Source organism: Aethalodelphis obliquidens, unplaced genomic scaffold, assembly GCF_003676395.1.
Source record: "Aethalodelphis obliquidens isolate GAN/ISIS:26980383/991018 unplaced genomic scaffold, ASM367639v1 scaffold107, whole genome shotgun sequence".
NCBI lineage: Eukaryota > Metazoa > Chordata > Mammalia > Artiodactyla > Delphinidae > Aethalodelphis > Aethalodelphis obliquidens.
Window position 1 is genome coordinate 1949511 of NW_020838051.1, and position 144179 is coordinate 2093689.

The 144179-nt window shown below is 39.2% G+C and overlaps 1 protein-coding gene, 1 long non-coding RNA gene, 1 other non-coding gene and 2 pseudogenes across 7 annotated transcripts in view; 3 read left to right on the plus strand and 2 right to left on the minus strand.

Moving 5' to 3' along the window:
* Positions 1 to 5006: 5006 nt before the first annotated feature.
* Positions 5007 to 5618, plus strand: LOC113614881 (ferritin light chain pseudogene; annotated as a pseudogene).
* Positions 5619 to 36842: 31224 nt separating this feature from the next.
* Positions 36843 to 94354, minus strand: ZFX (zinc finger protein X-linked). Of its 5 annotated transcripts, none has more exons than XM_027096733.1 (8): positions 93965 to 94354; positions 66302 to 66390; positions 62990 to 63559; positions 44953 to 45102; positions 44589 to 44732; positions 43971 to 44123; positions 43291 to 43431; positions 36843 to 42445 (listed from the first exon to the last, which is right to left on the minus strand). In XM_027096733.1, exons 2-8 carry the CDS (start codon positions 66360 to 66362, stop codon positions 41262 to 41264), a joined length of 2403 nt encoding a protein of 800 aa, XP_026952534.1. In that variant the 5' UTR covers positions 66363 to 66390; positions 93965 to 94354; the 3' UTR covers positions 36843 to 41261. The 5 variants fall into 5 exon arrangements, with proteins under 5 accessions (XP_026952534.1, XP_026952538.1, XP_026952535.1 ...); XM_027096734.1 differs by lacking the exon at positions 93965 to 94354 and adding an exon at positions 93592 to 93907 and having other exon boundaries at positions 41036 to 42445; XM_027096735.1 differs by lacking the exon at positions 93965 to 94354 and adding an exon at positions 91849 to 92679 and having other exon boundaries at positions 41036 to 42445.
* Positions 83011 to 86078, plus strand: LOC113614887 (protein tyrosine phosphatase type IVA 1 pseudogene; annotated as a pseudogene).
* A 16384-nt stretch (positions 94355 to 110738) lies between the features above and the next one.
* Positions 110739 to 110844, plus strand: LOC113614893 (U6 spliceosomal RNA). The gene has a single exon (XR_003430753.1). It is a non-coding gene; the product is annotated as a U6 spliceosomal RNA (small nuclear RNA).
* Positions 110845 to 135584: 24740 nt separating this feature from the next.
* LOC113614855 (uncharacterized) overlaps positions 135585 to 144179 on the minus strand; it is a 15752-nt gene continuing 7157 nt past the window's right edge. Inside the window, exon 3 of the long non-coding RNA XR_003430746.1 lies at positions 135585 to 135599. This is a non-coding gene — a long non-coding RNA (uncharacterized LOC113614855). The remainder of the gene's footprint in view (positions 135600 to 144179) is intronic.

Here is a 144179-nt window from a genome sequence, read left to right on the forward strand (position 1 = left end):
AGAGGTACACCCGTAATGCCTTTATGAACTACCCTCAGAAGTTACATGTTACCATTTCCACCATAGTCACAGGATTCAAGAGGAGAGTACACGGACTCTGCCTCTGATGGGGAGAGGGTCACGGTGCCATTGTAAGATCACGTGGGATGGGAGTTGTGGAAACTTTGGAAAATCTTATCTGTCACAGTGCTCAACATCATTACTCACCAGAGAAATGCAAATTAGAAGCACAATGAGACACCACAGCATACCCACCAGGATGGCTAAAAAGAAAAAGATTCACAATGCCAGGTACTGGGAAGGTTGTGGGGGAACTAGAACTCTCATACGTTGCCGATGGGCATGTAAACTGGCACAACCAACTCTGAAAAAAACTGCTTGCATTGACTAAAGCTAAACGTATGCCCAGTCTATGACCCAACAATCTCTTTCCTGGGTTTGTAACCCAAAGGAAATAAATGCATATGTTCACCAAAGACACAAAGGAGAATGTTCATAGAAGCTTTATTCAGCAGAATTAGAAACGGGAGAAAAACCAAATGTCTAGCAATAGGAGGATGGATATATAAATTGTGATCTCTTCATTCAATAGAATGTTACAGTGCAATATAAAAGGACTAACAACTTTAAATACAACAATATATGAATTTGAATTTCATAGGCATTATGCTCAGCGAAGGAGGTCGGACATGTACACATAGTGTAATTCCATTTCTGTAATGTTCAAAAACAGGAAAAACTAATCAGTGGTAATGGAAACAGGAAATGGCTACCTCTGGTGGGAGGACGGTATGAATACTCACTGGGAAGAGACACAAAGAACTTATGGAAGGCTGGGGATAATCTATATTTTGGTCTGGGTGGTGGTTATACAAGTGTATACCTCTGTAAAAATTAATCAAGGTATAGAGTATATTAGCGCCCTTTAATAATTTATTTCAGTTCCCAACAAAAAGTAGAAATAAAAGCCCTTTTCTGTTTAAAGTAGCTCTTGGATTCTGTCAGTTACAACTAAGACCCTCCTCACCTAAGAAGGATGGTGGCCCTCAGCACTGGAAGGCCAGGGTCACACTACAGCCACCATATGCTCCTGTGTGGCCAGCGCCTCTGCCAATTAGGCCCACTGGAAAACCATCTCCACTCAGGATGCACCCAGGAGAATTTTCCTATAGGACAGAATTCCACAACCAAGCATGGTAACCCTAAAATATTAAAAGCTGACGCACCAAAAACTGTAGCTGTTGATTACACCAGTGGAGAGCTGCTTGCGCACAGCTGAAGGATAAATTAGGAAGCCGAAAGGTTACATTGAGAAATTTTCCCAGAACACAGCACAAAGAAATAAAGGGATGAAAAGAATGAAGAGGACTGTAAAGACAGATGGAAGAAACATTCAGTAGCTAAGAAGAGTTCTCTAAAAGTTATTTCCAAAAGGAGATAATCGAAGCAACATCCAAAAGATACAAGTCAAGAAATTCCCAGGATTGAACCCAAACACAAGTCAGATTGAGACAGACCTCTGAGTGCAATCAGTAATAATGATAAAAAGCACACCTAGGGCTTACCTGGTGGTGCAGTGGTTGGGAGTCCGCCTGCCGATGCAAGAGACACGGGTTCGTGCCCCGGTCCGGGAGGTTCCCACATGCCACGGAGCGGCTGGGCCAGTGAGTCGTGGCCGCTGGGCCTGCGCGTCCGGAGCCTGTGCTCCGCAATGGGAGAGGCCACAACAGTGAGAGGCCCTTGTACCGCAAAAAAAAACCACATCTAGACACTGTAGCAAATTTTCAGAACTAGAAGGATGAAGAGTTCCCTAAAAGCTACCAGAACAAAAAGATCTGAAAAAAATGAGAATGCGGTTGACGTGAGATTTCCTGTCAGCAAAACAGATGCAAAAATATTGTTAATCGCTGAAGTCAAGTGATAAATACATGGGAGTTCAGTACATTATTCCCTCTACTTTTCTGTAAAATTATTTTTTATGATAAAAATGTTTCTTCTCTGTTTTTCTTTTCTTTATGGATGCAAGAAGACAATAGAGTAATACCGGCAAAGTGCCGAGGGAAAATATCTTTGAACCTTGAATTCTATATCTATTCATTTTGTCGAAGAATGAAGGCAAAATAAAGACCATTTTCAGATTACAAGGACTCAAAAATGCCGTCATACCAGAAGCTCCAAGAGAACTTCACCAAGGAGAAAAATGAAACTAAAAGAAGTGATGGGGGAATTCCCTGGTGGTCCAGTGGTTAGGACTCTGTGCTTTCACTGCCGAGGGCCCGGGTTCAATCCCTGGTCAGGGAACTAAGATCCCGCAAGCTGCGTGGTGGCGCCAAAGAAAAAAAAAGTGATAGGATACAAGAAGCAATGGAGAGCAAAGAAATAAGGAAAATATGTGCTCAACTTAAGCTATTACTGCTTATAAAAATTATGTCCCTTAACAGCAAACTGTAACGAAAATTCAAGATATATCAACATGACATTGGTGGGACAGGAAGAAAGAGGTGAAATTTAGGGAAATAAAAGTTTCTAAAGGTCTCATTTTGTCCAGGTTGGTTATACAGAAACTAACTGACCCTTAGAGGAGCGCTCCTCGAACTTGAATGTGTATATGACTTATCCGGGCATTTTGTTAAAGAGCCATTTCTGATTCAGCAGGTCTCAGGTGAGCCTGAGATTCTGCACTTAAAATACACTCCACAGAAAAGAGAAGCCCCTACACTGTTGGTGGGAATGTAAGTTGGTACAGCCACTGTGGAAAACAGTGTGGAGTTTCCTCAGAAAACTAAAAATAGAGCTACAATATCATCCAGCAATCCCACTCCTGGGCATATATCCAGACAAAACTATAATTCAAAAAGATACATGCACCCCTATGTTCACAGCATCACTATTCGCAACAGCCAAGACATGGAAACAACCTAAATGTCCACTGACAGATGAATGGATAAAAAAGGTGTGGTACACATATACAATGGACTACTACTCAGCCATAAAAAAGAAAGAATGCCATTTGCAGCAACATGGATGGACCTAGAGATTATCATACTAAGTGAAGTCAGACAGAGAAAGACAAATACCATATGATATCACTTATATGTGGAATCTAAAATATGATACAAATGAACCTACCTATGAAACAGAATCACTGACATAGAGAATAGACTGATGGTGGCCAAGGGGGAGGTGGGTGGGAGAGGGATGGATTGGGGATTTGGGATTAGAAGATGCAAACTGGTATATATAGAATGGATAAACAACAAGGTCCTCCTGTATAGCACAGAGAACTATATTCAATATCCTGTGATAAACTATAATGGAAAAGAATAGGAAAAATAATGTATATATATGTATAACTGAATCACTTTGCTGTACAGCAGTAATTAACACAAAATTGTAATTGAACTACACTTCAATTTAAAAAAAAACAGAAAAATAAAATACACTCCACAGACTCTAAAAAATACAACAACCTAGTGACTATAACAAAAAAGAAGCAGACTCACAGATATAGAGAACAAATTAGTGGTTACCAGTGGGGCAGGGGGAGGGGCAATATGGGGTGGGGGAGTGAGAGGTACAAACTATTGGGTATAAAATAGGCTAAAGGATGTATTGTACAACACGGGGAATATAGCCAATATTCTGGAATAACTGTAAATGGAAAGTAATCTTTAAAATTTTATAAAAATAAAATAAAATAGTGAAATTAAATTAAATTAAAAACCACACTCCACAGAAGGCACTTTGAGCAGCAAGGCTTTAAACTACATTGTGGTTAAAAACTGTGTTGACTCAGGGTGAATGTATGCTAAACTTCCCTCACTCGGTTTCAAAAATGTAAAAACGATAGATACAGTGTTTAAAAAAATACTCAGGGACATGATTTTTAAAATCGTGGACCGGAAGGGAAGTGGAAACCCACAGCAGTAAGGACAAGTTTAACAATGTGGGCCCATAGAGTCCCGGAAGAACCCGACCCAGATAGTGAAGTCTGGAATTTCTTTTTTTGCTTTATTTTATTCTATTTTTTAATTTTCATTTTTCAGTTTTATTGAGATATAATTAACATACAGCACTGTATAAGTTTAAGGTATACAGCATAATGGCTTGACCTACATAATTGTGAAATGATTACAATAAGTTAACATCCATCAGCTCATATAGATACAAAAAGAGAAGAAAAATGTGCTTCTCCTTGTCATGAGAACTTTTAGGACCTACTCTCTTATCACCATTCAAATATACCACACAGCAGTATTAACTACGGTCATGATGGTGTACATTACCTCCCTGGTACTTATTTATCTTATAACTGTAAGTTGGTACCTTTTGACCACAAGTCTGGAATTTGAAATCCAACCAAGAAGTAAGGAACACCCACACACCCCCATTTCCAGTGGGGACACTGCTCATGGTCCCCCGGCTATATGTGAAGGTGAACAAGGCCCACCTATCCACTGGAAACAAACTGCCCCTGATAGAGCAAGAAAGCAGAGAGACTGCACAGTCAGCCACCAGGTATGCATTTTGTGTGAGCTCCTGCTTTGGAAGCGTGATGTGCCCACGGAGCAAAAGCCCTGAGCCACTGACTTTGGTCCTCAAGACGTTGGGCTGAAGCCCATCGTAAAACCACTTTCCAGGGACAGTGAATGGGAGAGAAAAAAAGCCTCCATGAAGATGAGCGTTCCAAAAAAACCTACAAAGGCCACAATGAAACCCAACACCCGCACAAGGAAGCCAACATCTAAGAGGAGTCATATAAAAGAAAGTCGAAATAATAGAACAATTTGGAAAGGATTTTAAAATAAGTGTATTTAAAATCAACAAACAAAAGCATGTGCTACGAATCAAGAACAGATGGAATTCTTGATAAAAAACAACACACAGGCAGTGCACTGGGCACTCCCGCGGCTCCGTCTCCTGCTACAACAGTGTTTGGACAGAACAGACCCAGGGGCGCCCCTCGCTCCCGCCTCTGACCACCTCCAACCTGTGTTCCACTCGCAACCTTCGGAACCAGCCGCTCAGCTGTCCTCAGCCACCGGGACCGCCAACACCATATTTTGAGCTTAACTCTGTATTACCGATCCACCACGAGCTCCCAGATTCGTCAGAATGATTCCGCCGAGGTGGAGGCCGCCGTCAACCGCCTGGTCAACAGGCATCTGCCGGCCTCCCGCACCTACCTCTCTCTGCGCTCCTATTTCCACCGCCACTAACGCGGCTCTGGAGGGCCTGGGCCACTTTTTCCGCGAAGTGCCCGAGGGGAAGCGTGAGGACGCCCAGCGCCTCTTGAAAATGCAAAAGCAGCGCGGCAGCCGCGCCCTCTTCCAGGACGTGCAGAAGCGTCTCAGGATGAGTGGGGTGAAACCCAGGACGCTGTGGAAGCCGTCGTGCTCGCGGAGGACCTGAACCAGGCCCTTGTAGACCTGCACGCCCCGGGCTCTGCCCGCGCAGACCCCCGCCTCTGTGACTTCCTGGAGAGCCGCCTCCTAGTTGAGCAGGTGAAACTCATCCAGAAGATGCACGCCCACCTGACCAACCTCCGCAGGCCGGCTGGTCCCCAGGTGGGGCTGGGCGAGGCCCTCGTCGAAAGGCTCGCCCTCCAGCACGAGTAGGAGCGTCCGGAGCCCAGCGGCCTTTGAGGAGCCCCTGTGGTGTCAGGGCTTTGGCCTGAAGTTGTACTAGGCAGTTTTTTTTTTAATAATATATTTATTTATTTTATTTTTTTTATTTTTGGCTGCATTGGGTCTTCGTTGCTGCGCGCGGTCTTTCTCTAGTTGCGGCGAGCGGGGGCGCTACTCTTCGTTGCGGTGGCTTCTCTTGTTGCGGAGCACGGGCTCTAGGCGTGCAGGCTTCAGTAGTTGTGGCATGTGGGCTCAGTAGTTGTGGCACGTGGGCTCTAGAGCTCAGGCTCAGTAGTGTGGCACGTGGGCTTCAGTAGTTGTGGCTTGCGGGCTCTAGAGCGCAGGCTCAGTAGTTGTGGCACACGGGCTTAGTTGCTCCGCCACCTGTGGGATCTATCCCAGACTAAGGCTCGAACCCGTGTCCCCTGCATTGGCAGGTGGATTCTTAACCACTGCGCCACCAGGGAAGTCCCACTAGGCAGCTTTTAACCACCCTGGAGCCCTCTCCCAAGCCTTGGACCAAATGGAAACAACAAAGCTTTTTGCAGCAAAAATAAATAAATAAATACATATTAAAAAATAAAAACAACACACAAATAATTTTTAGATGGCGTTATTAGTCAAGGTCCAGTCAGGAAAAGAAAAATCCCTCAACAGAGGGAACTTTATACAAGGAATTTATGACACAGAAGCCAAGGAGGGATGGTGAGGCATCCCAGAGATTAAAAACAGCAGGAAGGGGCTTCCCTGGTGGCGCAGTGGTTGAGAGTCCGCCTGCCGATGCAGGGGACACGGGTTCGTGCCCCGGTCCGGGAAGATCCCACATGCCGCGGAGCAGCTGGGCCCGTGAGCCATGGCCGCTGAGCCTGCGCGTCCGGAGCCTGTGCTCCGCAACGGAAGAGGCCACGACAGTAAGAGGCCCAAGTACCGCAAACAAACAAACAAACAAACAAAAAGCAGCAGGAAGCTGCTACCGCCCGTATGATTGAAGGGACAACAGAAGGAGGTTGTGTTGGCAGAACCCAGCATTTACAGCCCGCTGATGGAAACTAGAAGCACAGCAGGTGCTGCGGCCCTGAAAGGTGAAGCTCTCTGGCGGGAGATGGAGGCAAAGACGAGACACAGTCACTTCCAGAGACGTTACCCAAAGCCGAGACAGAGGGAGAGAAATATGCAAACTTACATAGAAGGGATCATGGGATATGAAGGTCCTTGCAATACGGAGGGAACAGAGCATCAGGGAACAGGATGGGGAATGAATCTGAGAACTAACTGACGAATGCCCAACATGCTGAGATAAACAAAATAATGGGTGGAAAAAGTGAATTTGTGACTTAGAGGACAGCTGAGGGAATCACTCATCAGAGGCTGCACAGTGATAAAAAGATTTAAAATATGAGGACATAATTAAGAACTAAGAGAGTAGGTTGAGAGGCACCAGGACTTATTTAATGAAAGTTCCAGAGAGTAAAACTAGAAAAAATCAGAAAGGGGCAATATTTAAGGAGATAATGTCTGAGAATTTTAGAGAACTGAAGAAAGACAGAGTCCCTAGATTGAAAAAGTGATTTCTAGGAAAGATGGGCTGTATTATTTGTACCAATCAACTAAAAATATGAATAACTAACAACTGAACACATGAATAGATTTTTAAAAATATGGATAACTAACAAACAACTAAACACATGAATAGATTTTTTTAAACCTTAAGAGCATTTAAAAGCTAATGAAAAAGCAGGGAAATACCAGGCCAAAAACCAAGAGAAAGCAGGAGTCTATAGAAAGAAACAAAGTTTCAAAGCCCAGGATCACTTTTACCCCCAAGAGATTTGCTAATAAGGAACACTTGTGCTGCAGTTTTAGCAGCTTAATCGGGAAATTTGGACGCAAAACAGCCCAAGGTAAAGAAAGTAATAGGAGGCCTTTCCTATGTTAAGCTGGGACCCCACTGGCTTGGTGATATTTAGAGCAGGAAAAAAATTCCTTTCCTGTGAAGTTGTGACCATGAACTTATAGCTTAGGTTCACAGTGCCTGAGTAGTTCTGGGAAATTAGAGCTGTGTACCTGATTTAAAGTGGTTCCAGATTGGGACTACCCCATGAAGAAAAGGCAAATGGAGAACTTCCTTTTGGAGAAAAGCAGCTTCATTCTAGCTTCAGTGAATCTTCAAAATAAAATTTCAAGTACAGTAATCAGTATAAAGTCAAACTAACCAAACATATAAGAGAACAAGTCACCATGAGTGGGAACCAGTTGAAACAACAGACTGCAGAATCAGACTTACCAAAACTTCAGAGATTAATTGAAAAAAAATGCTTATATTATTTAAAGAAATAAAATACATTATTGAAAATATCTGCAAAAAAACAAAAAACGGGCGCATGAAAAATACAAGATGAGCCTGGAGCATCTTGAAGTACCAGAAAGTAAGGAAGTGCTCAAAAAAAAAAAAAAAAAAGGGATGGGAGTATGTCAGTGGAATACAGGAGAACACCTGAATGAGCTACCAATTGTCAAAGCTGGAACAATTTGGGCAAGAGAAACAAGACAAATCATGTAATACTGAACTACAACCTAAAGTTATACTTATAAAAAATATCCATGAGTCCATACTGATATAAACAACTGAAAAAAAAGTTGATGGGGGAGAATAGACAAATCTCCTATACTGAAGAATTACAAATAATTTATGTAGATACTCCCCCTCAAGGAGGTGATGCTTAACTCCTCACCCCTTAAGTGTGGGCTGTGCTTAGTCTTGCTTCTAAAGAGTACTGTATCAAAAGGGGGGAAAGTAACTTTATAGTGGAGAAACCTAGCAAGCACTAGGTCAACCAGGTGATCAAGGTCAACATTGCCAGTGAAATTGCAGAAAGATACATTTCCTACAAAGGAGAAACAGACTGACAGTGGACTTTTCAACAAAAATAGCAGAGGCCTAAAGAAAATAGGAAGTTAATTTCTGTGAGCTGAAAGAGAATAACAGCCAACCTAACAAGCTATACTCAGTGAAAGTATCCTTCAAGAATAAATATGAAATGTATTTACAATAGCCAAGACATGGAAGCAGCCTAAATGTCCATCAACAGAGGAGTGGATAAAGAAGATGTGGTACATATACACAGTGGAATATTACCCAGCCATAAAAAAGAATGAAATAATGCCATTTGCAGCAACATGGATGGACCTAGAGATGATCATACTAAGACAAAGACAAATATCATGATATCACTTATATGTGGAGTCTAAAATATGATACAAATGAGCTTATTTACAAAACAGAAACAAACTCACAGACATAGAAAACAAATTTATAGTTACCAAAGGGGAAAGTGGGGGAGGGATAAATTAGGAGTTTGGGATTAGCAAATACAAACTACTTCGTATAAAATAGATAAACAATAAGGTCCTACTGTATAACACAGGGAACTATATTCAATATCTTACAATAAAATATAATGGAAAAGAATATGTATATGTATAACTGAATCACTTTGCTGTACACCAGAAACTAACACAACATTGTAAATATACTTCAATAAATAGATAAAAATAAATTAAATAAAAGAAGGCAAAAAAATATTGACTGTACAATACAATAATAATAATGTTTTGAAAGGCTAAGAGACACAACTACAATGGTATATAGGCCAGGAGGGGGTATAATGGGGCATTCTACGGTCCCTGCATGGTCCTGGGAGCAAGCAAAATTACCATTTAACATTAGACTTTTACTTATTAAAGATACATGTTTTACCTCTATTACAAGTACCACCCAGCAATTTTACTCCTGGATGTATACCCAAGAGAAATGTGTGAACATGTACACCAAAAACGAAGCACAAGAATCTTCATAGCGTTTTCTTATAATACCCTACATTAGAATATAATCTGCAAAAAAAACTGAATCACTATGCTGTACACTTGAAACTAACACCATATTGTAAATCAACTGTACTTCAATTTTAAAAAAAAGAAGCACTCGGATGGCCTTTAAATTGAAGTCCAAGTTCAATTTCTTAAATATCAGATCCATGGAACGGGAGAGAAGCTTGGATAACACTGGAGAATAGTGGTAGAAGATGTGCTTTTTCAAGTTGAAAATCTATTCTGACTTTTAGAATGCTAAAGTTAAACTTCTCCTCACTGGGATTTCAGTCCAATGACATCTAGAGAAACATGACTTTTTTGGTGTCTAATACAAGATCATGAAAGTATTTTTAAATGGTTCAAAAAGCTCATTTGTTATGAACTAACATTTTAGAAACAACTTTTCAGTGACCTATGTGACAATAAATCAGAAACATACTGATTAAGTTTACCCTGAACTAACAGGCAAAGAGATAGAAAAGACACAGTTTAGACATTTCCAAAGGCAATGCATTTGGCCCAGTTTTTGAGTCGCTAAACAAAACAAAGGACATTGATTCTTTTTTTTGTCTATGATGCTATCACAAGCTATGAAACTAACTCCAACATTGCTTTGTGTATTTTCTTCCTTTTTAAAAAAAAATTTATTTATTTATTATTTTTGGCTGCGTTGGGTCTTTGTTGCTGCGTGCGGGCTTTCTCTAGCTGCAGCGAGCGGGGGCTACTCTTCATTGCGGTTCATGGGCTTCTCATTGCGGTGGCCTCTCCTGTTGTGGAGCACGGGCTCTAGGCACGTGGGCTTCAGTAGTTGTGGCTTGTGGGCTCAGTAGTTGTGGCTCGTGGGCTCTAGAGCGCAGGCTCAGTAGTTGCGGTGCACGGGCTTCGTTGCTCCGTGGCATGTGGGATCTTCCTGGACCAGGGCTCGAATCTGTGTCCCCTGCATTGGCAGGCAGATTCTTAACCACTGTGCCACCAGGGAAGTCCTGCTTTGTGTATTTTCATTGCAATTTTTGTCTTTATACAAATTTTGTCTTTTTCGTAATATTAAGATTATTAATTATAGAAACAAAATAAAACTAATCAAGTAATTGTGCTATTACTAAATTTTAAATGTTTTAGTTAGGTGCAGTGTTTGGCAATGAAAGACAATTTGGGAGTTGGATATGATTATTAGAAATTTTTCCCAACTTTGCATTTTTTACAGCTTGGTATTTTTTCTATTTTACTTAAACTATAGATATATTTTCTCTTTTGGGGGGTATAAGCTTACTTTGTCTCTTCCTAGAAATATATGTATCTAGTAAGAGCAATAAAAAGAAATTAAAACATATGTATTTAAATGTATTATAAATAAAACACTTGTGACAAAAATCTATCCATTCATTAGCTAGGGATAGAAAATTGAAGCTACTGAAGTAAAATTAATGGGGGACGAAAAAGGGATCCTCACAGCGGCAATATTTGAGACACCTCCAGATGTTGATAGAGAAAGGGTATATAAATTGAAGTATATTCAGGCAACGGAGCAAAACAGAACCAGGGAGTTCCAGAGAGTCTCTGTAACTGGAGTAGGTTGACAACCTTTCCCAGCACAGTCACTGGAATGAATGAATTGATTTGCTTCACTCTGTTGAGGATTAAAGGATTAAAAGTTCCAGAAGACTGAGTCACCCTCACATACTTTGGGCAACATGCTGACACTTTGGCTCTATTGCAGAAATTAGAGGAAGAATCTGGCAGATGGAGCATTCAGGGGCCTCTGTAGCAGGAGTTCTGCCAGATCCTCGATTTATCATTCCACCAAGATTGTACACACCTAGGGAATTGCCCAGAAATAATCATGATTGCTGTTGGGAGGGTTGAATGAATGTTGGGTGGTACCCCCTCCTCATGAAACACCCCATCCCTTTGGTCACTAATTATTCACATAACCCATCTTCCCATATATACCCTTCCAAAAATTCTGTTGTTTAAAATAACGTGATTGTTTCCCCTTACAACATAAAATGAACTCACACTTCCCAAAGAGAAACCAAGGTCTCCTCAGTTTCTGCATCCAGCTGCAAGATAAAGATCTTTGGATCAGATCTGTTCCTCTTCTAATTCCAACACAATTCTGGAACCTATGGTCTAAATAGCACAAGTTTATCCATCTTCATTTATATTGAGAGAGAAGTCAGTCAAAGATTTGAGAAATTCTTTAAAATACATAAATACACATATTTGGCAAACTTGAGGATCAGCAATAGGCTTTGTTTTTGCCACTAGTTGTGAGGTATCGCTCCTCCATCACACAATCCTAACTGCTCTTGCCTTGCAGGTGTGAGGCGTCCCAAACTTGAATTCCTGAGCATCTTTGCCCTTGTCAGTTTTGCCTGTTTAGGCATCCGGTAGTCTTTAACTTTCACGGAGGGGAGCTTCCTGAGTTCCATTCATCCTCTGCCTTGCCCCCATAGTGTGGCAGCAAACTATTTTGCATTGATCAGAAGCAATTAATTAAGCCAACATCATAACCCCCTTGTGTTTGCATTCACACAGCAGTGCTGGGAAGAGACGAGCAGTTTTAGTACCAGATAACCCCCAGGGCTGTCTAGATTAACGTCCTAGCTGAAACCAGTGGCTCTATCTCACCCCAAAGGGGGAGGCTGCACATGATCTCAATTTCTCACAAGCTCTCCCAGTGCTATCAGCAGTGGGCAGCTGGTGTTCTCAGAACAGGAATGAAACTCCCCTGGGTCGTTGGCATCCAAGCTCAAATTCACACCCTTCCCCCAACCCCTGCTACACACACACACACACACACACACACACACACACAAACACACAACTGCTCTCATAGGAACCCTATAAAAATGGAGAAAACCTGCCAATAAGTATATGAAAAGATTTTCAACCTCATTAATAACTAGGGGAATGCGAACTAAAACAACGTGAAGTTGTTTTTCTCTCACCAGACTGGGAAATATGGCATTCTGGCAAGATTTAGAGCAAACAGGCACATTCATTACTCCAGGAAGTGTAAATTAACACAGCCATTTTGTTGGGCAATTTGGCAATGTCGCTAAGACTAAAGATGTGCATATTATATGACCCAGCTCTTCCCCTCATAGGTGTCTGGCCCAGAAAAACACACTCTGGCATAGACAGGTAGGAAATGTTCACTGCAGCATTGTGTATAACAGTGAAAATCTGGAAACAACTTAAGGTCATCAGTACGAGATAGATAAGTAAAATGTGGTGTTTTCCATTTCATAGCTAAGAATGAACTAGATCCACATATATCAACAGGGATTTCAAAACTGGTTGAGATGGCTGAGTGGAAAAAAAAAGCAAGGAGGAGTGAAAAAAGTGAATGATATTGCAAGAGAGTGTTATTTTTTGTAAAAGCAAGCACATGCATGTCTATACAATTTTTTTAAGTTCTAGAAAGATTTACTCCAAACTCACAATAAAGAGTGGAGAGGTAGGGAGGAGAGGGACCTAGATCAGATTACTGTCGAAGAGGAGTTTATCTGTAACATACTTATTTTCACCAGGAGAATGTGTTCGTGTTTTATTCTCACAACTGAAGATTAATGATAAAAACAACACATGTTACACTGGAAAGTATACTTACCTTAAAATGCTCACTCACCTGGTGTATGATAAAGACCTGTCTTTTGTGACATCCTCTTTGTAGGACTACAGACCGAGTGACCCCAGAAGTTCCAGAAGTACTCCTCTGGAGACGCAAGGTCTAACAGGCTAACCAGCCAGGCATAGGAGCGTGTCTTTATGAGACTTATTAAGCCAATTCTAACAAGAACTTTCTGAAGCTTTTGAAAATCCATCAAAATTACTGAGTCAGTATCGGCCCTTGAATTAGTTATCTACTGCTGCATAACAAATCATCCCCAAACTTAATGGTTCAAAACATTTGTTTTGCCACAGTTTCTGTGGGTCAGGAACCAGGGTCTCTCACAGTGTTGCAATCAAGATGGTGACTGGGGCTGCAGCCTCATCTGAAGGTTCCGTGGAGGAAGGATCTGCTTCTGAGCTCACTCACATGATTGTTGGCAGGATTGTGTTTCTCACAAGCTGTTGGACTAAGGGTCTCAGTTCCACTGAGGGCCTCAGTTTCTCACTGGTTGTTGGCCAGAGGCCGCCCTCGGTTCCTTGCCATGTGGACCTCTCCATAAGGTAGCTCACACGTGGCAGCTGTCTTCATCAGAATGACAAGCAAGAGGCACCAGAGAGAGACAGTTTGTGACCAAGACAGAGGTCACACTCTTTTGTAACTTAATTTGAGAAGGGCTTTCCCAACCCCTTTGTCATATTCTATTCATTAGAAGCAAGTGACTAGTGCAGCGCACACTCGAAGAGAGACAAGCATCATTAGGACTCAGTTCAGAAGCTGCTACACGGCCGCATGGGAACTCCGTGCTCTGTTTATGCTGTGTAAAAATGGGGCTGCTGGTGGGGAAGGAGGAAGTGCCCAGAAATGGAGGAAATATTAGTATCCCAAAGAGTCCTGAAAAAGAATTCCTGGTGGTGTTAGAGGGCATATTAGCAACTCCAGTACATGGCACACTTCCCTGTGAGCTGATACCCATTCCCCTGAGAACAGCACCTGACACAACCTGTCCTGAGAATAAAGAGATTTAAGTCAATTGAATATTGTTAATAGGGAATTATCACATATACAATATTGATTATTAATTTTCAACAAAAATAGTACAATTCGACAACTCTAAGTGATTTCTGTGATTTTCTTTTTAAAATTTTGTTGCAGATTTTGACACATATGGTGGCCAATTATATCATAACGACATGTAAAGTTTTTGCATGTAAGCCAGGATCTGAGTATTACTAAGAGAGCAGTCATTTTAAGCTAAGAGCACCTCAAGTGAGCATCACAACTGATAAATTCAACAACATGTGACCATTTGTACCTAACAAGATATTAGACTCCCAGAAAAATGGCCACGCCAATCATGATGCATCACTTGACTTTTCAACCTTTCTTCATGAAGATTAAAATCTCTGGTTGTTGTAAAAATTAAGGGTCATCTATCAGTGTTTTTCAGCCTATAGTATGTGAATTATTAGTGGATCAGATGGGACATTGCCATGGGGCTGAACAATCTTCTGGGTGGCTAATCTGAAAACTACATGTGCACATATGGAGTTTTTCTCCTCTCTCTGTCTCTCTCTCTCTCATCCTGTGTTCTCCAAGGGCTTGTGCTGAGCAGCGGACAGCAGCAACATGTAGTCTCTCCTTAAAACTGCCCCGGGAAGCCGGCAATCCCCAACAGAGAGAGACACAGCCAAACATCCCCTACTCCACTGAGGCCCTATAACACTCGAAACAAGCTCCATGATCACAGCCAGCATCACAGCCATACAAACAGGATCTCTCAGACGAAAACATGAGCACGCAAAAATCCCAGAACATCTGAGGAAAGTCATGGCCATAAAAAACAGGCACCAAGCTCAACCAACACAAGAAATACCAGAGTTGCCTCTGGTATTCATGGAGGAATAGTTGCGTGTGTGTGTATGTGTTTTTTCATTTCCATTCCACCTTGAGAAGCCTGAAATATCTCAAGGCTGAGGTAATAGGAGGAGGCTTTTTAAAAATGTAATTAAAGGACTTGCCTGGTGGCCCAGTGGTTAAGACTCTGCGCTTCCAATACAGGGGGCACGGTTCGATCCCTGGTCAGGGAACTAAGATCCCACATGCCGCATGGCACAGCAAAAAAAAAGTAATTAAAAGCTGAGAAGGAGCCATGAACTCTTTCAGCATAATTCGGTTCAAAACATACACCAACAGGAAGTTATCCTCCACAGAAGCATCTGATTGCTTTGGAACTATTTCTCCTACAGATCACAGCAGCACAATGAACTCTTCCGCTGTCCACTTCCACCCTCAGGACCTCAAGTTTTCTTTCCCGCCCCCATTCAAAAGAGGAACTGCGTGACAACCCATGACAGAGATACTAAAAAGATCAAGGAATATGGGGAAGGGGCGAAGATGTTGGAAATGGTTCAAGGAGGTTGCTCTCTACCGGCAGCAGGACACAGGTGCACGAGATGAGTTGAATGGATGAGGACAAGGAGCCAAGTTCTCCTTTACACTCCAGATGTCTTGGATTATGAAGTAAAGAACCAATTCCACGTGTTTGCTTGGCCGAGGGTGTGTGTATACTACATCTTTCACCTCTCCGATCACTTACAAAACTTCACTTTCTCCCAAGGAGAAGACAAAGAGAGGGAAGGGTTATGCATGAGGTAGTTATTGACCGTCCTGTCCCTTCCCCAGCATAGCAGGGGATACAGGGACTGAACTACATTTGGGGTGCTATCAGTCATCTTTGAGTTTTAAGGTGTGATATCCAGCTGGACTTCAGATTGAAACTTTTGTGTTAAACTTGAACAAGAGAATATTTTCACCATGAACATTAGACCATCAGATCAAGGATGGTAAAGAACAGAGTCACCCAGACCAAGGCCATGATAGACCTGACATTGACTCCAGATGGCCCAAAAGAGGGCCAGGGTGAGGTCTGAAGTCAGAGTGGCAAATCTGGGGGAGAATATGCTGTTAGAAGTGTATATACTGGAACGAAAACCCAAACATATGCAGCATTATGTAAGTCTACCAAATGGAGAAAGTCTGAAGTTGTAAATGACATGTCATTTAAAACATAACCTCCACAGATGTCCAGTTTCTTACAAAATGGAAGTTGTTCCTGGATGGGGGCAGGGGCCTTGTGACTGACACGTTTGCAGTGTATTCGCTCAGGGCCCTCCTAGGTTCCACCCACACCATCAGCCCCTGGGACTTAGCAGACTCTGAGGCTGGTCATGATGTAGGCTTTGACATCACTGATATGGATGGAGTACTTGCTACCAGAAACATCATCAGCTGGTGAGAAGTACCTCTTAAGGTACCAGATCAAAAGACTGATCTGTGACTAGAGATGCTGATGAAATGGAACACAGGCAGAGGCTGCAAGAACAGAGCATCAGTGAAATGACTCTCACGTTAGGGTTGTTCATGGACCCTAGGTCACCAAATCGTTTGTTTGTCTGCTTGTTTGTGTTTGAGAGCTGCGTCACAACCCTAGAGAGAGCAGCAGAATGGAAAACGGCCTCAATTCATAGGCCCAATCTATTAGCACACGTTAGTGAGAAGGGGGAAAGGCACTACTTACTTCTTCAGACTGGAACACCTCTTATAGCAGGCGTCTCCTGGCAGACAGCAAGGCTAGAAGGGCCAGAAGCACCAGGAGCAGAGGTTCTCAACCGTAGCAGCACGTGGAGTCACCTGGGAGCTTTGTAAAAATCCTGATGCCTTGGCCCCTCCCCCAGAGGTACACCGCTCAATTGGCCTGGCCTGAGTCCTGTGCAGGGGAACTCGTTAAACGATCCCAGGTGAGTCTAATATGCAACTAGGGTTGAGAACCTCTGACCCAAATTAAGGGCTTGTAATCCTAAATTATAGTCAAGATTTATTAAGCCATCTTAGATTTCATTAAACTTCAGAATTCTCATTGTTGGTGAAGCCAATCTGAGGAAGAGAAAAAGGTTACCGTCCATGTTCACCAAAAGCAAGATTTAACAATAAAGCTCAGGCTAAAGATTCTAGTGTAGATCTAGGGGAGAGAAGCGATTCAAAAATATGAAACTGTGGGAATTCCCTGGTGGTCCAGTGGTCAGGCCTCCGTGCTTTCACTGCCGAGGGCCTGGGTTCAATCCCTGGTCAGGGAACTAAGATCCCGCAAGACGCGTGGTGTGGCCAAAAAAAAAAAAAAGAAACTGATATATAAAATAGATCACTAATAAGGACCTACTGTATAGCACAGGGAACTCAATACTCTGTAATGGCCTATGTGGGAAAAGAATCTAAAAAAGAGTGTATATATGTATATGTGTAACTGATTCACTTTGCTGTGCGCCTAAAACTGACACAATATTGTAAATCAATTATACCCCAATAAAGATTAAAAGCAAAAGAAATTGTACCCAAGATAAGCAAAATCCCAGTGGTTTGGATAAAGCAGAGTCTGAAACACGAGTAGGGCTCCCTCCCTAGAGTTCAGTTGGGAGACTACACCCACTAATTTGCTTTAGGTTGAAAAGATGAGTCAGAAGAGGGATGGCAGTGAGTTTTGGACCATCCATACCGTGGCATTTTGGAAATGGAAACAAATGGAAATGAAGTTGAAAGTGCTACCTCTAAACATGGGGAGATTCTATCACTATATGGCTTGGGTTTGTTTCAAGTTGTTAAGGAGGATGGCCATCCAACAACAGCCTGCAAACGTGAACATCATCTACTTGGTGAGTGTCTCCTCCTTTTCACATTACACCGTGGAGTGTGCCATTCCCTGGCTCTAAGGTTTGTGAGAAGGAATCATGGTGTACTCAATCAGGCTCAGCCTGGCATGGTCTCCCGGAAGCCAAAAAACTAATTAAACTAACACCACCCAGAGAAGGACGGAGACTGAACTGGAAGAGAAGTAGTCTCTGGGTGCCACTATTAAATACCAGGATTCTCTTCACAGAGACTTTGAAATACTTCCTCGGGAAAACTGTCGCAGGAACAACAATTTTATTTTCTTCTTTTCTTTCTTTTTTTTGGCCGCATCGCACAGCTTGTGGGATCTTAGTTCCCCAATCAGGCATTGAACCCGTGCCCTCGGCAGTGAAAGCACAGAGTCCTAACCACTGGACCACCGGGGAATTCCCTTAGAGTATGAGTATGCACAATTTTACCTCACTATGTTAAGTTTCTAATGGAGAAAGATTCTTCTGCATGTTGCAGCTCTTGGGTTTTCATTTGTTGTGGAGAATCCACAGGTAATGCATAAGGAGATTTTTTTTTTTTAAGTAGAGAACATAGAGATTCCCAGTTGGAAGAAGAAGAGCAAGGAGGGGGGACAAAAAAGAAGTTGTATGGACTAGATATTGGAGGGGATTTGAGAAGGTTGGAAGGTGATGTTCAGAGCTCTCTTACCAGCAGTCTATAAAGTGTATTCGGGAAGCAGCAGTGGGGAAAAGGCATATTTAAGATGTTAGGTAAGGACTTCCCTGGTGGTGCAGTGGTTAAGAATCCGCCTGCCAATGCAGGGGACATGGGTTCAAGCACTGGTCCGGGATGATCTCACATGCTGTGGAGCAACTAAGTCCGTGTGCCATAACTACTGAGCCTGCACTCTAGAGGCCGCGAGCCACAACTACTGAGCCCACGTGCCACAACTACTGAAGCCTGTGCGCCCAGAGCCCAGGCTCCGCAAAAAGAGAAGCCACCGCAATGAGAAGCCCACGCACCGCGACGAAGAGTAGCCCCAGCTCGCTGCAACTACAGAAAGCACGCAAGCAGCAACGAAGACCCAACACAGCCAAAAACAAATTAAAAAATAATTTTTTTAAAAAAAAGATGTTAGGTAGGCATTAAAAATGCATTTCCTCTTTGGTTTTTCTCAAAAGACCAAGTAAAGCTGTAAATTACTCATCATGAATGTTGGCTGCTGACCTAGATTTCTTTGGATGGATGCCTTGCAATAAATGGATCACATAAGGCCCTGACTTAAAATTATTAACAGTAGATGCAGCATACACAAAATAACTTTAAATTAATGATTAATATCTGGAGAAAGATGAGAGGCTATCACATTCATAAAACAAGAACTGGCTGTTAAAAAACAAACCATTTAAAGACTGGAAAATACTCTCTAGCTGAAGAACAAGTTTTTCTGAGTGATTTTCTTAGAACACAGTGCAAATGGGGAACAAAAGAGATTAAAATGTTAAAGAAAAGTTAAAAGAACAAGGACAGATCCAGAAGTATCAGCTATGATTAAATAAAAGTTCCAGCACAGCTGAAGACAACAGAGGGGAAACTATAATAAAATAAGCGAGATGAAAATTCCCCAGAGGTGAAAAAAAGACACAGTTTTCATATTTAAAGAGCCAGTCAAATGCTAAGTACAGTAAATTTTTAAATATTTATCTGGACTTATTGCAGTGAAATCTCAGAACACCAAGAATAAAGAAAAAGATTCTTTAAATTCCCAAAGAGGAAAAATATATTGCCTTCAAAGCAACTAGAATAATATTATTCTCAGAATTCTCATCACTGCCTCTAAGTGCTATATGAAAGGAAATAATACAGCTTCAACTATCAAAATTGAGAACAGAATGAAGACATATTCAGACATGCAAGGACTCAAAGTTTACCTTCCCAAACCCTTTTCAGGAATTTAGAACATGTGACTGTGTAATTTTTAAGCCTAGAAAGAGAAAGACATAATATTAAAGAAAGAGTACATATAGCCAGGAAAACAGTAAGTAGAAATAATTCGAGGATAGCAGCTGTACAAACAGACGTGGAAAGAAACCAAGCCAGTTGAAACAGGGAAAGGAGGCTTCCAGAGAAAAACTTTTGGGAATAGAATCCAAACAACCTAATGCTGAATCAAAATAAAGAGCTCAAAAATGGCACTGCAATGATGAAACGACTGGTGATGAACATCATACGTATGTAAATTTGAACTAACACGAAACAAGTGGGAATTGTAATTATACAATACAATGCAAATTTCAAACACCTTGATGAAGTAAAGTAACCAACAAAAAAGTGATAGGTAGGTTTTCTATTTCTGGCAACAGTGGACTAACTTGTTGCATACCAACTCTCTAACCAAGTACAACCGGAAAAACTAGGTAAGATATTTTAAAAAATCTGTTTGAAGGTATCAGAGCGAATGCAATGAGGTCTTGAGAGCAAGATAAAAGATGAGAAACACACAAAGATGAGACCAGCATTCATTGCTGGCTGCTTTTCCCTTCAAGGCATTTACTGATTTTAAAAACAGCAGCTGAAAAGCTGAGAAGCTTAGCAGAAGCAATGACTCATGGTCTGAGGAGCTGAGCAGTGCTTCCAATAGTCCCAAAGGGTTGGGGGGAAATTAAGAGTTTAGGGTCCACCAAGGAACAGGGACCCTGATAAATACTCTGTGTTTTTAGCTGGAGTCTCTGAAGGGCCATATCTTAGGAATAAGGATGAATCAGAAATGAATAAACGCTCAAAAAGACTTACTCTCCGCTTCAAATCAGTTTAATCCCTGATTATATTAAGGAGAACTGCCTCTTTTTCAGCTGCCAGCCTAAAGCTAAAGTAAAACAATTCTATAAGAAAATAACACTTTACAGAGACTCAAATTATCTCTATAATTTTTCATATATATGTCAAACATTCCATCAAAAATTATTAGGAGGATTCTGGCCAAATGGAGTAAGAAGATTGAATTTACCCTCCCATCTGAAACAACCAAAAGATGAAAAAATATATGAAACACTGGGTTACAAGACACTGGACATTAGGCAACAAATGACAGTGATGGGGAGAGCTGGAAAACAAACAAGGTGAGCCCTAGGAGCACCCCACATTACTGTCTTTGGTGCCCACGTCATGGAGCAGGGAAGGGGAACTCAGAGATAGCCCAGTGACCTCCCCGAGTTGAAGAGACAGAGCTGAAAATCTGGGGAGATCAAAATGGCTAGAATCTTCAGGAATGAATTCCAGAGAGGAGAGAACTGCAAAAAGAGAGAGAACTCCAGCTCTCTGCACAGGGCCTCACTTGAGTATTCAGCAGAGTGCTAATCAGCACAGGCACGTCGGGAAACTGCCCAAGGCCAGGGAAAGAATCAAATGAAGAGATTAGAGGGAACAGTACTCAGAGTTAACACGGGGCCAAGAATACTGCCTGTTCCCACTAACCGGACTGGACAACCTCAGAATTCACAAGGAATTTGGCAACGTACTCTGAGGAATCTGAGGTCAGTTGAGGGGATAATTAACCCTAGACTAAACACTGTTCTGATCCTGTCTAACAAATCTTAAAAACAAGACCTGAAAGGATCAAATTGTTTCCAAGGAACCGTGTCACAGAATAAAGCTCAGCAAGGTAAAATGCACAATGCCTGGTGTCCAATTAAAAAAATTACTAGGCATGCAAAGAAGCAGGAAAATACAGCCCAAAAGGAGGGGGGGGGAAATCAATCAATGAAACCAACCCAAAATGACACAGGTGTTAGAATTCATAGACAAGAACACTAAAAAGGGTTATAACAGTATTTCATGCCCTCAGAAGTTAAGACGTGGAAGACTTGTTTTTTTAAAAAAAAGACTCAAATCGAGATTCAAGAGATAAAAATTACAATGTCTGAGATGAAATTACACTGGATAGGATTAGTAGCAGATCAGTAATAGCCAAAAATTTTCCAAATATAATTAAAACTATATACTCACAGATCCAAGAAGCTCAGTGAATCCCAAGCACAAGAAGCATGAAGAAAACTGTACCAAGGCACATCATAAATCATATTGCTCAAAATCAGTGATAAAGAGAAAATCTTAAAAGCAGCCAGACAATAGTAAAAAAACAAAAACATGTTTACATAACAGATGAACATCATATTTCTCTTTGGAACAATGCAAGCAGTGAAGAAACATCTTTAGAGTATTAAAAGAAAAAAAGTCAACCTAGAATTCTATACCAAGTGAAAACGTCTTTCAAAAATGAATGAAATGGAATATTACTCAGCCATAAAAAGGAACGAAATTGGGTCATTTGCAGAGACATGGATGGACCCAGAGTCTGTCATACAGAGTGAAGTCAGAAAGAGAAAAACAAATATCGTATATTAACGCATATATGTGGAATCTAGAAAAATGGCACAGATGAACCTATTTCCAGGGCAGGAATAGAGACGCAGACATAGAGAACGGACGTGTGGACACAGGGGCAGGGGTGGTGGGGCAGGAAGAGGAGGGTGGGATGAATTGGGAGATTAGGTTTGACATAAATACACTACCATGTGTAAAATAGATAGCTACGGGGAACCTGCTGTATAGCACAGGGAACTCAGCTCAGTGCTCTGTGATGACCTAGATGGGCAGGATAAGTGTGGGATGGGAGGGAGATCTACGAGGGAGGGGACATAATGTAACTTATAGCTGATTCACTTCATTGTAGAGCAGAAACTAATACAACATTGTAAAGAAATTATACTCCAATAAAACAATTTAAAAATAAAATATTTTTGTTTCAATGAAGGGAAATAAAGACTTCTTCAGACTTACAAAAGCTGAAAGAAGTCATCACACAATGCAGAAAGGATAGTCTTTTCAACAAATGGTATTGGGAAAACTGAATATCCACATGCAAAAGAATGAAATTGGACCTGTATCTTACACCATACACAAAAAGTAACTTGAAATGTATTAAAGATTTAAACGTAAGGCCTGAAACCATAAAACTCTGAGAAGAAAACATAGGGGAAAATCCGTTTCTCACTGGTCTTGGCAATGATTTTTTGGATACAACACCACAAGCACAGGCAGAAAGAACAAAAGTGAGACAAGTGAGACTACATCAAACTAAAAAGCTTCTGTACAGTAAAGAATACCATCAACAAAATGTTGCTACCTATGGAAGAGGAGAAAATATTTCCAAACCATATACCTGATAAGGGTTAATATCCAGTATATATAAGGAACCCATACAACTCAATAGCAAAATAACCAACAACCCAATTTAAAAATGGACAAAAATCTGAATAGACATTTTTCCAAAGAAGACATACAAATGAACAATGGGTTCATGAAAAGGTGCTCAACATCACAAATCATCGGGGAAATGCAAACCAAAACCACAGTGAAATATCACCCCACACGTTAGGATGGCTATCACCAAAAAGACAAAATATAACAAGTGTTGGCAAGGATGTAGAGAAAAGGGAACCTTTGTACATTCGTGGTGGGAATGTAAATTGGTGTAGCCATTATGGAAAACAGTATAGAGGTTTCTCAAAAAATTAAAGATAGAACTATCATACAACCCAGCAATCCCACTTCTGTGTATAGATCTAGAGGAAACAAAATAAGTATCTCGAAGAGATATCGGCATTCCCATGTTCATTGCAGCATTATTCACAATAGCCAAGATATGGAAACAATTTAAGTGTCCGTAACGGATGAATGGATAAAGAAAATGTGATATGTGTATATATAATGGAATATTATTCAGACTTTAAAAAGAAGGAAATCCTGCCATTTGCAACAACATGGATGAACCTGGAGGACATTATGCTAAGTGAAATAAGCCAGACACACAAAAATAAATACTGCATGATCTCACTTATACGTAGAATCTAAAAAAGTCAAACTCATGAAAGCAGAAAGTAGAATGGTGGTTACCAAGAGATAAGGGTAGGGGAAATAGAGAGATGTTAGTCAAAGCGTACAAAGTTTCAGTTATGCAGGATGAATAAGCTCTGGAGAGCTAATGTACAGCATGGTGACTAAAAATAGAGCTACCATATAGTCCAGCAATCCCACTCCTGGGCATATATCTGGAAAAGATGAAAACTATAATTCAAAAAGATACATGCAACCCTATGTTCATAGCAGCACTATTTACAATAGCCAGGATGTGGAAGTAACTTAAATGTCCATCAACAGTGGAATGGATAAAGAAGATGTGGTACATATATACAATGGAATATTACTCAGCCATAAAAAAGGAATGCCATTTGCAGCAACATGGATAAACCTAGAGATTATCATACTAAGTGAAGTAAGTCAGACAAAGACAAATATCATATATCACTTATATGTGGAATCTAAAATATGATACAAATGAACTTATTTACAAAACAGGAACAGGCTCACAGACATAGAAATCAAACTTACGGTTATCAAAGGGGAAAGGGGGAGAGGGAGTTTATAATAAGGAGTTTGGGATTAGCAGATACAAAATACTATATATAAAATAGCTAAACAACAAGGTCCTACTGTATAGCACATGGAACCATATTCAATATCTTGTAATAAACTATAATGGAAAAGAATCTGAAAAACAAGATATATATATATATATATATATATATATATATATGTATGTATGTATAACTGAATCACTTTACTGTACACCAGAAACTAACACAATATTGTAAATCAAGTATACTTCAATTTTTAAAAATTAGAAAAGAAGTTAAAAAAATTTTAATGCACAAAATGCATTAACAGACACACAAAGAGGATACATGGATGGTAAATGAGCATATTAAAAAATGGCCAAAGTTACTAGTCATTAGGGAAATACACATTAAAACCTCAATGACATAGCATTACACACCTAATAGAATGGCTAAAAAAATAAAAGTTACAATACCAAGTGCTGACAAGCATGCAGAACAACTGGAAGTCTCATACATTGATGGTAATACAAAATGGTACAGCTACTCCAGGAAATGTTTTGACAGTTTCTTATAAATAAACATACACTTACTTACCACATTACCCAGGAATCTCACTCCTAGGTAATTACCTTACATAAATGAAAACTTATGTTCACAAAAACATCAATGTCTACAGCAACTCAAATCATAATTGCAACCCAAATGGCCTTTAATGGGTGAATGAATAAACAATTGTGGTACAGCCTTACAATGGAATACTACTGAGCAATAAGAAGGAACAAACTATTACATGGATGAGTTCCAAAGGCACTACACTGAGTGAAAGAAGCCACTTTCAAAGGTTATATATTGCATGCTTCCATTTATATGAAATTCTGTAAAAGGGAAAACTATAGTGATAGAGAAGATTATTGGCTGCCAGGGATTAGGGGTGGGATGAGGGTAGGATTACAAAGGGGCAGGCTGAGAGAGATTTTTAGGATGATGGAATCTTTCTGCATCCAGTTTGTGGCAGGGGTTACACAAATATATACATTTGTTAAAGCTCATGGAACTGTACACCAAAACAAAAAAGAATCATTCTTATTATACGTTAATATCTAAAAAGCTCTTAGACTTTTACACCAAAAAGTCAATTGTACTGTGTTATTTTAAAATAAAGTAAAATAGGGGCTTCCCTGGTGGCGCAGTGGTTGAGAGTCCGCCTGCCGATGCAGGGGACACAGGTTCGTGCCCCGGTCCGGGAAGATCCCACATGCGGCGGAGCGGTTGGGCCCGTGAGCCATGGCCACTGAGCCTGCGCATCCAGAGACTGTGCTCCGCAACGGGAGAGGCTGTGATGGTGAGAGGCCCGTGTACTGCAAAAAAATAAATAAATAAAAATAAAATAAAAAATAAAATAAAGTAAAATTAAAAAAGAATTTAATGTCAATACATAACCACTAAAATGGCTACAATTTCTAAGAGAATGACCACAACAAGCATTGGTGAGGATGTGGACCAACCAGAACTCTCAACACGGCTAGTGGAATTGGAAAATGGTCCAACTACATTGGGAAAAAAGTTTGGCTGTGTCTAAAATGTTAAACATAGACCATACAAACCAATCACTCCATTTACCCAAAAGAAATGACAACATATGTCTGCACAAATACATAAATGTTCATGGCAGTTTTATTTGTAATAGCCTAAAACAATCCAAATGTCCACCAACAGGTGAGTGTATAAAAAGATAGTGGTATATCCATACAATGGAATAACACTCAGCAATTAAAAGGAATGAACTATTGGTATATGCTGCAATATGGATGAAACTCAAAACAATCATGCTGAGTGAAAGAAACATGACCAAAAAAAAAAAAAGAAAAGAAAAGAAAAAGAAAGACAGAAAAGAAATGAAAAAGAATAGTAGGGTTAAGAGCAGATTACATGCAGCCAATGATAGAATTACTGGTAGGTCCAAAGAAACTATCCAGAATGAAGTATGGAGAGACTTAAAGGATGGAAGATATATTTTAGAAAGAATGAGACACAGGGGATACAATATAGAGACCTAAAATATATCTCATTGGACTCCCAGAAAGAGAGGAGAGAGAGAATGGAGAAGAAGCAACATTTGAAGAGATCACAAAAGTCATTCATCTCTGGTTTCAAGAAGCCCAACAAATCCTAAGCAGTATAAATGAAAAGAAATTCACACCCAGACATATCGCAGCAGAATTACAGGGGTGGGGAAAGCACACAGAAGGGAAGAAAACTGATTACCTTCCAAGGAGCAATAGTTAGGTCAACAGCTGACTTCTCAATGGGAACAATGGAATCCAGAAAACAATATAATGAAAATAACTGCCAACCTAGTAGTCTATATCTAGGGTTTAAAACAGGCAGAGAATTAAAATATATGACAACAGTAGCATTTAAGTTGGGGAGACTAATCTATAGTCCTTACATTTTCTCAGAGAATATAAAAGTACCAATTAACATTTGACTTTGATAAGTTAAGAAACCACATCGTAATGTCCAGGGTAACCATTATTAAAACAGTAAAAGAAATTTCTTTTATTGGCAGACCAACAGAAGGGGAAAAGTGGAGTAGTAAAACACAACAAATCCAAATTAAAGCAATTAAATAGATGAAAGGTAAATATGCATCTAAATTTACTCAATAATCACTAAAAGTGGGAAAACCAGATCTTATGTGCCCAAGAATGTGATGCAATGTGAAGCACACAGCACCACCTATTAAGTATTCTTGCCAAAAAAATGAATATGAATCTAATCAAGGCTTCAGATCTAACTACCCATTTACAAGAAATAAGAGCAACAGAAGAACAAGTTAAATGACATCCAGAGGAAGCAACCAGCCAAATGTAGTCTGTGAGACATTCCATATAACAAACGACCTGATTTCTCTGAAAAATTAATTCCATAAAATCGGGTGGGTGAGTGGGTGAAGAACTTTTTTTTTTTTTTAATGGCTGTATACAACATTTGTTGTTTTTGCATTTGCTGCCAGGAATGCTTACCACAAGTTCAGGGTCAAGTTGTAGATAGTAATCTGTGACTCTCGAAGCATGAAGGTGTCCACTCTTCCTGAGTCCATACCTGGACTCAGTCTCCACTTGGCTTGCTTGGGTTGGTTTAAGCTGTAAGCTAATTCAAACCTTTCTACACAAGCTGTGTATACATTCCACACACAGATCATCTATGACCCTGGTGGTGAAATCTGACAAGAGCAACATAAAGTGGTTTATAGCACTTACTGATTTTAACTTGGCTAATGTCCCAAACTAGTTAGGAGATACGGCAGTACTCAGCAAACTTCTGTTATTTGAATAAGAGTCAATTAGGGAAATTTGGATATGGATTGGATAATATATGATAAGCAATTATTGTAAATGTTTCTACATCTGATGATGGTGTAGTAGTTATATTATTTTAATGCCATCTGTTTGAGAAGCATACTTGGGTATTTATCAGTGAAACTACATGATATCTAGGATTTGCTTTAAAACAATACAGCATAAAATGGGATGGGACGTATAGATGAAAGGAGACTGGCAAGATAGTGATAATTATTGAATCTGGATAATGCGTAAGTGGGGGGCTATTATCCTATTCTGACTGCTTTTGTTTACGCTTGAAATTTTTTATAATAAAAATGAAGAAAATATACAGCAGGTTAGACAAGTATCAAATATATATCACTGATTACATTAAAACAATTACAGTTAACAAGACTAAAATTGTATTGAATTTTTAAAAATTTGCTTATATACTGCTTACAAGAGATTAATTTTAAAACATGAGGACACCATAAGTTTATAAGTAAAAATATTTTTTAAAAAGGAAAATGTTAAGAATGATACATTTGTAAGCACATAATAAGCCCCCAAACTTTATAGTATATGGGCATTGCAAAGAACCAAGAAAGCCAAGACACACTTGAAGAAGAATAAAATGGGTAGACTTGCCCTAAGAAATATAAGAATTATTCTTAAACTATATAAGTCATGGGACTGGTATCCAGAATACATAAAGAACTCTTTCAACTCAATAACAAAAAGACAGATAACCCAATTTAAAATGGGTGAAGGATTTAATAGACATTTCTCCAAAGAAGATATACAAATGGAAAGCAAGCATATGAAAAAATGTTCAACATCCTTAGTCATTAGGGAAACGCAAATCAAAACCACAATGAGATAAAATTTCACATCCATTAGGATGACTATAATCAAAAAGACAGTCAATAACAAGTGTTGGCAAGAATATAGAGAAATTGGCACCCTCATATGCTACTGATGGGAATGTGAACTCCTGCAGCTGCTTTGGAAAATAGTCTGGCAGTTGCTCACCATGTTAAACATAGAATTATCATATGACCCAGCAATTCCACTCCTAAGTATATATACCCAGGAGAAATGAAAATACACATACATGCAAAAACTTGTACACAAATGCTTATAACAGCATTATTCATAATAGCCAAAATGTAGTAAGTCAGAAAGAGAAAGACAAATACCATATGATATCACTTATATGTGGAATCTAAACTATAACATAAATGAACAAAACAGACTCACAGACATAGAGAACAGACTTGTGGTTGCCAAGGGGGAGGGAGGGTGGAGGGGATGGATTGCAAGTTTGGGATTAACAGATGCAAACTTATATATAGAATGGATAAACAACAAGGTCCTACTGTATAGCACAGGGAACTATATTCAGTATCCTGTGATAAACTATAATGGAAAAGAATATGAAAAAGAATGTATATATATGCATAACTGAATCACTTTGCTGTACAGCAGAAATTAACACATTGTAAATCAACTATACTTCAATAAAATTAAAAAAATAATAGCCCCAAAGTGGAACAACTCAAATGTCCATTAACTGATTAATGGATAAACAGAATGTTGTATATCCATACAATGGAATATTATTCTGTCATAAAAAAAGAATGAATTACTGACACATGCCACAATACGGATGACCCTTGAAAACATTATGCTAAATGAAAGAAGCCAGCCAAAAAGAGCACATGTCATATGATTCCATTTATTTGAAATGACCAGAATAGCAAATCTACAGACACTGAAAATGGACCACTGGTTGCCAGAGGCTGGGAGGAGAGGGGGACCAGAGAATAACTGCTAGTGGGTACAAGACTCCTTTTGGGGTGATGAAATATTCTAAACTTAGATCATGGTGATGGTTGCACAACTCTTTGATTATACTAAAAGCATGGAATTGTATATTTTAAATGGCTGGATTTTATAGTACGTGAATTATATCTTAAGATGTTTTTTAAAACTATAGTAATTCAAACAGTGTGGTAGAGTTGCAGAAAATGACAAATGGAACAAAACAGAGAACCCAGAAGCAGACCCACATATGTAGGAATATTTTCCATATTACAGAGTTGGCTCTGAAAATCAGTGGAGACAGTATTGGTTTTCAATAAAGAGCTGAACTTGTATCAATTCGAAATTGAAAAAACTTAAATTGGATGCCTAACTCATACATATCCTAAAACTGATTCTGTGGATTAAAGACTTAGTTGTGATGAGTCAAACTTTAAAGCTTTTCAAAGTAACGTCAGAGAGTATCTTCATTACTGTAGGAAAGGGAAGGCTTTCCTAAGACACATGAAGCACTAAACAAAATGAAAATATTTCAGTTTTAGTTCTTTAAGATGAAGACCTATGTTCATTAAACAAAACAATAGAAAGAGTAAAATGGCAAGCCACAGAGCAAGAGAAGATATTTGCAGGGATTGCTAAATGACACATAGCTGACAAAGGACTAATATCAAGAATATATAAAGAATGTGTATGGATCAACAAGGAAAAGGCAAACAATCCAACAGAAAAATGGGCAAAAAAAAATCCATACCGGCTTTCACAGAAGAGGTAACATGAATGATCAATAAGCATGTGAAAAGATGCTCAACATTATTCATATTTAGGGATATGTTAAAGCCTCAATGTAATTTTTTTTACACACACAAAGTTGGCAAGACTTAAAAGTCTGAAAATATGCTTTGGTGAGAAAGTGTAGCAATGGGACTTCTCATACACATTGTCACCAAAACTTAATATTTTCTTATTTTACTGGTGAGAGTGTAAATGGGTTCATTTTGAAACAAAGCTTGGCACTGCATGTTAAATTTGAATAATGTGAGAAAAAATATTCAGAAATAATGGCAATGTCTGTGACAATAAATGCTCTCATTCTTGCTAGCTTAACAAGATTTATAACATACTGAGAAAGGATATGGGGAACTCTTATCCAGCACTATGTGCTAAGCATTTAATTAAGATCTTTTCACATGCTTCTTTATTTAAAGTTGAGGCAAAAGGTGTACCCAGACTGCTGGTATTTTATGGCAGGAAACTTCTGACTGAAGTTCCTCCTACTAGATAAAAATAACTCAGAAGCACTGTTAGTCCATGAGGACAAGCTACACATTTACAAACATTACCACTCTCTAGCTTCTTTCTTCAAGAGACATAGGTTTCAAACATTTAAAGTTTTCAGTACAATAATAATCACATGGTGGGATGTGGAATTAAAGAGATTCTTTCTTCTAGGCGCCATTTTATGACCATAAGACAAATCCAGAAGATCTTATAAGTGAAAGATACGAATACTCACAGAAGCAAAATGCCAGTCAGAGAAGTAATAATTATACACATAATATATGGAAATTTCCTTCAGCTAAAGAAAGACTTGACCCATCAGCAAGAAAAGGCTCAATAAATAACTTCCAGACATGATTAAAACACCACACACACACACACACACACACACACACACACACAACTATATATATATAGATATAGATATATATATTGTAATGACATTTCTGAATTCCACAGATTTTTAAAAAACCATATAAACTTTAGGAAACAAAGGAAGAGGCAACATACACAAAAGAGAACCAGTGAAACAACATCTACTAACTGTGAAAAGTTTATACCTCCCAACTAAGGGACTGTGACCAAAAGTTTATACCTCCCAACTAAGATAGCATTTGTCTTAGTTGGGAAGGAAAAAGTAGATATTTTGGGGTAGTCAAGGCCTCAGAAAGAATATAATACACCCACATACCAGACATGAGGGAACAAACATTTGGTATGTGTCAATCAAATGACAATTTATTCAGCACAGAGATGTCAAATGGGGAAAGATGAATAAGAAACAACAGTAGCAATGAATCCTGCAATGTACACTTACATATAAATAGATTATGATAGCGTGACTGAGGATTTGTAATATAAGCGATAAAAAAGGATTTTTGAAATAGGAAACACGTATCAGACAAAACAGAATTCAAGATCAAACGTTAAAGAGGACAAAAATTGATGCTCTGTACAGTCATGAAGAAATGTCATGTATCTATGTAACAAAAATCTACAGATGCCAAATACGTAATGCAAAACTTGAAATACAAGGAAACTGAATAAAACACCAATATGATGGGAGATTTTAATATTTTTTCAGAAATTTAAAAAGGATATAAATAAGCAGGTCACTGAAAGAAAAATCCAAAGAAGATATACTGATGGCCAAGAGGCACATGAAAAGCTGCTCAACATCACTAATTATTAGAGAAATGCAAATCAAAACTACAATGAGGTATCACCTCACACCAGTTAGAATGGGCATCATCAGAAAATCTACAAGCAACAAATGCTGGAGAGGGTGTGGAGAAAAGGGAACCCTCTCGGCACTGTTGGTGGGAATGTAGATTGATACAGCCACTATGGAGAACAGTATGTAGGTTCCTTAAAAAACTAAAAAGAGAATTACCACATGACCCAGCAATCCCACTACTGGGCATATACCCAGAGAAAACCATAACTCACAAAGACACATGCACCCCAATGTTCACTGCAGCACTATTTACAGTAGCCATGTCATGGAAGCAACCTAAATGCCCACTGACGGATGAATGGATAAAGAAGATGTGGCGCATATATACAATGGAATATTACTCAGCCATAAAAAGGAATGAAACTGGGTCGTTTGTAGAGACGTGGATAGACCTAGTGACTGTCATACAGAGTGAAGTCAGAAAGAGAAAAACAAATATCGTATATTAATGCATATACGTGGAATCTAGAAAAATGGTACAGTTGAACTGGTTTGCAAGGCAGCAACAGAGATACAGATGTAGAGAACAAATGCATGGACACCAAGGGGGGGAAGCAGCAGGGGTGGTGGTGGGATGAATTGGGAGATTGGGATTGACATGTATACACTAGTATGTATAAAATAGATAACTAATAAGAACCTGCTGTATAAAAAACAAATGAATAAAATAAAATTCAAAATAAATAATAAAAATCAGGTAGTCAAAAAGTAGCAAGAATATAGATTTGAAAATATAATCTATAAGCTCAATTTTATCTATAAATTTATATCAGTAATGGAAAAATATACATTATACTAATATGCCTGTATTCTATTCCCCCCCCCCAAAAATCTTATTATGCCTTGTCTAAAAAGAAAACTATAAAATTCCAAAAAATGTAGAGGATATACAGGCTATACTATGAACCCAAACCAATAAAACTAGAGATCAACACTAAAGAGATTAATAAAAAAACTTTTACTACTCGGAAGTTAAACACTATTGTAAAGAAGAAATAAAAAGTGATATGTAGAACTATCTAGAAAGCTATGAAAAAGAAAAATTCATATGTAATGGACATAGCTAAGATTGTACACCAGAGGAAATGCAGCTTTCAAGGAGTTCGTTTGAAAAGAAATGACAATAAATGAAGTATGAAACATAAGACATTTTAACTAGATAACAAAATAAACAAGAAAATAGGAAAAAATTAATAACAATGCAAGAGGAAATTGATTAAATACAAAACCAAAAAATATAAAGAATAAATAAAATTAAGAGCTGTTTCTTTGATATTATCTATGAAACAGCCAAACCTATGGAAGCCTGTTTAAAGAAAACTGAGAGAAAAAATATACAACATTCAGGATGAGAAAGGAGGTATCACCAGAAATGCAAGAGAATAAAATAATTATGAGAACATTTTGTGCATCTTTATGGCAATAAATAGAAAATCTAGAAAAGTGGTTCTCAACCTTGGCCACACATTGTCATCACTTGGGCAACTTGGAAAATTACTGATGCCTAAGTCCCTCCCAGAGATTCTAATTTAGTTGGTCTGGGGTGTGGCCTGGGCACTGGGTAGGTCAAAGGCTGCCTCACGTGATTCTGATGTTCGATCAAAATTGAAAACCACTGAATTCTTAGAGGGCTTGGACCATATGGTCCATGAACCAGCATCACCATCTCCAGGGAGCTTGCAAGAAATGCAGTATCTTGGACCCCACATCAAGCCCACGGAATCAGAATTAGCATTTTCACAACCTCCCCTAGGTGACGTGAATGCACATTAATGTTTGACTAGAAGAAATGGATGATTTCCAAGGGAAATATAGATACGAAAATTTATTTAAGAAGGAAAGCTGGTGGACCAATTAGTGTAGAAGAGGTCGTTAAAGTAAAAACTTACCATTTACAAAGAGGCATCAGACCCGAACGCTTTCACAACTGAGTTCTATCTAATCCTCAAAAGTCAGATAATGCCTCTGGTTTTTTTTTAATTCTTTTTTTTTTAATGCCCCTGGTTTTTAAACCATTCCAGATTATGGAAAAGTTTCCAAGTTTATCTTATGGACTTAGCTTTACATTGATAGTCAAACCTTGTACAAAACAAGAGAACACCAGAATTATGAACATAGATACAAAAATTCTAAATAAAATATTAGTCTATTTAAGCAACAATATATTTAAAGAACTGGGATTTCCCTGGTGGTCCAGTGGATAAGACTCCGTGCTCCCAGTGCAGGGGGCCCAGGTTCGATCTCTGGTCAGGGAACTAGATCCTACATGCCACAACCAAGACCTGGCACAGCCAAATAAATAAATTTATATATATATATATATATATATATATATATATATATATATATACACACATACATATATATATATTTAAAGAACAATAAAAATTACCTAAGTAGCATGATTTTATCCTGGAAATACAAATATGGTTTAACTTTAGAAAACCCATCCATGTAATTCAGTATACTTCATTACATCAACAAAATCAAGTAATTATATCAATAGGTCGCTAAAAGACATTTGATAACATTAATTAGTCATTCCTAATAAAATCTCTAAGTAAAATAATAGCGGAAGGAAACTAACCTTGGTAAACACTACTTTTCCAAAACCAACATTATACTAAGCGGTTAAGTGCTGAAATATTGCCATTAAAAGCAGGAGTTAAAACTAATACAATGTAATATGTCAATTATCTTAATTTAAAAATTTTAAAAAGGGAAAAAAAAGCAGGAGTAACAGAAATGCCTGCTATAATATATACTATTCAGCATTGTTTTAGAAGTTCTAGCTAACCTAAAATAGAAAATGGAAATAATTGACATCTTTTTGCAATATGACTGCACACACAGAAATTCAAAAGACTACTAAAGCGAATTAGAATTGGGAAGATTACGTGGTAAAGTAGCTGGGTCCATGAAAAGTATATAAAGATCAATAGATTTTTCTCTTCTCTAACAGTATCTAGGTTGACTATATTATGATGGGTACAATCTCTGGCCAAGTTTTTCACCTATTAAAGAGATAGAGCTTGGTCTACTTTCCCAAAGGGATGGATACGATATATTAAGTGACTTGCAAAGATGCATAATCTCATTTTTGTCAAAAAAATTTACATTCCTCCAAACGTCCTCTTGCTCTCTTTACGTATCTATCTTTGTACAGTTTTGTATGAGCATGAAGGGAAGGCATACAGTCTGTTAACTATGATTACCTCAAGGAAGTCAGCTTGAAGGAAGTGTAGGGATGAGATCATTAAGTTGTCTTTATACTTATTTTGTATTGTACAGCATGTTACAATAACGTATTTTACAACTGAAAAATCTAATAAAACTCAGTCAAGATATTTTTTAAAGGATAATAATGTTCTGGGTAATGGGATAAGAGGGGAAGGCATTTTACTTTCTTCTCTGTATCATCCTGAACTTTCCATATTCTCTCCAAAAAGAATGTGAATTAAAAAAAATTTTAAGTCAAACAACAGTTTCAGAAATACTTGATGTCTGAAAATTGCTGAACATAGAATAGAATCAATGCTGTGGTTACAAGACACATAGAAGATTTATGTGTATGGACTAAGATTGGGAGAGAACAGAGATGAACAAGCCCCTTAATAAAGCAAAGTGGCATCGCAGATCATCATTTTTCCAAATTTTGTTATGAAAATATGCAATAAAAATAACTTGCAAGATTTCCATCTTTGTATAGTTAAATAAATTTGCCCTTTAGAAGTTGCTTTTTCTGAAGAAAAACTGAAGCATACTACCCTGGGAGAAACAGGAACTACACCTTTGAAAGTCTGTCACAACCACCACCTCGAGAGGAGGAAAACAGACACGAATATGCAAGGCCAAAGGTAAAGACCTCTGCTAGTGGGCCAATGCCAGAGGGTAACCCAGAATTGGACTAACCCTTTTTTTTTTTTTTTTTTTTTTTTTAATGAGAACGGCATAAGGGACCTCTCCTCTGCCTCCCCCGGGAGGGCTGGGGAGGAGGCTGCAACCCTTCGATCCCGTTTGCTCCACTTCTCTGGTAGGAGACCAAGCAGTCTCTCTATAGCTCACAGAGGGTAAGGTGGGCCCCACACCTTTGTGACTGGCTGCATCAGTCAGGGCCTAGACTGGAAATCCATTTCCCTCCTAGGGAAATTCGGCCTCTGGGTCTCTCAATCCAGCTTTACTATATGAAGTCACACACCCAGTGGGTGGTTTCTTCTTATGTCTATTTTCAATGTGGTTAGAAACCAGAGAGGAGGACGGATGTGATTAGAACCTTCCAAACCCCATCAGATGGCTTTGGAATACCTCCCCTTATTTCAAAGTTCAGGCAAAAGGAAATGGGCTCTGCATTTAAAGCCAAACACAAGCATGAAGGAAAAGCAGAAATTGGCCTCTCTTGAAAAGTAAAATAATATAGGTCTAGTTAACTATTCCGTTTTCATCAATGTGTTTAGATATTTCTGTGGTAGTTCACATCACGAATGAATAAACGCCATCTAAAAGTCCTATGCAGGTTTTCTGTAGCCAACTATCCTAGTGGCTTTACAACACCAGCACGTCACTACAACGCCAAATCCCTTGTGTTCACCAATATCAGCAACACAAGTAACACAAGAGACCAAGAGAATAGGAAAAACCAAGTAAAGGAAAATAATTCTTGATTTTTTACTTTGACTTCAAACTTGGTTGACTAAGAATTTCCATCTCAGGGGCCATTAAAATGATTTTAAAGTCCGAGCAGGTGCAGATGCTATATCTACGTGCAACAGTGATACTTTCATTGGTGCTAGAACTGCTGAACTACTGAAGTGGTCACATCACTTCCAGCTTATACCGTGTTGGGGATTTATTAACTGTGTGATTTAAGCCTCATATCCATGTATGTGTGTGTGTGTGTATGCCTTGTCTATAGCCAACACTCCACTAGGGTAACTTAAAACAAAATAGGAATTTATTTACAATAGCAAAGATGTCAAAAATAACAGGAACAATATATAACAAATCCAAGAATTGTTTTATGAAAAAGGCAAACAATACATACACAAAAGATAAAACAAAATCCAAAAGGGCAAACTTAATTTTGACCTTATCTAAACAGCTGCAGAATGTGGCAAAATAGTTTTTCAGATATGAATTACTTAAGTAATGTTGGGCCAATTCAACACACACTTTTCAGTCCTTCTTTTTTACTTGGTGAATCTTCCTCCGAATTCTATTTACCTTTGGGGAATGTAACTTTGGGGAGGTCATACAAGATTTATGAAATACATACAGGCTATTTACATGTGTACTAAAAGATATATGTATTGGCTGACAGGCTCACATTTCAAAAGGACTAAAGTGATATGAAAGTGAAGGTATAAACTGAGTCCCATTTCACCATCACTGCTTCCTTCTGGGGTTTGGGTGCGTGTGTGTGTGTGTATGTGTGTCTTGTCTACTACACAAAATGAATGCACCAGTAATTTTTTAAGTTCCTCAAGTGCTCTAAAACAGCGCTTCCCAAACTTGAGCATGCATCAGAGTCACTTGGAGGAGGTGTAAAGACACAGATCACTGGGTCCCACACCCAGTTTCTGATTCAGTGAGTCTGAGGTGGGGCTGAGAATTTGCATCTTTAACAAAGTCCAGGTGATTATAATGCTGCCGCTGCTGCCAGGCTTTGAAAACCACTGCCCTGAACTATCGCCCTTTCAAGATTTCAACTGGTCAAGCTTTTCCTTCCATGAATCCTAGAATTTGTGAGAAATAAAGGAAATTGTTAATACTGAGATTCCCAGAGTACTGAGCAGTACACTATCTGACTGGTTGGCATCACAGACCAGCAAGATGTTATCTGTCAGGTGTTTTACTACAATTAAGTTTTTCAGCATGGTGTGGTTTTGCCTTCTTTATGGCTCTGGACAGTGACATTCACCATGTTTTCTTGATCGTTTACCTCAAATTTTGATTATTTAGTGTTTCAACTATTAGGGAAACACTTGTTCCAACAGTTAAATAACTGTAGGATCTCATCTTTAAAAATCAAAGATGACTCAAATCTATTTCCTTATTTTCTTCTGAGTCCTGATAACTTTTACCTAACTTCCAATTTTTATTATAACAATGATCATTCTCTAGTATGTTAGCGTCTACTAAAGCCCTCCAAACTGGGCACAAAGGGGTAACTCTAGGGCAGGGCTTCTGCTGTGGGGCTGGGCTGTGGACTGATGCTGAAATAAGTGCTCTCAAAAACCACTTTATGCATGGGAAAATTTATCTCAGGGGAATTAGAGATGCTAATAAAACAAATCCTTTATGAAGATAAAAGAAAAAATGAATTTCAAGGACATGCTCATCAAAGGACTCACCAATCACCTCTTAACTTCTCTGAAATGTTACTTGCAAATTCGCAGCACTGAAATATTATTAGTATTTAAATCCAAGTCACAAAATTCAAAGCGATCAAGCATTTCGCATTCCACTGCTGCATATAAGGAATTAAGAAATGGGGAAATGAAAATAATCCACTGCTTTTGATGTTTATTAGGTTTACAAAAACTGTACATATTTTTTTCTTAAGAAAAAGCATTAACTTAGTACTGGTATCAAATAGACTAAACATTAACAGGAAAATATTCTGATTTTTATTTTTGCACGTTATTCTCAAGTACACAATTACAATAATGTCACACATCCCTATATGATTTTCTTTTTATGTATTTTACCTTTTTTACAAAGTGTACAGAGGGAGGGACATACAATATTTAAGGATATTTCTACAGAACAATAACTTATATTATGTCCTTGTAAAAATCTGTACCTCTTTAAAACATTTAACTGAAACAACCATTTTTTTTTAGCTTTGCTAATCAAAATTGTTTTAAGAATTAAAACTAGGTTGTAACTAATGTCAGTTCATAACAATGACTACTGTTTTTTTTCTCTTTATACAGACAAATACACCTTACCATATTCACTTGACCAAACCCTTAAATACCTTTTAAAGGTTTCAATATTGTGCTTTAAAGAAAAGAACTGTGTATGATTCCAGACCATGTAAGAGAAATATAAAGTGTGTAAATTGTTGTGTTCTTTATCTTTCAGTTTATTTAAAAAAATATACATGACCAATTGATATTTTCTGTATTAATTTTTATGGATGTTTTAAAATCAATAAATTTCTAATTTCGTTTAATTGTTTTCTTTTACATTATTTCTGGGAAAAATAAAAATTAAGGGAGATTTTAAAGGTTCTCACAAAAAAACAGACAGAGCTTTCAATAGTACTGCAGGGCAATGAATCACACGATGGTTAAGTTACTCTAAAAAAAAAAAAAAGCACATTATGGGGGCCAAGAGGGCACAGGCATTCCCTATGCCTTGGCTTTGACTGGCATTCAGGATGGAGTTATACCAGCCTAAAGCACTTGATTCAGAACTGGACTAAATCAACCTAGCACTTCAGAGGCTTGCCACACACCAAATATTAGATTTCTCACCCTATAAATATAACTCTTGCATACAAATATCAACAGCAAAGAGAAAGATGAAAGCTAAAAACCTAATAGCACAAAGGGGATGGAACACCATGATGAACTGGCAAGGCAGCACAAGTGGGGAGAAAACTCCAAAATCTCCCATGATGTACCAGATACTCATGTGCCGATAGCCAATTTAAGGGATCCCAAAACCTGTTTTCAGTTCTCCAAGATTCATCTTAACATAACCAAATTCTAACTAACCAAGTTCACTTTATGAATTTATGACTCTGATTCAGAACTCTCTGTTAAAAAGTGTTAACTTTCAAAGAAAAACGAAACTGTGAAAGACTTGGTGACGTTCCAAATAAGGCCTCAGATTTTCCTCATGCACTTAAAACACACACCTTTATCTTCTAATCAAAGCCAGCTTGAGAGTTAAGGTTTTGAAAGGTTGCCAGCTGTAACGAAGAAGTAACAGAGCAGGCTGAACTTGCCCAGTGTAAGTCATAATTAGCACCCATTCTGTGGTACATGGAGCAACTACTTCCTTAGTCCCCTCACTTGGGGACACAGAATCCCTTCATGGGCTTCTCAGAGAGAACTGAGGAAGTTATGTCTGGATTCTCATTAGCTTTTCTGAAAAATATAAAGGCATGGAGCTGAAGTTATATGAAAACATTCTATCTAGAAACATCTTAACTTCTGTTTTTCAGTTACCAAAGATATTTAAAAGAAAATACCTTTACTCTTTAAAAATACTAGTGTCCTTATTTTCCTTCTAATTCTTCACCTGAGTAGTCTCTCCAAAGAGCATGATTTACCAAATGCTCTCTCATGCATCCCTGCATCTTTCACGTTATTGTAAATTTAATACTTTTCATTATAGATTTTCAACAACTACTACTTGGGGTTGTGTGTATAAATATGTAAAATAAGCAATACACACAGATACATGTTATATATATGTGCATATACATAAGTCAGGGTACATTTACATATATAAAGTTGCAAAAGATCCTACAAGCCACGAATTACCTCTAGGAGATTCCAAATGCAGTCCTCATTAAGTCTCATCTGTAGCACACAACCATTCCAACACAAAGCAGCAAAGACAAAATACAACAGGATCAAGCAAAATTTTTCAATAAAGTTTTCTAAAAGTTTGCTATGCTGACAAAAGATGTAAATACTCCAAAGAAAGCACCCCCAAAAGTATATTTTGTCTGAACAAAACGAAAGGTAAACACAAACCCAGCCACTGCTCTTTACTCAGCGATGCCAGGGACACAAAAGCTCAAATGGAAACTTTCATTGTCATGTGGTCTGAAAATATTAAAACAAGATGAGTAAATGACTCTCATGTTAGGATAATTAGACCTGACCATAAAATCTCCCATTTATATTAGTAGATGTCTCTGACGATTTTATTGTGAGAAATTTATGGGAAAAAAAAATAAGTCAACATGAGTACTTTCAGAGTTACCAATCTAAAATTACCTTAAGTTAAATGGTCTTAGAAGAGTACCATCAAGGTAAGCAAGGTAAATATTTAAATAAATATAAAACTTCTAAGATAGAAAAACTCAGTATAGAATCAGGGATTACTTTATTAAAAGCTTGCTGCTGCAACTTGCTTGTTGCTGCAACTTGCTTGTTGCTGCAACTTGCTTGCTGCTGCTTTTCCCCATTTATTAAACAAACTGAATAGAATTCAGAACACACTACTGAACAAATGGTAAAAAAAAAAAAAGTCAACTAGAAGCAATAATTCTATTTGTACACAGCATAAATCAATATACAGTATTGTATGTGAACGAGACTGTGGCTTTAAAATGAATTTTCTGCTTCAAGGCCAACATCTCTACAAAAGTCTGTAGAAGTATTGTTAGGGCAGGCCAACTTCTTTATGATGTCGCATTATGTGCTGGTTCTTTTCTGAAGGTCTTCGGAACCCTTTCTTGCAGTACTCACAACGGTGGGGATAGTCTTTCGTATGAATGGAGATAACGTGCCGTTTAAAGCCTGAGGCATCTGTAGTGCTATACTCACAGTACTCACACTGATATACTTTTCTACCACTGTGCGTCTTCATATGCTTTTTAAGCTCATTCTGTTGCCTAAATCCCTTTCTACATCTCTTACACCTAAACGGAAGATCTTTTGTGTGAACTGAGAGAATATGGCGACTTAGAACGAATGGATCTGCAATCTTGAAGTCACAATGTCTACACTGGTGCATTTTTTTACCCTTGTGGGCAGCCACATGTTTCTTCAGTTCTGAAGGCCTGTGAAAGCCTTTATCACACATATCACACTTATGGGGGTAGTCCTTTGTGTGAACTGAAATTATGTGTCGTTTCAAATCGCTTGAGTTCGAACTCTTGTGGTCGCAGTGCAAACACTGGTGTGTTTTGCTTTCTTGGTGGATAAGAGCATGTTGCTGCACCTCTTTGGTATCTGAGAAAGTCAGAAGACAAATGTCACACTTGAATGGCATCTCTTTACTATGCTTAGTTTTTACATGCGTTTTCAAGTTAGAAGAGTCTGCAGACCTATATTCGCAGTACTGGCATTGGTACGGCTTCTCCCCAGTATGGATTCGCATGTGCTTTTTGAGCTCTGATGGGTGACGAAAACCTTTACCGCACTCCACACATATATGAGGAAAGTTCTTGCTGTGGACCGCCAAAAGGTGGCGATTCAACAACCCTTGTTCAGCTGTCTCATATTCACAGAATTTACACTTGTGCATTTTGTTGGCTCCTTTTTCCTTATGCACCATTTTGTGAGTAAACAAAGCCCCAGCGTGAGAGAAATGCTTCCCACATTCGTCGCATTCGATGGCCTTCTCTGCCTTGCTGGTCAGCTTGTGGCTCTCCAGGTGGTTGTGTAAACTTATCTTCTTGTTGGTAGTGTAATCACAGTCAGTACAGCGGTACTTCTTCTTGGTAAGGTGTTCAGGATGGTTTTTCATGTGCCTTTTCAAAAAACCTCTCGACTTAAACTTTTTCCCACAAATCATGCAAGGATAGACAGTCAAGGGATGTCCATCAGGGCCAATAATTATTGCTAAGGAAGGAAAAGAAAGGAGCATGAGTGATCAAACCAAGTTCTGTTTTGGTTTCTTCAAGAATTTAAAGCATGTGTTCTGAACATTATTGGGCAAGTACTCCTATGTTAGGCTATTTGCTACTTAGCATCATTCCTTTTACAATTTTTCAACATAAGAGATACAGCAGCCTCATCAAAAAGAGAACCTGGTCTGGAAACTCCATTCAGTATGACTGTACCAACCTCACTCCCTCCAGTTTAAAAAAAAATAAATGAATATATATGTAACTTCTACCAACTAGTGACTGCAGCTGTATCAACTGAGAAATTGGTGGGAAATTATTGATAAAAACAAAGTTTCATAATCACAGTTTCTGCTTTGGTTATTCTAACAATATAACTTATGTCAATTTAAATATGTCTACAGAATTTTAATATGCAAATCAGCATACAAGAATAGACAAGAATATGTCACAAGAACTGAAGTACTTGCCTTGCTGCTCTGTAAAGTATTCCTGCTTTATGCTGACATAATCAGATTCTTTAAATATATTTGGTTTTTAAAAAAAGTTAACGCTTCCAACATCTTTGAGGGATTTCTTCTCATATTCACATAAAAATCACCCGAGTTTTGAATTTTTTCATCCATGTTTTACCCGCTCCCCCTTTTTTCTTTTTTTAATCCAAGGAAATCATTCATGAATATCACTGAATTCTTAAAATTATATTTTCAAATTCAATACACAAAAGCTCTATGTGGTCTAGCAGCTAAAATGTCATCACAACACCTTTGGGGATACACACTAGAGTTTCATCTGAGAGCTCGCAAAGCACGCTGCGCTGTGGAACTCATGTGCCCTCACCTGTTTGGTACTGCCTGGAATCAGGTCTTCTCCTTTTCTTTGGTTTTTGTTTAGCCAGTCTGCCAAGCCCAGCAGACTCATCTATGTGCAAGAGGGCACTTGCAGTGCCATTCCGGTTTTCAATTCCATCAGAATTATTACCTAACAATGCGCATTAAAAAACAAAATTATACAGTATTATAAATTATAAAGAATTAGGGACTCTTTATTAACTATAACAACGAAAGTTAGCCATGATACTCATGAATGACAGAAATTCCCCATTCTAGGTAATGGGTTTTATGACCACATTTATTATGGCAAGACCATAGGAAATGCCTAGCTTCCAAATCTAAAAAACACATGTCAGCATTTTGCCCCATGGCCATGGACTCCCTTGTTGTCTCCCAAAATTGTAAAGTCATGGGCCACATATAATCAAGATGAAAAGTTTCAGCTTGAAAGCCTGTGTACTTCTTGCAGTACTTCCTTCTACGTAATATACACATGAAGGAAATTCCTGTTAAAAATAAAGACAAAAAGTAGACTTTATAATCTTCCTCTACTCTTATGCAAATCAAATAACCCTTACAGGGTACTGGTATTTCAGATTTCTGAAACCTAAGACCACAGAAACCGTTTTCAATCATGAATTCATGTTCAAGAACCAATTCAATCCCAAGAGCTGCAACGCGACTTACCGTAAGCTGCTGCCCATGCTATTGGCATGAAAGTTTTGATTTCATTGTCATCGATTTGCTGTTCATGTGCAGCAGCGGCTGCCGCTGCGGCAGCAGCATCCTCCTCTCCTACAATCACTTCCATATAAACTTCGTCTGCAATTTCTGCAACATCTGAGTAGAAAATTATAGAAACTTGTGTGACCAGGTTTACAGAGATCACAGGAAAAGATATTTTCACTTGAATTCAGTTAATAGACAAGTAGAAAGAAGGTTCACATGTTATATACCTAGAACATAGCTTTCACGTAGTAAGCACTCAATAAATATTTACTGAATGAATCTTACATTTCTTGGCTTTTCCCATAATGTGCTTTTTTAATAATCTTATTTTCCATATTCTTTTCCATTATGGTTTATTATAGGATACTGAATATAGTTCCTTAATTTGTTTTTAAAGCAACATTCTAAGCACACATAATAAGTCATTGATGTTTCCCTTGAAATACAGCAGAATAATAATCTCTACAATAATCCTACTTGTTTCCTTCAGATACTGGCCATATTTTTTTAAAAAAGAAAAAAAAATAGAGCTACAGGAACATAAAATTCTCTCCCACAAAAAGGCCACCTACTTACTTAAATCTTCATCTTCTTGCTGAGAGTCGTTGACAGTCATATAAACCATCTTTTCCCTTGGCACACGAATACTGCTATTTTGATCAAGTAGTTCAACTCCATGATCATTCTCAGGCTCACTCTCCACAATGTCTACAGTGCCACCTATCAGACAAGATGAAGGCTCCAAGAATTTATGTGAAGACTTCATTTCCACCTGTTTCACTTACTACATTTTACATACTTTTCTACTGCTATATTGGAACCCTTGCTTAAAATGTTATCTTCAGAAAAGATTACAAATATTCTCAGTCTAAACCACCAAAAAATAATTAGGTTGAAGTGTTTGAATAGGAAGTATACTATGCTGAAGGTTTCCTCTTACCTAAGTCATCCTCTCCAGGGTCAGCTTTAAAAATGTACACCTTGATGACTTCAGGGCAAGTGCCATCCACTTTACAAGGATCGATTTCCGACTCTGCATCCATGGTCATCCCAGAGGAACCATCGTGTTCTATTTTGCCAGCATCATCCACTAAAAAGGCAGGAAATACATGACAAATAATAATAGCAGATATTTAAAAGTTACCATTTTCAAAAGCCCTTTTTACAAATATAATCTCTAACTTGATTCACATAAAATTGGATGATTTTACCTAAACAAGTACACACGCAGCACATGGTGAGAAATGTGGCTGACTGCTAAGCTAAAGCCAGGTCACAGAGGGCTTTGTACAACCAGGCAGAGGGGCTCATGCTTGACCCTGGTAGGCAGGAGGTTTTTCAGTCTGGTCAGGTGTCACAACCTCTCAGGGAACTTAAAAACACAGGCCCTCGCCAAGCAGTTCTACAGAATCAGAATTAGCAGGGGTGGGGCCTGATAGACAGATTTAAAGGAACCCTGCCCCAGGGATTCTGATCAGCAGTTTGAGAACTTCTGCTGTAGGTGGTGGGAGACTCTTAGGCAGAGCAGTGACAAGGTCAGATCACCATTTCTGCTACACCATGCTGGCCTTGAGAAAGGTGGATTCAAAGGGATCAAAACATAAAGCAGAGATATCAGTTTTGAGTCTACTGCAATAATGCAGGTAACAGGTGACAAGGCCTCAAAAATTAGGACAGAGGTAGTATGGATGGGGAAGAGGGCTACACTTGAGTCGTATCTTAGGACTGAAATCGCAGAACCTGGTGCCCAACTGAAAACTGAACATGACAAAAGGAGCCAAGGATAACCATGGGGTTTCTGATATGGGTGACTGAATGACTGGAGGAAGAAATGGAAGGAAATTAGAGAAAGTATCTCTCTTCTGCATGTTTAATTAATTAACTTAAGGTCCAAGGGTAACATCCCTAAAAGCTCTAAGAGCCAGTACCTGTCCCTATCCCTCTGTGATCACAGAACTTTTTGCTTGTTTCTCGCAGAGTATACGATTCACTGTGTTGTCACTAGGGGTGTGTTGCCTCCATCTTTCCCACTGATAGAGCAGAATCTGTATTTTAATTATTCAGTCTTTTAAGACAGAGTCTGGTGATAGCAGACACTCAGAATACTGATGAATCAATGATTCAAGGAATGACTGAGATGTGAAGTCAGCTGCTCGATACTCAAATCTGAAAGCTGAAGGCTGACCCACAGATTTGGGAGCCATCGGTTCCATGTTAACTAAGCCTTGGGATCACAATGAGGAACTGCAGTGTGAGGAAAGAGTGGGCTAAGGATATCCTAGGGAATGTCATGGTTTAAGGGAGGGACAAGAAGAAGAGTTCACAAAGGAACCTGAGAAGGGAAAGCTGGACAGGTTGGTGGAAGGTCATAAAGGAAGCTAGGGAGTTAGAAGTTCCAAGAATCCTAGTAAGGCCCATGGCAATAATGCAGCATGCACCCAAGTCAAAGGGGAATGTCTGCACTGACAACAGTAACCTGAAGTCACTGGTGTTCCTGCTGAAGAGCAGTGTAGTGAAGGCTATATAGGGTCAGATTAGAGGGGTTGAGGATTCAATGGAAGGTGTGAATTTCTTCAAAAAGTCCAATTTAAAAATGGAGAACAAAGGGTAGAAACTAGAATGCATTGCAGGATCAAGGACTTTTCTGTTTAATTGATTAAAAATACTCAAGCATGCTCAGTCTGTGAGAGAAAATACAATAAAAAGTGAGAGGCTGAAGCCAGAGAACCTGGTGAAATTTTGGGATCAAGATCTCAGAAGAACAGGGAGAAGACGAAACAAGGCATAAAGATGAAGGAATTTTCCTTAAATAGGAGGAGAAATACGCTATCCTTCTGAGACCTGAGAAGTTAAACATGGATGAGAATGAAGCTTATGTTGTGTTTAGAGAAGGGAAAGGAAGACTGTAATGCACAAAGTTGGAAGAATTCATGGCTGGTGGCTTCAACTGTGGATATGAAACAGGAGGTAAGGGCCTTGGTCACCAGTAAGAGAATGGCAGATGGGTTAAGAGCTTGAGAAGCTAGAGAAAATGAGCTGATCCAGGACAAGCTTACCGATATGAAGGTTCAAAGAGACCAGCTGGTTAAATTCTCTGTGGTTTTTAAGAACTAAGAGAGGTTCCCTGAACTGAATATAACTACCTAAATTCAAGTATCTTGACTATGCTTTATAAAAATGACTTGTACAGGGAAAGAATCGACATTATGTCCTTATTTCTGGCCTGATGTGTACTTACCCTTTTTCAAAGCTAAATATTTCTATGACATACCCAGCTGACAGGGCCACTGTTATTTTCTTAAAGGTGGCTTTGGAACTTCAAACTGAGATGCCATTAGAAGGCTGAAGATCTCACCAAACTAGCAGGAGAGTCCTGAATAAATCTGTACGTCTTCAGAGAACTCATCTCTGAATAGTTTGGTATTGTTGATGAAGCTTGGCCTCTTTTGGCAAGGTTTGTCAAAACTGATTCTAACATGTACTGGAAAATCAAATGTCCTTGTGTTTACAAAGAACAAAGTCAGGCTAGCTGTTTTTGCATATGTTGAGTTTGTTGGTACTCATAAGATAAAACCTCTGATGACCAAAATCCAATCATTGTGGAGCTTGCAAAATGTCACGCATTTACCTGTAACTTAGAGTAAGACATTTGTTTGCTTTCATACATGTGTGGGAAACACATCTGAAATATACAGACTTACCAAAGCCTAGCAAAGCTATTCTATTATTAGACAAAAGTAGAATTCACCTTCAGATTTTCACCTTGAGAATGTGTCCCACTAACTCAACCTATGAAATTATTCTGAATATGAAATATTACAGAAGTGATTTGTTTTTTTAAAAAAAAAACATTTTGGTGGTCCTGTTAAGTACTAAAAATTTCACTGTGATTTTAAAGTTACCATTAAAAATGAATTTCTAAAAACAGACAAAGAAGGCTTTGATAAAACTGAGTCATCATACTTATGATTTCTGCATAAGTGCCTTTTTCTAATGCTGTAATGAAGAACTAAAGCTTCAGAATAAGGCCTCTCCAAAATAGAAGAGCATAATTTCTGGAAATTAAGGCCACCTCTAATAATAACTACCATTTGCATAGCATTTTGCAATTTCCTTAGCATTTCTATGTACTTTTCAATTTCCTTAGCATTTCTATGTACTTTTCAATTTCCTTAGCATTTCTATGTACTTTTATTTCATTTGATTCTTACCTTTTCCAGATAAAGAAAGGAAAGCTCTGAGATGATACGTGATTTGCCCAGTCAGTAAATAAGTGAGGGGTGGGAGAGAGAGTGAAGAGGTACCTGTCTTTAGAACTCAGACCTCTATTTTCATCTTTTGATTTTTGAAGAAATATATGTTCACTGTATAAAATTTAGTATTAAAAAAAACACCAATAGTCTCACTAACCAGATATTGCATCATTAGGTAGTAAATTTTCTTCTCAGTTTTTTCTATTTAAAAAACGAAAATTGGCATCACAGTTTCCTCAAGCCTTATGTAATAATCATCTTTACATCTCATCTGGTATTTTAAACTTGAAAGCTGAAGAAAATTTGGTTTATCAACGATCTCATTAGCAATAGCAAAACTATAGCAAAATACAGGCGTACCATAATCTTAAGTTACATTTTCTCAGAACTTTGTAGAGATTGTTCCACTGTCTTCTAGCACTGAGTATTTCTGTGTGGATGTCCCTATAATACTTTATCCCCAAAGTTCACTAAACATCACTGTGATTATGACTTAGTGGTTTTATCATTCTGTTAACTTCTTGAAAGAAATATTCAATCTTTATTTCAGGAAAGTTCCTTGAAGAGTCCAATCTTTATTTCAGAAAAATTTCTTCCATTATAAATATTTTTCTAATTCATCAGTTATTCCCTTCTGGAATTTCACTTATGTGCATTTGTCTCCTTTATCTCTCTCCCATATCTATCCATCTTCTCCATAATCATTTATATCTTTTTTTAACCATTTCATTTTTGTGATTTTCTAAAGCCAGGTGTCCCTCTGCCCCCGGTTATATATACTGAGGCATATTTATGCTTATAGTTGTTTCTGTGGTAGCTTTTATCTTGATCATATTTTTACTTTTCAATTTATTTCTGAATTCTGTCAGTTTGTTTTCTGCCTCTATTGTCTTGTAATACATTTTTTGAACCTTTGTATCTCTTCTCTGAGTTTTTTTTTTTTTTTTTTTTTTTTTTGCGGTACACGGGCCTCTCACTGTTGTGGCCTCTCCCGTTGCGGAGCACGGGCTCCAGACGCGCAGGCTCAGTGGCCATGGCTCCCGGGCCCAGCCGCTCAGCGGCATGTGGGATCTTCCCGGACCAGGGCATGAACCCGCATTCCCTGCATCGGCAGGCAGACTCTCAACCACTGCGCCACCAAGGAAGCCCTCTTCTCTGAGTTTTAAGAGATCATGTTTGCAATTTCACTGAGCCTTCAGGTCAGTGCTAACCAAGAGAACTTTCTGCGATGATGGAAATGTTCCATATATCTGCACTAGCCACATGTGACTACTGAGCACTTGAAGTGTGGTTGGCGCAATTTAGAAACTATATATTTAATTCATCTTGCAATATATTGATATTAAATAAAATAATATTTCAGAGAGCTGAAGAACATGAATCTTCAAAGGGCTCACTATGCGTGATAACACAACACATGAAAAAAGACCCACAGGACTTCCCTGGTGGTCCAGTGAGTAAGACTCCGTGCTCCCAATGCAGGGGGCCTGGGTTTGATCCCTGGTCTGGGAACTAGATCCCACATGCCGCAACGAAGATCCCATGTGCTGCAACTAAGACCCGGCGCAGCCAAATAAATAAATATTTAAAAAAGAAAAGAAAAAAGACCCACACCTAACTAAACAAAACCCTATGATATTTCAGACCAACAGGGATAAAGAGATGATCTTTAAAACTTCCAGAAGAAAAAGAAACATCTACAAAGCAATGAGAATCAAAATGGCATCAGGCTTCTAAACCAATTGCTGGATGACAGTGAAACATGCCATCACAAATTCTCAGGGAAAATTCACTTCAACCTAGACTTCCGTACCTAACCAAGTTATCAATCAACTTAAAGGGTAGAAAAGAAAAAATACTTTTAGTATACAAATCTAGACTCCTTAGGAAGTTATTTCAATATGTGGCCCAGTAAAATAAGGGAGTAAATCAAGGAAGAACATGGCACAGGGATCCAGAAAACACTGGACTAGTCTCAGGAAATGATAAAAGGAAAATTTTAGAAAACTGTCTGCATTATAGTAAGCCTAAAACGCAACTAATCCAGAATGGATCAGAAAGACAGAAAGTTTCAAGAGGGGAGTCACTGGAAAAAGGAGAAGTCAAAGAAAAAAAACTGGACAGAAAAGTAAGTCAAACTTGATAGTGTATTTCTTAGAAGGCACAAACAATTAAGAAAGAAAACCCGTGCTATAAGGGCATAATCAGTCTCAATGACAAAGTCTAATTAAGCTTGAAGTCTTTATATGACCAGTACCCACAAGGAGGACATGGATCAGTCAGTAAATCCCAGCATTTCAGAACCGGAAGCTACCTGATAGATCTTGAAACAGATTATTTTCTTAATTTGAAAGAAAAATAAAGATGATTTTACTTCCTAAATAAGTTACTTCAAGGGACAGCCTGAATATACGTATCTTTTCTAAAGGTTTAACAAGAGTGCCAGGTTATAAATGTTAGGATTGATGTTTAGGTGGGAAACCAAGCCTTTTCATAAAACCGTACCTCAGTATTGCTGCTGAAGAGAGAATTTGGTTCTCTGAACCAAGAGCCTATTCTAACTTACTCTGATGAGTCCAACAGTCATCTTACTACCTAATCACTTCAATTTTTTTTTTAACCTCTAATCCAAAATCCAATCAAAAGAAAAACTATGGAATAAAAACTTGGTATTCGGGCTTCCCTGGTGGTGCAATGGTTGAGAGTCCACCTGCCAATGCAGGGCACACTGGTTCATGCCCCGGTCCGGGAAGATCCCACATGCCGCGGAGCGGCTGGGCCCGTGAGCCATGGCCGCTGAGGCTGTGCGTCCAGAGCCTGTGCTCCGCAACGGGAGAGGCCACACCAGTGAGAGGCCCATGTACCACAAAACAAACAAACAAACAAACAAACTTGGTATTCGACATCCTTAGGGTTCCGGTGTGGGCGGGTGGTATTGGAGAGTGAAGACACCATGGATGGGTAGTTCCTCCTAAAAGGATACCTAAGCTCACGATCATCTGTTATGTCCCAGACACTGTGGTGGGTAGTTTCGCTATATTTTATCATGAAATCAATGACAACAACCCCAGGACTTAAGTGTTTTATCTCCATTTTACAGATGTGAAACCGGAGCACCTAAAAGACTAACATGAAAGAAGCATTCTGCCAAGGCAGCAAGTGCTCTAGTAGATAAACACATTTAAAAGATCACTTTTAGGGCTTCCCTGGTGGCGCAGTGGTTGGGAGTCCGCCTGCCGATGCAGGGGACGCGGGCTCGTGCCCCGGTCCGGGAAGATCCCACGTGCTGCGCTCGGAGCGGCTGGGCCCGTGAGCCATGGCCACTGAGCCTGCGCGTCGGAGCCTGCGCGTCGGAGCCTGCGCGTCCGGAGCCTGTGCTCCGCAACGGATAAGGCCACATCAGTGGGAGGCCTGCGTACAGCAAAAAAGATCACTTTTAGACCTCCCACTCTTACCTTCCTCCTCAAGAACCCTCCTTCTGAGGTTAAAATTTCATCTTAATTTTATTATATAGCCTATAAAAGATTTGAAAGAATTGGTTATAATCTAATCTCCTTTAATTCTTGAAACTTTCCTAGAGGGGTTCAAAGGCTTAATGAAATTAGTCTTATTCTGTAGACAGGGATTAATGCAACAGAGACATTCAAGTGCCTAAGTTACAGTGATCTCCAGCGTGGTGTCAGAGATATCATTAATGAAAAATATTTGCCAAATTGCACTGAATTGGTCTAAGACCCCTAGTTAATTAAGAACTAGTTAAGCAAGAACTGACTTCTTAACCAATTCAGGGGGAAAAGGAATGACTATTACAATCCCACCCTCTGCCTGCCTTTACCCCAAAATCCCCTGATGGGACAACAGGAAGGTCTTGAATGAAGCCAGTCCAGAGTTAGTCTTGCTAGCCCAGTGGATGCCACCAACAGAGATACTCTGTGTGGATAACACCAATGGCCAGTAGTTACTGACAGGCATGCTTTGTGCTGGATGCCTGGTGCGCATGACCTCTAATTCTCACAACCACTCTGTAGGTCAGGTAGTATTACTGCCTTTGCACAAATAAGGAAACTAAGGCCAAAGTGAAGTCAGTAACTTGCTGAGAAGCAGGAATGGCATCCAAGTTGAAGGCTGGCTGACTCTAAGCTACAGGTGCTATTTCCATACACCATGTTGCTTCTCTAGGATCCCTATGAAAGGACAGCCATGTTCTCTCTCTCCCTCTTTCCTCTCTCCTCCTCTCTCTCCACTGACCAACTCCATTATCCCACCAAGTAATCAGAGATCTGTTCCAAGGGCAAAAGCTATCAGACAATTTTTATCTAGGCCTCAAGCAGATAAACAGTAAATATGAATCACAAGGCCAATGTGAAGCTCCAACTGCTTCTAAGACTTGCAAGATGTAGACTTTTTAACACAATCTTGTTGTGGGGAGAGGGAAGGACTACAACATCTTTACCTTATTTGAGCACTTTATTCTTAGTATAAATCTGACATCCTGATTGGACGTTAAGTTGAGAGCTTAATTCACTAATTTTAGTGTTGATTTCTAAATAAATTTCAGAATGCGTACAGTAAAGACAATAATTTTAGATGGATTAACACAAACCTTTTTGAATTTTACCAGAACAAGCTAGACATCTTCTCTAAAATAGTCTTAGTTCAATAAATAAGACTTCTCTCACATTTCAGAAATATTCCCATGTGGATATGTATTTTTTAAATTCTAAAATTTTATTGTGGTTTATCAAATGGTTTAAGGATGAAAACTGATAGAGTGCATATATTAAAAAAATGGTAAGACACATACACATGCAACAATCAGCCCACAGAACAAAGGAATAAACAAATATTTAACCATGTCTCCTATACTAATAGCCCCTAGAATCAATAAACAAGTCATTAGATTGTACTAATCCTCAGAGTTTATGCATTAAACATATAGAGATTTGGATTTATTTATCATTCATTCCCCGAACAACTTTTTATTGGATGTCTACACTATGACAAAAGTTGTGCTTAATTAGGAGCTAACATCAGATCAACTGGTCAAAACACCTGAACTAGAAGGCCAGGGCCACCACACACTGCATCCGCGGGGTGCTGCTGACACTGTAGCTGTACAGTAGACAGCGGCAGGCAGCAACCATGTATACAGACCCTCAGCTTGTCTAATGTGCTCTGCTTCTAGTGATGGTTTTACCATCTGCCCAGCTGCACAAGCCAGTAGCCTGAGAGGGAGCTTCAAACCCTCCCTCTTCCTCAACCCTAAATTTAATCCAAATCCTACTTTCTAAGTATGTCATGAAGCAGTTTCCGTCAAACTCTACTGATAGAACCTTATTTCAAACCATCATCATCTGTTCCTCAGCTGGACTACTACAACCTCCTCCCATAGCGTGCCTTTTTGGTTTCTGATTTTACTCTTACCTTGTCTGCTCTCGACAGCGCCGTTAAGGTTACTTTTCTGAACTGTAAATCTAATCATGTTACTATTAATCTGCTTACAACCCTCTAACAACTCCCCACATCAAAAAGGCAGAGCAGGCTTCTTAGTATATTCAAGAGCCTTTATGACTGTGCCTTTCCCTATTTTGCCACTCACTTCTCATCATTTTCTCCATTCACCTCATCAGAGACATTATTTGCACCCCAAAGAAGTAGTCTCTGAACACTCACAGATCTTTCCCAGCTCCCTCCAAATAAACATGCTCTCCTCTCTGCCATTCCTCCCTCCTCGGCTGCCCACTGAACATTTCATTCCCCCTTCAAATTAAGTTCACCCCACATTATTTTTTAAAGATGTGATAATGGTATTACTGTTTATTTTTTTTTAAATCGTTATCTTTCAGAACTATATACTGAAATACTTATGAATGAAATGACGTGCAGAATTTGCTTCAAAACAATGTAAGAGGGAAGGAAATGCACAGGAGTAGAGATGAAATAAATTCAGTTATGTCTTCAACCAAGCTTCCACAGAACTTTGGCTTGTAACACTTTCATAGCATTTAGCTCACCCAAGTGTACCCCAAATTTCCCAACATCTTTTCCCTTAGTGCTTCCAAAATGCTTTGTACATCCAGTTATATATGTTTTCACACTAAACTGTAATTATCTGCTTCTGTCTGTCTTCTCTCCAGGACTGTGAACTTTTAAAGTCAGAGACTTTCACTGTTTATCTCTAACGGCTAGCACAGTTCCTAGCTTATCGTGGCTTATCAATAAATGTTTGTGAATAAAGATAAAAGAAAAAGTAAACATGGGCAAGAGTATAAAAATAATAGTTTATACACAATTCCTTTTTCTCATGTAAACATAAATTTGAAAAAAATAACATTTCTGAGGTAGAAAAACACTGGAAAAGGGTTTGGAGGCTGCCTGAGTAGATTCTGCTATGATGGGTTAAATAAGAAAATGTTTACGCCCCCTCTAAATTATTTCCTAACGTCCTTGAAATTGGGTATGCAGTAATACTGCAAATTTTAGTAAATCACTGGAACTCTATTTGCCTCTTCTGTCCACCAATAAGCACTATTTATCCCAAACTCTACTGCTCTGTAGTATTAACTTTGTACACACACACACATGAAGAAGGGCAATATGAGAGTGGGGACTAGACATTTTGGAATAAAACACACTTGATTTCAAATGTTCACCCTAATGCTAGCTGGATGTGTAACTTTGGACAAGTTACTTAAATAGAGCCTCAGTTCCCCAATCTGTAAAACAGTGGTAACACCAACGTTATAAGGTTGCTATAATTAACAAATTATATAGTAAGTCCTGGCACAAAGATATTATTTATTGAAGGTTTACTATTACCTATTTTTATTGTTACCAACTTGTTACAAATCTCCAGCTAAATAATTCTTGGGATAAAAAAGCTTAAGTTTTAAAATTCTTTTAAAACTGTCCATATTGACTTGATAACAATCAAACCATAAACACAATCCCTAAACATTTTTCCCCAAAAAGAGAACTTTATTAAAAACAAACCTCACCAAACAAACTTAATTATATCTTCTGATGGAAATGCCCACTGACTCAAGGGCCATTAGAAGATGGGTCTGATGAGTCTGAGAGCATTTTGCACACATTAGTACCTGAACTCTTTCTTGAAATATTAATTCAAATGGACTTAAATTTTATATATATATATATATATATACACATATATATATACATATATATATATATACATATGCTACTACACCAAAATAGTTCAATAAGCATTAGTTAAGAACTAACCAATCTAATGATATATCAACATTCAGCTTTTATAAAAGCAGTTGCATACTGCAGAACATGGTGTTTTGAATACAATCTTATCTAAGTGAAAAGGTCTTTGACCTTAGAATATAAAAACAACTAAATGGAGAGAACACAGCTATGTTATTACCCCACACTCACTGTCATCAAAAAGTTTTATTAAAGTTATGGTCTGCACCAAGTAAAATTTCCAAGTTTACAATAAACATGTTAAAAATGTTGATAAACTTTCACTTAACCCATAATTTTTGCTATAATTTTTGTTAATGTTTGTCTTCTTTAAAACTGCTTAAAATAACTGAAAGCACATATTTTATTAAAATGTGTATTAGAAATGAAGCACCATAAAGGTTTACATTAGAGCAGAGACTCTCTGCCAAGTGATCGGGCTTTGGCAGGAGAAGCCCCATACTCCAGAGGCATATTAGTTGTTTTCTTTGGTGTTACTATCAACAGTAAGCACACATACCCAAGTATGCTGGTTTTCCCTAAGTACACACCATGTTGCCATAACTTGTTAATTTTGCTAAACCTTTAAAAACTCACTTATGGATTTTTGCCTGGCCTTTAAAATTCAGACTTTAATATTCAGGGTAGTAAATTTTACAAATTCACTACCCATTTCTGATAACATGAAAACAGTATAAGGATAGACATATAGATCAATGGAATAGAATTAAGAGTACAGCAATTCGGGCTTCCCTGGTGGCGCAGTGGTTGAGAGTCCGCCTGCCGATGCAGGGGACACGGGTTCATGCCCCGGTCCAGGAAGATCCCACATGCCGCAGAACGGCTAGGCCCGTGAGCCATGGCCGCTGATCAGCGTTTTTTAGCAATAAAATATTTTTAATTAAGATACGTACATTTTTTTAAGACCTAAAGCACATGTAACAAACTACACTATAGTGTTAACATAACTGGGAAACCAAAAAAATTCATGTGACTCACTTTAGTGCGATATTTGCTTTACTATAGTGGTTTGGAATCAAACCTGCAATATCTCCAAGGTATGCCTGTTTAGATAAACTGGATTTCATCAAAACTTAAAACTTGTACATCAAAGGACGCTATCAAAAAAGTGAAGACAACCAACAGAACAGGAGAAAATATTTGCAAATCACATATAAGGGATTTGCATCTAGAATATATCAAAAATTCTTTCAACTCAGTAAAAAAAGACAAATAACCCAATTTAAAAATGGGCAAAATGGGCGTCCCTGGTGGCACAGTGGTTAAGAATCCACCTGCCAATGCAGGGGACACGGGTTCGAGCCCTGGTCGGGGAAGATCCCACATGCCGCGGAGCAACTAAGCCCGTGCACCACAACTACTGAGCCTGCGTGCCTGGAGCCTGTGCCCTGCAACAAGAGAAGCCACCGCAAGGAGAAGCCCGCACACTGCAACGAAGAGTAGCCCTCACTCATCGCAACTAGAGAAAGCCCGCGCACAGCAACGAAGACCCAACAAAGCCAAATAAATAAATAAATTTATTTTCTTCTAAAAAAAGGCAAAAGATCTGAACAGACATTTCTCCAAAGAATACATACAAACGGCCAATAAGCACGTGAAAAGACGCTCAACATCATTAACCATCAGGGAAATGTATATCAAAACCACAAGAGGATACCACACTTCATATCCACTAGGATGGCTATCACCAAAAAGCATTAACAATTACTGGAGAGGATGTGGAGAAAATGGAATCTTCATTCACTGCTAGTGGGAATGTAAAATGGTGCAGCTGCTTTAGAAAACAGTCTGGCAGTTCCTCAAAAGGTTAAACATAGAATTACCATATGACCCAGCAATTCCACTCCCACATATATACTCAAAAGAGATGAAAACATATATCCAACAAAAACTTGTACACAAATGTTGACTGAAGTCCTAACTTGTACACAAATGTTGATTGAAGTCCTAACAGCCAAGAAGTGGAAACAACCCAAAAGTTTATTAACTGATGAACAGACTAAAATGTATACCCATACAATGGAAATATTATTCAGTAATAAAAAGGAATGAAGTACTGATACATGCTACAACATAGACGAATGTTGAAAACATTATGCTAGATGAAAGAAGCCAGACACAAAGGACCACATATTATAGGATATCACTGATATGAAATGTCCAGAGTGGGCAAATACAGAAAGTAGATTAGGGCTTGCTCAGAGTTGGAGAGGATGGAGAGGGATAATATGAGTGATAGTTAAAGGATATGGGGTTTCTCCTTGGGGAGATGAAAAAATTTCTAAAATTGATCGTGAGGATGATTGCACAAGTTTATGAATATACCAAAAACCACTGAATTGCACACTTTAAACGGGTGAACAGTATGGTATGTGTATGAAAAGCTATTACCAAAAAAAAAAGTTTATTTCAAAACTTAAATTGAATCTAGGATTAGAAAGGAACACCTAACTTCCATTCATCTCCTACCTAACTGTCCTAATTAAAAGACATGAGAGATGTCAACAAGACCTAGAGTGACATTTCCTTGATCATATTAATATCAGAGGCACCCGAAGAATATTTTGTTTCCTGCAGCTGTTATAAGGCAGTGCCTGACTCATCATCACCAGATCTTCTCCAACTTTCCCTATTGTACAAACTGATGTTTCACAAAATAGCATCTTGACTATGCAGCTGCAGAGTGAAACTGTAGGAGGGTGAAGACCACTGCAAAGAAATTAGGGATGCCTGGCAGCTGTCTCAGATTCATGGAGAACTAAGAAACAATTTGAGTAACAAGTGGATGATTCAAACACCCCACCTTTCAGAGAGCCAGAAAACTCCTAAGTACCATAAAGCAGTGCCACCATATCTAGCCCGACCAGAACCAAGTAACAGCCACAGCTACTGGTAGGGAAGAAATGTGCCATTAATACCTTGGATGAGGCGTGATGTCCACAGACTTTCAGCTATAGCATTCATTTATTCAACAAATATTTCACATCTAATATGCCAAAGGATTTGATGGGGAATATACACAAGTAGCTAAGATGCAATAGACAGTTCCTGTCCTCAAGAAACATACAATCAATTTAGAAGCGATCACAACATCTAGAGAGCAAAGACTAGATGAAGAGGTCATCCTGACCTCAAAGGCAGCTATACTGTGACAAAGAATGTTTGTGCCAATGTACACTACCCATGACACTACTACTTGCTACTTTATCATCTTTTTTTTTTTTTTTTTTTTGCGGTACGTGGGCCTCTCACTGTTGTGGCCTCTCCCGTTGTGGAGCACAGGCTCCGGACGCGCAGGCTCAGCGGCCATGGCTCACGGGCCCAGCCGCTCCGTGGCATGTGGGATCTTCCCAGACCGGGGCACGAACCCGTGCCCCCTGCATCGGCAGGCGGACTCTCAACCACTGCGCCACCAGGGAAGCCCTAAAATACATATTTTACGTACATATATAAAATATACTAAAATACAGTACAAGAGCAGTTTGTGTCTATCTGTATTTACTTTTTCAGGAACATTAAAATCTGTATCAATTAGCACAAACCCAGGGCCTAAAAAAAAAGATGACTATAAATAAAATTTTTAATAAAAATTTTGTAAGTCTGAGCTCTAATACAAGAATCTACTACACTATGTCAACCATTACTAACGAAACGTCTGGTTTTTTGGATGACTTTCTTGGAGGGTTGACTTCCTAAAAGAGTAATAAAGGTAAAAGACAGTATGCAGCTGACGGTCGAACTAATGCCATGAACTTTACTCCTTAGCTAACAAGTTTAAGACAGAAAGGACAGAAAAGGGAAAGAGAAGTCAAGAACAGAGAGTGCTTTCTCAAGTATTTCACCAGATCCTCCTCCCCTCATAAAGCACAATGAACCCAATTCCCTCCTTTCTCCAGCCTTGCCCCCGGGTTGCCTAGTCGTGGGATAGAAAATCCAGTAGTTATATTTAAAAATAGCATTTTCATTTAAATAGTGCATCTTACATACAAACTTAGGTCTCCCAGTCTCAGCTGGCCCCTGCAGTTCGTTCAGCAATCTGTAAATTCTTAGCTTCCTGCCCTGGCCCATCCCCATACGACATAGGCTTTTCAACCCTTTGCCACTACCCTTCAACTCCCACCCAACCTCTGCAAGTCCTTCTATATTAGCAGGTGAATTTGCTACACAGAGAAAATAGCTCCCAACATTCAAACACTCCTTTTAAACTTACTGTCCCAGGCCCAGGCTCTCCAATTTTCCTGATCCTTAACTGCCTTCCTGTCTCAGAGAAGGGGACTCTTTCTCTCTAGGACTCACCTACCAGCCTTCCACCACTGCCCTGGACCCTACTCCGTTCCTCTGCTCTGGAACCTGCTCCAACTGTTAGCCCTTCTTATATCTTCAGTCTCTGTTCAACTGTTTGTGTCCTGCACCTGTAAACCTACATATATGCTCAACACACTTCCACCATCCAACCAACCATCAAAAGCTGTACTCTTGCTTCTTCTGTCCCTTCACTGACCAAAACGGCAATTTATACAAACTGCTTCACCTACTCCACCACTTCCACCAACTTCTCAATCCATTACAGCTTATCTCCTCTGTCTCTTCTCCACTGGCCCATGCTTTATTGAAACTATTCTAATTAAGATACCAATAACTTTTTATACAATTTTTAAGGTTACTTTCCATTTATAGTTATTACAAAATACTGGCTATATTCCCCATGTTGTACAATACATCCTTGAGCCTATATTACACCCAATAGTTATAATAATGAAAAATTTAAAAATTAAAAAAATAAAGTTGCCTTCCCACAAAAATAAAACAAAAAGGATAATTCAAAAAAAAAAGGTATCAATGACCTCCTAACTGCCTAACGAAAAAGCCCACTCCCTCCTCAGTAACTAACACTCTTAGAAATTCTGCTTATCTTTGACAGTGTTAAAAACATTCTAAAGATTTTTCTCCTCTTCCTCTTCCTAAAACCTCCTGACTTTCATAGGCTCTTCTCTGCCTACTTCTTAAATGCCCAAAGGATCCATACTTGACACTCTTATTTGACAAGCACTCTCTGGGTACCACCACCCATTTCCACATAGGGTACTACCTATATTCCGTTGTCCCAAATTTCTTCCTCTAGTCACAAACTCTCTCAAAATCACCAAATTCATATTTTCAACTGCCTACAGAAAACATCCACCAGATTGTCCCCAGCAAGCAACCTAAACTTTTAACAGGTCCTGAAACATTTTCTTTCCACCAAATCTATTCCTCCTCCCAGGTAACGGCATAACCAGGCACCCAATCTCCCATGGCAGAAACCTTAGTGTCCTCCTTGAATTCTTTCTCCCTCAAATCCTTACCTCTATTCTATCTATCACCAAATCGCATTCATTTTACTTCCTAATCTCTCTTAAACCCAGCTCCCCTGCTCTACTCCCATTACTATGAAGGTACTTAGGATCTTCTTTATCTCATGTAGGAACCATTCCAACTTCTCTCATGTAGGAACCATTCCAACTTCTACTACCAGGATTACCTTCCTAAAATAAATTCAAACTTGAAACAGGATATTACATTTTTCCTTGTCAGAGTGGCAAAAGTTAAAATGGAAAACAATACCCTATGTTGGTCAGAGTGTAGGGAAAGGGACGTTCTCATAAACTTGGTGGAAGGAATTATATTAGGCAAAATACCGAGGCAAATATAACCAGACTTATAAATATGTATACCCTCTGATCCAGCAATATTATTTCTAGAAATTTATTTTAAGTAAATAAACAGAAAGTGCACAAAGATATGAGTACATCCTAAAGTTCCCATTATTCCCAACAGAAGCCAAGACCTTTTTGACATACTATATACCATTTGCCTAGAATGGCTCCCTCCTATCCATGTCCTTCTTCATCCTGCAAAACTAGGAACTCATCCTTGAGTTCAAAGGTCAGCAACTCCATTCTATCTCCACAGCAATTTAGTCACACCTCTGCATCACAGTGTAACCTATCTTTCTCTCCCACTGTAGACTGTAAGCTCTCCAAGGACAATGGTTTGTGTAAGTTTTTTTTAATTTTTATTTTATTTTATTTTTTTTTGCGTTACGCGGGCCTCTCACTGTTGTGGCCTCTCCCATTGCGGAGCACAGGCTCCGGACGCGCAGGCTCAGCGGCCATGGCTCACGGGCCCAGCCGCTCCGCGGCATGTGGGACCTTTCCGGACCGGGGCACGAACCCATGTCCCCTGCATCGGCAGGCGGACTCTCAACCACTGCGCCACCAGGGAAGCCCTGTGTAATTTTTATTTAGCACATATCCATATTTGTACTATCTACAAAAATGTCTGACACATAGTAGGGGCACAGTAAACACGTGTTGAATGAAGGCATTTTCCTCCTCTTTACACGAAGAACTCTCTGATTTCCAAAATCTTAAGAACTTTTAAAAGGTATTTCCTGGGCTGCCCTGGTGGCGCAGTGGTTGAGGGTCCGCCTGCCGATGCACGGGACACGAGCTCGTGCCCCGGTCCGGGAGGATCCCACATGCCGCGGAGCGGCTGGGCCCGTGAGCCATGGCCGCTGAGCCTGCGCGTCCGGAGCCTTGTGCTCCGCAACAGGAGAGGCCACAACAGTGAGAGGCTCGCGTACCGCAAAAAAAAAAAAAAGGTATTTCCTAAAATGCTGGTGGACTCCAATATTTTATATTAAATTCCTGTTTTATAACAGGTATTTAAGCAAAGCAAATGGTCTCGTGCATTTATATAAGCAAATAGCCTGTGAGTCTTTATTTGTCTGAAGTTTAGTTCCTAAAGGCATAATCAGAATTTCCATACTGGGTCAGAACTGTGGTCTATCCAACTGAGGGTTAGGATCCTCAGGATCTCTGAAAGTGGTACCAAGAAATACATTGTAAGAAGACATAGCTGTTCTCCCAGATGTTAGAGAGGTGTGTTCCAAAACACCTTACTTTTCTTCAATAACCTAGTATGAGTCCATCATACTTGAAATCATGTTTTGGAATATTTGTTTAAATACTATGCCAGAGCTCTTTTCCATGCTATCTGTTACATAAAGAGCATTTTACATAGTACATAGTATTACATAAGTAGTACTGTACATCCATATACAAGAATATACGTAGTTTGGGTATATATTTTTCTCTAAGTTGAACTCCTTTTAAGTTTCAAGAGGGTTCCTAATTCTAATGAAGGCTGGTAACAGCCTAATCACATCCTTCATGATTTCACAAAGTTCAGTTCTAGTCCTTTCAATCTCTGATCTCTAGACTGAAGAAATCTCATCTTTCTACTGTGTCCTTACAGAGAAATGATTCTACTCTGTACCATTCCACTTTTCTTAATTTTGAGTTATCTTACAGGCTCCAAACTGAAACAACAATGAAGGAAGGTCCATGAGATTTAATTTTATAGAAGTCAAGAAAATTTCACCCCTGATATAAGTTAGACAGCCTTCAAAAACACCTTTGACAACCACTGTACCCCAAGACTTACAAGAAATCATAAGGTAGTCCTCACAGTTGCTTTTGTCATCATCTTGCTGGTCCACAGGAATCCCATTGGCATCTATGACTGCTTCAGAGGCACAATCTGCTACCAATACTTCTTCTGACACTACGTCAGCTGTCAGAGGATCAGTGACGATCTCTGCCTCTACGACACTATCATGAACAATGTGTTCAACATGTCCAACATCAGACACATGTATGGATTCACTCGTCAAGACGTGTTCTGGCATAGACATTGAGGCTGAAGTAATATCAGAAGCTAAAACATCATCTGGGACTGTGCAATGTGCTAAAGAAACTTCTTCGGTTACATCTGAGTCCAGCACTTGCTCAGGAATGATGACCGTTTCAGATACATCTGCTTCTTCCATGATATCTGGACATTGAACATCTTCTATAACAACGTCCTCGATAACATCTTGGATTACAACTGAGTCTGGGTCATCAGGAACAAAGTTATGCACAGTTATGTCTGAATCCACAACATCTGAAACAAAAACAGTTTCTTGTACTTCCACAACAATTTGATCACCATCCATGTGTGTAGCATCAGCTCCTTAAAAAAAAAAATTAAAATCAAAAATTTCAGGTAGACATGCATGAGTACCTCAATTAATATAAATGTTACTTAATTTCTACCAGGAAAACAAACTAGCTCCTCAGTTGTCTCAAACATTAAGATAGATTAAAGAAATAGAGATAATCTATTTTTGAATCATATCAGAAATAGAAATTCTTAATACAAGAACTTTTATACTCATCCCAAATCAATTAACAGGTAAGGAAATAAAAGAAAAACAAAGTAAATGAGGCAGTCACACACACAAAAATATATTCATGAAAGTAATATTCTAGGCTGACTAAAACTAAACCCATATGCATAGGTACTTAAGGGATGATTATAAAAATTAATAAGTAAAGCAACTTCAGGTGGCAAATATACCATTTTCCTTCATTATATGTTTTTCACTTCTTTCCCTTCTTGCTCCATCTCTCTTTCAACTCATATTTTTTTCTCCTGTCCATCTCTCCCATGTTTTCTTTTACTTCCCTTCATTTCCCCTTTCTCCTCCTTTGTTCTAGAACAATATCCCACCAATATCCTCCATTTATGATTATGGAAATTCAGAAACTATCCTCCAAATCTAGAATATAAAAAGAATCGGGCCATAAATAAAAAGAGGGCTAGAAGGCCACAGTTAAAGAGAAAGACAACTGGTTAAGGAGCCTCTGTAGACAGATAAAATGAATAAAAGTGCAGTTGCTCTGGAGCAATGGAAGGTGAGGTTAGTTGGAGTGGGGCCTGCCCCAACCTCACCAGGGTAGTCCGCCTCCATTCAGCTTCCTCCCATCCCCCCATATGCCAATCCCCCTGGCACTTCCTCAGAACATAAGAAACCCTACTCTAGTCCACTCTGCAGTTAACAAGTGAAGGTAGAGGGATGAATCAATTGAAGCCCAGTGAGATTAAATGACTTCACCAAGATCACACAGTTTGCACAGGTTATGGTGCTCAGTAAATACTACTCTGAATAAATGCCACAAATGAGAATCGAAATCAGATATCCTTGCCAAAAACATAATGCAAGATAAAATAAAACAAATCTGGTACCTTGGCTCCTGATCCAGAGAAAAGCAAACAATATTTTATAAAAGTCTTACCTAAAAAGCTATTCAGTCGATTAGTGCTTCTGGATGTGACTCAGACCAGGCTGAGTCCAAGCAGCTGCCTAACTCAATGACTCTGTGTCAATGGCCAGGCCCTCAGAGAGACACATGGCTTTTTTTTTTTTAAACAAACACAAATAATCAACAAGGGCCAAAGAACCTTTAAAAATGTAAGAAATCTTAAAGCCAGTTAATATCCATTTTATTTACACCTAGAAATAATAGAGAGTGCTTGCTTTAATTCCCACAGAACTTCTACAAAATGCTTTATACTGTTTTCAATATTCTCAATATTAACACCAAGCAATAGATCACTGTAATCTCCATTTTGCAGACATGAAGATGAAAGTATTTAGTGGCAAGAGTACTGGTTAGAAAAATCTAAATCAGAGAGCAGGATTTGGACACTTATTAGTTTTGTGACCTTGGGCAAGTCATTTAACCTCTGAGTTTCGGTTTCCTCATCAGTGAAATGAGGACAGTAGTATCTGCCATGCATACCTCACAGGACTGCTGTGATGATCAAATGGGAATATATGGGAAGTGTTCTGAAAAACTGTAATGAAAGGTTTCATAATTATTAGGACACATGAAAATGGAGGCCCTGGCAGATTAAGTGACTTGCTCAAAGATAAACAAACACCATAAGTGTTAACAATCAGGGCTAAAATGCAACAGCCCTTCAATCTACCCCTTAGCCCAGGATCCAGGCTTGCTTGTGGCAACATTAAGCTAGTAAATGGTGTGCTTTTTTCTCCAAAGAGTTTAGTCTCTCTTTCAAGCACATTAATTATACTTCATGTTCTAAAGAAGAAAGAATCAAAACTTTGCATTTATCATTATCAAGCTGAAATTACCAAATGTGAGTCAAAAGACTATCCCAAATTGTTAAGAAAAATACATAAACCCCCAATAGACTTAGAGATTAAAGAAGAGTTAAAATTAAAAATCGCTAATATTTAATTTCCTGATAAAGTTAATTGCTATTTCTTTAGTGCAATACAGTCATTTCAAGTCCAATGGAAAACTCATTAACGTTTTATTTATAAGGGTAGCTAATTAGTGTGATACAAAACCATTTTATATTACAAAACCTAGCATAATCACTTCATTATGTTATATAACTGGAACCATGAGTAATCCAAAATTGTGAATACTTTTTTCCCATTTTTAGAACTTCATAAATTTAATTCTCCTTGTACAGTTTGGGGAGTGAGGTAAGACTCCTTTTGCTAACTTGCGAGAGAGAGGATTTTAAAAGTAGGATGGGGTCAGAACATGGAGGGCCTTAGGTTTATACTTTACCTGCCGGGTAATGGTCTATGTGGAAGAAAGTAGAATGAAGAGATGTAAGCAAGGAATATTTTCGAAGGGAGAACTTTAACAGGACTGAAGTAAACACTAAGGTTTTGATAATGTTGCTGTTACTGACAAGAATATGAGTGTTGGTTATGAGGGAGCCAAATTTTAAGGAGGGGAATAATAATATACTCACTTTAACATCTGTAAGCTTGATAGGATAACAAGATACCTAAGTGTAAATATCAATGACAGCGTCTAGCAATTTTTCCACTTGACAACCAACTCCAAATCTGGTAGGTGGGAAGTGGAACAACCCCAGTAGTTATACCTGTTGCATCAAAATATGAGTTTGGCTCTTGTGGTTGTAATTCAAGTCCATCTTCATCCATGGCCTTTAATTCTCATCAGTCACAGCTCCTAAATTAGGCGAAAAAGTAAACCAAGTATTACTTTTTTTAATATATGTATTAAAAAATGTCATCATACTATTTACATTTCTGAAACACCAAAAATTATGTGACAGATGAACATCTATCAAAAATGTGTCTATCTGAAATAAAAGGGAAAAGTTAAAATTAAATTGCCAAAAACATAATGATACATGGGCATCTATATGACAAGGAAAGGTGGATAAATCAAATAAGTCAGCTTTGCCTCGACTTTTTGAGATACTGCTTACATACATCATACATACATACGTACATACATACACACTGCAAACGTCTTGATGCATTCTGACACATGCATAAATCTGTGTAATCACTACTCTACCCAGATCAAGCCAGAGAACATTTCCAGCACCCCAGCACTCTGGTCTCCTCTCACTCTGTATACTCCTCACTCCCACAAGGGTAACCGGCTTTATTAAGGTTCAATTTATACTCCGTAGCTTATCGGGAGGAAATTCCTGCACAATTTTCATATTACTTCTCTGAATTTAATGTAGTTTGCTGTTTTTCAACCAATACGTTAAACAACGGTTAAAGATTCGAAGTGCATAATTACAGTAAACACCCTTTGGGATTTCTGCCTAACTTACAATGACCTCTTAACTAATCCCCCAATCGGGCTTCCCTGGTGGCGCAGTGGTTAAGAATCTGCCTGCCAATGCAGGGGACACAGGTTCAAGTCCTGGTCCGGGAAGATCCCACATGCCGCAAACCAACTAAGCCCGTGTGCCACAACTACTGAGCCTACGCTCTAGAGCCCGTGGGCCACAACTACTGGGGCCGCATGCCACAACTACTGAATCCCATGCACCTAGAGCCCGTGCTCCGCAACAACAGAAGCCACTACAATGAGAAGTCCACGCACAGCAACAAAGAGTAGCCCCCACTCACCACAACTAGAGAAAGCCCGTACGCAGCAACGAAGCCCCGGTGCAGCCAAAAAAAAAAAAAATTTTTTTTTAATAAATAACTAAGCCACACACACACACAAAAATACAAAAAACTAATCCCCCAATCTAGAGAAGTAAATTCCTGCAGTGTATTTATACTCTCCTGGCCATAGTTGATTGGCATAAAACGGTAAAAATAAGTTCATCTTTGAGCACAATAAAATCAAAGTCCTATCCCCGAGAATCGAAACCATGAGCAAAGGTCACTCAGTCTATCTTTCTCTGTCTCTGTCTCTCCCCTCTCCTCTCCTGGCGGCTGGAACATACGAGGTGAGGAAGGCCATTTTCCAACTTCAGCTTAGACTAGTGAGATAAAGTTTACAAGTAAATAATAAAAAGAGGGCTTCCCTGGTGGCGCAGTGGTTGAGAGTCCGCCTGCCGATGCAGGGGACAGGGGTTCCTGCCCCGGTCCGGGAAGATCCCACATGCCGCGGAGCGGCTGGGCCCGTGAGCCATGGCCGCTGAGCCTGCGCGTCCGGAGCCTGTGCTCCGCAACGGGAGAGGCCACAACAGTGAGAGCCCCGCATACCGCAAAAAAAAATAAGAAGAAGAAGAAGAAGAAGAATCCAGTGAATGCCCTGAGAAATAGAGGAGAGGGAGCAGGGAAGGGAGGCTTACCAATAATAACTTTTTAGCTCCTGGTTCTAGACCTTTCTGAGGTCCAGCTACAGTCTACCTTGAGTTTTTTGCAAGCCACCCCAATGACCTTACTGATTCCTTTTCTACTTAAGCCAAAAACTTACAACAAAAAAACCCAATCAAATAATATACTACTTAGTACTAATCATTGCTTCAAAGAGCACACATCAGGGATCAGGGCTTACTCATGTTGCAAATATTACATAAACCTCCTCCCTCACTGGTTTCCTTATCTCTACTTTCTCACTTTCTAATTCAACCTAAATGGTTCTATTAGATGCATCTTTCTTTTACTTTTATCATTTTTTGCTGATGATATAAGTGCCGCATGCTGCTTACTAAAATTTCAAATAACAACAACAAGAATCATTTTTCTAAAGCATCAGCCAGGTGATATCAGGCCTCTGTTCAAAAAATGTTTAATGGCTCCCTGCTGCCTGCAAATAAAGTTGAAACTCCTGCCATCTTCTAAGTTCCAGCTGCAAACTATCTTTCTCTCATTATCTTCCCTAACTCTCCTTCAAGCACCTCGCCCGACCACCATATGAACACACTTCAACCAAACAAAAATGCCCCATGTCAAAAATGCCCCATGTCCACATAACACCCAAACTCTATATTTGCCTCAGGGTTTCTTCTACCCAGAACACCTTTCCCCTATCATCTCTGCTTGGATCTTCCCCCAAGTCCCCTTCCCCCCACACACAAGAAGAAAAAGCTGAAAATAATCTCTCCCCCCTCTGAACTTCTATAGCACTTTATCTTTTTTCCCTGACTCTACTTGTTGGCTGTAAATTATGATTATTTATGTCTTATTTTCAGATGCCAAACTTGCATTTATATACATATATATACTCCTTAATGAAATATCCATGAGAAACTCATTTAATTAATGTTAATATAAAAAACAGATTTTCAGCTTGTCAACTCTGAGACATATTCTATTCATTTTCAGGAAAGAGCATGTTTGACGTTATTTACTCAAAGTGCTTCAAACAAAAGGACCAAAAAACAAAAAAAATTTCAACTATAAAAAATGGAAAATGTACATGCTCTGAATAAGCTGTCACTGCTCTGTCCCCATCAAAATCACCTATAGCCATAACTCTTTCTCCCCTTTTAAAAATGTAATTACAAAATGATAAACATAAGCTAATTTTCTAAGCATAATGGCATAGTATACATGAAATCAAGCCAATTTAGAAGGCAATAAATGGGGTTCCTTAAGGTATTTAAGGCTCCTCTCCCCAATTTCCCTACATAAACCCAAACCCATCAACTCTAAGAATTCTCCACCTGTACAATAACTCCTTTTCTCAGCTTTTCTACGAGTTTGATGGATAATCCCCTCGATTTTGAAATTCTCTCCTACCTCAGTTTAAGTGACATCCTATTCCTCTTCCCATCTTCCCAACTGCTGTTTACTCTGCTGCTCCTCTCCCACTACTGCAACCCTGCCCAGGGTGGGACACTCAGCCCTCTTCTCTTCTTTTTCTTTATTCCAGGGTTTCAACTAGCATTTACACAAAGATGATTCCCCAAATCCACATACTCAGGGTAGGACCTAGCACTTCCACCAGACTGTCTGCTGAACATCTTTTTTTTTTTTTTTTTTGGCAGTGGGTGCTGCGTTGGGTCTTCGTTGCTGTGCACAGGCTTTCTCTAGTTGTGGCGAGTGGGGGCTACTCTTCATTGCGGTGCGCGGGCTTCTCATTGCAGTGGCTTCTCTTGTTGTGGAGCACGGTCTCTAGGCGCCCAGGCTTCAACAGTTGCAGCACATGGGCTCAGTAGCTGCTGCACGCGGGCCCTAGAGCACAGGGGCTTCAGTAGTTGCAGCGCCTGGGCTCAGCGCTGTGGCCCGTGGGCTCAGTAGTTGTGGTTCGAGGGCTGTAGAGCGCAGGCTCAACAGTTGTAGCGCACGTGCTTAGTCGCTCCACGGCATACGGGATCTTTCCGTACCAGGGATCGAACCCATGTCCCCTGCATTGGCAGGCAGATTCTTAACCACTGTACAACCAGAGAAGTCCCATGCTGAACATTTTCATCAGGAAAAAACCTTGCTTTCTCCTGACATGACCACTAAGGCCTTTTCCTTCTTCCCTGCTTATATTCCTTCAGGTTGTCAGACTGTCCCTCCCTTCTCCACAGCTTCCCAGGAATCTGTCCCTTTTTACTCCCACTGTCACCATTCACTCTCAGCTTCATATTTCCTGATCCCCAGGGAACAAAAATAGCCTCTCAACTGGCCTTTCGCTTTCTGCCACTCCCACAACAAATGACCAGGAACCTACAACTAAGGGCTGGTGCCAAATGCCAGGGCATTGCTGCAATCTGTGGGCAGACTAATCCTCGGAAGTACTGCTTTGATCATGGCACTCCCCTGCTCAGAAAGCTTCAGCAGTTCCCCAAAATTCAGGGTGCTCTAAAATATTAACCCAAGCTACCATAACACACTTATTTCCCAACATTTCACATCATACCCATTTCCTAACAGATATTCTGGCCCAAATGGAGGGTGTCCACTCATCTTATTTTGACTCAGGTAAGCAATAGTTGTTCAACAAACAGTTTTGACTGGTTATTTTTCCTTCTATTTTGTCATTATAAAAACTCAAATCAGAAAAAAACATGTTTTGAACTTCTAAGCAGAGATGACTATACTTCAACTTTGTAATCCCTGTGGGGTTAGAAGTAAATCTCTCTCACAACCAGAATGAAACCAATGTTCTTAGGATAGAACCTACTCAGGAAAGTTCTCAGGACCGTCATAAAGTAAGGGTGGGGAGCGCAAGCTGATGATGTAATGCAAAGTGCCCCTACCTCTGCTGCAAGAACCAAGCCCAGAGAACAGTTGAATCTGAATACAAATAAGCAGAACCATTCAGAGAACCAAGAACCTAACGCTGTGGGCGAACACATACTAATGTTCAGTCTGATTATCAAATGCCCCCAAAATACTTCTGGGACGTCACTCTCACCTTAAGCTCCGTAATATATTCCCTTCCCAGATGCAGGAGTCATGATCCTAAAAATGCTATGGAAGAATTCACAACAGAAAAACGTACCATTTTAAGGGAAATATCGGTTTGAGAGAAACTCAGAAAATTCACAATAATTGTCTTCAATTCTTCAAAATAAAGCAATAAAAATACCATGCCAAGTTAATAGCTACAGCAGTGGCATTTTATCTGTCTTAAATCTGGGATAATGAATATAATTTTTTTAACATCTTTATTGGAGTATAATTGCTTTACAATGGTGTGTTAGTTTCTGCTTTATAACAAAGTGAATCAGTTATACATATACGTATGTTCCCATATCTCTTCCCTCTTGCGTCTCCCTCCCTCCCACCCTCCCTATCCCACCCCTCTAGGTGGTCACAAACCACCTTGCTGATAATATATCTTTTGATGCCTAGACACTTTCACGATCTCCCTCTCGGGGAAGGTGGCTTATATTTTCACTTTGCTTTTTGTCATAAGCATACAAGAATCATTTGTCTGCTTTTGGTCTTCCCAAAACTCCATGCCTTTTAATTTTATGACTTGACTCTAGTTCCTCTCCTTAAGCCATGCTCAGAAAACCAAACTGTATCATACAGATTAGATGGAATTGCTCAAGCTACAGGAAACAGAAACAAAAGCAGATCCACCTGTAACAGAATTTTTCTTAGAAGGAAACTGGAACTGGTGAAAATTTACACTTAAAGCCTGATTAATATCTTCCCTCTTAAGCTATGAATTTTTTCCCACATTGTTCAATGTGGGAAATGCAGCTATCATTGCTTCAGATATCTAATTTTCAAATCTGGAATGCTATTTCACTTCTCTTACCAATTCTGCCCTTCAATGTCTCACAGTCATCCACTCTTAAATTCATCATGTCCCCTTTATTCTCACTGCTACCACTCTAACAAGCTCTGGTGGTCTTACATCCAGAACCCAGTGGGAATCTTCCAATCAAAAGATTTGAGTCCTTCTTGAACTCAAGAAATTTTCTTCTGTTTCAATACTTGCTTCCATTTTCTCTGTTCATTCTTACTAGGATTTCCATTATAGGATGTAAGAACTCCTAAATCTAGCCTCCATATTGCTTTAACTTCTTCTCCTGTATTTTCTTTGTCTTTCTATTATATTCTCAGAATCCCTAAACTCTTCCTTCTAAGCTAATTTGATCTTCACTCCATCTACTGAATTTTTACTTAAAAGATCATGTTTTAATTCCAAAATAAGCTTAGTTTCTTTTTCACAGCAATCTTTTTTTCAGTGGATACTGTATCTTCTCAAATATCTCTGAGAATTTTAAAGTTTATTCTGTACCCTATATTAACCTGTCTCCTCTGCTGTTTCACTACTCAGTTTGTTGAATTTGGTGCCTCTCTTTCAGACTGATGGTTTTCCTCAAAAGCACGGTTCTTACAGGTTGTCCATTCATATTTGTAGATGAAGGTCTAGAGTTACATTCTGATAGCTGGGCTGTATTTCCTCAGCCCAAGTGAGAATTCCTGTTTGCCTAGCAATGAACCTAAGTTCTGACCAAAGGAGTCCTGTCTAGAATGCGGTCAAGGGAGACAAAGGAACCATGTAACTAACCAGGCTTTCCTTTATGGTGGATGAGTAGCCCATCTTGCAGGTACTGGAGGTCTGATATCCCTCAGGATACCACAAGCTACCTAAAGCACTGCCCTTAACTTTCTCCCCACAGTACCCACTTTGGAATTTCCTATAGATGAATTTGCAATTCAGAGAGCCAAATTTTTGGCATTAGCTCAGGAGGAAAACCACTAGAGACATCTATACTGATAAGTAAAAGGCTTGGCTTTCCATAACTTTAATAATCTGGCTGTGCCCATGGCTTGCTCTTTATCCTAGGATGTCCCCACTTTTGACACTGGGGAAAAGACAGAATGACAATTTTGGGATGGTCCTTCCAACTTTCCAAATAGGGCCACAGGTTCACTAAGCTCGCTAGGGCTTTGCCATTAACTGATTCCCAATTGCTTTATTCAACCAGAAATTCATCATATTCTGGTCTACAAGTGGCATACCTCTCAGATTTTCTTTTTTCTCTGAATTTTTATACTTCTTCCTCAATGTGATTTCAAAAGGAAGTAAAAATAAATGTGTGTCTTCTCTAGTCTATCTTGAATTTGAAGTCATTATGAATTTGTATGTGTCAAAACAGCATGGAAATATGTAAAAGCAAAAAAACTATGATAGAAACTGAAAAAAAATCAATAGTAGTGAAAAGTTACAACTCTTATCAACACCTGACAGATCAAACATTCAAAAAATAAGGAAAGATATATATAATTAATAAGATTAAGTTAATAGCTTTAATTAAAATTCTACTCCCTAATACAGTATTTTATTTTCAAAAAACCTTGCCCACCCTCTGTGCCAAGAAGAGGAAGAGAAAATGCTTCCTGTTGTAAATGTCAGAGCCCTGTCCTTCCTTGCCCTGTCCTACTTGGAACTTTTGTACACTTTGTTCAAAAATTCAATGCCAAGTTTTTGTTACAAATTAGTTTTTTCCATAAAACCATTTGAGCCAATCAGTAATTTCAAGGTTTTGTTTGTTTAAAGTCTAAGAGTTCGAACTTCCAAAATCTATTACAATTTGGTCCTAAAACTAACACAACATTGCAAATTAACTATACTTCAAATTTTATAAAAAATTTTTTAAAGAGCTTTTAAATAGGAAATAAAATATTTGGACCTAAAATGACAAGCCTTCTTAAAGTCTTATTTTTCCAAAGCCCCTATTCACATTCAGATTGAGTTGCCAAAATACCTAAACGTCCATTGACAGATGAATGGATAAAGAAAATGTGATATATACATACAGTGGGATATTATTCAGCCTTAAAATTCCATCGTTTGTGACAAGGTGGATGGAAGAGGACATTATGCTAAGTGAAATTAGCCAGATACAGGAAAAAAAACCATTCTGCGTGACCTCACTTGTATGTGGACTCTAAAACAAACTCAGAGAAGCAGAGAGAAGAATGGTAGCTCCCAGGGGTTAAAAAGGAAGAGAAGTTGGAGAGATAATGTTCAAAGGATACAGAGTTCTGGAGATCCTCTATATGGCATAGTGTCTATAGCTAACAATACTGTACTGCACACTTAAATTTTGCTAAAAGGGTACATCTTATGTTAAGTGTTCTTACTAAGATGGAGAAGGAGGGGAAGAGGAAGAAGAGGAAGAAGAAGACAACGATGATGAGTATGGGTGGGAGTAAACTTTGTGAGGTGATGTTTATGGCTTTGCTGGTGGTGATGATTTCTCAGGTGTATACTTATCCCCAAACTCATCAAATGTATACATTAAATGTGTAAAGCTTTTATATGTCAATCATACCTCAACAAAGTGCTTTAAAAATAAAAAATGTAAAGAAAATTTTTAAAGAGTTGCCAAAACACCCTCTGAAGTTAGTTGCATTGATGTGCTACAAACACTAAGCACTACATTTTTTAAATGCCTTTGTCTTTAAGACTATAGCTTGATGTTAGGAAGTACATACCCTTTTTTTCTTTATATATACTTTTTTTTTTTTAATTTTTGGTTGCATTGGGTCTTCGTTGCTGCGCGCGGGCTTCCTCTAGTTGCGGCGAGTGGGGGCTACTCTTCGTTGCGGTGCGCGGTCTTCTCATTGCAGTGGCTTCTCTTGTTGCAGAGCATGGGCTCTAGGCACGTGGGCTTCAGTAGTTGTGGCACGCAGGCTCAGTAGCTGTGGCTCACGGGCTTAGTTGCTCTGCGGCATGTGGGATCTTCCCGGACCAGGGCTCGACCCCCGTGTCCCCTGCATTGGCAGGTGGATTCTTAACCACTGCGCCACCAGGGAAGTCCCAGGAAGTGCATACGCTTTCTACCTAGTTTTTGTTATGTAAAGTAGTACGGCCTCCTTTATGAAATACTGCTATTTAATGTACTCAATAATTTATCCATGTTCATTACATAAAACTCTACTGTATATCATAATGTCTAACAAATCTCCTTGGATCACTCTTTTTGAAGTTTTAAAAAAATAGTTTAGTTTATCAGCTTTTGCTGACACTCTGAACAGAAATCCTACTCACATGATTTCCTCTAATAACCACCTTTAGGTGAGGTATACTGGAGTGGACTTTGTGAAACACTTGATGTGATCAAAGGATGGAGACTGTTTTGACATAATATGGAGATTAATTTAAACTACACAATACACAGAAGAGTTAAACTAAATAAAACCGTCAGGGGAAATTTTTAAAAGGTTAATTTCTGGGCTTCCCTGGTGGCGCAGTGGTTAGGAATCCACTTGACAGTGCAGGGGACACGGGTTCGAGCCCTGGTCCGGGAAGATCCCACATTCTGCGGAGCAACTAAGCCCGTCCACCACAAATACTGAGCCTGCGCTCTAGAGCCCATAAGTCACAACTACTGAAGCCCGCGCGCCTAGAGCCCGTGCTCTGCAACAAGAGAAGACACCACAATGAGAAGCCCTGCTTGCCACAACTAGAACTAAGTGGTCACACAGCACTGAGCTGATCTCCCTGTGCGATGCAGCTGCTTCCAGCTAGCTAGCTATTTTACATTTGGTAATGTATATATGTCAATGCTACTCTCTCACTTCGTCCCAGCTTACCCTCCCCCCACCCCGTGTCCTCAAGTCCATTCTCTACGTCTGGGTCTTTATTCCTGACCTGCCCCTAGGTTCGTCAGAATCTTTTTTTTTTTTAGATTCTATATATATGCACCAAAATAGTAACCTAATACCCTACGCTTTCCCTCACCTACATGAACACACATGCTTCCTATTATTGCTCTTCCTAAATACATCACTTTGGGTCTGTTAGGCTCTGTAAACTCAATGCTGACACTAACAATGTTCTCTGTACATTTTAAATACTGGCAAGAATATAATATCAGGCCTTTCAACAACTGTAACAAAATTTTTAAACTGACATTTGCAAAGTTATGGAGCATTTTTACACTGATTCTCTGCTAATACAATTAGCAGTATGTTTTGTACCTATAAGTTAATAAATCCTTTAATCATAAAACAAAAAAGAACAGGCTGGACAATGAAAGGGCTGGTTTGCAATACACCTGCAGACCTGCTTCTTTTTTTCTTTCTCTGTTTGCTCATCTTTTTTTTCCAGTTTTACTGAGATATAACTGACATTCCATATTCTATAAGTGTAAGATGTATAACATAATGATTTAACTTACATACACCATGAAATGACTACCGTAATAGGTTTAGTGAATATCCATCATCTCATATAGATACAACATTAAAGAAACAGAAAAAAAATTCTTCTCCTTGTAATGAGAACTCTCAAGATTTACTCTTAACAACTTTCATATATAACATAGAGCAGTGTTAATTACCTTCATCATACTGCACATTACATCTCTAGTATTTATTTATAACAGGAAGTTTGTACCTTTTGACTACCTTCATCTAATCCCCCCTCCCCTCCCCACCTATTTCTCACATGACCAACAATGGGCATGCTCCACTGAGTATCAGCGCCAGGTAGAGTATCAGCAGCATTAATCCCATGATCATTCTCTGGAGCAAAGCTAGGGAATCAGCTAATTTACATCGCACTCCCCGCCACCCCGCCCCAACAAAATCCATGCCTGCTTTTTTCAGGGATTTGTGGACATAGGAAACTACTACTAGATAATAATCTAAAAGGGAGGAGGAAACTGGGAGGAAGCACAAACATACATAATTTGAAATAAAGAAAAAAACACATAGATACAGGAAAAGTAAAAAACTTGTAAGAAAACAGTCTATAATTCTATGCTAGCACACTGAAGAGAAATGTTAATTTACAAGCATTAACTCAATAAGAGATAGAGAACCCAATCACCATAAAATGGTGGGGGGGAGATGTCTGTTACCCTTTCAAAAAGCTCTAGGTTTTTCCCAAAGCTAGCTGAACACAGGAGGAAAGCCTCCTCAATTCTTTTTACAAAACGAATTTACCATTTTTTGAAAACACAATGATCCAAAACCTATGAGATGCAGCAAAAGCAGTTCTAAGAGGGAAGTTTATAGCAATAAAAGTCTACCTCAAGAAACTAGAAAAATCTCAAATAAACAATCTAACCTTACACCTAACGGAACTAGACAAAGAAGAAAAAACAAAACCCAAAATTAGTAGAAGGAAAGAAACCATAAAGATCAGAACAGAAATAAGTGAAATAGAAACAAAGAAAACAATAGCAAATATCAATAAAATTAAAAGTTTGTTCTTGGAGAAGATAAACAACATTGATAAACCTTTAGCCAGACTCATCAAGAAAAAGAGGGAGAGGACTCAAATCAATAAAATTAGAAATGAAAAAGGAGAAGTTACAACAGACGCTGCAGAAATACAAAGCATCCTAAGAGACTACTACAAGCAACTCTATGCCAATAAAATGGACAACCTGGAGGAAATGGACAAGTTCTTAGAAAGGTATAATCTTCTAAGACTGAACCAGGAAGAAATAGAAAATATGAACAGACCAATCACAAGTAATGAAATTGAAACTGTGATTAAAAATCTTCCAACAAACAAAAGTCCAGGACCAGATGGCTTCACAGGTGAATTCTATCAAACATTTATAGAAGAGCTAACACCCATCCTTCTTAAACTCTTCCAAAAAATTGCAGAGGAAGGAACACTCCCAAACTCATTCTATGAGGCCACCATCACCCTGATACCAAAACCAAAGGTACTACAAAAAAAGAAAATTACAGACCAATATCACTCATGAATACAGACGCAAAAATCCTCAACAAAATAATAGCAAACAGAATCCAACAACACATTAGAAGGATCATACACCATGATCAAGTGGGATTTATCCCAGGGATGCAAGGATTCTTCAATATACGCAAATCAATCAATGTGATATACCATACTAACAAATTGAAAAGGAAAAACCATATGATCATCTCAATAGATGCAGAAAAAGCTTTTGACAAAATTCAACACCCATTTATGATTAAAAAAACTCTCCAGAAAGTGGGCATAGAAGGAACCTACCTCAACATAATAAAGGCATATACGACAAACCCACAGCAAACATCATTCCCAATGGTGAAAAACTGAAGGCATTTCCTCTAAGATCAGGAACAAGACAAGGATGTCCACTCTCGCCACTATTATTCAACATATTTTTGGAAGTCCTAGCCACGGCAATCAGAGAAGAAAAAGGAATACATATTGGGAAAGAACAAGTAAAACTGTCACTGTTTGCAGATGACATGATACTATACATAGAGAATCCTAAAGATGCTACCAGAAAACTACTAGAGCTAATCAATGAATATGGTAAAGTTGCAGGATACAAAATTAATGCACAGAAATCCCTTGCATTCCTATACACTAACAATGAAAGATCAGAAAGAGCAATTAAGAAAACAATCCCATTCACCATTGCAACAAAAAGAATAAAATACCTAGGAATAAACCTACCTAGGTAGACAAAAGACCTGTATGCAGAAAACTATAAGACACTCATGAATGAAATTAAAGATGATACAAACAGATGGAGAGATATACCATGTTCTTGGATTGGAAGAATCAATCTTGTGAAAATGACTATACTACCCAAAGCAATCTACAGATTCAATGCAATCCCTATCAAATTACCAATGGCATTTTTTAACAGAACTAGAACAAAAAATCTTAAAATCTGTATGGAGACACAAAAGACCCCGAATAGCCAAAGCAGTCTTGAGGGAAAAAAACGGAGCTGGAGGAGTCAGACTTGTGACTTCAGACTATACTACAAAGCTACAGTAATCAAGACAATATTGTACTGGCACAAAAACAGAAATATAGATCAATGGAACAGGATAGAAAGCCCAGAGATAAACCCACACACCTATGGTTAACTAATCTGTGACAAAGGAGGCAAAGATATACAATGGAGAAAAGACAGTCTCTTCAATAAGTGGAGTTGGGAAAACTGGACAGCTACGTGTAGAAGAATGAAATTAGACCACTCCCTAACACCATACACAAAAACTCCAAATGGATTAGAGACCTAAATGTAAGACCGGACACTGTAAAACTCTTAGAGGAAAACACAGGAAGAACACTCTTTGACATAAATCACAGCAAGATCTTTTTTGATCCACCTCCTAGAGTAATGGAAATAAAAATAAACAAATGGGACCTAATGAAACTTTAAAGCTTCTGCAAAGCAAAGGAAACTACAAACAAGACAAAAAGACAACCCTCAGAACGGGAGAAAATATTTGCAAATGAATCAATGGACAAAGGATTAATCTCCAAAATATATAAACAGCTCATGCAGCTCAATATTAAAAAAACAAACAACCCAATCCAAAAATGGGCAGAAGACCTAAGTAGACATTTCTTCAAAGAAGACATACAGGTGGCCAAGAAGCACATGAAAAGCTGCTCAACATCACTAATTATTAGAGAAATGCAAATCAAAACTACAAATGAGGTATCATCTCACACCAAGTAGAATGGGCATCATCAGAAAATCTACAAACAACAAATGCTGGAGAGGGTGTGGAGAAAAGGGAACCCTCTTGCACTGTTGGTGGGAATGTAAATTGATACAGCCACTATGGAGAACAGTATGGAGGTTCCTTAAAAAACTAAAAATAGAATTACCATATGACCCAGCAATCCCACTACTGGGCATATACCCAGAGAAAACCATAATTCAAAAAGACACATGCACCCCAATGTTCACTGCAGCACTATTTACAATAGCCATGTCATGGAAGCAACCTAAATGCCCATCGACAGACGAATGGACAAAGATGTGGTACATATATACAATGGAAAATTACCCAGCCATAAAAAGAAACGAAATTGGGTCATTTGTAGAAACGTGGATGGATCTAGAGACTGTCATACAGAGTGAAGCAAGTCAGAAAGAGAAAAATAAATATCGTATATTAACGCATATATGTGGAACCTAGGAAAATGGTACAGATGAACCGGTTTGCAGGGCAGAAACAGACACACAGATGTAGAAAACAAACGTATGGACACCAAGCGGGGAAAGTGGCAGGGGGGTGGTAGTACTGGTGGGATGAATTGGGAGATTGGGATTGACATATATACACTAATATGTATAAAACAGATAAGTAATAAGAACGTGCTGTAGAAAAACAAAATAAAATTCAAAACTTAAAATAAAAAAACTAATTTACCGTTTTTAAAAAAACCTAACAAAAATAATGTAACCAAACTACAAACATGGTTAATTATGAATCCAAAGTGAAGTTTTTGCAAATGTGATCCATCATATAATATATATATAGACACACACGCGTGCGCACACGTGCATGCGCATACACACACAGACACCTTGACAAAGTATGGTTATTCTAGAATTCAAGGATGGAACCAAATAATGGCCCGAACTAACAGGTCAAAAAAGGAAAATCCTGATGTGCCTCAACAGATGCTGAAAAGTTGAGATTCAACATCTATTTTTTTTTACTTAAACTAGTCAAATTGGAAGAGAAAGACATGTTTTTTAACAGTTAGAAAAAGTACAATAAATAGGAATGAAACCTTAGTACATGCTATCACATAGATGACCCTTGAAAACCTTATGCTAAGAAGCCAGATCAAAAAGCCACATATTACAGGATTCCATTAATGTGAAACATGAAGAATAGGCAAATCCATACAGACAGAAGGTAGACTGTCAGGGGCTGGGGGTGGGAGGTGATTGCTAATTGGGTACAGGGTTTCCTTCTGGGGGGATAAAAATGTTCTAAAATTACTGGTGATGGTAGCACAACTCTGAATCTACCAAAAAAAATCCCACTGAATTGTACACTTTTGAAGGGTGAATTTTGTAACAACTTCCTCTCAGTAAAGCTGGTTTAAAAACTACACATGCAAATCTTAAACTAGTTCATGTTACAACATGTATTTTTAGATAGGAGAATGATATCAGTATCACTTTATAACAAAAAGACATGTATTAAAACTAAGGTGAAACACTGAAAGTATTTCTTTTAAAGCCAAACTTAAGACAAGGATGCACACTAACACTATTATTATTTAAGACTGTATGGGAACTGAACTGATAGGCAATGCAATTAGATAAGATAATGAAATGCAAGATATAATTATTATTTGAAAGAAATTATATTTATTTATATATGACTTATCCAGGAAATTCAAGAGAATCAACTAAAATCTTAATATCAGAATGAATTCATAAAATGTGCTGGTTTAAAATTAATATACTTGATGGCAAAAGCTTTTTATTTTAAAGACAAAAGCTTTCTTATGTAACACTTAAAAATGTAAAATACCATTAGTAAGAGTAACTGAAAACTCTAAGTGGGATTTTTTTAATACAAATATACACAGAAATCAATCTTGCTCTTGAATATATTGGATCAGTAGTATTAATTCTCTCTTAATTAGCCTCTACATTCAATCAAAATCCCAACACACTTTTGTTGTAAATCAATTGACCTTATATATGTAGGTCTACTCTCAGACACTATTCTGTTGCATTGATCAATCTGGCCTTGCACCCACTATTTTAATCACTGCATCTTTATAATAAGCTTTAATATATGGTAGTGTAAGTTTTCCAACTTTTTTTTTCAAGACTGCCTTTGCTATTCCAGGCCCTTTGCATTTCCATATAAATCTGAGAACTGGTTTATTAAAAAAAAAAAAAAAAAGAATAGTACTTCCCACTTAAGGCAGTGAGGAGCACGAAACGAGTTAGATATGTCAAGAATATAGCATCAGGACTGGCACAGAATAAGTATCCAATAAATAAAGGTGCTCTTCTTTAAAAAAAAAAAAAAAAAAAAAGCAAAGCCTGTTGGGGTTTTGATTGGGACTTCGTTGAAAACTGACATGTTTATAACACTGATACTTCTTATCCATGAACATCGTATCTCTCCCCATTTATGAGTTCTTTCATTTCTCTCAGTAATGCTTTCACTAAAGGTCTTAGTAAGCTTTGTTGGGTTTATTTCAAGGTACTGGATGTTCACTGATCTTACTATAAATTGTACTACTAGCTTTTAAAACAAAATATAAAACAATCAATCAACTGTACTGGCTTTTAAATTTTATTTTCACGTTGTTTGTTGTTAATATAGAGAAATACAAATTATTAATCAATGTCCCCCAACTATAATGTAGTAAAATTAGAAATAAATGTCACTGAGGTAATAACACCCCCCAAAAAAATTTCCTTGAATTGGAAAAGTCTCAATAATTCAATGGGCAATAGGAAAATTATAAAAACCACAATATATTTAGAACTAAATAATAAAAAATCAATTCACATGAAATTCATAGTACCAGTTACAGTTCAGAGGAAATTTTATAGTTTTAAAAGCATGTAAGAGTAGAGATTAAAAACTAATGAGCTAAACTATTTACAATAGCCAGGACACAGAAGCAACCTAAGTGTCCACTGACAGATGAATGGATAAAGAAGATGTGGCACATATATACAATGGAATATCACCCAGCCATAAAAAGAAATGAAATTGAGTTATTTGTAGTGAGGTGGATGGACCTAGAGTCTGTCATACAGAGTGAAGTCAGAAAGAGAAAAACAAATACCGCATGCTAACACATATATATGGAATCTAAAAAGAAAAAAATTGGTTCTGAAGAACCTAGGGGCAGGACAGGAATAAAGACGCAGACGTAGAGAATGGACTTGAGGACACAGGGAGGGGGAAGGGTAAGCTGGGACGAAGTGAGAGTGGCATGGACATATATACACTACCAAATGTAAAACCGATAGCTAGTGGGAAGCAGCCGCAAAGCACAGGGAGATCAGCTCGGTGCTTTGTGACCACCTAGAGGGGTGGGATAGGGAGGGTGGGAGGGAGGGAGATGCAAGAGGGAAGAGATATGGGGATATATGTATATGTATAGCTGATTCACTTTGTTATACGGCAGAAACTAACACACCACTGTAAAGCAATTATACTCCAATAAACATGTTAAAACTAATGAGCTAAACTTCCAACTTAAATTTTTTAAATGTCAGAAAAAATGCAAATAAAATAGAAATATTAACCATATGGAGCAGAAACAGAAATGGTCAATAAAAAGAACTATTTGAAAAGCCTTAATATAGGCAAGTTATTGGCAGTACTCATCAGGAAAAAAAGGAACAAATTAATGGAATTAGACATTTTAAAGTCATTAGAGAAGCCTATATTTTATACCAATATATCTGAATTTTTATATTTTTCTAGAATACTGTTCATTTTGTATAAATAACAACTTGAGAAAAGCCAAAAATACTTATCACCATGAAACAAACTATTAATCAAAAAACAACTCACTAAAAAAGACACCAAAGACAGTTTCACAGATGACTTATAAATTTCCAGAAACAGATCATATCTATGAAATACAACTTGTTTCAAAGGAGAAGAATTATTCCGCAACACATCTTAAGAAGTTAGCATAAAAAGAAAAAGTACATGGCAATAGCAAAAGGATGCAAATATCCAGGGACTCCAAAGACAGTTTAAAATACAAAATCTATGAATACAATTCATCACACGAATAGATGCTGCAAAAACATTAAAAAAATCAACGAAAACTCTAAAATGCTAAGTAAAAGAGAACATAAACTAATAAATATCTCCTCCCTCAAAAAAAAACACGAAAATATCATCCTTAATGGTAAAATATTAGAAGCACTCCATTAAAGCACGTGGACAGTGATGCCTGTTATCAATGCTTTCATGCAACTCTGTGCTAGAGGCATTAGTCAATGAAGTAGAAGAAAAAGAAAACAAACAAAAAAGAAAAAGGAGGCAAAAAGGAATGGAAAAGAAGAAATAAAACATCTTTACTCACACACACCTATTTAGAAAATACAAGAATTATAAACTGTAATAATCTATGACTCCCACATTTCATTGAATCTAAAAATACTGCCAATTTTAAGATGCATCCTTGTTTTACCTACATCTAAGAAAAATATCCTGCCAGTTAAACCGATGCTATACTTTATTATCTAGAAATTTCATTTTAGATTTATCAAGACAATTCTTTTAGACTTATTTAGACATATTTTCATCATATCCTGTGGATATATAGAAGACAATATAGAAGCAAAAGAAATTGGGAGTCCGGTGACCCCACGGCTGCCCGTGAAGCTGCCGCCCTGGCCCTGCCACCACCGCCACCTCAGGACCGGCTGTATGATTAGGCCACAATCTTCGATGAGTAGACATATTCCTCAGTTCTGTGGTGTTCTTGGTCATACATTTATGGAGTTTCTGAAGGGCAGTGGAGATTACTGCCAGGCACAGCACAACTTCCGTGCAGACAAATGAACTGTAGAAATTCATTACTACTCTACCAAGAAGCCCCCATAAGAGTGGTTAACCTGGACACAGAAGTGTTGAACTGAAATCCACAGAGCATTTTTTACAAGAGTTCTGACCTGCATGGGGTAAAGCTCAGTGCACTTCCTTTCTATTGCCTCAGTATCACTGAATTGAAGAATTGCTGCTTCTTGTTAGGAGGTTCATTTCATTTCCCATTACTCTCAACTTCATACTCAAAAGCACTGAGAATTTCAAGTGGAGTATATTGAAGTACTCAGTTTCTTTGCATCATTCCTGTATTCAAGTTTTTAAATTCTTTCATAAACCTATTGAGTTTTTTTTTAACTAAATTAACATGGCTCGAATGAACCACCCAGCTCCTGTGGAAGTCACTTATAAGAACATGAGATTTCTTAATCCAACCAATGCGACCTTAAACAAATTTATAGAGGAACTTAAGAAGTATGGAGTTACCACAACAGCAAGAATATGTGAAGCAACTTATGACACTACTCTTGCGGAGAAAGAAGGCATCCATGTTCTCAATTGGCCTTTTCATGATGGCGCACCACCATTTAACCAGACTGTTGATGATTGGTTAAGTCTCGTGACAATTAACTTCCACGAAGACCCTGGTTGTTGTATTGCCGTTCATTGTGTTGCAGGCCTTGGGAGAGGTCCAGTGCTTGTCGCCCTAGCATTAATTGAAGGTGGAATGAAATATGAAGATGCAGTACAGTTGATAAGACAAAAGCAGCGTGGAGCTTTCAACAGCAAGCAACTTTTGTATTTGGAGAAGTATCGTCCTAAAATGCGGCTGCGCTTCAAAAACTCCAATGGTCATAGGAACAACTGTTGCTTTCAATAAAACTGGGGTGCCTGATGCCATTGCTTGGAAGTGGAACCTAGACAGGACGGAATTTGTTGTACATGTTAGCCAGCACGATGGCTTCATGAAGTCTGATGAAGCTTCCACAGGAGTGTCGAAAAGCAGTTTTACCAGGCCACAAGCCTGGCAGAATTGCAACTTCTGTGTCTGGGTTATGATCAACCTCCTTGGACACACAGCAAAGGATTCTTGCTGTTCAGCATTTAAAGTGTGCTTATTATCGTTTGTACCAATTGACCTTTTCTGAAATCATGCAGTATTGAGTCATGTCTTTAAATCTGTTTCCATGCCAGAATCTTATCAATATATAAGAAATTTAGAAAGACTAGGTGCCGAAATACCCAGCACAATACTTATATATTTTTAGTATCACATAGAACTAAAATCCCAGGAACTAAGAAAACTCTGGACCTTATGTGGTTTATTCCTTCCATCATTTCAAACATAGAAAGTAGGGCCTATAATGTTATTTGCTCACAATATGTTTAGGTCTTCCACATTCATACCAGTATACATCAGATTTGCTCATTTTGGTTTTTTGTAATTAACCAAGTCTTACAGTGATTATTTAATGTCTTTCTATAAATCTCATTTTGTGCTGTTATAGAAGACCTCCATTTTGAAAATCTACATTGTAAAAGAAGCACATGTCTTTAATGTCTCCAGACAAAAAAGCCTTACAGTTAATTTCAGTGTTTGCACTTTGGGGTACAATCTACAGGGAGGGCCTGAAAAAAGAATGGGAGGGGGCTATTAAATATTTTTAGGAAAATGTTGCCTTTGTCTTGTGCAGAACATGTAGAATATGTGCTTTAACTTAGTAAATATTTTTTAAAAGGTGGAAATACTTTGTTATTGTAGCTAGAACAATTCTTAATCATAAAATTTCTGAAATTCTTGTAATTTTTTTCAAACTTATCTGAAGTTGTTTACCATTTTATTTTTGTTTGAAGTGTGATTCCCAACCTCTCTTGGAAAAAAAAAAAAAGGGTTTCTGCTAATGAATTGAGCAGACATTTAATATTTTATATGCCTTTTGAGCTGTGTAACTTAATATTTGGATAATTGACAATTTGTTTTATTATGTAATTGATAAAATGGTGATGTGTATTAACATTAGCTCAACCATACATTTATACTGTCTGCGAACATGTGGTTATAGTTCTGCGGGGGAAATAATTTGTCACTGTCCACCAGCTTGTAAAAATCTAGTGTGAGAGCTTAAACATTAAATAAATGATGAAATGCAAAAAAAAAAGAAAGAAATTGGTAGAGTATTCCTAAAACTTCACATTCAGGGTCCTACTATGGAATGCTTTTCTACTCAAAGCTATTCAATCTTTCCTAACAATATTGTTCTCTACCAACAAGAGTGCTGCTGATGCAACATTTCTTAAAATGCTCCATAATTATCTATGTGATTTTCTTTCCAGTAAGACACCCACCTCACAATTCCTTCTGCCTTCAGTTGTATTGTTGGGTGTGAAATTAAAACACAACAATGCACATACTCATTTGAGTGATGACAAAATGAAGAGTCTTGACCAAGTATGTGCATGTAAAAACAATAACTACATCATGACTGTTACCTGGACAACACTGATTATAGGACACCATCAAACAAAGATCTGTATGAACCTCTGTCATATTAAAATGGGGGCGGGATGTACTTCAGAATCTATGAAATATGGTAATACGAAAGTTCAGCAAGCTTACATGATGAATACAGAAACAGTATCTAAAAGAAAATCCTATTCACAATAACAAAAATTATACAAATTTTTTTCTAGCAAAAAATCTAACAAAAGTTGTGCAAGAGCTTTATGAAAAGCAGTAGAATATGCCCAGATTCAGACCCCAGCTCCACTACTTAGCATACATCTATAAGTATCTACATATTATTCTATAAATATGATGCAAATACAATAAAAATCCAACAGTTTTTCATAGAAACCAACAAACTGACCCAAAAATAAACAAAGGAAGGAAAATAGCTTTAAAACTCCAAAGAAACAAAACACTTATTAAGATTTAACTATAAAGCTATCACTGTTAAATCAGAGTGGTATAGGTATATAGTCAAACAGACCCATGAAATCAGAAGAAAGTAGAAACAGATGTATATATGTGAGAATACGATAAACTTCACAAGTTGCATTACAAATTAGTGAGGAGAAAGGCTGAACTACTTGGCAAATTCATATTAAAAAGATAAAATCAGGGGGCTTTCCTGGTGGCACAGTGGTTGAGAATCTCTCTGCTAATGCAGGGGACACGGGTTCGAGCCCTGGTCTCTGAGGATCCCACATGCCGCAGAGCAACTAGGCCCATGAGCCACAACTACTAAACCTGCGCGTCTGGAGCCTGTGCTCTGCAACAAGAGAGGCCACGACAGTGAGACGCCCGCGCACTGCGATGAAGAGTGGCCCCCGCTTGCCACAACTAGAGAAAGCCCTTGCAGAGAAACGAAGACCCAACGCAGCAAAAAAAAAAAATTAATAAATTAATAAACTACCCCCAACATCTTCATTATTTTTTTATTTTTTATTTTTTTTGTGGTACGCGAGTCTCTCACTGTTGTGGCCTCTCCCATTGCGGAGCACAGGCTCCGGACGCGCAGGCTCAGCAGCCATGGCTCATGGGCTCAGCCGCTCCACGGCATGTGGGATCTTCCCAGACTGGGGCACGAACCCGTATCCCCTGCATCCGCAGGCGGACTCTCAACCACTGAGCCACCAGGGAGGCTCCCAACATCTTCTTTAAAAAATAAATAAATAAATAAAGATAAAATCAGATCCATATATCACACAATAGAGAAAAAAATTCCAGATGAATTAATGACCTAAATATGAAAAAGCACAGTATCATTATGACCTTGGGGCAGGAGAATAATTTCTTGCAGATACAAGAAAACATAAACCATAAATGAAAAAGAACTGAGGAAACTGACTACTTTCACATTAAAAAGTCCTACACAAAAAAATATTCCATAAACAAAGCTAAAGAATAAGCCACAGACTAGGAAATGGTATTTTCAGTGTATAAAACTACAGGCCATTAGAATTCAGAATATAAAAATAACCATAAACCAATGAGAAAAAGGCAACAGTCCAATAAAAAATGGACCAAGGATAGGCACAAGCAAGTCATAGAAAACTCAAATGGCTAATAATACGTGGGAAAAAAGGCTCAACAACACGAGTAATCTAAGAAATGCAAAAGGAAAACAGCAATGAGATACCATTTAAACCTAAAAGATTGGAAAAAACTGCAAAGTCTAATCTTTTGGCAGTGGTCTGGAGAAACAGAGGCTCATACACAGCTGATGGGCGTGTCGAATGGAACACAATTTGACATTTGGCAATTCCCAGTAAAGTTGACAAATGCACAGACTCTTGAATGTAGCGACTCTACTTCTATAATCCCAAGAGAGAAGAACCCCATATAAGGATGCTCACAACAACACTGTCTGAAATTGCAGAAAACTGCTAACAACCTAATGGCCCCTCCCTAAGAATAGATAAATAAACCACAGTATATTTATACATTAAAATACAAGTAAAATGAATGAACCAGATCAGTAGTTTTCAAACTTCTTGGACTTAGGACCTCTTTACACTCAAAAATTGAGGACCTCAAAGAGTTTTTGTTTATGTGGGTTCTATCTAGAGATGTTTATATTAGAAATTAAATCTGAGACACCTTAAAAGTATTCATAAAAAATAAACCCACTGTATATAAACATGAACATTTTAAAATAACTATTTTTCAAAACAAAAAATTGTGAAAGGAGTAGCACTGTTTTACATTTCTGCAAATCTCTTCAAGGACAGGCTTAATAGAGGACAGCTGGATTCCTGTAACTGCGTCTGTGTTCAATCTATCATGACATCACATTTCGTGGAGGCTCTGTACAGTACTTGTGCAGTGTACAAAAGAATGAGGCTGGAAGAATATCAGGGATCCCTGGGAATTCCTGGAGCACACTCTTGAGAACCGCTAAACTAGATCTACATACAACATAAATCTCAAAAACACATTGCTAAGTGAAAAAATATATATATAAAATGATAAACACAGTATGATACCATTTATGTAAAGTTAAAACACATAAAGCAGTACTTGACATTGTTTGTGGTACATACATATTAGGACAGTGGTCATTTCTGGCAAAGAAAAGACAGGAATGGGATAGGGAGGCACTCTTCAATCTGTGAGGTTTTCTTTCTTTAAATACACAAAAAGTTATGAAGCAAATATGTAATAAAATATTAATATCTGTTAAATCTGGGCGATACCTGCTTTTCAGTAATTCTGAAATATTTCATAATTTTAAATATTTTTTCAATCCTAATGGCTGTATTCTTCAAGGCCACGTAGCTTCCTTAAAATGTCACCTCCCTTTGAGTAAAATATAGTTACAAGATTCCTGGATTTTATAAAAAGTTCTCTGGAAAACTAATTTGACAGGACTAAGTATACACTGGCCATATTAACCCCAAGCTTAAGCGCTGGGGGCAGGGTCTACTCAGCTTATGTGGCATATGCCTTACTACACACACCCCTTGCTCAAAGGATACAGTGACTAGACAGATGCTTGAATAGTTGAAAACGATTCAACTACACAAAATTCTCTGCACCCCAAAATTGAGAGAATTGCTTTTAGATTACTGTCATTACCATGTACCAGGTAATGCTCTGGGACAAGGATAAATGAGAACCTGTCTCTACATCCAGAGTTTAGAAAAGATAACAAAAATACAAATACACAGCTAAAATATAAAAGGTTAAATGCTATATTAAAACATACCTACATTGTTATATGAGACAGAAGAATGAGCCTGGAAAAATGATGGTGCCATAAACAGAAAGCAAGCTAGAAGCAGGAGCTGTTTTAGGGGCTCTGCGTTTAAAAAAAAAAGTTTTTTTCCCAATAAACAGTACTGGGCATCTACTATGTTCCAGATAAATTTGGTTTCAGCCATGTTGAGACAGTAAGACACCTGAAAGGAGGTGGTCAGTAGGCAATGCTAGAGAAACTAGAGAGGATGGGCATGGTAAAGGGCACCAAAACCATGCAAGAAGATTCAAGAGAACAGGATAGACAACTGACCTTGAGGAAAATCCCATAACAGAAGGCAGAGAAAGTATAGAGTTTCTGAAACAAAGAACACTTTTATATAACACACCTGCTGACATGCTGTAGCAGTCTCCCAATTTGGGAAACAGCGGATCTAGGAAAAGTGGAATGAAAAGAAATGAAAACGCTGGTGAAAGGAGAGATAAGACAGCTGAGGTTTTTGTAAGATGAGCAAACCTAGGAATGTTTATAAGGAGAGGAAAAGGCATCAGCAGAGTTAGAGGGCAATGATGCAAGTGGCAGAATCACACTGACAGAGCTCCATCCTTTGGGACCAGTGGATCCCACAGGCAGAGCATCTGGGCCTGAAGGAGGCCAATTCTTCCCACAAGTGAAGAACAGGAGGACAGCCTAGGGAGAGACAAAGGAAGAATATGAAGTGGAAGGAAGGAAATTCAATTGCTTAGATCAGATGGCTGTCTATCTTTCTGACTTAAGTAAAAGATTAGGTAATCTCTGCTGAGGCTGAGAGGTTTCAAGGACAGGTTGAGGAGTTTAAGAGTAAAAAAGAAAAAGTTTGGAATTGCCAGTGTGCATAAACACAAATAGTACAAACAAGGTCATAAGTGGCGATACAAGTCCAGGTAGGTTGAGAGAGGAAGCATTTACAAAAAGCAATATGGAAAAAAGTTTTTCTTCAATGCATTGTGAGCATGTTTTTAAAAAAGGAAACTTGCATCTATCTGAAAGATACACAAGTTAAAAACCAACACCTCATTTATCCAAGACAGTTGTTGTTCCACCAGTTTTCCAGACCACCCTTTCAGGCAAAAAGCACTTTAACTGTTTCCGACAGAAATCCTTCCAAACCATACACTCCTGTCTTAACTATACGACTGAAGTCCAACTCTTAATCTTAATCATCCACTCTTGCTGTACTGGAACATGTACTGCCGCTGCACTGCGTGTGCAGCAATACGATTCTCTTTTAGAATTCTATGTCTTTCCCACCTGTCAAGACATAAAGCAACTGGTTCTTTCAAGTTTACGTTTACCTTTACCATCTCAAGGACCACAGAGTGCTTTAGCAACTTGCTTCTAGTCAGCCTCCTAGAACGCACTGTGTCTCAAACTTTTCTAAACCATAGCCCTTTAAGATAAACATGAGAATATTCAGTTCATTCCCTTCCCCTCACGGAGCAATCACTGCTCTGACCTGTTGCAGTTTAGGAAAAATAGAAAAACTGAAACAACTTTCTGGTGAATACTTATGCTACCTATAAACTTACGTATCATAAAATTCTAGGAAACACATTCCCAAAATGTGCATCGAGAATAGTTCAAATATTAATCAAAACATGAGAAGGCTTAGCTTAGTAAACAGCCTTAGTTATTACCCTCTTAATCAAAAAGGTGGTTCCTCTTACCACATGGAAAAACAGGGATTCCAAAAAGACCACCTGAAGGCTGCTGCCTTCTTAATCATCGCTCTTCTACTTTTCAAAACTGACTTGTTTAAAAATTACCATGGAGATACTTACAGGCTCATTCCTCATTTTCGTGAAGTAACCCACAGCACTCGTCCTGTAATTTTCAACCACGGTAAATGAAAAGCTAGAAACCCCTCCCCATTTGTTGACTACAGAGATTATAATAACTCTTGAGCAAAAAGTTACTTGGAGTGAGAAATTAGGACAGAAAAAAGGAGCAGCTGCCTACTAGATATGGATTGTTGAAAAAGTAGCAAAATTGTCTGAACTTCTGCACATTCTTGATAATCATTCCTGCAGTGAAACACTGGTTGTTACTCTATCTCTCAACTTTGAAACTTCCTAGGCCAATGGAAGGGCTAAGTGACTATAAAGCCGGGCTCAGGTGTGTCATCACTCTACTACTTGAGGGCTCCCTGGCCTCCTCCATTGAGTATAAGCCCCTCCACCTGGAAAGCAAGCTCCATCCACCTTATTTAGCCACCACTCCCCTACCTACACCGTCTACTCCAGCCAAAGTACACATACTTGCTGTTTTCTGAAGAAGCTTCACCCTTGAAATGCCCTTTCCCCACCTCCACCTCAGTCTAATAAAGTCCTACCCATCCTTCAGTAACCTTCTCGAAATGTCACCTAACCTCGTTTTCCTCTGAAACCCCAATAATTGGCTCTACCTTCCCGGCAGCACTTCAGTGCATTTCACCTCATCTCATCTGCCTCTGAACAACGAACTTCTTGGAGCCACCGTCTGCATTACAAGAACCTTTTGATCTTTCGTAGCACCTAGCACCGAGTTCAGAGTAGTGTAGTATGCAATCAAAGCTACTTTAAGGAGTGGAATTCCACCTTAGAATTTTTCAAATCAAATAGAGAAACTAAATACCATACCAGGTACAGGAACAATAAATACTGCATCACATTACGTTGTCCTTCAATAAGAAAATAAAACCTTCTGCCCTTTTCTTACTCCTGAAAAAAAGTAAATACTACCAACAGATCGCTAATAGCTTAAATGCACCTTTTCTAGAAAGTTGTTTCCAAATTAATGAAATTCAAACGACTCCGTAAAATTTTTACTTCTCCGTTTCCGTGCTGTGCAATTTGCACTTTTCCCCTTACTACGTGAAAGAGTGAGAACTTCTTTCCTATCCATTTAAAAATTTTTCTTTCTTTCTTTACTCGAAAAGGCAGTGGCTGTTGCAAAACAACCGCATCTAAAGCACTCTAATTCACGTGTGACTTTGCTGAGGTAAAAATAAAATGTCTTGGGGTCCCACTTGCCGTGGTGAGTCCACATGCCTCGGCGGACCCTCAAGTGACCTGTAACAAGCACGGGGGAAAGGCGCGGGGCCGGGGACGCTGAGTAACGAGATTGCCCCAGCGCCTGAGAGCCGACGAAGGCCGCCTGCGGCAGCTCGACTAAAATGCAGCGGAAGCAGCAGCTAGTCACGGGTGCTGCGGTAGGCAGGGCAGGAAGGTGGCGCTGCCGCCGAGCGCCTACAGCCCGAGCGCACTTCATGGCGGCGAGGGCAATGGCCGCTGTGGGGAGCGAGCACGCCCCTCCGCGCGCACACGCTGCCGTGCCGGGCCTCCGGGACCCGTCACCGGAGCCGCCGCCACCGCCGCCGCCCGCTCTCCGACCCCCCCTTACGGGCTGTAGCGGAATTTTCTCTTCAGACGCCGCCTTCAAGATGGCGGCTCCCCCTCCCAGCAACCCCCTCAATCGTCCCCTGCAGCAGGCGCCGAGCCGCCGCCATCTTGTCCCCCGTCCCTCCCCCCCTCACCGATATTTACATAGCGAAAATCGGCCCGGCCGGCCTGCGGCCTTCACCTCACGCCTGCAGCCTTCGCCTCCTTGCCAGGCCTCGCCCCCGCGCAGTGCCCCGGGCCGGCCGCGGCACCGACCCGGGGCCCCTCGGCCGCGTCCCGGGCCACCGGCCGACCCTCCCCCAACCCCCGCCCGTTTGCGGAGCGCGGCTTCGCCGCCGCTCGGGGCAGCCGGGCTCCTCCCCGGGCCTAACTGCGGCCTCCTTGGGGCCTGCTCGGCGCCGCGCGCCACACCGCCCGGCCTAGCGCGGAAGGGCGCCACGCGGGCCGCCGACCAGGCCGGGACCAGGCCCCTGCGCGCGCGCTAGGCCCCGCGGCCGCGGCGGCGCCCGGAACTCACCGGACGGGCGTGCGGGCGGTCGGCGACGGTGGCGGGTGCTGCAGGCCGGCCTTTCTCTGGAGCACTGGGCCGGGCTCCGGCTGGTGGGGCGGGCGGAGGGAGGGAGGAGGGGCCGAGCTCGGAGCTGACAAAAAGCGGCCCAGCTCCCCGGCACGGGCCCGCCGTCAGCACGTCACGTCACCGCCCGGGAGAGAGACCCAGGAAAATGCGGAAGGGTACATAGGCCCCCTCCTTCGCCCGGTGTGTCTCCCTGGTGCTCCGGTCGGCGTGCTCACGCCCTGCAACCGGGGAGCCCAGTGGCCTCGCTGCGGCGGGGTCTCCGGCGGCCGGAGTTTCCGTGACAGCGCCCCCCTTCTTTCCACCTCCTCCGCGCTCCCGCCCGCCGCCGCCGCCGCTACACACGCGCCGCTGCCGCCGCCTCGGCCGTAAAGCCCGCGCGGGGCCGTGGTCCGCCGACCCCGCAGAGAGGCAGGCGGCCCGCACCCGGCCCGGCCGCCCCCCACCATCTCCCGTGGGCCGCGGCCGCCCCCCGGGCCCTCCCCGGAGACCTACCGCCTCTCCGCGCCAGTCCTGGCCGAGGCGCCTGCTCGAGTTGTTTGCAGGCCCTCAGACCCCCGCCCGCAGTAAATGTGTTTTCTTCATCCCCGTGGCTGGAGAAGAAGATAAATTTAGCAACCCCCGCCGTCCCCTGCCTTCGCTTAAAAAAAAAAAAATCTTTGAAATAAAATGAAAATAGGCTTGCCAGTCTAAATGGGTGCGTGGGCAAAAGGAGGGGGAGAAGGGTTATCCTAGAGCACCTACCAAACCGTTTAATTTTTTTTCTAAATAAGCGTTCAATCAGAGAACCTAATTGATTTTATTAGTTTACGGCGGAAAAAATAAGGGTTACGTTTTGAAACTGGTTTCGCACATTGCAATGAACACGAATTTTTAGTGTATATTTTCTCTATAACCATGTTTCAAAGTAGGAGAGTCTATGAAATATGTCTTGTGTGATTGTTTCATAAATAATGAAATTTTCACATTCTTTAATAAATACAGAGGGAGGAGCAGAATTGGGATTTGGGTGTTTTTTACAAACTACTTAAGTCTTTCAAAGTTTAAAAAGACTTAGGAGAGAAAGAAAAACATGTATTTGAGTAAATAAAACATTTATCAACCCCAAAAATGTGTATTTTGCATTTTCGTTACTGAAATTTTTATGCTCTTTCCATACTGAACTTGGAACCCAAATTATGTTTAAAACTTACTAGTTAAACGTTAAATGATGTAGCCTTTACATTAATCCGAATCTGATATGCTTTATTTCTTCGTTTAATTCACTAAATGTTAGATAAAGATATTTCTTTTTTTTTTAATTCTTTGGCCGCACTGCGCGGCATGTGGGATCTTAGTTCCCCCATCAGGGATCAAACCCACACCCCCTGCATTGGAAGCTCGGAGTCTTAACCACTGGACCACCAGGGGAGTCCGGTAAGTATACTTCTAAAGAGTAAATAAAACAAAAGTTATAAGGCAAATAGCATATTGGTGTGAAATCTCTTCAAATACAGAGGCCTTGTATTTTAGTTTCCTGTCATAACTTTTTTAAAACTCCCAGAATGCGAGTTGTCCTTTCCCTCAGACCTCTTACAATTATAAAATTGCTTTCAAAAAGGAAAAGCAAAGGTACAGTAAGAAATTATCTCTGAGGGACTTCCCTGGTGGTCCAGTGGTTAAGAATCCGCCTGCCAATGCAGGGGACACGGGTTTGAACACTGGTCCGGGAAGATCACACATGCCTCGAAGCAACTAAGCCCGTGCGCCACCACTACTGAGCCTGCGCTCTAAAGCCCGCGAGGCACAACTACTGAAGCCCGCGCGCCTAGAGCCCGTGCTCCGCAACAAGAGAAGCCACCGCAATGAGAAGCCCGCGCACCGCAATGAAGAGTAGCCCCCGCTCGCCGCAACTAGAAGAAGCCCGCGCACAACAATGAAGACCCAATGCAGCCATAAATAAATAAATAAATAAATTTTTAAATGTAGTAAAAAAGAAGTAATCTCTGAGAAAGTACTTGATGGTAAATTTCCTCTCAAGGCTTTAACCTTGATTTTTTTCAAGCAATTAAATGATAAATAACATGTCTTCATCATTTATAGAAAATTCCACTGGGCTGTGATATAGACTATTCACAGAAAGGTAAATAAAACTAATATTTTTTCAAGTAAAAAAAAAGAAATAGCTTGTATACCTACACTAATGTGATTTCAAAATATTGATAACCAGCGTTTAAGTACTTTCCAAGGGCTTCCTTTTAATGCTATGGCATGTCAAGGACGGGGTCTCATCAACCATGTAACTGTAAGCAACATGAACACAACCTAATGTCAGCATTCTTGTTAGGTCTTCCATAATTACCATCAAATACTTCTGCATTCTTGTTAGTTCTTCCATAATTACCATCAAATACTTCTAAGTCCACTAGCACTTAAGAAAAAAGTGTCAAGGAACATAAACAAAAAAGATGTTTGCTCAATTTACAAAACCAGAAGTAGTTTAGGTATCGATACTTTTAAAGAGCCTTTTGCCATTACTTTTCATCCATAAAGAGACTTAACTTTGATGGGAAAAAAGGAAAGGATGGCCTAGTTCTACTAATTATATTAAATAAACCATTACTGGAGTCCAACAAAGATTATTCTATAGATGACTGTACAGATGAGGTCAGCTATACTTTTTTTTTGCGTTTTATAAAAGGGAAAATAATTTGTACTTCAAATCCATTTATGGAAGGCTGTAAAAAACAGTGTATGATAAAAATCATTTTACTGGAATTACATTTAATATAAAATTCTTGTGTGATAGAAGTGAAGGCTCAAAGGAAGTGTGAACAGCAGAGATCAGGAATTGTTCGATGTAATAAAACACAATATAGGTTGTGAAAATATTCACAGTAGGACCTTGAAGAGACCTAAAATCACTGAAAGCATTTGGTAATCAAGCACTAAGTGATTAAGCCCCTGACACCTTGCACTTAAAGGACCTACTGCAGCCTCTCTTGCATTGATACTTCTCTTGTTTTAGTATTAGGGACCTAGAGAATTCTGAGCAGAGGGAGTAAAAAGATGTGGTGCTTGCCCTTGGGGAACTCAGGATAAGGAGGCTGTGTATGGCTGAATACAAACATTCTTAAATGCTTTCATTTTCTCACCTAAATAAACACACAATAAAGTGAAATTTTATTTAGGGAGATTGAGAGCAGAACATTTCAAAGGCATATGCTGTGAATACAAAATAGATGGTTTCAAAGCAGCGAAAGGGATTTTGGTTATGTGCTAAAATGTATTTGTTCCTTCAGAGCTGTTAATGTATATTAGATAGTTAAAAGCAACTACTCAAGGTTTGACAGTGTTTTAATAACTTAACTAAAAATCCCTGACATGTTTATAGGTCCTTGAGCCAGGAATAATACAAGGCCTTTCAATCATTTTTCCAGAAAAAGATTATTCAGAAAAGAAGCTGTTAAAAAAAGAATAAAAGAAGCTGTTGCTTTTCATTCCTCATCACTGACTGATGGAAATCCAAATAAGAAACAATAAATTATTAGCTTATGAGAAATATAGACCTTCTTGAATAAAGTTGTGGTAATTCATTACATTATATCCCAAAGGTTAAAAAAATATTTACTTTCCCCTAGAGAGACCATAGTTTTATTGAACTAAGCATGCCCTATAAAAATTTACCATTTATCTGGTACTTGATACTTATCTTAACATGAGCAAGTTGCATCATGTTGGAATTCAGCTGACTATAATTAATGCCAAGTAAGAATTTTTACTCTGAGTCTTTAAACCACACACACACTCCCCAAGGGAAATAATTTTAAAATAAACAATGACTGACAATTAGGTGGTTTTTGAACAGTACTTTTCACACGAATCATCAGTTGAATAAGACATTGTTTAATTCCTGAAAATCACCAATAGCTAAATTCTACTTCATGGATTATAAATCACAGGACACAGCAAACAAATTAGCTCCACTAAAGAGGTGAAAATCAATATATGAGGTCTAGAATAACCAGTAATAATGAGCACCCCAGGCACCCAGATTGGGACCTCTATATACAATTTTCCACTAAAGGAATCAGGGTTCCTGTGATTCCTGGGCTGGAGCAGAAAAGTACAAGATGAACCAGGAATATCTCCTCATAACAGAAAGAAAAGAAAAAGTGTCAAAAGGTCTCAGGAGCCAGTTTAAAGAGGCTCCAGTTGGCTAAAGATGAAAAAATTTGAATGTTAAAAGAATAATTGCTATGGATCAAAACACATTAAGTATGCTCCTGAGTTTATAATGAGGCTTTTAAAAATGATCAACTAGGGGGCTTCCCTGGTGGCGCAGTGGTTGAGAGTCGGCCTGCCGATGCAGGGGACATGGGTTCATGCCCCGGTCCAGGAAGATCCCACATGCCGCGGAGCGGCTGGGCCCGTGAGCCATGGCCGCTGAGCCTGCGCGTCCGGAGCCTGCGCGTCCGGAGCCTGTGCTCCGCAACGGGAGAGGCCACAACACTGAGAGACCCGCGTACCGCAAAAAAAACAACAACAAAACAAACAAACAAAGAAAAAAAACAAATAAAAATGATCAACTAGGGACTTCCCTGCTGGCGCAGTGGATAAGACTCTGCGCTCCCAGTGCAGGGGGCCCAGGTTTGATTCCTGGTTGGGGAACTAGATCCCGCATGCAAGGCTGCAACTAAAGATCCTTCCTGCGGCAACAAAGATCCCGCGTGCCACAACTAAGACCTGGAGCAGCCTAAATAAATAAATATTTTAAAACTATAATAAAAATTTAAAAATAAGTAAATAAAAATGATCAACTAGTGGTGATGGTTGCACGGCTTTGTGAGTATATAAGAAACTAGTGAATCATATACTTTAAAAGGGTGACTTTTATAGCATGTGCCTTATATCTTTTTTTTTGTCCCCCCTCCCACCTCCCTACCTCCCTGCATTATATCTTGATATCTAAAAAATGATCACCTTTGGAGAATACTAGAGAACCAACCATTATTTTGAAAACTAGTAAAGGGAAAGATCAAGTAGTACTTATCCTGTATGAACTATACCTCAGGTTAAACAAATAGTTGATGAAAGGAATATTCTTTTAATAGAAGTATTCCTACTAATACATGAAGAAGGTTTGATAGAATTAGAATATCACCATTTTGCAACCGCTAATAAATCAACGGATCTAAGCAACAATCATCAATAGCTGCTAACCAGAGTGACAACCAGACATATGCCTCATAATTGAAGTACACAATGTACTGGCCAAAAAAATCAAACCTGAACCTGATCAACCCCCTAGCTCTTTGCCAATTTACAGGAAATGTAAGGACAGAGAAACTTACCAATGAAACAACAGGAAATGTAATCGACAAAATCTAGATGGTGGGAAACACTATGGGATCTTCTTTCTTCAACAAATAAATTATAAGGAAAAAAACATTGGAGGGAAAACCAACAGATGAGAAAAGACATAAAAAATATATCAATCAATTGAAGTATATGAACTCTATTTTAAACTTGAGTCAAACAAATAAGTATAAAAAAAATGAGACAATCAGAAAAATGTGAACACTGGATTGCTATCAACACTAACTGGATAAACGCTGATATAAACAAATTATTGTTAATCTGGTATAAGTGTGAAGATGGTGTGATTATATCTTTGAGCCCTTATCTTTTAGAGATATATTATCAAAATATTTACAGATAAAATGATACACTACCATAGATGGCCTTCAAGCTAATCTGGGAGGCTGGGGGTGGGAAAGAGGTTGAGGGTTAAGTGGGTGGGGGATATGAATGAAAGAAGATTGCCCTTGAGCAGATAGTTGTTGACGCTATAGGATGGGCACATGGGGGCTTGATGCATTCTTCTCTTTGTGTATATATTTGAAATTTTCCATAGTAAGTTTAAAACACAAACACAAATAAACATACAAAGCAAAAATTATCTTCAAATTTCAAAGAATCTTTGGAGTAAGGCAAGCATTACAGATATTAGTTGCTTCCTTTCTCACTTTTCTGTGGACCATATAACACCACTTATTTTCAAAACAGCATAATTAAGCAATAAAATAAATAAAATTAGAACAACATTATGAAAACAGCAATGTTTTTCAATTTTGGAAGGGAACAACACCTTGCTAAAGGTGAAAATTCCTGGGCCTCAATTCCTAGAAATTCTGGGTTTTAGTAGGTACAGTATAGGGCTGAGGAATCTGCAATTTAACCAAGCCCACACACCAACAGTACTTTAAGAAATACTAGTATATCCTGGTAAGTGCCTCTTTGCCCACATTTATAAGAGTTTCTCTTGGATATAAAGAAGTAAAATTGCTGGATATGGTACATTTTCAATATTACTTTCCAAAATGACTGTACTAATATACATTCCCTCCAGCAGAAGAGAATTCCCAGTTCCCCATTCCTTCGCCAACTGTTGATGTGCTCATGCTTTTAAATTTTTGCCAAGAACATAACTATCTTACAGAATGACCTTTCAGCTAGCAACATTTGTTAAAGCAGCTCTTGAAAAACCTTCCACATTTTGAACAAAGACTCCTTTTTAATGACATAATTACTTTTCACCCCAAAATACATTAAATAAATATGCTAAAAGAAACGATCATTCAACCTTAAGTTTAAAGCAAAAATATTCTCACCAACTACGGACATAAGAATTCTTCTTCAGAGAATCTCATATGGAACAAATTTGAATTGTGCTCTGTGTTTACATGAACCACAAATGTTTTTTGATTGTTTTTGCATACAGACATCAAGCAAATAGAAACAAACAGCCCAAATTGAGAACAAAACAGGAAGAAGCATCTGGCAGAAATGTGGAAAGTTTCGTAATTCTCCAAAAGGTGAGGCGAGCCAAGGACACAGCAGGAATCTGACCTAGTAAAGTTAAAGTTTCAGTGAAGTGTGGACCGTGCATATAAGACTCCTAGTCCCTGGCACTGGAGCCCCCACTTTATGATAATAACATTACATTAAGGGAAAATTCACATGAAGATGAAGTAAGCAATAAAGAGAACATGATGTGATCTGGTCTGGTGATAAAGTCCGGGAAGGTTCTTGCTGTAAAGAATGACTTTGTGAGTAGACCAAAAAAACAAAAACAAAAGGATCATGAACAAAAGGGTTAAAGTGGCCTGTGCTCTGGAGCAGAGCTTCTCAAAGGTTAATGGGCACCAAATCGCCTGGGGATGTTGTGAGAAACCTCCTTGTGATGCAGTGGGTCCTGAATGGGGCCTGAGATTCTGCATTTCCTCTGAGCGCCCAGGCTAGGCCTGTGCAGCAGTGGTCTGTGGGATCCTGCAGAGCTGCCGCTCCTCCCCCGACTCTGCCTGAAGTCTGTCACTGAGAAGTCGTGTATGGCAGGTACCTGCCAGCACTGCTGCTAGAAAGACAGAGAAGCCCTGGCCCGGGAAATGGCCGAAGCCCATCTCCCCGGGGACCCCTCCGGATAAAGGGGCTGCCTCATGGCAGCCAGGGGCTTCGTCCTCCCAGGCCTTCTGTGGCCCAGGAGGGTTGGGGGTAGAACAAGGAAGGAGTCAAGCGCTCTTGGGATTAACACTGTCACCCACGTGCACGCCCCCAGGAACTCATCAGGCAGAGGTGGAGGAGAGAACGACGAGAGAGAGATCGATCGATACGGAGAACAGAGAGGGAGCGCCAGCACCCAGGTACTCGCTGTTCCCAGCCAAGACACGCAATGAAAGATCTTCGAGAAAATGGTCTTCCTAAGCTTGAGGAAGACCTGTATCTGCAGACCGCAAGAACTTGCCACACTTCAGGGAAGATGAACTACCTACACACAGACAGATTTGGCAACAACTTTTAACAAGGGGAAGACACCCTGTGATCGTTACGGCAGGAGAAAACAAGTCATCATTAATTGAGGGCTTACCTTGAGTTCCACACGCCACTTGGTGCTTTCCGTGAACGCTCTCACTTAACCCTCAGAGCATTCCAGTAAAGTGGCGGTGCTGGCCTTTAAGTGGACTGGATTCAGAAACTCGGACGATCTTGTCAGGATCCCTGTGCTCTCCAGCTGCCTCAGCTCTCTCACTCCGCGTGGGAGCAGGCAGGCTTCCCCCAGAGCGGCACACGCAGCTCCGGGCTCACGTTGTCCCAGCTCAGTTACCCCGGAAGAAAGGCAGGGTCCCTCTTCTGATTTCACCACGGAAGGACACCGGTTGTCTTTATGTTCTGGGCTTGCCCTTGGATCCACCGCGGTGGCCAAGAGGAGGGAGGAAGATACTTGGCCAGGGGCTGAGGACACTGTGATTAGAAGTCCCAGAACTAACAGATTAGAGTGAGAAAAAAATAGACAAATAAAAGAGAGGAAGGATGGTTTGGCTAACAAATGCAAAGGGTCCACGACAGGGAGGTCTAGGAGCTGCCCCACTTTACAGATGACGACAGTAAGGATTAGAGAGGTCGAGTAACTTGCCCAAGGTCGCACATCCAGGGTGAGTTGAAGAGCCAGGAGGACACAAACCGAGGCAGTCTGACCAGGGCTCTTAACCACTCTGCTATAAGGCAACAAGACCAGTTTGGTTTCAGGCTTCTCTGCAACCTCAGCTTTCAGAAGAAAATGGAGCAACAGCTAGACTTTGTGGAGAAAAAGATTGTAACCGAAGATTTGCGTGCTCTGCCAAATTGTCTTTCACAATAATACGGAACAGATATTAAACACACCCTGTGTGGCAGGCACAGGTCTAAGTTCTAAGGGGACCTGTGCACTAGTATACCTGAGCTGGGGGGAGGGGAGGATGGTGGCCCACTTCTCCCAGAGTGACACATCTGCTCTATAAGAGGGTAAGTGGGCAGGGATAGTAGCCCGTGCTCTTCTCATCTTGCTTCTCCTGCTATGGAACCTTTGCCCTGTGAGCCAGCTGGAGTGATCACGGCCCAGTACTACACAGCCTCCCGCACGTGTAGTAGAACTTCTGTCCTACAGCGGATGCTGGGCAGGGGAAGAGAGCTCCACCCCTCTGCCCTGCACCTGCCTGGATATACCTTCTGCAACACACAGCTGGCTGTGATGAGAGATGGTAATGGCCTGCCCTTCCTGGAGTGAAACCATAGCGCTACACCGGGAGCTGTGAGGAAACGGGGCCGCACCTTTCTGACTGTATTTTCCAAGAATAGAGCTTCCAACACACTGAGCTGGGGATGGAAAGCAGTTCTTGGCTCAAATGCCACAGACTCCCATTGTTCCTAATAAGGTTTGTAGTAGATTTTCTTGAATACATGTTTCTCTATTCACTGTATGTCCTTAGAACAAATTCCAGAGACTATAAAAGATTGGGTTTTTAGAATAATTTTCACTAGTTAAATGGTTATTTCACTGGGGAGAGTAGCTCCCAACCTCCTTGCCCCACCATTTTGAAAGTCTGCTACCGTAATCAGGTTTTTTTTTTTTAGGCAAAAAATAAGTTTGTTTGGTAATATTATAACCTCATGATTCAAACATATTCAATGTGTTTCGAACCACTGCAATTTTTTTTTTTTTTTTGGGGGGGCTGCGTTGTGCGGCTTGCAGGATCTTAGTTCCCTGACCAGGGATTGAACCTGGGCCCAGCAGTGAAAGCGTGCAGTCCTAATCACTGGACCACCAGGGAATTCCCCAATGCAGTTATTTTTATTGATGTTAAAATTATCCCAACTGTGGCTAGTGGGAGCTTCTTTAAGTTGCCTCCAGAGTCCTTCTGAAGTGACCCTAACAGTAACGGACAACTTTCTTGCTACTAAAATACCATGGGGCTTCCCTGGTGGTTCAGTGGTTAAGAATCCACCTGCCAATGCAGGGGACACGGGTTCGAGCCCTGGTCTGGGAAGATCCCACAAGCCGCGGAGCATCTAAGCCCGTGCGTCACAACTACTGAGCTTACGCTCTAGACCCCGCGAGCCACAACTACTGAAGCCTGCACACCTAGAGCCCATGCTCTGCAACAAGAGAAGCCACCACAATGAGTAGCCCGTGCACCACAACAAAGAGTAGCCCCCACTCACCGCAACTAGAGAAAGCCCCATGCACAGCCACAAAGACCCAACACAGCCAAAAATAAATAAAAATAAAATAAAATACTATGTACATGACCTTCCACAGACCCACAAAATGCTTTTGAAAAACTTAAAAGTCATAGTTACCAGGGAACTCCCTGGTGGTCCAGTGGTTAGAACTCCATGCTCTCACTGCCAAGGGCTGGGGTTCACTCCCTGGTCGGGGAACTAAGATCCCACAGCTGCACAGTGCGGCTAAAAAAAAAAAGTCATAGTTACCAGCATCAAAAGGAATATGTAGGCCTTCCAAAGAAACAAAGATAAAATCAAACACTCAAAAGAGAAAAATAAATTTAAAAATCATAAAGCAAATAAAAAATAAGGAAACATTAAAATAGCATAGAAAAATATGACATGAATAATAAAACAAATGTATTAGTGATCATGATAAATAAAAATGGAATCTACTCCCTTATTAAAAATTAAGATTCACAAATTGGATTAAAATTCAATTTTATATTATTTAAATGAAGCACAAAATGAAACAAAAAGATTAATGTAAAGGGAGGGGAAACATATAAAACAAATACAAATTAAGAGAAATCAGATATGAAAATACTTACATTAGTAGAGTTTGACGTTAAAAAAAGACATGGAAATTTATAAAGAAATTTATACGTAGAAGGATAGAAAAACGCTTAACAATATGATTAATACCCTGCAAATAAAAGTCCAGGACCAGACAGCTTCATTGAAGAATTCTACCAAACATACAAAGAATGACTTATGCCTATCCTTCTTAAACTAGTCCAAAAAATTGCAGAGGAGGGAACACTCCCAAATTCATTCTAAGAAGATACCACACCACAACGAAGAGTAGCCCCCACTCGCTGCAAGTAGAGAAAGCCCGCGTGCAGCAACAAAGACCCAACACAGCCAAAAATAAATAAATAAAATAAATTTATTTTTTAAAAAAAGACCTACCTATAAGACATGACTCCATAAAACTCCTAGAAGAGAAAATAGGCGAAACATTCTCTGACATAAATCACAGCAGTATTTTTTTAAATCTGTCTCCCAAGGCAAAAGAAATAAAAGCAAAAATAAACAAATGGGACCTAATCAAACTTAAAAGCTTTAGCACAGCAAAGGAAACCATCAACAAAATGAAAAGGCAACCTGTGGAATGGGAGAAAATATTTGCAAACGATGCATCTGACAAGGGGTAACTATCTAAAATATACAAACAGCTCATACATCTCAATATCAAAAAAGAAAACAACCCAATCAAAAAATGGGCAGAAGACCTAAATAGACGTTTCTCCAAAAAAGACATAGAGATGGCCAATGGGCACATGAAAAGATGCTCAACATCGCTAATCATTAGAGAATGCAAATCAAAACTACAATGAGGTACCACCTCACACTGGTCAGAATGGCCATCATCAAAAAGTCTACAAATAATAAATGCTGGAGAGGGTGTAGAGAGAAAGGAACCCTCCTACACTGTTGGTGGGAATGTAAACTGGTGCAGTCACTACAGAAAACAGTATGGAGTTTCCTTAAAAAACTAAAAATAGAGCTACCATACGATCCAGCAATCCCACTCCTGAGTATATATCCGGAAAAAATGAAAACTCTAAGTCAAAAAGATACATGCACCCCAATGTTCACAGCAGCACAATTTATAATATACAAGACATGGAAACAACACAAGTGCCCACCAACAGACAACTGGCTTAAGAAGATGTGGTATTTATAGACAATGGAATATAACTCAGCCTTAAAAAGAATGAAATATTGTCACTTGCAGCAACATGGATGTACCTAGAGAATATTGTATTCAGTGAAGTAAGTCAGACAGAAAAAGACAAATACTATATGATATCACTTATATGTGGAATCTAAAAATAATACAAATGAATCTATATACAAAACAGAAACAGACTCACAGACATAGAAAACAAACTTATGGTTACCAAAGGGGGGAGGGAGGGAGGGAGGGACAAAATAGGAGTATGAGATTAACAGATACAAACTACTATACATAAAATAGCTAAGCAACAAGGATTTACTGTATAGCACAGGGAATCATATTCCATACCTTGCAATAACTTAAAACAGAATACAATCAGAAAAAAAATAACTGAATCACTTTGTTATACACCTAAAACTAACACAATATTATAAATCAATTATACTTCAGTAAAAAATAATATCATTAATAAGTCTTGCTATTTAATAGCTCCCTGGAAAGAAACATGTATACTAGACAATATACCATTTTCCCCCCTCAGTGCCCATGCAACCTTTACAAAAATTGAATACATGGATACAACTGCACCAACAGTGGCACTTAAACAGGGTTCAATTACTAAAGAAGACTCACAGGACCCAAAATGACAAAACTTACAAATGTACAGTTTATTACAGGGAAAGGACACACTATAGCAAGAGTATGAAAGTCAGAATATACATCACAGCATATGATTCATAGCAGGGGTCTAGAAAGCCCAAGTGTAGGCTCCTATTGTTTTTTTTTCCTCTTTTCCCACAAGATATTCTGTACTCATCTTGTATCTTCCTGCCCCAGTGCTAGAATTAGCCATTTCTTCAAGGAGCCCTGATTCCATTTATGGGAGAAAGGTACTTAGAAACAAAGATTTGGATGTTAGGTGTGCTTACTGCTGCTGGGGTGCCACTGTTTCTAGGCCATTTCAACAGTCAGAGCCAGGAACTATATCTAAGTATACCACCCTACATATACAGACATACCTACATTTCTGTACCTATTTACCAACTAGAGTACAGTATTTATGTACAGTTCTTTTTGTTGGTAGCCTTACATTACCTAGCCAAAACACAGGCTTTCTTTTCTTTCTTTCTTTTTTTAATGTACTGGGGTATAATAGACAAAGAGCATTATACTAGTTTCAGGTATATAACATAATGACTCGATATATGTATATATTACAAAATGATTCCCACAACAAGTCTAGTTAACATCCATCACCATACAAAGTTACAAATTTTTTTCTTGTTATGAGAACTTTTAAGATCTACTCTCTTAGCAACTTTCAAATATGCAATAAAGTGTATTAACTATTATTAAATGAAGCACAAAATGAAACAAAAAGATTCATGTAAATGAAGTGGAAATATATAAAACAAATGCAAATTAAGAGAAATCAAAGATGAAAATACATTACTAGAATTTGAAATTTTAAAAAATGTCACCATGCTGTATATTATATCTCCGTGACTTGTTTATTTGTAACTGGAAGTTTATACCTTTTGACCCCCTTCACCCATTTCACCCACTCCTCACCCCTCGCCTCTGGGAGCCACCAGTCTCTTCTCTGTACCTATGAGCTTGAAAACACTGTTTTTCAGTTTCTTAGCAACTTTTCCCCCTACCCTCTTTGGTGAAGTTGTCATACATTTTGAACACAATTAAATTATTTTGTCACACTCTGAGACCATTAACGACCAAAGTGACTTTTAAAAATTTGCATACAGTAAAGTTCATGCTTGGTGGTGTACCATTCTACAGGTTTTGACAATTGTAGAGTCATGTATCCACTACCCCTTGTGCAGCCCATTACATACTCAATCCTTCCCTCTCCCCCAATCCCTGGCAACCACTGACCTGCTTTCCTAGTCCTGTTGTAAACTAAATAGTGATATGGAAAGCTAGCCATGTCCTAATCCCCACAAGGGTTGAATATTATATCATATGGCAAAGGGGATTTTGCAGATGTGATTATCCAGGTGGGTCCTAAATGTAATCACAAGGGTCCTTAAAGAGGGCAGCAAGAAAGTCAAAGGAGGTAGTACGAGACATGAGGATGGAAGCAAGAGGTTGGAGTGATGTGAGGAAGGAGTCACAAGCTAAGGAATACAGGTGGCCTCCAGAAGCTAGAAAAGGCATGGAAAATAAATTCTCCCCTAGAAGTTCAAGAAGAAACCAGCCCAACCTTGACTTTATTTAGCCTAGTTAAACTGATTTCAGATTTCTGGCCTCCAGAATTGTAAGAGGATAAACTTGTGGTAATTTTTTATAGCAGCAATAGGAAATGAATACACATATCTTTAGTCTTGTCTTTTTCAAAATGCCACATGAATAGAATCATACAATACTTCTGGGTCTTTGGGGTCTGGCTCCTTTCGCTTGGCAAAATGCATTTAAGATTCGTCCATGCTTAAGTTATGCATATTTTACTGCTTACAAAAATGATTCATTCATGTTATTGAGTGAATCAATAGATCTTTCCTTCTTATGACTGACTAGTGTTCCACTGTATGCATATACCAGTTTGTTTATCCAATCACCTGTTGAAGGACATCTGGTTGTTTCCAGTTTTTGATAAAGATGCTATAAACATTTGCATACAAGTTTTTGTGTGTACATAAATTTTTATTTCACTTGGCTATGAAAGACAACTCATAAGGGACTTCCCTGGTAGTTCAGTGGTAAAGAATCCGCCTTCCAACGCAAGGGACGTGGGTTCGATCCCTGGCCGGAGAACTAAGATCCCACATGCCGCGGGGCAACTAAGCCCGCACGCCACAACTATTGAGGTCGCACGCCTCAATGGGAGAGCCCGCGTGTCGCAAACTATAGAGCCCATGCGCCCTGGAGCCTGTTCGCCACTAGAGAGAGAAAACCTGCACGCCACAACTAGAGAGAGGACCGCGCACTGCAACGAAGAGACTGTGCGGTAACAAAAAGATCCAGTGTGCAACAACTAAGACCCGACGCAGCCAAAAACATAAGGAAAATAAATAAACAAAATAAATATTAAAAAGACAAATCATAGGGATTCATAGCTTTTACGCCATGGAGATGTCGATTTAAATATCATTACCAGGGAAACATATTACTAAATAATACAAACAAAAAGAGTTAACAGGCTTTTTAAGGCCAAGGTTACATTCACAGAACAAGCCATAAGTTCTCAGTTCCAGATGGCTTACAAGTCCCCTTTGTCAGAAATAACATTTTCAAGGACATTTTAAGAAACCAGAATATCATCTTCTTATTCTGTTGCTGGGATTTCTTACACCAGCAGTTAGGAAGGGCCTGTGGTTTTTCAGACTAAATGATGAAATTCCATTATTTAGAAGTGTGAGAAATAAGGACAGTTCTAAGAAGATTAAAACTTACTATGGAAAGGAAAGGGGCAAAATAGAATTACAGACAATTGGAATAGGAGCGTGTAATGTTACCCACCCCTAGTCCTTAGTATTGTTTGCTATGAAACTTCGTCAAATAGTTTCATGAAATCATTACAATTTACCTGTTTTTTCCAACAGATATGCAGTGACACTTCTGCCAGGGGAGTTTTGCCTGAATAGAGAAAAAAATAAGGCATTCAAACATAAAAATGGCAATATTTTTCCTTAAGGGACCAAAACTACAGAGGAAGAACTCTGAGTTGCACCCCTCAATGTGAAATCAGGTTCAAGTCATGTAATATGCAAAAGGCTTGTAAAACCAACCTCAAAGTGGGTAACAAATATTTCTCAGGGTATGGGATTTTCTCCTACTTACAAGCTAACAAGTTAGCCTGTTACTATTTCCTGGGTGCCAGCAGCACAGTAAGCAGTATGAGCACCGTCAGCATATTTCTGTGGGTTCCCCACATCCCCAGGTCCAACAGGGGGCCATGCAGAGGGGCCAGGTGGACACAGTGCATGTCTGCATCACAGCCGCAGGATATTGGCCTTGGGAAATTCACATCTTTTACAGCAAGCCTGCTCTTTATCCCAGAGGGAAATATCACCTCATCCCTCAAGACAGCTCCCTGCAAACACAGCCCTGAGAAATGAGCCAGGTAAAGTGGTCGGGGCCTTGCATTCTTGCCATATAAAACAAGAACAAGCAGGGCCACTCTGGGCTGTGTCAGATTGTATCTCCCAATAATATTATGCCCAGAGAGAAGAGAGGCCATCTCTCCTTCCACATGAAGTGAACCATAAGACGTACTGCCCAAAGTTTTGTCCCTAGAATATTTTCTTCTACCACTATTTTTCAGTGGTAAAATAGAGGCTAGAATGCAGCTACATTCTGCCTTTATCTGGTTCCAGCAAACTGTGCAAAAACCAGGCCTGTGCTTTTTCTCTGTTAACCAGTCATAGAGAACTCTCTAGGAAGCCATAAATGCGGATTAAGTGAGAAGTTAATCAGTAGGAACAAGCACTGGAGGAGTTTAAAACACCTCTTCAGGCAGTTTACTTGTGCCTTCTGACTAGCTTGGACTCAATCGTATATATAACGTTATCATTTTCAAACAGAATACCGCTGTCACATCCAACTTTATGTTTCCATGGATCAGATAACACCTAGTTCTTGACGGTCATTTCAAGCAGCATACCTCACTCTCCTTTTACCTTCCAGATCTCCTGCCCATGCTTTCCAATGAGTGAACCCACCCAGAAGCTAGAGGGCTAGGAAATCTGTTGATACAGTCCCTTCCCAGGGCCAGGGGAGGTAGAGAGGGGTGGAGTGAATCTCGAAGGGCAAATGGAAGATATCCAGCACAGCCCATAAATGGCATTGATGTCATTGGTGTGATTTTCTAAAACATTAAACCATTCTTGGTAACGTTCCAAACAAAACAACACACACTCCTTTCAATTTACACAGTAGTTCCGTTCCTGGAAAATTCCAGGATACTAAAACTGTTCAGAAAATACTTTTGAGTTATGCTCGCTTCAGCAGCGATATACTAAAATTGGAATTATACAGAGAAGATTAGCATGGCCCCTGAACCAGAATGACATGCGCATTTGTGGAAGCATCCCATATTTTTAAAAGTAAATTTTAGAAAAAAAAAAAGTACTTTGACTTTATATGTAAAATGAGGTTAGGCTTAGGCTGAGACAATCACAGATAGGTTTCTCATACACACGACTGGCTAGGGGAACATTTAAAAATTATGTAAGGTGTAGAAAAATTCATCCCTGTGAATGTCACATGCATTGAAGGACATATGATATTCTTGGCCCCTGCCCTCTAACTGCCAGGAGATTCCTGCCAGGGGATTCCTGCCAGGGGATTCCTGTCAATCACTGTAACAACCAAAATAGCCCCATGTGTTTTCAAAGCATACCCTTGGTGGTACTGCCCTCAGTGAGACCCTCTCCTAAGGTGAAACATTCATCCTTACAGAATTTGAGTCTGACACTTCATCCCCTTAGCGGCTGGGGGAGACAATAAATGGAAGAAATGACTTTTCAATTCATGGGTCCTTGTTCAATCCAATATACAAGTCTCTGACCCAGCTACCAAACACTTGCTGCCATTTCTAGCAACATACTGTGAATTTGAATTTTATGATTTAATATAAATAAAAAGTAAGAAGGGCTTCCCTGGTGGCGCAGTGGTTGAGAGTCCGCCTGCCGATGCAGGGGACACAGGTTCGTGCCCCGGTCCGGGAAGATCCCACATGCCGCGGAGCGGCTGGGCCCGTGAACCATGGCCGCTGGGCCTGCGCGTCTGGAGCCTGTGCTCCGCAATGGGAGAGGCCACAACAGTGAGAGGCCCGCGTACCGGAAAAGAAAAAAAAAAAAAGTAAGAAAATAACTGGATGCGAAGCTCAAGCTTCACATGGAGCCAGGTAAAGTTTATAAATAACCACATTTCATGTCACTTGAAATTAAACTATAACATTTTTCTAGTTTTAACTTACACATTTTAGGTAACACATACACATTATATAAAATTATAAAATAGACACAAAAATAAAAAGTAAAAACATAATATTCTGTGGTAGACAGAATAATGGCCCCCCTCAAAGATGTCCATGACCTAATCCCTGGAACCATTTACATGGCAAAAGGGATTCTAAAGATGTGACTAGGGAATCCCCAGGTGGTCCAGTGGTAGAAAATCCACCTCCCAACGCAGGGGACGTGTGCTCTATCCCTGGTCAGGGAACTAAGTTCCCACATGCAGCAGGGCAACTAAGCCCGCGCGCCACAACTACTGAGCTCTTGTGCCTCATCTAGAGCATACGTGCTGCAAACTACAGAGCCCATGTGCTCTGGAACCCACGCACCACAACTACAGAGCCCACACGCCACAACTAGAGAGAAGCCCGCACACCACAATGAACAGCCCACGAGCCACAATGAAAGATCTCACGTGCCTCAACGAAGATCTCGGGTGCCACAACAAAGACCCAACACAGCCAAAAAGAAATAAAATAATTAATTAATTAATTATCTTTTTATTTTATTTTTCATACAGCAGGTTCTTATTAGTCATCAATTTTATACACATCAGTGTATACATCTCAATCCAAACCTCCCAATTCATCACACCACCATCCCCACCCCCCTGTGGCTTTCCCCACTGGTGTCCATATGTTTGTTCTCTACATCTGTGTCTCAAATTCTGCCCTGCAAACCGGTTCATCTGCACCGTTTTTCTAGGTTCCACATACATGCGTTAATATACGATATTTGTTTTTCTCTTTCTGACTTACTTCACTCTATATGACAGTCCCTAGATCCATCCACGTCTCAACAAATGACCCAATTTCGTTCCTTTTTATGGCTGATTAATATTCCACTGTATAAATGTACCACATCTTCTTTACCCATTCGTCTGTCGATGGGCATTTAGGTTGCTTCCATGACCTGGCTATTGTAAATAGTGCTGCAATGAACATTGGGGTGCATGTGTCTTTTTGAATTATGGTTTTCTCTGGGTATATGGCCAGTAGTGGGATTGCTGGATCATATGGTAATTCTATTTTCAGTTTTTTAAGGAACCTCCATACTGTTCTCCATAGTGGCTGTATCAATTTAGATTCCCACCAACAGTGCAAGAGGGTTCCCTTTTTTCCACACCCTCTCCAGCATTTATTGTTTGTAGATTTTCTGATGATGCCCATTCTAACTGGTGTGAGGTGATACCTCATTTGTAGTTTTGATTTGCATTTCTCTAATGATAGTGATGTTGAGCAGCTTTTCATGTGCTTCTTAGCCATCTGTAGGTCTTCTTTGGAGAAATGTCTATTTAGGTTTTCTGCCCATTTTTGGATTGGGTTGTTTGTTTATTTAATATTGAGCTGCATGAGCTGTTTATATATTTTGGAGATTAATCCTTTGTCTGTTGATTCGTTTGCAAATATTTTCTCCCATTCTGAGGGTTGTCTTTTCATTTTGTTTATGGTTTCCTTTGCTTTGCAAAAGATTTTAAGTTTCATTAGGTCCCATTTGTTTATTTTTGTTTTTATTTCCATTACTCTAGGAGGTGGATCAAAAAAGATCTTGCTGTGATTTATGTCATAGAGGGTTCTTCCTATGTTTTCCTCTAAGAGTTTCATAGTGTCCGGTCTTACATTTAGGTCTTGAATCCATTTTGAGCTTATTTTTGTGTATGGTGTTAGGAGATGTTCTAATTTCATTCTTTTACATGTAGCTGTCCAGTTTTCCCAGCACCACCTATTGAAGAGACTGTCTTTCCTCCATTGTATACCCTTGCCTCCTTTGTCATAGATTAGTTGACCATAGGTGCATGGGTTTATCTCTGGGCTTTCTATCCTATTCCATTGATCTATATTTCCGTTTTTGTGCCTGTACCATACTGTCTTGATTACTGTAGCTTTGTAGTATAGTCTGAAGTCACGAGTCTGACTCCTCCAGCTCCGTTTTTTTCCCGCAAGACTGCTTTGGCTATTCGGGGCCTTTTTTGTCTCCATACAGATTTTACGATTCTTTGTTCTAGTTCCATAAAAAGTGCCATTAGTAATTTGATAGGGATTGTATTGAATCTGTAGATTGCTTTGGGTAGTATAGTCATTTTCACAATATTGATTCTTCCAATCCAAGGACATGGTATATCTCTCCATCTGTGTCATCTTTGATTTCTTTCATCAGCGTCTTATAGTTTTCTGCATACAGGTCTTTTGTCTACCTAGGTAGGTTTATTCCTAGGTATTTTATTCTTTTTGTTGCAATGGTAAAAGGGAGTATTTCCTTAATTTCTCTTTCAGATTTTTCATCATTAGTGTATAGGAATGCAAGAGATTTCTGGGCATTAATTTTGTATCCTGCAATTTTACCATATTCACTGATTAGCTCTAGTAGTTTTCTGGTGGCATCTTTAGGATTCTCTATGTATAGTATCATGTCATCTGCAAAAAGTGACAGTTTTACTTCTTCTTTTCCAACTTGTATTCCTTTTATTTCTTTTTCTTCTGTAATTGCCGTGGCTAGGACTTCCAAAACTATGTTGAATAATAGTGGTGAGAGTGGACATCCTTGTCTTGCTCCTGATGTTAGAGGAAATGTTTTCAGTTTTTCACCATTGAGAATGATGTTTGCTGTGGGTTTGTCGTATATGCCTTTATTATGTTGAAGTAGGTTCCCTCTATGCCCATTTTCTGGAGAGTTTTTGTCATAAATGGGTGTTGAATTTTGTCAAAAGCTTTTTCTGCATCTATTGAGATGATCATATGGTTTTTCCTTTTCAATTTGTTAATATGGTATATCACATTGATTGATTTGCGTATATTGAAGAATCCTTGCATCCCTGGGATAAATCCCACTTGATCATGGTGTATGATCCTTTTAATGTGTTGTTGGATTCTGTTTGCTATTATTTTGTTGAGGATATTTGCATCTATATTCATCAATGATATTGGTCTGTAATTTTCTTTTTTTGTATATTTGTCTGGTTTTGGTATCAGGGTGATGGTGGCCTCATAGAAAGAGTTTGGGAGTGTTCCTTCCTCTGCAATTTTTTGGAAGAGTTTGAGAAGGATGAGTGTTAGCTCTTCTCTAAATGTTTGATAGAATTCACCTGTGAAGCCATCTGGTCCTGGACTTTTGTTTGTTGGAAGATTTTTAATCACGGTTTCAATTTCATTACTTGTGATTGTTCTGTTCATATTTTCTATTTCTTCCTGGTTCAGTCTTAGAAGATTATACCTTTCTAAGAATTTGTCCATTTCTTCCAGGTTGTCCATTTTATTGGCATAGAGTTGCTTGTAGTAGTCTCTTAGGATGCTTTGTATTTCTGTGGTGTCTGTTGTAACTTCTCCTTTTTCATTTCTAATTTTATTGATTTGAGTCCTCTCCCTCTTTTTCTTGATGAGTCTAGCTAATGGTTTATCAATTTTGCTTATCTTCTTAAAGAACCAGCTTTTAGTTTTATTGATCTTTGGTATTGTTTTGTTTCTATTTCATTTATTTCTGCTCTGATCGTTATGATTTCTTTCCTTCTGCTAACTTTGGGTTTTGTTTGTTCTTCTTTCTCTAATTCCTTTAGGTGTAAGGTTAGATTGTTTATTTGAGATTTTTCTAGTTTCTTGAGGTAGGCTTGTAAAGCTATAAACTTCCTTCTTAGAACTGCTTTTGCTGCATCTCCTAGGTTTTGGATTATCGTGTTTTCATTGTCATTGGTCTCTTGGTATTTTTTGGTTTCCCCTTTGATTTCTCAGTGATGTCTTGGTGATTTAGTAACATATTGTTTAGCCTCCATGTGCTTGTGTTTTTTACGTTTTTTCCCCCTGTAATTCATTTCTAATCTCATAGCATTGTGGTCAGAAAAGATGCTTGATATGATTTCAGTTTTCTTAAATTTACTGAGGCTTGATTTGTGACCCAAGATGTGATCTGTCCTGGAGAATGTTCCGTGCATATTTGAGAAGAAAGTGTAATCTGCTGTATTTGGATGGAATGTCCTATAAATATCAATTAAATCTATCTGGTCTACTGTGTCATTTAAAGCTTCTGTTTCCTTATTTATTTTCATTTTGTATGATCTGTCCATTGGTGTGAGGTGTTAAAGTCCCCCACTATTATTGTGTTACTGTCGATTTTCTCTTTTATAGCTGTTAGCAGTTGTCTTATGTATTGAGGTGCTCCTATGTTGGGTGCATATATATTTATAATTGTTATATCTTCTTCTTGGATTGATTCCTCGATCATTATGTAGTGTCCTTCCTTGTTCTTGTAACATTCTTTATTTTAAGGTTTATTTTATCTGATATGAGTATTGCTACTCCAGCTTTCTTCTGATTTCCATTTGCACGGAATATCTTTTTCCATCCCCTCACTTTCGGTCTGTATGTGTTCCTAGGTCTGAAGTGGGTCTCTTGTAGACAGCATATATATGGGTCTTGCTTTTGTATCCATTCAGCAAGCCTGTGTCTTTTGGTCGGAGCATTTAATCCATTCACGTTTAAGGTAATTATCGAAATGTATGTTCCTATGACCATTTTCTTAATTGTTTTGGGTTTGTTTTTGTAGGTCCTTTTCTTCTCTTGTGTTTACCACTTAGAGCAGTTCCTTTAGCATTTGTTGTAGAGCTAGTTTGGTGGTGCTGAATTCTCTTAGCTTTTGCTTGGCTCTAAAGCTTTTGATTTCTCCATCGAATCTGAATGAGATCCTTGCTGGGTAGAGTAATCTTGGTTGTAGGTTCTTCCCTTTCATCACTTTAAGTATATCATGCCACTCCCTTCTGGCTTGTAGTGTTTCTGCTGAGAAATCAGCTGTTAACCTTATGGGAGTTCCCTTGTATGTTATTTGTCGTTTTTCCCTTGCTGCTTTCAATAATTTTTCTTTGTCTTTAATTTTTGCCAATTTGATTACTACGTGTCTCGGCGTGTTTCTACTTGGGTTTATCCTGTATGGGACTTGCTGAGCTTCCTGGACTTGGGTGGCTATTTCCTTTCCCATGTTAGGGAAGTTTTCGACTATAATCTCCTCAAATATTTTCTCTGATCCTTTCTCTCTCTCTTCTCCTTCTGGGACCCCTATAATGCGAATGTTGTTCTATTTAATGTTGTCCCAGAGGCCTCTTAGGCTGTCTTCATTTATTTTCATTCTTTTTTCTTTTTTCTGTTCTGCAGCAGTGAATTCCACCATTCTCTCTTCCAGGTCACTTATCCGTTCTTCTGCCTCAGTTATTCTGCTATTGCTTCCTTCTAGTGTAGTTTTCATATCAGTTATTGTATTGTTCATCTCTGTTTGTTTGTTCTTTAATCCTTCTAGGTCTTTGTTAAACATTTCTTGCATCTTCTCGATCTTTGCCTCCATTCTTTCTCCGAGGTCCTGGATCATCTTCACTATCATTATTCTGAATTCTTTTTCTGGAAGATCGCCTATCTCCACCTCACTTAGTTTTTCTGGGGTTTTATCTTGTTCCTTCATCTGGTACATAGCTCTCTGCCTTTTCATCTTGTCTATCTTTCTGTGAATGTGGTTTTTGTTCCACAGGCTGCAAGACTGTAGTTCTTCTTGCTTCTGCTGTCTGCCCTCTGGTGGATGAGACTATCTAAGAGGCTTGTGTAAATTTCCTGATGGGAGGGACTGGTGGTGGGTAGAGCTGATGGTTTCTCTGGTGGGCAAAGCTCAGTAAAACTTTAATCCGCTTGTCTGCTGATGGGTGAGGCTGGGTTCCCTCCCTGTTGGTTGTTTGGCCTGAGGCGACCCAACACTGGAGCCTACCCGCGCTCTTTGGTGGGGCTAATGGCAGACTCTGGGAGGGCTCACACCCCAGAGTATTTCTCAGAACTTCTGCTGCCAGTGTCCTTGTCCCCACGGTGAGCCACAGCCACCCCCCACCTCTGCAGGAGACCCTTCAACACTAGCAGGTAGGTCTAGTTCAGTCTCCCCTGGGGTCACTCCTCCTTCCCCTGGGTCCCAGTGCGCACACTACTTTGTGTGTGCCCTCCGAGAGTGGAGTCTCTGTTTTCCCCAGTCCTGTCCAAGTCCTGCAATCAAATCCCACTAGCCTTCAAAGTCTCATTGTCTAGGAATTCCTCCTCCCGTTGCTGGACCCCCAGGTTGGGAAGCCTGATGTGGGGCTCAGAACCTTCACTCCAGTGGGTGGACTTCTATTGTGTCCACTCCAGTGGGTGGACTCCAGTGGGTGGACTTCTATAAGTGTTCTCCAGTCTGTGAGTCACGCACCCAGCAGTTATGGGATTTGGTTTTACTGTGATTGCGCCCCTCCTACTGTCTCATTGTGGCTTCTCCTTTGTCTTTGGATGTGGGGTACATTTTTGGTGAGTTCCAGTGTCTTCCTGTTGATGATTGTCCAGCAGCTAGCTGTGATTCTGGTGTTCTCACAAGAGGGAGTGAGAGCATGTCCTTGTACTCTGCCATCTTGGTTCATACCTCCAATAAATCTTTAAAGATGTGATTAAGTGAAGGATCTTTTTATAAAATTTTTAAAAATAAATTTATTTTATTTATTTCTTTTTGGCTGTGTTGTGTGCAGCCCAGTGTGCGGGCTTCTCATTGTGGTGGCTTCTCTTGTTGCAGAACATGGGCTCTAGACATGCAGGCTGCAGTAGTTGCAACATGCTGGCTCAGTAGTTGCAGTGCGTGGGCTCTAGGGTGCACGGGTTTCAGTAGTTGTGGCATGCAGGCTCAGTAGTTGTGGCTTGCGTGCTCTAGAGCACAGGTTCAGTAGTTGTGGCACACGGGCTTAGTTGTTCCGTGGCATGTGGGATCTTCCCGGTCCAGGGATCGAACCTGTGTCCCCTGCATTGGCAGACGGATTCTTAACCACTGCACCACCAGGGAAGTCCCGATCTTTTATTATTATTTATGTATTTATTTATTATTTGGTTGCACCAGATCTTAGTTGCAGCAGATGGGCTCCTTAGTTGTGGCTCATGGGCTCCTTAGTTGTGGCATGCAAACTCTTAGTTGCAGCATGCATGTGGGATCTATTTCCCTAACCAGGGATCAAACCCGGGTCCCCTGCACTGAGTGCCACCAGGGAAGTCCCTAAGTGAAGGATCTTGATGGAGAGATGATCCTGGATGATCCATGTGGGCCCAATGTAATCACAGGGGTTCTTATAAAAGGGAAGCAGGAGGATCAGAAGGCAGAGAAGGTGATGTGGTGATTGAAACAGATACTGAGTGATGTGCAGTCAGAGCCAAGGAATGCTAGGAGCCTCTAGAAGCTGGAAGAGGCAAGGAATGGATTCTCCCCTTGAGACTCCAAAAGGAACCAGCCTCGCAGACACCTTGATTTTAGTCCCATAAGACTCATTTTATACTTCTGGCCTCCAAACCTGTGAGAGAATAAATTTGTATTGTTTTAAGCTACTAATCTGTGGTAATTTGTTTCAGCAACAATAGGATGTTCATAAACAACCCCCTCCCCCGCCAACCAAAACAGAGGTCCACCATTGTTAACACCTTAGTACCTGTACTTCGAGATCTTTTCCTATACTATTATGTGTGTGTGTATGTATTTTTTACAAGAATGGATCACAGTGTCCATGCTATTTTATAACCTGCTTTTTTTAAGTCAACAAACTCCGTCTTTCCATTTCATCAAATACCTAGACTATATTAAAAATTTCCCAAATAACACAAAAATGTCCTTCTCAGTTGTTTGCTCCAATCATGATCTGTTCAAGGACCACCCATAGCATATAATTATTAGGTACCTTTCGTTATAGTGTTGACTATTAGAGAGATGGTCCTACAGTTGTTCTGAGGACATACCACCTTCTGGGTTTGTTTAGTTGCTACCTCTTGGTGCTATTTAGTTTCTTCTTCTATTTGTTATTTTCTGTAACAGTCTTATTAAACATTTTTGGCTAGAATATTTTATAGGCGATGGGTATTCATATTGAATTGCATTAGGGGAAACACATAATATATAGTTAATCCATTAATAATCTTAAGATTGATTACTCAGTTAAAGTGATGACTGCTTAATCCCTCCATTTTACAATTATATTTTTGCCCTGAAACTAGGAAGTGACCATTTTCCTTTTGCATTTTAAAAACATCCAGTGCCATCCATTCATTTTAACACCAGCTGATAACCATGATGATGATGATAGTGATCCTGATAATTTCTTTAAAGTTTGTGATGTTTTTCAAAATCTATCATCTTGTCTACACTTACTAATTCGCATTCTTCTGTGAAGTAGACCTTCCCTCATCAACTGCGGATATTTGGTTACCTGAAACACAGATTCCACTGAAAAGGCAGGATAAAATGCTTACTTGTTCACTATTAACTACCAATTTTCATAGTAAGTAGTTGATTTAATAGCTGCCTCAAATGGTGACAAATAAAATTTTTCAGACTTTCTCTATTTTGAACATCATTATCAAATCACGGGTTTTCATAGAATCTGTTTATTTCAATTAATTGCCACCATTAGTCTTTATAATGTTCTAAATGTCATGGCTGTGGCCAGTGGAACATAACCCCATTGATCTTCAAGAACTTTATGGATTTCTAGCACAACAAAATGTCCCTAGCTTTCCTTGTACTTTCCATGTCCCAGCCCTGGAATAAACTATTTCTCCAAAAGCACCCAGCTTCCCTTTAAGGCAGAATGGCTTTTCAGAGGCCACAACCTGAGCACGAGGGGGTGTTCGTTATTACTGAGGTGACGTTGCTTTTAGGTCACTTCAATGGACAGAGCTAAAAAAAACACACATATTGTGGCAGACAGACTTTAGGGTGGCCCCCATAAGCCCTGTCTTCTGGTGTTCATACTTTTGTGTGTTCCCCTCCTCCTGAAAGTGGGAAGAACTATGACTTTCTTCTAGTCAGTAGTATATGCCAAAGGTGACAGGATGCATATGATTCCACACACACACACACACACACACACACAAATATATATGATTATAGTATGTATGATTAATGCCAGCCTTACAAGGAGACTATCTCCCTTGCTGGTTTTAAAGAAGACAACTTCCATGTTGTAAGCTGCCTATGGAGAAGGCCACTTGGCAAGGAACTAAGAGCAGCCTCTGGCTGACAGCCAGCAAGAAACTGAGGCCTTCAGTTCAGCAGCCTGCAAGGAATGAATAAACCTGCCAACAACCATGTGAGCTTGGAAGCAGATGTGACCAGCCTCGGCTGACACCTCGACTGACACCTCGACTGAAGCTTTGTTAGTCCCTGAAGCAGAGCGTCTAGTTAAGCTATGCCCAGACATCTGACCCACAGAAAGTGTGATATAATAAATGTCTTGTGTTAAGCCTCTAAGTGTGTGGAAATATTACTATGTAGCAATAGATAACTAGTATGCTATTTAATGATGGATTTACATGAATATTTTCAGTTCCATTTTAATGTTACAATGTTTTCAATTTCTTGGATTTTATCCTAATATTTTTACCAATAATGGAACTACTGGTTCTACCCCCTGGAGGACTGCACACCAAATTGTGAATGAAAAACTGAAAATGAGGGATCTCCTCTCCTTTCTATTTTTCCATTCTTCCTCTCTTTGAATGGGAACATTTATTCATTCATATTTTTTTCTCTATGGCCTTGCTCATTTAAGTAAACTAAGTCTATGAAATCACTTCATAATACTTTTAGCCCTAGGATTCCTTTAAATTGTTATTACAAACTGTAATATTTCCTGTTAATATAGTACTTCATGGTTTAAAACAAATTTGTTCATGTATAAGTTTCTCTAATAAATTTTTGGAATAGCATTCAATTAACAGAAATTTGATTTAGGCAAAATTATCATACAAATTATTTGCCTCTCACTAACAGTATCTATTTCCCCAAACAAGGCACATCTATGCTTCAAAAAAAATTTTTAACAGTTAAATACACTTTCATTCTTCATATTTTTAATTAGCATATTAAACAGAAATTCAAAGTCCAAGCTCTGAACAACCACTTATGATGAATAAAGATGTCCCTAACCTAAACCATCAACTTCTTTGTTTTTGTTTTGTTTTGTTTTTTGATTTTTTTTTTTGGCTGTGCCGCGTGGCATGCAGGAATCTTAGTTACCCCACCAGGGATTGAACCCGTGCCCCCTGCAGTGGAAGCACGGAGTCTTAACCACTGGACGGCCAGAGCAGTCCCCACAACCTTTTTTTTGAATATTTGGTAACAAATATTTAATTTTCAAAATTATACAAGTACATTTATATTTCTATTATTTCTGCTCAACAATTAAATGTTGTCAAATGTCCACTTGAAATGGTATTATTAATACTGATGAAAGAAAAAACTCAGATTCATTTTGAATACTTGTCTATTAATACTTTCAGGTTCAACACAAGATGTTATAGAACAAATAATTCAGCCTGACAAAACAACATTTCCGACAAGTACTATTTCCAGTAACAATTTCTCTGCTGAATGAGACTTGACAGTAAATATTGTAAAATATCTCACAACCACCCTGCACATGGATCAATAAATATTACTGTAATGTATTTTTATTTATTTATTTATTTATTTTTGGCTGTGTTGGGTCTTAGTTTCTGTGCGAGGGCCTTCTCTAGTCACGGCGAGCGGGGGCCACTCTTCATCGCGGTGCGTGGGCCTCTCACTGTCGCGGCCTCTCTTTTTGTGGAGCATAAGCTCCAGATGCCCAGGCTCAGTAGTTGTGGCTCATGGGCCTAGTTGCTCCGCGGCGTGTGGGATCTTCCCAGACCTGGGCTCGAACTCGTGTCCCCTGTATTGGCAGGCAGATTCTCAACCACTGCGCCACCAGGGAAGTCCTACTGTAATGTATTTTATAGAAAGTAGCAAGACTGGCTTTATAGAAGCTTGAGGAACAAGTTTCTCCTGACCAAAATTATCACACCCACTAAGAAAGAGATTAAGTTAGGCTTCCCTGGTGGTGCAGTGGTTGGGAGTCCGCCTGCCGATGCAGGGGACACAGGTTCGTACCCCGGTCCGGGAAGATCCCACATGCTGTGGAGCGGCTGGGCCCGTGAGCCATGGCCGCTGGGCCTGCGCGTCCGGAGCCTGTGCTCCGCAACGGGAGAGGCTGCAACAGTGAGAAGCCCGCGTACCGCCAAAAAAAAAAAAAAAAAAGAGAGAGAGAGATTAAGTTATTTAATACACTTTTATTTTTAAAAATTAATTTATGGTTGTGTTGGGTCTTCATTGCTGCACGTGGGTTTTCTCTAGTTGCGGTGCGCAGGTTTCTCTCTGCAGTGGCTTCTCTTGTTGGGGAGCACGGGCTCTAGGCGCACAGACTTCAGCAACTGTGGCATGTGGGCTCAGTAGTTGTGGCTCGCAAGCTCCAGAGCGCCAGCTTAGTAGTTGCGGCGCACAGGCTCAGTTGCTCTGCGGCATGTGGCATCTTCCCGGACCAGGGCTTGAACCTGTGTTCCCTGCCTTGGCAGGAGGATTCTTAACCACGGCACCACCAGGGAAGTCCCTAAGTTATTTAAATCAAAAACTTTTCTGGCACAGCTTCACATCCTTAAAACACTGCTCTACGTCATGAAATTTCTCTCTGGATTAATAATGCATTGAAGAGGCTGAGGGAACCCTGAGAAAAGGGTCTGGGTTTTATTTAGCTCTGTCCCTTGGTCTAGTATAGAAACTGGCATATTAACTCAATTAATGTTAAATAAATGAATGGATAATTGGGGGAAGGGAGGCAAATGATACAATGAGATGGTCTTAGGTGGCTTTAAGTTACTCTGAAATATATTTAAATACCTTAAATGGAATAAAGAAATACAAAGCAATTAAGGACTGAAGGAAGCTAGCCAAAATCTTAAGTGAAAGCTGCAGATTTCCATGAATCAGTGAAAGAAATAGGGATTAATAGGCTATAAACACAGAAATGAGGATTATGTGGTCTGCAGATACAACCCCTACTTTGAAATTTTGGAATCCATGTTATATTGTCTATAAAAAGGGAATTAGTCTAGCCTTTGAGACCATGAGAAACTGGAGATCTACAGCCCAGATCTCACAACCCAGCCAGTCTATGGTCAAACAACCTCAGTCAAGAGACAATTTTCTCAAAAGTGCTATGGGCTCAACAGGGACAATACTGCCCTCTAGGGAGAATTTTAGAAGTTTGTGGGTACTTTTTCTTTGATAAAGGGAATCTTGAAAGCCACAAGAGAAAAAAGGCATTACCACTAAGAAATGAAAATCAGAATATCAGCAGACTTTGCATCAACCATCAACTGATACCAGAAGACAGTGGAATGATATTTTCAAAGTGAAAATGGAAATTATTAGCAACATAGGATTTTTTTTTTTTTTTTGCGGTACGCGGGCCTCTCACTGCTGTGGCCTCTCTCGTTGCGGAGCACAGGCTCCGGACGCGCAGGCTCAGCGGCCATGGCTCACGGGCCCAGCCACTCCGCAGCATGTGGGATTTTCCCGGACCGAGGCACGAACCCGTGTCCCTGCATCGGCAGGCGGACTCTCAACCACTGCGCCACCAGGGAAGCCCGCAACATAGGATTTTATACCTAGGTAAATTACCATTGTAGAGTAAAGGCAAAATAGAGATATTTACAGACATACAAAGAAGTAATTTACCACTCACAGACTCTCACTAAAAGAAATACTGTGGATGTACTGATTTCTGCTGGCAGTCAAGATAGAGTAAGCCCACTACAGTCTATCTCTCCCACTTCAAACAACTAAAATCTCTGGGAAAAAAAACAGAACACCAAAAGCAACTACTTGAGAATCCTGAAAAGTAAGCAAAGGAGGTGAATTGAGAAGGGAAGTCAAAACTTGGAAGAAGTGACTCATACAGGGGTGATTTACCGAATTTTTATCTACATTCTATCCCAGCACTGATCAGAGGAGTCTCTAGCAGAGCTGCTGTAGGCAGTATAAGGAGAAAAACTCCAAGGAACCCCATACTTCTGGCCAGAGGTCTGAGAAAATGTGCCCCCGAAAGCTGGAAAGTGTAGAAAGAATCACAGAGTCAGCTGGAGAAGGGAATCCATTAATTCTGTGTATGAACCAGCAGAAATTCCAGGCTCACCTCTGAGCTGAGCATGCATGGGGCAGACCCAAAGCAACATAGCAAAGACTTTGAGAACTGAGCTATTACATGAAACACCACTCAAACTAACCCTTGAGGAGCGCATATGTAGGATAAGCCCCAAGTATTAGCGCAATGGCTTTGAAAACTGAACTGACACTGGGACCACTACACACAGAAGGTAAGCAAGAACTTGTAGACTGAACCTAACTAGGTTGATTGCCTGCTTTAAAAAAAAATCTCATCCATCAGAGGACTTTAACAGGACCCAGATTCTTATTTTAGGTTCAAAATATCCAGTATACAATCCAAAATTACTTGACATACAAAGAATTAAGAAAATGTGACTAATTCCCAAGGGCATATATATATATATCACATATCTACTTCTACTGAGCTCATCTAGTGAATTATGTTTATATAAAATGAGGATTATGTGGATTGCAGGTACATCCCCTACTTTAAAATTTTGGAATCCATGTCATTTTGTCTATAAAAAGGGGATTAGTCTAGCCTTTGAGATCATGAGAAACTGGAGATCTACAGCCCAGATCTTACAACCCAGCCAGTCTCTGGTCAAAAAGCAACCTCAGTCAAAAGAGACAATTGTCTCAAAAGTGCTATGGGCTCAACGGGGACAACACTGCCCTCTAGGGATCATTTTGGAAGCTTGTGGGTACATTTTTTTGATACATTGGAGTCAAACTGCAAAACATCAGTGATAAAGAGAATATATACATGGAGAGTGAGACAGAGAGAGGGTTTGATTGACTGATTTTAAGGAACTGGCTTAAGGCAATAGTGGGGGCTGACAAATCCAAAATCTTCAGGGCAGGAGAGCAGGGGGGAGACCCAGGGAAAAATTGATGTTGCAGTCTTGAGTCCAAAAGCAGTCTGGAAGCAGAATTCTTCCTCAAGAAAGGTCCGTCTTTTCTCTTGAGGCCTTCAACTGATTAGATAAGACCCATCCACAATTATAGAGAAAATCTGCTTTATTCAAAGTCTTCTTATTAAATGTTAATCACATATTTTAAAATATCTTCACAGGAATATCTAAACCAGTTTTTGACCAAACACTGGGTACCATAACCTAGCCAAGTTGACACACAAAATTAACCATTACAGATGACAGAGGAGTTAGTGAGCTTGAAGATAGATCAATAGAAATTATCCAATCTAAAAAATGGAAAGAAAAAGAATGGAAGAAATTTAGCAGAACTTCAGGTCTGTGAAAAAAATATCAAAAGGTCTACCATTTGTACCACTGGAGTCCCAGGAGAGCAGAAAGAGATTAGCACAGGAAAAATATTTGAAGAAATAATGGCTGAAAATTCCCCAAATTTGAAGACAAATATATAAAGATCAGCAAACCCACAAGATAAACTCACCAACAAAAAAGTTTTGTTCATTCTTCTCTATTACATATAGAGCATTTATAAAAAATGACCAGATATAAGTGACAATTGAGGTCTCAACAAATTTCAAAGAATCAATATTAAACAGACCTCGGACTTCCCTGGTGGAGCAGTGGTTAAGAATCTGCCTGCCAATGCTGGGGACATGGGTTTAAGCCCTGATCCGGGAAGATCCCACATGCTGCGGAACAACTAAGCCTGTGCGCCACAACTACTGAGCCTGTGCTCTAGAGCCTGCGAGCCACAACTACTGAGCCCGCATGCCACAACTACTGAAGCCCATGCACCTAGAGCCCATGCTCTGCAACGAGAGGCCACCATGGTGAGAAGCCCATGCACTGCAACGAAGAGTAGCCCCCACTCGCCGCCAACTAGAGAAAGCCTGTGCGCAGCAACGAAGGCCCAACGCAGCAAAAAATATAAATAATTTATTTTAAAAAATTAAACAGACCTTACTCTCTGGTGGAGAAGAACTATAAAAAGAAATTTAAAAAACGTTTAGCCAATTATACCACAATAAAGCTGAAAAAATTGTTTAGAACACTAAAATGCTACTACAGAACTCATGGGGGACTTCCCTGGTGGTCCAGTGGGTAAGATTCTGAGCTCCCAATGCAGGGGGCCCAGGTTCGATCCCTGGTCAGGGAACTAGATCCCCCATGCATGCCACAAGTAAGAGTCCGCATGCCACAATGAAGATCCTGCGTGCCGCAACTAAGACCCAGCACAGCCTAAATAAATAAATATTAAAAAAAAGAAAAGAACTCATGGGTTTAACAATAAATCATGGTTTGGCAAAGGATTCTTAGATATGACACCAAAACCATGAGCCACAAAAGAAAATATAGATAAATTGGACTTCATCAAAATGAAAAACTTTTGTGTTTCAAAGGACACCACCAAGAAAATGCAAAGAAAGGGGACTTCCCTGGCAATCCAGTGGTTAAGACTTCGTGCTTCCACTGCAGGGGGCACGGGTTCAATCCCTGGTCGGGGAACTAAGATCCTGCATGCTGCGCAGCGTGGCCCCCCACAGAAATAAATAAATAGAAAAGAAAAAATAAATAAAAAAGAAAAAGAAAATGCAAAGAAAACCCAAAGAATTGGAGAACATATCTGCAAATCATAGATCTGTTAAGAGATTTGTATCCAGACTACATAAAGAACTATTACAACACAATAAAGACAATCCAATTTGTTTTTTTATCTTATTTATTTATTTTTTATACAGCAGGTTCTTATTAGCTATCTATTTTATACATATTAGTGTATACATGTCAATCCCAATCTCCCAATTCATCACACCCACACCCCCACCCCCGCCAGTTTCCCCGCTTGGTGTCCATACGGTTGTTCTAAAGACAATCCAATTTTTAAATGAGCAAAGGATTTGAATACACATTTCTCCAAGGAAGATATACAAATGACCAATAAACAAATGAAAGGATGTTCCAAATAAACAAATGGGACTATAGGAAACTCAAAAGCTTCTGAGTAACAAAGGAAACCATCAGCAAAATGAAAAGACAACCTACCAATGAGAGCAGATAGTTTCAATTCATATATCCAATAAGGAGTTAATATTCAAACTATAGAAAGAACACATACAACTCAACAACAAACGACCCCATTAAAAAATGGGCAGGGCTTCCCTGGTGGCGCAGTGGTTGAGAGTCCGCCTGCCGATGCAGGGGACACGGGTTCATGCCCCGGTCCGGGAAGATCCCACATGCCGTGGAGCGGCTGGGCCCGTGAGCCATGGCTGCTGAGTCTGCGTGTCCGGAGCCTGTGCTCCGCAACGGAAGAGGCCACAACAGTGAGAGGCCCGCGTACCACAAAAAAAAAAAAAAAAAAAAAAATGGGCAGAGGAGCTGAATAGACATTTTTCCAAAGAACACATACAGATGGCCAACAGGCACATGAAAAGATGTTCAACATCGCTAATTATTAGACAAATGCAAATTAAAACTACAGTGAGATATCACCTCACACCTGTCAGAACGGCAACTATCAAAAAGGCCAGAAACAACAAGTGTTGGCAAAGATGTGGAGAAAAGGGAGCCCTCATATACTGTTGGTAAGAATGTAAATTGTTGCCGCCACTATGGAGAACAGTATGGAGATTGCTCAAAGAATTAAGAATAGAACTATCACATGATCTATCTGTCCCACTTCTGGGTATTTATCCAAAGAATACAAAAACACTAATTTGAAAAGATATATGAACCCCTATGTTCATCACAGCATTATTTACAAGAGCCAAGATATGGAAACAACCTAAGTGCTCATCAATGGACAAATGGATAAATAAGATGTGATATATACATGTATACACCCATATAAATACAACGGAATACTACTGAGCCATAAAAAGAAGATGAAATCTTGCTATGTGCAACAGCATGGATGGACCTTGAGGGTATTATGTAAACTGAAATAAGTCAGATGGAGAAAGACAAATACTGTATGATTTCACTCATATGTGGAATATAAAAAACAAAAAAAAACCCTAAAAAATGAATAAACCAAACAAAAACAAACACAAAGATACAGAGAACAGAAGAGTGGTTACCAGAGGGGAAGGGGGTAAGGGCGAAATGGGTAAAGGGGGTCAACTGTATGGTGATGAAAGGAAACGAAATTTTTGGTGATGAGCACATCATAGTGTATACAGAAGTCAAAATATAATGTACACATGAAACTCATACAATGTTATAAACCAATGTTACCTCAATAAAGAATAAAATGAAAAAAAAAGTTCAACAGCATTAGCCATCAGGGAATGCAAATCAAAATGATAAAGGGATACCACTTCATACCCACTAGGATGGCTAGAATCAAAAAGCCACAAGAAGCAAAAGGAACTCATCATTGCAGGTGAGAAAGCAAAACGTACAGTCGCTTTGGAAGATAGTTTGGCAGTTTCATACAAAACTAAACAGTGATCCAGCAATCACTCTCCTTGGTATTTACCCAAATGAACTGAAAACTTATGTCCACACAAAAAATTTGCACATGAATGTTTATAGCAGCTTTATTCACAATTGCCAAAATGTGGAAGCAATCAAGATGTCCTTCAGTAGATGAATGGATAAACAAACAGTGGTTCATTCACATAATGGAACATTATTCAGTGATAAAAAGAAATAAGCTATCAAGCCAAGATGACGTGGAGGAACTTTCAATGCAGATTGCTGAAGTGAAAGATGCTAACCTGAAGAGGCTACATACTGTAGAATTCCAACTATGACATTCTGGAAAAGGCAAACTATGGAGAGTGTATAAACATCAGTGGTTGCCAAGGGATGGAGGGGACGGAAAGGATATGAGTAGCGGAGCAAGGGGATTTTTAGGGCAGTAAAACTATTCTGTATGATTGCGTAATGGCAGATATATGTAATTTTACAATTGTCAAAACCCATAGAATGTATAACACAAAGAATGAATCGTAACATAAACCATGGACTTTAGTTTAAAACAAAAACTGTTGCAGAGTAAATAATGTAAAATAAAAAGAATATAGCCAAAGGAGAAAAAAGGTCATAATAACAAGTTTGGTAAGATGTGGTGAAATAAGAACCCTCACACATTGCTGATAGGAATACAAAATGGTGCAACCACTTTAGAACACAGCCTGGCAGCTCTTCAAATGATTCAATATAGTTATCATTTGACTCGGTAATTCCATACCTAGCTATATACTGAAGAGAAACAAAAACGTATGTCTACACAAAAATTTGCATACAAATGTTTATAGCAACATTATTCATGATAGTCAAAAGATGGAAAACCAAATGACCATCAACGGATGAATGAATAAACAAAATGTGGTATATCCATACGACAGAATATTATTCAGCAATAAAGAGTAATGAAGTACTTACTGATGGATGCTACAACATGGAGGAACCTTGAAAGCATGCTAAATGAAAGAAGTCAGTCACAAAAGTCCACATATTATGACTCTCGTCATATGAAAGTTTAGATTGTGGAAATCTATAGAACAGAAAGTAGATTAGTGGTTGTTTAGTGCCGTGGGGGGGGTGGCTGGCTTTCAGAGGGAGGGAATGATAGCTAGAGGGTACAGGGTTTCTTTCCGAAGTGAAGAAATGGTTCTAAAATTTACTGTGGTGATGACTGCATATATCTATGAATATATTAAAAAACCACTGAATTGTACACTCTAAATGGGTGAATTGTATGGTACGTGAATTACATCTCGATAAAGCAGTTTTTAAAAGACTAATGAAGTACTGATACATGCTACAACATGGATGAATCTCAAAAACATTATGCTAAGTGAAAGAAGCCAGACACAAAAGACCACACCTAACTCCATTCACGTGAGAGTCCAGAATAGAAAAATCTATAGCGACAGAAAGTAGATTAGCAGTTATTAGGGCTAGAGAGTTGAAGAACAAGGGAATGAGAGTGGGTGGGTGATAGCTAAAGAGTATGGGGCTTCTTTTTGAGATGATTTAAACGTTCTAAAATTTACCGTGATGATGGTTGCACATTTCTATGAATATACTAAAAAACCACTGAATTACATTTTAAATGGGTGAATTGTAGAGTATGTGAACTATATCTCATATATAGCTGTTTTTTTTTTTTTAAAAAGAGTAAATAGGGACTTCCCTGATGGCGCAGTAGTTAAGAATCCACCTGCCAATGCAGGGGACACAGGCTCGAGCCCTGGTCCAGGAAGATCCCACATGCCGCGGAACAACTAAGCCTGTGCACCACAACTACTGAGCCTGTGCTCTACAGCCCATGAGCCACAACTACTGAGCCCGTGTGTCACAACTACTGAAACCTGCACGCCTAGAGCCCTTGCTCTGCAACAAGAGAAGCCACCGCAATGAGAAGCCCACGCACCGCAACGAAGACCCAAGGAAGCCAAAAGTAAATAAATAAAATAAATTTATAAAATAAAATAAATAAAAATAAGAGTAAATTTTAAAATTACAAAATATTTATAGCTGATTTAGAATTTAAGTACTACATACTAAAATGTATGGGGTGTGGCAAAATCAGTATTTTGAGATAACTTTTTGATCCTAAAATGGATTAATAATAAAAAAAAAAAGGAAAGCTCCAAAATGGCTGATTCCAAACCTGGGAAGGAAATGTACAAGGCAAACCTGGGACAACTTGCAAGGATGCTACCAGGATGGCACAGGAGTCACGTTGAAGGGGTCCCACTGGCCAAAAAGAATAAGAGAATTAGAAAATCAACAGTTTGCCACCCCTAATGAAGTTATGGATTTACGTTACAATTATCAGTGGAGGCTAAAACCGCTAGATGAGAGGTGAAAGGGAAATTTTATAATGGAGAGATCACACTGAGAACACCTAGGTAAACACATACTTGACGCACAAAGATTAAATGTTTTCCCCCTACAAGCCAAGAAACATCAAAGATTGCCAGCCAACTACCAGAAGCTAGGCAAGAGGCCTGGAACAGATTCTCCCTCACAGCCTTCTGGAGGAACCATTCCCGCTAACACCCTAATCTCAGACCTTTAGCCTCCAGAACAGTGAGACAATAAATTTCTGTTGTTTAAGTCATCCGTTTTGTGGTAATTTGTTATATCAGCCCTAGGAAACTAACAAGTACTGATACAGGCTATAACATGGGTGAATCTTGAAAACATTATGCTAAATAAAAGAAATCAAGTGTAAAAGGCCATATATTATATGATTCCATATATATTAAATGTCTAGAACAGGCAAATGCATAGAAACAGAAAGGAGATTGTGGTTACCAGGGGCTGGAGCTGGGAATGACGGCCTACTGGGTATACGGTATGGGGCTTCAGGTTTGGGAATGACATAGTGATACTGGTTGTACAATTTCGTGAATATACTAAGACCCACTGAATCACACACTTTAAGTGGATGAGTTTAACAATATGTGAATTATATTTCAATAAAAAATAAAATAAACACCCTGAGCCTCAAGGGACAGGACAGTTCCAGTGGCTGCTCCTGGGGAAGAGGCTTGATTTAAGAAAAAAAAAGTTGAAAAATCGAAGATAGGAAAGCCTGAGAATAAATGAGTTCCATATTCAGTTCAGGACCCTGGGGTGAAGAAAGTAAACCCAAAAGAAGTCGAAAAATGAGTATAAAAATAAAAGAGCAGGGGAGTTCCCTGGCGGTCCAGTGGTTAGGACTCTGTGCTTTCACTGCCAAGGGCACGGGTTCGATCCCTGGTCAGGGAACTAGAAAAAAAAAAAAGAAAGAAAAGAAAAAATAGGAAAAAATGTATGTAAGAGCACAAATTAATAACAGAAAACAAAACAGTAATCAATAAAACCAAAATCCTGTTCTCTGACAAAACTACTAAACTAGAAAAAACTCCGGGAAGTCTCCTTATCAGAAAGACAGGAGAGAGTGAGAAAATAAACAATATTAGGAACAGAAAAGGAAGTATAACAAACAGTAACGGCAGATATTTTAAATAACATATGAGAATACTATGAATAACTTTATTCCAGTACATTTGAAAACTAGGAAGACATGGAGAGATTTCAAGAAAAATATAAATTACCAAAACTGGAACTGACAATCAAATGTCTTCCATGATAAGAAATACCAAGCCCACAGTTTCACTAAAATGTTTTACCAAATCTTCAAAGGAAAAATAATCTTTCTATATTAAACAACATATTTCATAAAACAGAAGAAGTGGAAAAGTTACTCAGCCCATTTTATGAGCTAACATAACTTGATATCAAACCAACAAAATAGTAAAAGAAAATAACATTTTAGATCAATCTTGCTGATTAATATGCATGCAAATCTTCTGAATAAAATAGTAACAAACCAAATTTCAGCAGCGCATTAAAAAAAGTAATGTGCTCTGACCAAGTAAAAGTTTTTGAGGAACGCATCAAGAAGAGTTCAACATCAGAAAATCTAGTAATATGATATTTTATAGGTTAAAGGCAAAAATATAGTCATTTCATGAGATAGAGAAGAGACGATGAACAATTATTCCCTACTTAAAATAAAACAAAATAGGAAATTCCCTGGCAGTCCAGTGGTTAGGATTCGGTGCTTTCACTGCCGTGGCCCGGGTTCAATCCCTAGTCGGGGAACTAAGATCCTGCAAGCTGTGTGGTGCAGCCAGAAAAATAATAATAATATAAAATAAAACAAAATAAAAACCCTTAAGAGAATTAGAATTAAAAGGAAACTTCTTTAACCTAGGAAAAGAAAGTTATGTTTTAAAAAAAGACTACAGTAGAGAAGGGAAGGTGGAAGACAAATCCTTTCCTGGAAAAACAACCATAAAGTTGGATAAAATTGACAAAAGCCATTTCAGTGTTCTAGAAATCGACCGAAGAGGGGAAAGGGAGGGAGGACACAAACTACCAGTATCAGGAATGAAATGGGATATGATTACAGACCTTGGAGACACAGAAAGGATGATAAGGGATACTACAAACAATTCTACACACAAAAACTTGACAACTAAGAGGAAATGCACCAATTCCTCAAAAAAAAAAAAAACCTACCATAATGCACCTAATATGAAATATATAATTTTAATAGTCCTGTAACTCTGAAAGAAATTGAAATTTTAATCTTAAAAATCCCCCCAAAAGAAATCTTGAGGACCAGATGCCTTGATTAGAGAATTATACCAAACTTTTTTTTTTTTTTTTTTTTTTGCGGTATGCGAGCCTCTCACTGGTGTAGCCTCTCCCGTCGCGGAGCACAGGCTCCAGACGCGCAGGCTCAGCAGCCATGGCTCACGGGCCCAGCCGCTCCTCGGCATGTGGGATCTTCCTGGACCGGGGCACGAACCTGTGTCCCCTGCATTGGCAGGCGGACTCTCAACCACTGCGCCACCAGGGAAGCCCTTATACCAAACTTTTAAAGAAGACTTAATATCAACTACATACAATCTCTTCCAGAAAACAGAACAGGGAACACTTCCCAATTCATGTTATGAAGCTAGTATTTCCCTGACTAAAACAGTACAAAAAATGAAAACTACTGCCAGTATCTCTCATGAATACAGATGTAAAGTCATTAATGATATTTAGCAATATATAAAAAGAATTACATAGGTTCTAGTATCAGAGTATATTTAAAAACCTTCTACAACTCAACAACAAAAAGACCCACTTAAAAAATGAACAAAGGACTTGAATAGACATTTCTCCAAAGAAGATATACACATGGGGACTTCCCTGGTGGTGCAGTGGTTAGGAATCTGCCTGCCAATGCAGGAGACGTGGGTTCGAGCTCTGGTCCAGGAAGATCCCACATGCCGCAGAGCAACTAAGCCCGTGCATCACAACTACTGAGCCTGCGCTCTTAAGCCCGTGAGCCACAGCTACTGACCCCACGTGTCACAACTACTGAAGCCCCCACGCCTAGAGCCTGTGCTCTGCAACAAGAGAAGCCACCGCAATGAGAAGCCTGTGCACCACAACGAAGAGTAGCCACCGCTCGCCACAACTAGAGAAAGCCTGCGCGCAGCAACGAAGACCCAACGCTGCCAAAATTAAAATAAATAAAGTAATTTAAAAAAGATATACACATGGCTAACAACCATATGACAAAATGCTCAACATCATTAATGATTAGGAAATGCAAATCAAAACCACAATGAGACACCACTTCACACCTACTAGGGTGGCCATAACAACAACAATAGCAAAACATAAAATAACAGGTATTGATGAGGATGTGAAGAAACTTGGACCCTCCCTCATAGATTCCTGGTGGGAATGTAAAATGGTGTAGCCACTTTGGAAAAGAGTTTGGCAGTTCCTCAAAAAGTTAAAACGTTGAATTACCATATGACCCAGTAATTCCACATCTAGGTATATACCCAAAAGCACTGAAAACAGGTGTCCAAACAAAAACTTGTACGTGAAAGTTCACAGTACCACTATTCACAATAGCCAAAAGATGGAAACAACCCAAATGTCCATCAACAGATGAATGGATAAACAAAATATGGCATATTATTCAGTCATAGAAAGGAATGAAGTACTGACATGCTATGACATGGATGAACCTTGAAAACATTATGCTAAGTGAAAGAAACCAGACACGAAAGGCCACATACTGTATAATTCCATTTATATGAAATATGCAGAGCTGGCAAATCCATAGAAACAAAAAGCAGATTAGTGGTTGCCAGGGGCTGGGGGAAATGGGAATGGGAAGAGATTGTTTAATGAGTATGAGGTTTCCTTTTGAGTGATGAAAACGTTCTGGAATTAGACAGTGGTGATGGCTGCACAACACTGGGAATGTACTTAGCAACAACTAATCGGGTTTCCCTGGTGGCACAGTGGCTAAGAATCTGCCTGCCAGTGCAGGGGACACAGGTTCGAGCCCTGGTCCGGGAAGATCCCACATGCCGCGGAGCAGCTAAGCCCGTGCACCACAACTACTGAGCCTGTGCTCTAGAGCCCGCGAGCCACAACTACTGAAGCCCGCGAGCCTAGAGCCCATGTTCTGCAACAAGAGAAACCACCGCAATGAGAAGGCTGCGGGCACCGCAACGAAGAGTAGCTCCCGCTCGCCGAAACTAGAGAATGCCCACGTGCAGCAACGAAGACCCAATGCAGCCAAAAATAAATAAATAAAATAAATACATTTTTTTAAAAATGCATAAGAAAAAACATTAAAAAAACCAACTAATTGTACACTTTTAAATGGCTAAAATGGTAAATTGTATGCTATGTGTATTGAATATTTTACCATAATAATTTTTTAAAAAAGAATCATACACCATGACCAAGAGGTTTATTCTCTGGATGCAAATCTAGTTTAATATTCAAAAATCACATCAACAAGCTAAAGATGAAAAATCACATAACCATATCAATTGATGCAGAAAAAGCATTTGAAAAAAGTCAACACCCATTCCTCATTAAAAAAATCTCAGAAAACTAGGGATAGGAGGTAACTTCTTCAACTCGATAAAGAAAATCTACAAAAAAACTTATAGCTAACATTATACTTATTGGTGAAAGACTGACTGCTTTCCCCCTAAGAACAGGAACAAGGCAAGGACGTCTGCTCTCATCACCTTACTCAACATAGTACTAGAAGTCCTAGTCAGTGCAACAAGACAAAAAAAAAAAAAAGGCAACTTGTTTGTACACAGAAAAATAAAACTGTCCCTATTTGCAGATGACATGCATGTCTATGTAAAAACAATCTATAAAAGAACTCCTAGAACTTATAAGTGAGTCCAGCAAGGATGTAAGAGAAAAAATAAACGTATAAAATCAACTGTATTTCTACATATTAACAATGAACTCATGGATACCAAAACTTAAAAGACAATACCATTTACAATCAGTCCAAAAAAATGAAATGCTTAGGTGTAAACCTAACAAAACATATATAGGACTTGTATGCCGGAAACTACACAGCACTGATGAAAGAAATAAAAGACAAATAAATGGAGAGACATTCTGTGTTCATGGATTGGAAGACTTAACAAAGAAAAGATGCCCATTCTCCCCAAATTCAGATACAGGATTAACATAATTCCCATCAAAATCCTAGCAATATTTTTTATAGATGTAGATAAGTTTATTCTAAAATTCATACGGAAAGAAAAAGGAACTACAATAGCTAAATTAATTTTGGAAAAGAGGAATACAGTGGAATGAATCAGTCTTATTAAATAGCTACAGCAATCCAGATTGTGTGATATTTGCAGATAGACATAGATCAATGGACAAAATAGAGAACCCAGAAACAGACCCACACAAATATGCTCAAATGATTTCTGACAAAGGTGCAAAAAGTAATTCAGTGGAGGTAGGAGAAGCTTTTCATCAAATGGTGCTCGATCAACTGAACATTGATAGGCAAAAATATGAACCTCAACCTAAACCTTATACCTTACACAAAAATTAACTCAAAATGGATCATGGACTTAAATGTAAAACATAAAACTATAAAACTTTCAGGAAAAAAAATAGAAGAAAATCTTCAGGACCTGAGACAAAGTGTTCATACACTTAACACCAAAAGCACCATATAAGGAAAAATGGATTAGCTGAATTTCATTAAAATGTAAAATTTTCCTTTGTGAACAACTTTAACTAGAAGATGAAAAGTCAAGCTACAGACTGGGAGAAAATATTTGCAAAGCACACATCTGACAAAGGATAGTATTTCAAACTCAACTGTAGAAAAGTAAATAATCCAATTACAAAATGAGGAAAAAACATGAACAGACATTTCACCAAAGAGGATATACAGATGGCAGATAAGGCCATAAAAAGATGTTCAATATCATTACCGTAAGAGATGCAAATTAAGACAACAATGAGATATCACTACACACTTACCAGAATGGCTAAAATAAAAAACAGTGACAGGGGCTTCCCTGGTGGCGCAGCAGTTGAGAGTCCACCTGCTGATGCAGGGGACACGGGTTCGTGCCCCGGTCCGGGAAGATCCCACATGCCGCGAGTGGCTGGGCCCGTGAGCCATGGCCGCTGAGCCTGCGCGTCCGGAGCCTGTGCTCCGTGACGGGAGAGGCCACAACAGCGAGAGGCCCGCATACCGTAAAAAAAAAAAAAAAAAAAAAAAAAAAAAAAAAGTGACAACATCAAATGCTGGTGAGGATATAGAAAGACTGGCTACCTTCCTGGTGGGAAAGTATAATAGTACAACCATTCCAGAAAACAGTTTGGCAGTTTCTTGAAAAACTAAACATGCAACTACCACATAACTCAGCAATTGCACTCCTAAGCATTTATTCTGGAGAACTAAAAATTTAAGTTCACACAAAGACCAGTACATGAACGTTTATACCAGCTTTAACTGGAATAGGCAATAACTGGAAAACACCAATGTCCTTCAATGGGTGAATGGTTAAACTATGATATATCCATACCACGAATTATTCAGTAATAAAAAGAAATGAACTACTAAACTATTTTTTTATAATTGCTTTACAACGGTGTGTTAGTTTCTGCTTTACAACACAATGAATCAGTTATATATATATATATATATATATATATATATATACATATGTTCCCATATCTCTTCCCTCTTGCGTCTCCCTCCCTCCCACCCTCCCTATCCCACCCCTCCAGGCGGTCACAAAGCACCCAGCTGACCTCCCTGTGCTATGCGGCTGCTTCCCACCAGCTATCTACCTTACGTTTGGTAGTGTATATATGTCCAAGCCTCTCTCGCCCTTTATCACAGCTTACCCTTCCCCCTCCCCATATCCTCAAGTCCATTCTCTAGTACGTCTGTGTCTTTATTCCTGTTTTACCCCTAGGTTCTTCATGACATTTTTTTCCTTAAATTCCATATGTATGTGTTAGCATACGGTATTTGTCTCTCTCTTTCTGACTTACTTCACTCTGTATGACAGAATCTAGGTCTATCCACCTCATTACAAATAGCTCAATTTCGTTTCCTTTTATGGCTGAGTAATATTCCATTGTATATATGTGCCACATCTTCTTTATCCATTCATCCAATGATGGACACTTAGGTTGTTTCCATCTCCGGGCTATTGTAAATAGAGCTGCAATGAACATTTTGGTACATGACTCTTTTTGAATTATGGTTTTCTCAGGGTATATGCCCAGGAGTGGGATTACTGGGTCATATGGTAGTTCTATTTGTAGTTTTTTAAGGAACCTCCATACTGTTCTCCACAGTGGCTGTATCAATTTGCATTCCCACCAACAGTGCAAGACGGTTCCCTTTTCTCCACACCCTCTCCAGCATTTATTGTTTCTAGATTTTTTGAAGTTGGCCATTCTGATTGGTGTGAGATGATATCTCATTGTAGTTTTGATTTGCATTTCTCTAATGATAGTGATGTTGAGCATTCTTTCATGTGTTTGTTGGCAGTCTGTATATCTTCTTTGGAGAAATGTCTATTTAGGTCTTCTGCCCATTTTTGGATTGGGCTGTTTGTTCTTTTGTTATTAAGCTGCATGAGCTGCTTGTAAATTTTGGAGATTAATCCTTTGTCAGTTGCTTCATTTGCAAATATTTTCTCCCATTCTGAGGGTTGTCTTTTGGTCTTGTTTATGGTGTCCTTTGCTGTGCAACAGCTTTGAAGTTTCATTAGGTCCCATTTGTTTATTTTTGTTTTTATTTCCAATTCTCTAGGAGGTGGGTCAAAAAGGATCTTGCTGTGATTTATGTCATAGAGTGTCCTGTCTATGTTTTCCTCTAAGAGTTTGATAGTTTCTGGCCTTACATTTAGGTCTTTAATACATTTTGAGCTTATTTTTGTGTATGGTGTTAGGGAGAGATCTAATCTCATACTTTTACATATACCTGTCCAGTTTTTCCAGCACCACTTATTGAAGAGGCTGTCCTTTCTCCACTGTACATTCCTGCCTCCTTTATCAAAGATAAGGTGACCATATGTGCGTGCGTTTATCTCTGGGCTTTCTATCCTGTTCTATTGATCTTTCTGTTTTTGTGCCAGTACCATACTGTCTTGATTACTGTAGCTTTGTAGTATAGTCTGAAGTCAGGGAGCCTGATTCCTCCAGCTCCGTTTTTCGTTCTCAAGATTGCTTTGGCTATTCGGGGTCTTTTGTGTTTCCATACAAATTGTGAAATTTTTGTTCTGTGAAAAATGCCATTGGTAGTTTGATAGGGATTGCATTGAATCTGTAGATTGCTTTGGGTAGTAGAGTCATTTTCACAATGTTGATTCTTCCAATCCAAGAACATGGTATATCTCTCCATCTATCTGTATCATCTTTAATTTCTTTCATCAGTGTCTTATAATTTTCTGCATACAGATCTTTTGTCTCCTTAGGTAGGTTTATTCCTAGATATTTTATTCTTTTTGTTGCAATCGCAAATGGGAGTGTTTTCCTGATTTCACTTTCAGATTTTTCATCATTAGTGTATAGGAATGCCAGAGATTTCTGTGCATTAATTTCGTATCCTGCTACTTTACCAAATTCATTGATTAGCTCTAGGAGTTTTGTGGTAGCATCTTTAGGATCCTCTATGTATAGTATCATGTCATCTGCAAACAGTGACAGCTTTACTTCTTCTTTTCCGACTTGGATTCCTTTTATTTCCTTTTCTTCTCTGATTGCTGTGGCTAAAACTTCCAAAACTATGTTGAATAAGAGTGGTGAGAGTGCGCAACCTTGTCTTGTTCCTGATCTTAGTGGAAATGCTTTTTTTTCACCATTGAGGATGATGTTGGCTGTGGGCTTGTCATATATGGCTTTTATTATGTTGAGAAAAGTTCCCTCTATGCCTACTTTCTGCAGAGTTTTTATCATAAATGGGTGTTGAATTTTGTCGAAAGCTTTCTCTGCCTCTATTGAGATGATCATATGGTTTTTCTCCTTCAATTTGTTAATATGGTGTATCACGTTGATTGCTTTGCATATATTGAAGAATCCTTGCATTCCTGGAATAAGCCCCACTTGATCATGGTATATGATCCATTTAATGCACTGTTGGATTCTGTTTGCTAGTATTTTGTTGAGGATTTTTGCATCTATGTTCATCAGTGACATTGGCCTGTAGTTTTCTTTCTTTGTGACATCCTTGTCTGGTTTTGGTATCAGAGTGATGGTGGCCTCGTAGAATGAGTTTGGGAGTGTTCCTCCCTCTGCTATATTTTGGAAGAGTTTGAGAAGGATAGGTGTTAGCTCTTCTCTAAATGTTTGATAGAATTCGCCTGTGAAGCCATCTGGTCCTGGGCTTTTGTTTGTTGGAAGATTTTTAATCACAGTCTCAATTTCAGTGCTTGTGATTGGTCTGTTCATATTTTCTATTTCTTCCTGATTCAGTCTTGGCAGGTTGTGCATTTCTAAGAATTTGTGCATTTCTTCCAGGTTGTCCATTTTATTGGCATAGAGTTGCTTGTAGTAATCTTTCATGATCTTTTGTATTTCTGCAGTGTCAGTTGTTACTTCTCCTTTTTCATTTCTAATTCTATTGATTTGAGTCTTCTCCCTTATTTTCTTGATGAGTTTGGCTAATGGTTTATCAATTTTGTTTATCTTCTCAAAGAACCAGCTTTTAGTTTTATTGATCTTTGCTATCATTTCCTTCATTTCTTTTTCATTTATTTCTGATCTGATTTTTATGATTTCTTTCATTCTGCTAACTTTGGGGTTTTTTGTTCTTCTTTCTCTAATTGCTTTAGGTGCAAGGTTAGGTTGTTCATTCGAGATGTTTCCTGTTTCTTAAGGTAGGATTGTATTGCTATAAACTTCCCTCTTAGAACTGCTTTTGCTGCATCTCATAGATTTTGGGTTGTCATGTCTCCATTGTCATTTGTTTCTAGGTATTTTTTTATTTCATCAGTGATCACTTCGTTATTAAGTAGTGTATCGTTTAGCCTCCATGTGTTTATATTTTTTACAGATCTTTTCCTGTAATTGATATCTAGTCTCATGGCGTTGTGGTCAGAAAAGATACTTGATACGATTTCAATTTTCTTAAATTTACCAAGGCTTGATTTGTGACCCAAGATATGATCTATCCTGGAGAATGTTCCATGAGCACTAGAGAAAAATGTGTATTCTGTTGTTTTTGGATGGAATGTCCTATAAATATCAATTAAGTGCATCTTTTTTAATGTATCATTTAAAGCTTGTGTTTCCTTATTTATTTTCATTTTGGATGATCTGTCCATTGGTGAAAGTGGGGGTGTTAAAGTCCCCTACTATGAATGTGTTACTGTCGATTTCCCCTTTTACGGCTGTTAGTATTTGCCTTATGTATTGAGGTGCTCCTATGTTGGGTGCATATTTACAATTGTTATATCTTCTTCTCGGATCGATCCTTGATCATTATGTAGTGTCCTTCTTGGTCTCTTCTAATAGTCTTTATTTTAAGGTCTATTTTGTCTGATATGAGAATTGCTACTCCAGCTTTCTTTTGGCTTCCATTTGCATGAAATATCTTTTTCCATCCCCTTACTTTCAGTCTGTATGTGTCTCTAGGTCTGAAGTGGGTCTCTTGTAGACAGCATATATATGGGTCTTGTTTTTGTATCCATTCAGCCAATCTGTGTCTTTTGGTGGGAGCATTTAGTCCATTTACATTTAAGGTAATTATTGATATGTATGTTCCTATTCCCATTTTCTTAATTGTTTTGGGTTCGTTATTGTAGGTCTTTTCCTTCTCTTGTGTTTCTTGCCTAGAGAAGTTCCTTTAGCAGTTGTTGTACGGTTGGTTTGGTGGTGCTGAACTCTCTCAGCTTTTGCTTGTCTGTGAAGGTTTTAATTTCTCCATCAAATCTGAATGAGATCCTTGCTGGGTAGAGTAATCTTGGTTGCAGGTTTTTCTCCTTCATCACTTTAAATATGTCCTGCAAGTCCCTTCTGGCTTGCAGAGTTTCTGCTGAGAGATCAGCTGTTAACCTTATGGGGATTCCCTTGTGTGTTATTTGTTGTTTTTCAGTTGCTGCTTTTAATGTTTTATTTGTATTTAATTTTTGACAGTTTGATTAATATGTCTTGGCATATTTCTCCTTGGATTTATCCTGTATGGGACTCTCTGTGCTTCCTGGACTTGATTAACTATTTCCTTTCCCATATTAGGGAAGTTTTCAACTATAATCTCTTCAAATATTTTCTCAGTCCCTTTCTTTTTCTCTTCTTCTTCTGGTATCCCTATAATTCGAATGTTGGTGCATTTAATGTTGTCCCAGAGGTCTCTGAGACTGTCCTCAGTTCTTTTCATTCTTTTTTTTTTTTTTTATTCTGCTCTGCAGTAGTTATTTCCACTATTTTATCTTCCAGGGCACTTATCCGTTCTTCTGCCTCAGTTATTCTGCTATTGATCCCATCTAGAGTATTTTTCATTTCATTTATTGTGTTGTTCATCGTTGTTTCTTTCGTCTTTAGTTCTTCTAGGTCCTTGTTAAATGTTTCTTGCATTTTGTCTATTCTATTTCCAAGATTTTGGATCAACAGGAACTTTGATTCATTGCTGATTGGAAGGCATAATGGTGCAGCCATAGGTAGACTGCCTATTTCCTCTTCATTTGTTAGGTCTGGTGGGTTTTTATCTTGCTCCTTCATCTGCTGTGTGTTTTTCTGTCTTCTCATTTTGCTTATCTTACTGTGTTTGGGGTCTCCTTTTTGCAGTCTGCAGGTTCGTAGTTCCTGTTGTTTTCGGTGTCTGCCCCCAGTGGCTAAAGTTGGTTCAGTGGGTTGTGTAGGCTTCCTGGTGGAGGGGACTAGTGCCTGTGTTGTGGTGGATGAGGCTGGATCTTGTCTCTCTAGTGGGCAGGTCCACGTCTGGTGGTGTGTTTTGGGGTGTCTGTAGCCTTATTATGATTTTAGACAGCCTCTCTGCTAATGGATGGGGTTGTGTTCCTGTCTTGCTAGTTGTTTGGCATAGGATGACCAGCACTGTAGCTTGCTGGTCGTTGAGTGAAGCTGGGTGCTAGTGTTGAGATGGAGATCTCTGGGAGATTTTTTCCATTTGATATTACGTGGAGCTGGGAGGTCTCTTGCGGACCAGTGTCCTGAAGTTGGCTCTCCCACCTCAGAGGCACAGCACTGACTCCTGGCTGCAGCACCAAGAGCCTTTCATGCACACGGCTCAGAATAAAAGGGAGAAAAAGTAGAAAGAAAGAAAGAAAGAAGGGAGGGAGGGAGGAAGTAAGGAAGGAGGGAAGGAAGGAAAAACAGAAAGAAAGAAGATAAAGTAAAATAAAGTAAGATAAAATATAATAAAGTTATTAAAATAAAAAAATAATTATTAAGAGAAAAAAGAAACGGACGGATAGAACCCTAGGACAAATGGTGGAAGCAAAGCTATACAGACAAAATCTCACACAGAAGCATACACATACACACTCAGAAAAAGAGGAAAAGGGGAAAAAATCATAAATCTTGCTCTCAAAGTCCACCTCCTTAATTTGGGATGATTTGTTGTCTATTCATGTATTCCACAGATGCAGGGTACGTAAAGTTGATCGTGGAGCTTTAGTCCGCTGCTTCTGAGGCTGCTGGGAGAGATTTCCCTTTCT

What these genes read in the sequence shown, in the direction of transcription:
- ZFX (XM_027096733.1), bottom strand. Translation starts at nt 66,362, where the DNA reads ATGGATGAAGATGGACTTGAATTACAACCACAAGAGCCAAACTCATAT. An exon ending in CCCTGGAGAGGATGACTTAG is followed by an intron (nt 44,733 to 44,952) that starts GTAAGAGGAAAC and finishes CTTGTCTGATAG; the next exon opens with GTGGCACTGTAGACATTGTG. An exon ending in AGCATGGGCAGCAGCTTACG is followed by an intron (nt 43,432 to 43,970) that starts GTAAGTCGCGTT and finishes GCGCATTGTTAG; the next exon opens with GTAATAATTCTGATGGAATT.